Source organism: Meles meles, chromosome 19, assembly GCF_922984935.1.
Source record: "Meles meles chromosome 19, mMelMel3.1 paternal haplotype, whole genome shotgun sequence".
NCBI lineage: Eukaryota > Metazoa > Chordata > Mammalia > Carnivora > Mustelidae > Meles > Meles meles.
The window spans coordinates 42271832-42409256 of record NC_060084.1 but is presented as its reverse complement, the minus strand read 5'-3'; the positions used below and the strand labels follow the sequence as shown (position 1 = coordinate 42409256).

Sequence of the window (137425 nt, the reverse complement as noted above, 5' to 3'; positions counted from 1 at the left end):
AATGGGTTTCGCATCTCTCACCAGAAGGCAGGCTTTCTCAGCCCCTAATCACTGTACTGGACAATCTCTCAGTGATGGCTTTTAATTGTAGCACCAGAGGCCAACTCCGATAATTTAGGGATCATATGATAACATGTTGGGTAGCTCAGAGTTCTCCCAGGAAGCCTGGGGAACCAAGCTGGGAGAAGAAAGGGAGCCATGCAATCAGGACCACATTGAAAGTCATGCCACTGACCCAGTCCAGTGAGGGGAGCCCCTCCCCCCAAACCCACACACGCTCAACACCGGGCCCAAGAGCCATGTTCTTCGGTTTGCCTTGACTGCTGCCACCACCCGAAGTCATTCCCTGCTGTCCTCCTTCTCTGTACCACTTTGAAGCCCATGATTCTGAATTTGGGCAGGTGAACCTGATCAGCTAAACTTAAGAGGGATGTGGGGAAAACAAGTTCTCTGGTGGGAGCCGGTCTGTGCTTCCCACCAAGATTAAAGATTCCGACGAGGATAGTTCCCTAAGCATGGGAAGGGGTTCAGATGCTAGGAAGCGTAAGGACAGCCCATGTTCTTACACCAGGATCACTCAGTGTCAGGACAGCCCAGACCACTTCCATTTTTTGAGGTTCCCAGTATGTGAAAAAAAAAAAAAAAAGTGGATGACATGCCCAAGTGGGATTGTAATGGTAGGGGAGCTTGTTAACATGAAATATGACGTGTAGTTGTACCACTCACAAAATAGTTTCAGGAGGGGCGCCTGGGTGGCTCAGCGGGTTAAGGCCTCTGCCTTCGGCTCAGGTCATGATCCCAGGGTCCTGGGATCGAGCCCCGCGTCGGGCTCTCTGCTTGGCTGGGAGCCTGCTTCCTCCTCTCTCTCTCTCTGCCTGCCTCTCTGCCTACTTGTAATCTCTATCTGTCAAATAAATAAATCTTTAAAAAAAAAATAGTTTCAGGATGTTATTTATTTACTTTTTGGCAGAATTCACTAAAGTGTAGAACCAGAAATGAGCCATGGGTTTAAAATTTAGGTCCTGCCAGGATATCTGTGTGAGGGGTGCCTGGGTGGCTCAGCTGGTTGAGCATCTGCCTTCGGTTTATAGGTCATGATCCCAGGATTCTGCATCAGGCTCTCAGTGGAGAACCTGCTCCTCCCTTTCCCTCTGCCTGTCACTTCCCCTGCTTGTGCTCTCTCTCTGTCAAATAGATAAATACAATCTTCAAAAAAAAAAAAAAAAAAAGATACCTGTGTGACCATATGTTTAACCTTATCTGGGGATCGTGTCCTGAGAGTAACTGTGAGGCCTGGGCCAGATGCCCTGCTGGCAGGCACTGGGGTGAGCCTGGTGTGAGCAGATGGCCCAGGGCTGCCTTGATCTGAGTCAGGATCTGCCCTGGACAGCAGCCCCTGCCTGCACAGAAATAAATCTGCTTATACAAGAGCCAAGAACAGCCCTAGACCTCGTGTGGAGGCTGAATGCCAGGGAGGTAACTTACTACACTCTGAGGCTACCTAGATGGACTATAACTGCTGCAGAGTGAACTGGATTTGGCAGATACAAGTGAACCCCGTTTCTTCTTCCTATGGTGGCGCAACTCCTTGAGGGCCATGGCTTCTTTGGGTATGCTTAGATCCTAAAAGTCTGGAGGTGTCATGACCACGTAGCTCCAGCCCAGTGTAATATCAGAATTCCCAATTCTGTTCCAAGGAGGGCTTCTCCCTCCCAGCTCTGCAATGCCTCGGACTCCCAGCCTGCAGAGGGGGGCACGTGGCATGGTGCCATTTCTCTGTCTTTGTTCCACCTTATCTCCCGTGCTCTCCCACTCATTAGCCCTGGCTTTCGGCCCTGCCCTGTGGGCAGAGAGGAAGCGTGAGGGGCCAGGAATGTCTAGCTGGCCTGGTACAGTTATGACCTGGGGTTGGATGCCCTCCGGGTGGGACACATCTAGTGCTGACTCATTATCCCGAGGGGACTTCTTGCGGGTCCTTGGTCTTCCCCAACTGGAACCTTGGGATGCGGAGCGCCTCCTTGGCCTAGTCACTCAGTCCAGTCTCTTTCCGTGGTTCTCCTCTCTGTGGGATCGCACTGCTTCTCCAAGCTGACTCTTGGGTGGGGTCATTCATGAAAGGACTCTAGGCTGGCTTGTCAAGGCGGGCTTTGCTCCAAAGGGGCCATGGACTCTATTAATACCATTGTCAGTGGGATAGCAACTCACACCTGTCCTATTTTGATTTCTCCCAGCAAGCATCTGGTACCAGGCCTTTTGTCTTCTAAACTTCAGGGACATATCCAGCCTGCTGGTGGCTGTCTTCAAGTCCCTCTATTGTGCATTATTTGTGAGCAAGAAGAGCTCTCCGTTTTCGTCCCACTGAGGTCCCAGTGGTCCAGAACAGTCCTCAGTGTCTCTTCTTCCACTTCGCAGCATCCTCACATTTGGCCTAGAGGTGGGTCTGGAGCCAGTGCTTTTAAAACCAGTTTTTAGAGGGATGGCTTCACGCCTCCCATGAGGTCAGGATGTGGTGGCTACTTGGTATCTGTTGATCTTTTTTCTAAGTTACCGTTTTCATTTTTATTTTATTATTTACTTTGCTTGGATATAGCTGACACACAATGAGACGTTAGTTTCGGATATACAGCATGGTGATTCCACAGGTCTGCACATAGATGCTGTCTATCCTGTGCCAATGCGTCATACGTCGCTGTTACGATCTCATTGACTGTACATCGCTGTTATGATGTCATGTGTTCCTTTTCCTGTGCCTTTTATCCTCGTGACTTATTCATTCCCTAACTGGAAGCCTGTACTTCCTGATCCCCTTCACCCATTTCGCCCACACCCCCACCCCTAAGTTACCATTTTTAAGTTCCTCTCTCTGGCTGTTTTGGTAGGAGTCTTTTCCCAAAAGGGTGACACAGTTTGTACATCAGAGGCTGCTGCCCAATGTCCCAAGAGCTCCCAGGAGCCCTCTAATTTGAGGAAAATCCCATGCCTGCTTTTGTGGGGGTGGGGGTGCAGTGTCTGGAGACCAGTCCGGGGAGACACAGAGCAATCTGATTGCTTGTTAAAGTCACTGCTGCTGATTCTGTGTGACAGGTTCAGCGGTGATCACTCAGAGCTCTCTGTGGGAGTGATTATCCTGGTAGTCACCCTTTGGGGTCACGTTGTCTACCTCCTATCAGTGGGAGAAGTGGTAGTGTCCAAGGGCACGTGCTGGCTCCACACAGAGGGTAGGTATTGAGACTCCCGCAGGTGTCTCCTGGGTCATTTCTGAATGGCCAGTCTTGCTCACATTTCTGCATTTCTCAGGGATAACACACTCAGTTTTCTTAGAGAAAACCCTCTACCTGTTTTTAATGCCTGAGGTTTGAGAAAATTCAACCCCTCCCAGCTCCCAGGGTGGGGACAGGGAGGCCTGACTGTGTGAAATGATTTATCCCTGTTATCCCAGCTAACCTCACAATGGCCTTGTGAGTTTTCAGGCAACTGGAATTTTTGTGCCCCATTCTCTCTTCTAACTTGGTCACAAGCAAGGTAGTGAGTGTTCTTCCACTATTATTATTATTTTTTTAATTTAAAAAATGACATAATAGGAGCGCCTGGGTGGCTCAGTGGGTTAAGCCTCTGTCTTCCGCTCAGGTCACGATCGCAGGGTCCTGGGATTGACCCCCGCATCGGGCTCTCTGCTCGGCGGGGAGCCTGCTTCCCCCTCTGCCTCTCTCTGCCTGCCTCACTGCCTACTTGTGATCTCTGTCTGTCAAATAAATAAAATCTTTTTAAAAAATGGCATGATAATGTGAGAATATATCCTTACTGTAAGAGAATTCAACAATACAGAAGTGAAATGTGAAATGCTACTTCCTTTCTTCCTGACATTTCTTCCTTTCCAGAAGCAATCTCTCATTGGTTTATACCCATATATGTACATATATAAATGTGTAGTTTTAAAAAGTGCACAGATGGAGTAATACCATACACATTGCTCTGAAACTTCACTTTTTCACTGTTTACTATGCCTGGTGACCTTCCATGTCGTCATAGTTTCCAGTGCTTTTGTTATGGCAAACAGGGCTGCAGTGAATATCGGGTATGAAAGACGGTTACATCCGTCTGTCTTTTTATGTCTATCTATGTAAATATGTGTGAGAGTATTTGGGTTAGATGGATTTTTAGATATGTAATTGATATCATTACTGAGTCAAAGAGATATTCTTTAAAATTTTTGATAGAGGGGCGCCTGAGTGGTTCAGTCACTTACGCTTCTGCCTTCAGCTCAGGTCATAATCCCAGGGTCCTGGCATGGAGCCCCACGTCGGGCTCCCTGCTCAGTGGGGAGCCTGCTTCTCCCTCTCCTGCTCCCCCTGCCCGTGCTCTCTCTCTTCCTCTCTCTCTCTCAGATAAATAAATAAAATCTTTAAAAAATAATAAAAATAAAAATTTTGATTGATATTTCTGTATTACCTTCCTGAAAATGTTCAGCAATTTACATAAAATGGGTATAAAAGTGCCCATTTCTGTGTACCTTCTCCAATGTTGGGTATTTTGAATCTTTAATATTTTTTGCTAATGAGATAGGTAAAAATGATGATATCTTTCTGTTATAATGTATTACAGTTGATTACAGTGTAATGGATTGCATTGATTGTATTTTGAGGCTTCTTTCTAATTAAGTGATCAAAACCCATTTCAAATCAGTGGGAAGGGACTGGTTATTCAGTAAATTATGCTGGGATAGTTGGAAGAGTTTGGAAGAGTGGCAATTAGACAACAAAAGTAAAATCCAGGTGTATTAAAGATCAATTATGTCTTTAAAAACTGTAGAAGTTATATTAAGGTATTAATTAAGTTGTGTAGAAGGTATTATGTGAGATCATGTTTAAGCTCCATAAATGAGAAGGCTTTTTTTTCTAGCATGACATAAATGTAGAAGTCTTAGAAGAAATGATAAATTTCAGCACATAAAAATATAAAGCTCTGTGGGCACCTGGGTGGCTCAGTTGGTTAAGCAGTCAACTCTTGATTTCTGCTCAGGTCATGATCCTATGGTCCTGAAATCAAGCCCCACAACAGGCTCTGCACTCAGCAGGGAGTCTGCATCAGGATTCTCTCTCCCTCTGCCCCCTCCCTGTTTGCACCATGTGTGTATGCTCTCTCTCTCTAAAATAAATAAGTCTTTTGAAAAAAAATGTAAAGCTATGGAAAAAGTTATGAACAAAGTGAAAGACACATTTCCTACATATATAACTGATAAAGGGTTTGTATGCAGACTCAAAGATATGCAAGTATCCCACAAAGTAAATAAGAAAAAGGCAACTCTGTGAAGAAATATACATGCATGTTTTCAATATACAAATATTGGCTACCTTAATTTTTATCCAAGAAATTAAATTAGTTCTGAATGGATGTCTAATTTTATGCATCAGCTTGGCTGGGGCACAGTGGCCATATATTTGGTCAACTGTTATTCCAGATGTTTCTCTGAAGATGTTTTTGGATGAGATCTACATTTAAATTCTCAGACTTTGAGTAAAGCAGATTTCTCTCCATAATGTGGGTGGGTCTCATCCAATCAGTTGAAGACCTGAGTAGAAAGCTGACCTTCCCTGAGTCATAGGGAATTCTCCAGCAGACGGCCTTCAGATTCAGTTGCAACCTTGACTCCTGACTCCCAGCAAAGACTGCCTTGTGGGCTTGAATTGAACTACAACCCTTTGGACCTGAGCCTCCAGCCTTCCAGCCTTTTCCATCAGATTTTGGGCTCACAGATCACCATAATCACAGAAGCCAATTTCTGAAATAAATCTCTTTCTTTGTATACACACATCCTACTGGTTCTTTCTCTGGAGCACCCTAATACATTGAGTTACTACATTTTAAATGTCAACTTAAAGGGACTCCTGGGTAGCTCAGTTGGTTAACTGTATGACTCTGGATCTCAGCTCAGGTCTTGATCTTGGGGTTATGAATTTGAGCCCCTAGGTTGGTTTCCGCCCTGGGTATGGAGTCTATTTTAAAAAATTAAATGTGAACTTAAAAAAATGAAAAAATGGTATTTCCCCTTGTTGGCAAGGTTATGAAGTCTCCTACTGATGGTTAAGGAACAGAGAATTGATTCATCTGGGGAAGGTAATTTGTCAGTACTTATAAAAAAATCAAATATATATACTATATAATATTGCAATACCCCTTAGGAAATGTACAAATGCACTAGCATTTATGGAAAAGGATGTTCCTTATAGCATTATTTATAATAGTAGAAAATCAGAGATACTTGTTATTATTCATTCATTTATTTATCAAATACCAAATGCTTACTCTGTGCTACGTACTATTTGATTGAGGCCAGGCCAGCGCAGCAATGTTAGTGAAGGTGGCCCCTCAGGAGCTTAGAAACTCTGAGAGGTGGGACCAGATGGCACAGGGCCTGGGAGGGGAGAGGAATGAATGGTGGACAATGACCTGATCCAATTAGTGTTCTTCAACCGGCCCTCTGGCTGTGGTGTGGATTTAATGGGGTTAAGGGCAAGAAGAAAAACCAGGTTGGAAGCTTCTGTAGTCCAGGTGACAGATAATGGTTGCCCTGCGTTCTGCCGAGGAGCAGATTCATGCAAGACGTGCATCTGGAGATAGAAGCAGTAGGACTTGATGGTAAATTGCCTGTGGGCTGTAAAGGAGCAGGCATCAAGGATGGCTGCCTGCCCACCTGACACCTGTCTGAGTGGCCAAAATAGAAACACCACCTCACATGCGCTGCAAGGTTGTGCAGCAACCGGATCTCTCGTATTGCTGGAAGGAATGCAGAATGGCGCAGTCCCCAACACATAGGCTGAAGGTCTCTTTAAAAGTTAAACATACAATTACCAGATGACTCAGCCATCCGTCTCCTGGATATCTGACCTCGAGCAATGAAAACTTGAGTCCGCACAGACACCTGTACGTGAACGTTTCAAGCAGCTCTATCCATCACTGCCTTAAACAGCAAGCACGCCAATGTCCTTCGGCAGGTGTGTAGATGGGCACGTCATGGTAGGGCCAGATAATGGAACAAACCGTGATGCTCACAGCAACCAAGGTGAATTTCAAGGGCATTGTGCCCAGTGAGAGAAGCCAGTGCCAAAAGGTTAGCGACTGTTTGATTCCATTTAGGTGGCATTTTTGAAAAGATAAAACTACGATAGGTCTGTGGTTGTTAAGTGGTCAGGAACCAGGGGAGGATGTGACTAGAGCAGTTCTTTATCTTGCTTGCAGTGGTGGTTACAGGAATCCATGAGTGTTCAAATTCACGGAACTGCGGAGTCCTCCCTGAAAAAGTTCCTTTTATTATATGACCATTTTAAACGTAATAAAAGAAACCTTTAATAATAATTTAAAAAACCAAAGCGATTCCTGGGTTTCTGGCATGAACAGATAGGTAGATGCTGTTGCTGCTGTCTGTGTTCTTCAGAGACATCTCTCTAATGTGGGGAAGGGGGATAGGGGATGGAGGTGGGAGTGGAGAGGGGCAGGAGGCACAGCTGTCAGAGCCAGGCTGCTAGGCTGCTGGAGCAGGGGGTACTTGGAAATACTGAGAATGATTTTAGAAAGTCAGCAGATCTCTGCAACTGTTTGCCAGCTGATCTGGGCAAAGTTATCTCCCAGCTGCACTTGTGGCAAAAACGACACTTCCTCCTACTTCTTTCCCCACCCATTCCCAGTAGACCAACCCTCCTCAGCCTCCCCTGCTGCAGAGACCACAGGCTGAATCCAAGCCCAGGCGCCAGACCACAACCCTCAGGCTTGTCTCAGGTTCACCACACACAACACAAATGTTAACATTGTTATCGCCTTCAAAAAAGGTAAGATTTCAAAACCAGCAGCAGCGGCTGGGTTTTCAACTAGAAGAATGGGAAGGTATGGCAGCCCCAAACACACAACCCTTCTTGGCAACAAGACAGGAGTTGAGTTGTGACGAGTGGTGCATTCCCTTGTCAGCCTCTTCCCTGCTACACCTCGTGGGTCTCCAGCACCAAGATAAGAGCCGGTTGCCATTTTCTCACCTGTTTGTACCACAGTTTCGAGCCTTTTCCTGCAATCTGGGTCACCCTCTAGCTGTCTCTTCAGCAGAGTGGCACCACAAAGGCAGAGACCTGCGTAGCTTGTCAAAATAGGGGAGGGTGTATGGCCGACACTATGCACACACATAACATGAAGTGACCCAGAGAGGCAGGGTGATGTGACTTTTGTAACTGTTTTTAGAAAGGCTGAATTAACACACAGTAAAATGCATCCATTTTAAGCATAGAGTTTGATTCGTTTTGACAAATTTAGAAATCTGTGTCACCCCCATCCCAATCAAGTTATAGAATACTTCCATCCCTCTCAAGTGCCACTCGGGCATCTTCCCCTGCCCTCCCATCCCTGGTTCCTGGCAACCATTCATCTGCTTTCTGTCAGGGTAGGGTTCTGGTACCAATTCTAACCAGGAGTGGGACTGCCCCCCACCCCCACACCACCAAGCAATTCTCTGGACACTAGCTGGGTATCTTGTGATTCAACTTAATACTGATGCTGTCTCCCTAGAGGTAATGTCACGTTCCACAGGTTAGGGGGCTTAGTCCTAGAAGACTACCTTGCCCACTGTCCTTCCCCCGCCATCCCATCTGTCCCATGCCCCACCATCACTCAAGACACCAGTTGCTGGTCCAGCTTGTCCACTTGTGCTTCTGACCCAATGGCTGCAGATTGGAGGTTCCCATGACCCCCTTCTAGGGTCCGATTAATTTGCTAGAGTGGCTCGCAGAACTCACAGAAATATTTTACTTGCTAGATCACCCATCTATCGTAAAAGGCTATAACTCAGGAATAGCCGGATGGAAGAGACACACAGGGCAAGCGATGGGATGGGGAAGGGGTGCAGAGCTTCCATACCCTCTCCTAGCATGCTGCTCTCCCCAAATCTCAAAGTATTCACCAACTGGAAGCACCCCAGTTGCAGTTCTGCACCCCACCCTTTTGAGTTAATATGGAGGCTTCATTATCGAGGCAGGATTGATGAAATCACTAGCCACTGGGATTGATTCAGCCTCTAGCCCCTCTGTTCCTTCTCCAACCCTCTGATCCCTCAGCTGGTCCCGCTGGCAACCAGTCCCCATCCTTAAGTGGGGGTCCAAGAGTCACCTCAGTATAACAAAAGACCCCTTTGTCACTCTCATCACTTAGGAAATCCCAAGGGTTTTAGGAGCTCTATGGCAGGAATGGGCCGCGGAGCAACTAAGACCCTTGGCTGAAGACCAAATCTATTTGTTATTATAAATCACAGTATCAGAATCAGAGGCTACATATTGTTACCTAGGTCAGCAGTTCATTACTTTTATTGCCTGGAGGTATTCCGTTGCATGGCTACATCACAGTTTTTAAATTCATTCTCTCCTGATGGACACCTGCACCATTTTCCATTTGGGGCTATGGTGATTAAACCGCTATGAATATTTGCGTATGGTCTGTGTGCACAGGGTTGCTCTCATCCTCCCGAGTAACACCTGGGAGGACATTGCTGCGTTGTGAGGTCACAAGTAATGCCTCCAAAGCCTGTGTTTTTCTCTTCTCTTCTCCCAGATCCTGGCCTGATGCCTTATCAGGCTGGCTGGGGTATGGTGGGAGGGCGTGCAACAGCAGGAACACAGTCAGCACCCTCAAGCAGGCCCGAAGCTTGCTGGCCTGTATGTTCAGTCCACTCTGCAGTGAACCTTCCCGTTTATGTGTTCTCCAGCTGACCTTTTGAGTCACAGCATATAATTTGATGGTTTTCCAGAGGATGAGCAAACAAGGAGTTATTCTGAAAGAGGTTTCTAGGGTGTCAGAAAGATGAGGGTTGTGTTCTGAGCACTGAGAACCACTAAGCAACAATTATTAGAAGGGGGGCAGGGACAAGGTAAGCCACAAACTCCTAACCGTGCACTCACATTGTTAAGTGGTGAATTAAGCATCCAGGAAGACACCTTGTCATCGTCATGTAGCCATTATGTGTGTGACAGTGACTCCACAGACAGGAAGACTGCATAGCTCTCCTGTTTCTAAGAACACTGAGGATATCGTTCATGATCCCCCTACCCCATTCAACCCTCTCTTGTTTCCATGGCAATCTGTGTCTCATACCAAGCATGGGAATTTTTATCAATAAAAGGAGAAGTGCTTGCAACCCAGACTATCAGTCAGATGATATTCTGCCTCAAAAAAGGTCCCATCCAGTAGTTTTGGGTTTTTTGTCTTGTAATGCTGTGTCCTCACAGACCCAGCCAATCGGCTCCCATAAGCCTTCGAATGAGGGGAGTCCCAACATCTTGGTACTAGGGCTACTTGACGGGATCCATAAGAAATCTCCCTTGAGTCCAGCTCTGATAGGTAAGATAAACACAAGGATTTCATAGTTCCTCCAAAGTAAATAGTCAGAATTTAGAAATTCCAGGATCATTAAACAAGTTAGACGATGAGAAGATGTCACCAAGTGGATTCTAGTAGGACATAGGATGTTTGGATAGAGTCTTGTTTAGAGACAGGCTTAACTGTAACAAATGTTACAGTTAAGATGCCTTTGCTATGAGTTAGAGAGACTCTCTGGCTAATAGTGAGTCAGCTATAGGAGTGTTTATTGACAATGAGTGTGGAAGTAGGGGTCCCAGCTCAACAAGGCCTTTTTATCCTTCTCCTTTGCCACCCTTAGCTTGTTAGCTTCCTTCCTCAAGTTTGTGGCCATAAGCCCTAAGGCCCCCAAATGGCTGCCACAGCTCCAAGTATCACATCTTCATGTAAAAGTTTCCAAACCAGGAAGGGGGAGAGCAGCTCCTCACACAGCTATCTCTTTCAGTATGGAGAAAAATCTTTCCCAGACATCCTTCTCCCCCAGTAGACTTCTCACCTTTTGCTGTCTAGAATTGGGTAATTGTGTGTACATTCTGAGAGCAGTCACCAATAAAGGGAAATGATATCGTCGTGATTAGTGCCAATTACAATTTAATGCTGGAACTGGGGGTTCTGCACCAGGGTATGGTTGGTTGATTTGGTTGTCTACATTCAGTGAAACGAGTCTAAATTCAGCAAAATCACCTCCCTTCCAAAAACATTTCTGGACCCCATTTCCTCTTCTGCAACATTTTCTCTCCCCTCGCTCCATGCTTCCATGGGGAGGGGGGAGCTCTATGCACCATCCCATGCTCACCCATTTTCTCAGACTTAATTTCTTCTCTCCCATTCTTTTCTGGAATGTGATCCTAGCATCCTTTTCCCAGATTGCTGGCCAACATATTGGTGCCTTGATCTCCCTCCAGTCAAATGGTTTTTTAGAACTGGCCTTAAAGGGAAGTCAGCAGGCTTCTCATAGACTCTGCAGTTTTAAGGGCTGCAACTACCTATATTGCCTTGGGTTCTTTTTTTTTTTTTTAAACGGGAGAGGTCATGTCAGAGAGAGGAAGGTAAAAAGTTGAGCACTTTCTCACACTATTTCACTTTATTTTTTTCCTCCACAGCAGACTCTGTGTCCCACTTACAATTCTCATCTCCCAGAATCCATGGCCTGAGGTCTTCCACATTTTCTTACCTTTATTGCTGCTCTGCTTCCTGCTTCGGCATGAGTTTTGCAACCAGTTTTTCAGAGTCCCAAGTTTCTTGCTCACCCCCATCTGTCCTTCACCTCCTTTCTTGCTCCCCCGACCCTGACCAGTACCCGAGCTGAGGCAGACTGACCTCTCAGCCCTGCATCACAGCTTCCTTTTACCCGGCCAGGCACGTTCACTGGCTGAGAGGCCACTTGCTAGAACAGCAAAAGGCTCTGGTCACAGGCGGTGTCTTCAACTTCGGAAAAGACAGCGAGTCAGCCTGCCTCACCATACCATTTTCCCTCTGCTTTCCTGTCTGCCCCCTGCCCTCCTCTGATGGGCACTGGTCTACAGAGAGTTTGAACTTGTTGCACAACCCTGCAACACTCACGGCCATCAGCCAAGCTGTACTGAACTGTCTCTGCCCGTCTCTCTCTTTCTTTTTTTCTTTAAAGATTAGTTAGTTAGTTAGTTAGTTGAGAGGGAGAGAGAGAAAGCATGAGCACAGCAGGGAGAATGGCAGGCAGAAGAAGAAGCAGACTCCCCGCTGAGCAAGGAGCCTGATATGTGGCTCTATCTCAGAACCCTGAGATCATGACCCGAGTCGAAGGCAACTACTTAGCCGACTGCGCCACCCTGGCTCCCCTCTTTGCCAGTTTCTTAATGACTTTGTGAATAGCCTCCCTCGGTTTCTGGTGCACTTGGAAATTTAAAACTTCTGGCCTCCTCTCTGTTCCCTATACGCTGAGACCTGACCTATGGCCCAGGGAACCTGTGGCAGGGATGGGTCATGTCTGTCCTTCCTCCCCTCCTTCTGCAGGGGGACCCTTCCTACTAGGAAAGAAAATCTCCTCCTCCATCCTGGCCATCAATGAGTTCCTTTTGTAAACCTTGAAGAACTTGTTTTTTAATTAACAAAATTATATTGCTGAGAACCCTTGCTTCCTAAAATCCCGCTGTCAGAAAATTGGCTGTTTGAAATCCGGTCAGTGAAGAACTAAACATCCCCTTTGCTGCTCCAAGAGTCTGAGCGGGGGGGCACCTGGGTGGCTCAGTGGGTTAAGCCTCTGCCCCTGGCTCGGGTCATGATCCCAGGGTCCTGGGATCGAGCCCCATGTCGGGCTCTCTGCTCGGCGGGGAGCCTCCTTCCTTCCTCTCTCTGCCTGCCTCTCTGCCTACTTGTGATCTCTCTCTGTCAAGTAAATAAATAAAATCTTTAAAAAAAAAAAAAAAGAGTCTGAGCGGGAACGTGTGACACCGACAAGCAGCCCAGCTTTTCAACCCCCAGAGCTTCAGAACAAGGGTTTTCAGACACAGAATTCTGCCTTTGCCTTTTCTTCATATTTTCCAGAAGAACAGGACCCAGAGTCCACTTCTCAGCCCGGACCTAACATTGACCTCTTTGAATACAGGTGTCTTTGCGCTGAGCTTGTCAAGCACTGCTTCACTGAAAGTTCACCCAAATATTCCCCTCACCCCGAATCCTAAAATACCCCTGTCTCTTCTCTGGTGAGGTGCCCATGCTTCCTCTGGAATGTGGTCTCCTTTGCTCCAGCAGCCTAGTAAACATCACTTCATTGGGCTACGGTTGTGTGAGATGGTCCTTATCATTCTGTGAGGTAAAACCGCTTCTCTAGCTCATGTGTTCTCAGCAGAGCCAACACTGTCCCCCAAAGAGGGGAAAATGAGTCACAGGAGAGCAATGGTTTGTGGCCTTCCAAACGGCTGTACCCATAAACAGGTGTCTAGTGTGTGTGTTGTATTAAAATTTCACTGGCAGGGCAGAAGAAGGTGATGAATAAGAAGAAATACCCAACAAGGCTCCTTGAGGGGATGGAGATACAAAAAAGCTTGGGCAACAGTGCTTTAGCTAAATACCGAGTAGCTTTTGGTGTCCATTGTGCATTGGATGCCCACTTGCTGGCTTTCTGTTGTAGCTAGAATTGAGTTCTTCTGACCTCTGTCTTGGGAGAGCCAACCTGGTTTGACCTCTTCCAGCATCTAGAATTTCCACTTCACCCATGGGGAGCTCTCACCTGCTTGCTCGACCAGCTGGCGAGAGAGCACGGTGCTTGTCACGCACACACACTCCCACACCACGTGTCTGCTGGTCTCATTTCTCTGCCTAGACAGGCACAGGGCAACAGTCACAGAAGACACCTGCCATTCCCTGAGCACCCCTGTCCCTTGGCTTCTGCAAGATATGGGAAATGCCACCATAGTCCCCTCACTATGGCCTAGACAACCACCCAACCTCTGATGACTTTTCACTCTCTCCACCCCTAGCCTTTTGCTTAACAGACTGGGAAGGGGTTAGTGCTGGGGGATAGTTGGAAGCAGCAAAGCCCTCAAAGCTGCCTCTTCTTCCTCATTGTAAACCCTGGGAGAGGAGTCAGGTTCCTGTTCTTCGTGGCTCTCTCTAGAACATGGGATTTCCAATTCCTTTTTGTTCTGAGTTGGGTCCTTGTTACCAATTCTGGAGTCACACACAGGACTCCATGTCAACCTTTGTTCCCTATCTGAACCATGTAGACTCATGTTTTTATTAAGTTCTTAGCTGTCACCAGGGCTGAGTGCCTTGGGACAGAAGATGAGTCACAGGTCAGAGAGACAGCGCATGCCTCCATCTTGGCGCTGAGATGATGTCTCTCCCCTTCCTCTGAAACCCAGCCCTGCACCCACAGCCAGCTGTGGTTCTCCAGTGACCTTCACCCCAGGAGAAAAGCAGATGCTAAAGACATTCACACTAAAAGCCCTTGCAGGGGCACCTGGATGGCTCAGTGGGTTAAAGCCTCTGCCTCGGCTCAGGTCATGATCTCAGGGTCCTGGGATCGAGCCCCACATTAGGCTCTCTGCTCAAGCAGGGAGCCTGCTTTCCTCCTCTCTCTCTGCCTGCCTTTCTGCCTACTTGTGATCTCTGTCTGTCAAATAAATAAATAAATAAAAATCTTAAAAAATAAAAAATAAAAGCCCTTGCAGTGCTCAGCCCAGCCAGCTGCACACAGTAGGTGCACAACAACTGTTTTTGAACTAGAGCAGAGTGAGTACAAACAGGCACCCATGTTGCTCTGGTCGCCTTGCTGGTAGAGGAAGCTCTAACCCACGCTTTCTCATGCACCACCCCTCAGTAGGAAAGGAAAGCTTACTAAATGGTCCCATCTTGATAAAAATAGCTCTTAAGAACATACATCTGTCTTTGAAGTCAACTGTGCTGACTGATAAGCTTTGTTTTTTCGAGTGGGTTTCTAATAATAAGGGAAGAGGACTTAGCAACAGCTGAGCTGCTTTGCATGTCGTTCCAGTTGTCCTCATGGCCTGTTTACATCTGTCCTGGGCAGATTGTCTCGCTGGCTCTGGAAGCCAGACTCGGCCCCCTCTCTGCAGATGACACACAGCTGGAGGCAGAAGAGGAGAGTGGGTGAGGGACATGGAAGTCGGGATCAGCTAATTCTGGCCTCCAGGCCTGCTGCAATCACTTACGGACTGTAGGATCTCAGGTAGGAGACTTCAGCTTCTTGGCCCATCCCTTCACCTGCAAAGCGGGAATAATAATAGTATCTGCTGTGGTTAGTGAGGGGATAGAAGAAGCTCGTGGGTGAGGCCAAGTCCTTCCCATAGAGTAGCTGTTACTTTTATTCCTTCAACGCAGATCCTCTCCTGACATCTAGGGATTTTAGCTCTTTTCCTTCGGAGTCTAGGTGTTTTATGCTTCCATGCACCAATCCCATTTGGCCTAGATATACCATGAGAAAAAGACAGGGGCCCTTGGGTGGTGGCTGAGCATCCAGCTCCTGATTTCTTGATTTCAGCTCAGGGTTGTGAGATCAAGCCCTGTGTCAGGCTCTGCACTGGGTGTAGAGCCTGCTTGAGATTCTCTCTCTCTCTCTGCATCCCCCCCAACCCCACTTGCACGTGTATGCACTTCCTCTCTCTCTCTCAAAAAAAAAAAAAATAAATAAATAAATAAAAATAAAATAAAAGGAAAGACCATGCTCTTTTACTTGCTACCAGATTTATTTAGGTAATTTTTCTTCTATTATTTTTCATAAATGTCCCCGGAAATCTGAATTTATTGAACAATGGAAACTTTGTGGAAAAATCCGCATGAGAGCAGGATGCTTCCTCAAGCCTGGGGTTTTGTGTACCCACTCTTGACCTGAGAGTAGGAGCAGCTCTGGAGGGTGGCTTCTTCCCCCTCCTGTCCCAAGCCACCAGGCAGCTCCCTCAGTCCCTGGTCACTGCTCTCAACTCCTCCTTTACCTTCCAAAAAGCACAGGAGCCGCCCTGCTACAATGGGAGGTCATTTTTCTCCAGAGCGTGCTCTCATCCTGACTGTCTCCCAGGGCTCATCCACAGCATCAGGGGTGGGGGGCAGAGGGAGAATGGAAAAGGAGGGCAGTTGGGTAAGACCGAGAGCAAGGCTTGAGTGAGCATCCTTGGGGAGGCTGGGTGCTTGCTCCACCCCAGCTGCATCAACCCCCGGCTCCCCCACCTCACTCCCCAGTCCTGCCTGACTCCAGCTAGGAACTGCCTGGCCACTGCCAGAGTCCGCTCCCTGTTCGCTACGTTGGACAGCTCCCATGGCTGCCCCCCTCCTCATTCTTCTTGAGCTTCGCGCTGCCCTCCTGCTTCCAAGGGCCCCTGCCCCCTGTCAGCCTTCTCAGCAGCTCGTGAAAGTCAGCCTGGAATCCGGATGATGAGAAGTAGTAGACAAGGGGGTCGACACAAGAATTCAGGGTGCTCAGAAGCAGCACATAACTTCTCCACGCTGGGCTTTCACCCTTGATGTAGCCCACAACATGAGACACGTTGTAGGGCCCGAAGCAGACAAGGAAGTTGAGCAGGGTGGCTACCACAAGCCCAATCACCCGCCGCTGCCGCCGGTGGTTGGCTCCCCTGCTGAGCACCCACACCAGGCGGCCGTAGCAGTAGCTGGTGATGAGCAGCGGCACTCCAAAAAGGACCACAGCCATCTCCAGCCTGACGGGGAGGAGGACAGCCAGCTGGGCCTCCTTGAATTCCAAGTAGCAGGTGCTGTTCGTAGTCTGGCTGTAGGAGGAGTTGCCTGAGAATTCAGTGATGTAGACCACGCTGCAGTGAGCGCTGGCCAGGAGCCAGCAGACGCCGCTGACCAGGCTGGCCTGTCCAGGCCTGGGCCGGGCCTTGTACCATAGCGGGTAGGCCACGCTCAGGAAGCGCTCAATGCTTACAGCTGTCAGGAAGAGGGAGGTCAGATAGATGGTGGTGAAGAAGAGGAATCCAGAGAGGGGGCAGAAGACTAAGGGCAGGGGCCAGCGCATGGCACTAGCGGCCTCCACCATGCGGAATGGCAGGAAGAGCAGCAGGAGCAGGTCAGAGAGGGTCAGGTTGAGCAAAAGCACGTCCACGGCCACCGGGCGCCGCCGCAGCTTGCCGATGAAGATCACCAGGGCCATCACGTTGAGGGGGAGCCCCACGATGAAGGTGAAGAGGTACACGGAGAAGTAGAGCCAGTGATCGCCGGGGAAGAAGGACCATTTCGGATTTGTGCTCATGGTGATGGCCACTGGGGAAAGAGACAGCTAGATGGAGGGGACAGGCTCGGAGGTGGGAGGACTTCATGCCCTGTGCCAGCAGCATCTCAACCATTGGCAGGGAGCACTGTCCCCTGCCCCTCCCCGCAACCCCCTCATGCCCTCTGATGCTTTCTCCAACACGGTCAGCCTGCCTGTCTTCCTGGTCAAACGCTGTTCCCTGTCCCTTTCTACCAAGGGGCCCCCTCCCAAGCCCCTCAGGACCCCATGCTCACCTGCTTAATTTGAGAACTCAGCTGCTCTGCCCCCAGCTCTTTGCCAGCTCCTGGAGAACAGTGTAAGTTAGCTATTATCTAGCAGAACTGATAAAGGCCGGTGACATCATTCACCGTTGAGCAATCGCACAAAAGATGCGTTTATCTCCTTTACCAGCTCTGAGCCCGTATGCAAAACGAGGAGCAAATTCCACTACTCTGTGCCCTGCTCTTGAGCTGTCTCGGAGGGGTGGGGAGGATGCCTGAGACAACCCTGAGCCAATCTCATCTTCCTCTCTCGGATCCCCGACTTGATTCTTATCTGTTTCTCTGGAATGGCAGCCATCTAATTGCCTTATAAGGGCAGGCAGCCTAAGGCAGTGATGGAGAGCCTGGGGATCTGGAGCCCGTGGCCTGGCTCTGTTCTTGGCTCTGTCACTGACTCTGTGATTTCGGGCAAGTGACTAAACTCTGTCTCCGCTTCTCCATCTGCAAAGGAGGGACCATTCCAGTACCAATTTCATAGGGTTATCGTTAGATGAGAGCATCAATATGTCAAGGGCTGAGAAGGGAGCCTGGCATGTGGTGGTGAGTAACCTAACAGACGCTGGCTGCCATCATCCCGGTCACTGGTGTGGGCTTGTCTCCGGGGTGATGGTAATAACGAGAAGACTAATGATGGTAATGATGGTTTGGGGTCACATAATCAGTAGCAGACACTCTGCCCTTGAGGGCATCGCCGTTCTGTCCTCGGTCTCCTCGGTGGGGAAGTGACTCACTCCAGGCAACGCAGCTTGTTAAGGATCACCCCTGAGGTTCAAACTCCAGTTCTGTCCAACTTCAGAGATTATGGATTTATTCATTCAAATATTTATGGAGTACAGTGAGATAACCCTTTTATGCCCGCTGGAATGGCTATAGGCAAAAAAAATTGGACAAGGCCAGATGGTTGGCCGGAGGTAAAGGAGTGGGAATCTTCTCATTCTTTGCTGGCAAGAATATAAAATGGTAGAGTGACTTTGGAAAGCAGTTTCTTAAAACAGTTAATATCAGTTTACTGTGTGATCCAGCTCCACCATCGGTATCTGCTTCAGCAGTGTTCACAATAGCATTATTCATACTAGCCAGAAAGCAGGAAACTGCACCCCCCCCCCACACCGATGGTCCATCAGCTGCTGAAAGGATGAATCGTGGCCGGTCCCTACGATGGGATACTATTTGCCCATAAGATGGAATGAAATACCTATGAGTACTAGAACCCCAAAAACTTGCCAAGTGAAACAAGTGAGATATAAAAGGCCATTTTTTGTGGCCATTGTATGTTTCCATTTATATGAAAATTATTTATATGAAATGTCCAGAACGGGCCAATTTGTATCTATAGAAAATAGATTACTCATTGCCCCAGGGACTTAGGGGGATTAACTGTAAATGACCAGGACGGGGTCTTACTGGGCAGATGAAAATGTTCTAAACTGGATGAAAGTGAGAGTTGCCTACCTTAGTAAATTTGCTGAAAAGCATTGACTTGTACACTTAAAATGGGTGAATTTTATTAGGTATCGATTTTATCTCAAATAAGTTGTTGAAAATAGTTTTTGCTGTCGTGAGTTTCATGGGAGTGAGATCTCGGGGAATGGAGTGGTCAGAGGGTAATAAAACCTCAGTGGCACAAAGGCAGAGAGCCATGGCGGAAACACTTAAGGCAAACAGAATGACAGGTGCATGGGCTGACCTGCTGGGAGAACACATAGAAGCCTTCGGGCTTAGGGGGCGAGGGTCATGAGGGTGCTGATGGCAGATCACGTGGGGCTTCAGGGACCCTAAATTCCACCCTTAGAAGGAGCAGGTACAATTCTCCAGAAGAAGTGGTCCAGCAGCAGCAGGTGCTCCCGAGCAGTGGGAGAGAGAGCTGTCCCTGGCTTTCTGGGAGGAGGGGAGTGAGGCCACTTGGGCTAGAGGTCAGCTTACACTGAAATTCGTTGGTCTCACCACTGTGCAGGGAATAAACTTGTTTCTCACTTTTGCAGAGCCTCAGACAAGTTTCGTAACTTCTCTGGTCTGTTTTAGTTATACAACAGGAAATAACGTTTTCCTTGGAAGGCTATTGTGAACATTCATTCATGCAGTAAACATTGAATGAAAGCCCGCTATGTGCCAAGCTCCCCTCTAGGTGCTGGGAATATATCAGCAAATAAAATGCCGTGCCCTCGTGGACATTTATGCATAAAAAGAAATAGCTTATATAAACTGGTTCGTGCATGCCGGGTATGTAGCTAGCCTTCCTGTGTCTTATATGTCCGTGGCATTATCATCTTTAAAGGAACAAGTCTGTTTCCTGCACCTCGTCTCATCAGAGCAAATGCCCAGGTGTTTGTCTCCTCCATGGACACTCTCCTCTACCCACTCTCTCACGGGTTAAGGGTGCCACCATTCACCCTTGCAAAGTGGACCACAAGGATAGACGTTCACCCTGATACCCAGTTTTTCAAATGCCCCTGCCCTTTGGAGGTCCTGCCTTGAAGTATCACATCCCACATCCACCTTTCCTTGCTGTAGGGCCTTGGGAACATTTCTTTTTTTTTTTTTAATTTTTTTAATAAACATATAATGTATTATTAACCCCAGGGGTACAGGTCTGTGAATCACCAGGTTTACACACTTCATAGCACTCACCATAGCACATACCCTCCCCAATGTCCATAACCCCACCACCCTCTCCCTACCCCTCTCCCCCCGGTCACCCTCACTTTGTTTTGTGACAGTAAGAGTCTCTTATGGTTTGTCCATGGGAACATTTCTTAACCTGCAAAAGGAAGATGGTGATAATACTTGTTCCAGGTCTGTAGCTAACGTACATAGTGCCTCTGTACAAATGAGGGAAAGGCGCCCTCCACCAGGTGGCAGCACCCTCCACCAGGGTGCACTGCTTGAGGATTAAGCAGTAACTTTGTTCAGATTAGAATAACATATTCTTTCCTTCGGATGGAAACAGCCGCATGCCAGGCACATGGCTTGGTGAGCAAAGCTCAGGTTAAGTTTGATCAATGTTTGCCCCTCTGCCTGGCACACTTGTGCAGTGAACCACCTGCCCATGTGTACAGCAGCTGCATGGCCATATCAAAGGATTGTGTGAAATGGGACGCTTTTAAAGTGCTCGATGTGGTGACTGTCGTGTCTCAGAGACTCTCTGTTCATGACTATTTCTGGTGTTGCTAGTATTTTTTCTCCCTGCAGAGGCAGCTTTTCCTACCAACTTCCCATTCACAGTTCGAATGGTGCCCTCTTGTGAGTTCCGGATGGTATAACAGCATCAGTATCTTGCTCCTGCCTCTTCTCTTATTGGGAAATTAAACTGTTCTTTCCAAGGAAATATTTTGGGAGTAGCGTCTCCCAAAGTGTATCATCAGAGTGGCATTTCCTCTATATTGGAAGAAAACTTCCGTAGCACTGGCAGGTGGGGCACGAGAAGAAAAGGGACAGGCAGAGGTAGGGAGTCACGCTGATGTGTACAGAGGCAAGCTTACCTTCCTGCTGTGACCTAGCTCTCGGCCTCCCTTCTGCCCTCCAGCTGGGATGCAGTCTTCGGCCAGGCTCAGTTCTTTCCATAAGCAGGTCCAAGGATGCTCCCAGGCCAGGCTGCCCTGCAGTTTCTTTGGTTCTGGGCTCCAGGGGTCCAGACAAGCAACCAGCTCTCTTCCATGCCCCTTCTCCCCAGCAGGGGCTACTACTTCTGGGATGTCCTTCCTTTTGTTCTTGCCACACTTGTCACCCTCCCGGTAGCCCGTCCCAAGTAGCCAGTCACCAGCGGGTTGAGCACCACACTCCAAGCCCCTGTGATGAGCCCCAGTTTCCGCCAGCAGCCTCCCATGTTGGGGCGCAGGAAGCCAGCCACATTGGAGGCGTTGTAAGGTCCTAAGCAGAGCAGCAGTGTGAGCAGGGCCCCGCCGGCCACCCAGGCTGCCCTTAGCTTCCGTCTGTGGCTCAGGCCTGAGCGGACCAGCGCCCGAAGGCAACCCACGTAACAGAAGGCTGTAATGCTCAGGGGCAGGAAGAAGAGCAGGAGAGAGAGGCTGAGGCGAGCGGGCCCCGCTGAGGCTGGGTCCCAGGCCTCCAGGCAGACTGGAGAGCCATTGACTGGTGTGTTGATGCCCAGGGAGCTGGTGGTATTGTCCATCCAGCCTCCTGGAGCCTCCAACCCAAACACCAGCCCCAGGTGACAGAGCACAAGGCCCCATATGGCCGCACACACCCCCCAGGAATAGCACGGTCTCCGGGCAGCTTGGTAGCCCAGGGGGAAAGCAGCCCCTAGGTAGCGGCCGACGCTCAGGGCAGCCAGGAAGCCCCCGCCGGCATAGAGCGGAGCGAAGTGGGCAAGAGCAAAGGCAGGACAGAGTGGGGCCGGCAGAGGCCAGGCACCCAAGGCCAGGGCCTCCACCGCCTTCAGGGGCAGAGAGGCTGCCAGCAAGAGGTCAGAGCAGCCCAGATGGAGGGCATAGACAAGGCTAGGGGTGAGGCGGAGCCGGGCATGGGACACGGCACCCCCAATGGCCAGGGCGTTGAGTGGGAAGCCCAGAGCAAAGGCGGCCGCATAGAGGGCAAAGAAGAGCTGCGGGGGCAGGTCCATGGGGCTGGGGCTGGCGTCCGCGCTTCTGAGCTCTACTTCTTCCCCACCCTTGGATAGGCCTGGGGCGAGGTGAGGGGTGGTGTTCAGGGGCTCCTGGGGTCCCAGACTGCTCAGGGTGTTAGAAGTCATCTAGTGGGATGACAACTATCTCAAGCAGAGAGGCCCATGAGGGAGATGGTGCCAGTAAGCAGGTGAGTCTGAATTCGAAGTGAGGATGGCTCGCCCTCAGTCTTCTGCTTCCTTTCCACCATGTCCTCTCTTAAAACACAATGGAAAGCATGCACGTCCCATTAGAGGAAAAGCCTCCTGATTTCTGAGACTGGGGAGAGAAAAGGTAGAAAATTAGTACTTAGTTGGGCCCCATGGGGTGTGTGGTTTTCCTAGGACGGGAAGTTAGAGTCCTGTGTCCACTCCCCTCCCCCAATTCCCTGGGAAGGGAAGCAGCTGCCCCCCTCCTCCCAACAGGGACGGCTGAGAGTCTGCATAGCAGCCAGTGAGGGTTGCAGGCAATTCCTAGTTGGGGTGGGGGGGTGGAGGGAATGTCAGGGTTTGGGTAAGGTAGAGGCTGTGGCCAAGGGCAGGCACGGGGGTGTGGCAGGGCAGAGCCTGAGGGGAAGCCAGGTCCCATCAGTGCCAAAACGAATGACCTTAGCCAATTTGGGGGCACCCTAAGTGGGTAAAGGGAGGAGTCTGGGGGAATAATCGCCATGGAGAGAGGAGCCACAGAAAGAGGGACTCACCTCTTGGCATTGCCAGATGTCTCTGAGGCTCAGGAGTCCCCCTGGCCGGGCTGAGGGAGGGTGTCCAGGATGGGCAGTGAGCCGGAAGGGAGAGGAGGGCGGGGTGGCAGGCCATTAGCCCGAGGCGTCGGCAGCCTGGGTGAGCAGCTAATGGGGCATCTCGAGCAGGAGCTGAGACAAGGAGGTGAGGGTCCAAACAGATGATGCAAACACAGGAAGGGGCAGGGGGGCAACCAGGGTTTTTCCCCTAGGCAGCAGGAGTATGTAGCTAGTCCCTTAAAGGAGCAGGGTTGTTGGGGTACGACCAGAGCACGGCTCAATCCCAACGCATCCCAGCCCGTTCAGACCTGCTCTGGGCAATGTCTTCTCTCCTCCCGGATGAGCCCACGGGCAGGCCCTGGCTAGTGGGCAGCGCTCACTCATAGATAACAAGCCTGGGTGACCTGCACCATGTCCATCTGGTGACTGATGTGGGGATGATGAAGTCATCATTCCAAGGTGTTGCCTCTGCGACAGGCTGTGGGCATGTTTTGGGAGGAGAAGGTTTTCCCTCTCCTCTGCCCTCTGGCTCAATGGCAGTAGTTTCTGACCCTGCCTTCTGGTGCTGGCAGGAATGGGGAGGAGGACAGACAAAGGATGGGTCTCCTTTGGTGGCACTAAAGTGCCAGGCTTCTCTCTGGGGCACTTGGAGGGACACTGAGCGGCTCTCACTAAAGCATGGATGGTGCGAGACTCCAGCTGCCTGCTTAGATTTCTTCTCAGCCTCTCAGAATTTAGCTGTTTACCTCCCTACTGGGATCACCCTGCCTCTCTAGGAAGACCCGAGTGGGATTTAAAATGGCCACAGCCTGTTCCTATGATTCTGTCTCTCTGTCTCTGACTATGCCTGTGTGTCTCTCTCTCTCTGCCTGTCTGTCTCTCCCTCAAATGGACAACACAGCCTCTCTCTGGACTTTTTTTTGGGTGTGTGTGTCAGTCATCAGGCCGCCACGTTCTCCCAGATTCCGCGTCACCCAGAACGAGCCTCGCTAGTGGTTTCCCGAAGTGCTCCCCACCAGGCTTCTGGTGGAGGCAGCAAGGGATTCTCAGCATATCAACCACGGCCTCCAAAGACAGGATTGGATCCGCTCTTTCTACTTCATTCGCTCAACTGAGTCTTGGTTGCCTCCCTTTCCTGTCCTACATAGGTGGTCCAACACCTCCCCCTGGGCTGTAGAAGAACTTGCCATCTGTGTTTAGTGTTTTGTCTTCGGAAACCGACAGAACCCAGGAAAAGTCAAAAGAAGGGCCATTTTACCTCCTGGAACAAGCATTCGGAAGAAGAGAAAAGGAGGGTGTGAGGGGAGACCCTGGATCTTCAAGATCTCTGCCTCAGCCCCATGCCTCTGCCGGCTTAGGTCTCTGCCCAGTGTCCCCTCCGCGGAGGGCCTTCCTCAGACCCTCTCCAAATGGGCCCCTCCCCCACTCCAGTCTGTCTTCATCTTCACTGTGTTTATTCCTAGCATTCATGAGCCTGTGATATCAGATTTGCTGGCTCCTCTGCTGGGATATTGGTCAGCGAGGCCCAAGATTTCTGTCTGCTTGTTGCGTCCATAGTAGGGCTCCGTAAGTGAACGAATGGCTGGTTGTCTGGGCCCTGAGAGAACAGGGAGATCTGGGGCCGTGTGGATTGCTGCCTGGATTCTGGAGGCCCTGGCTTCGGAGCTGTCTGAATTCTGTTGGCCTGTTGACAGCCACATCTCTCTCGGTCAGTTGGTCACGAAGTAGGTTAATGTCGGCAGCTGGGCTCGGACAGGAGGGCAGGGCACCTGCTGGTTGCCAGGGAGACCGTGTCGGGCCTCACCAGGTTCAGGGCTGCCTCCAGCTCCTTAGAGGGGATCATGCCCTAAAACCTTATGGGTACCCTAGACTAGAGGTCCCCACGATGAGGATGATGTCGTTTCTTCTTTGTACCCCCAACAACTGCTCTATACCGGATGCGCTGACAGGTGTTCGGTAAATGTTTGCTGAATACACAGTTGAATGGGTGAGTGATCCCGGACCTCATTCTAGAGACAGAAAACCTAAACCCTTACCTTCTCCCTGAGACAGTTCTTGCCATCCCCCTTCCTCCAGAAATGCTAACTCACACTGGGGACAAAGTGGATTGGTGGGGAAACGAGTGCCTTGTTCTGGCATAATTCCAAGAATGACCAGAACACCGTCTTCTCAGAGAGCAGATTCCGGTCTCGAGCAGACGGGAAGGGAGCACAGGGGAGGAAGGTGGAATTTGCGCAGCGCCCACCACGGGCCAGGAACTTGCGTCCTTTTGATGATGGATTACCCACGTGTTTCTGCTTTTAAGAATAGGCGGAGAAAGGTCAAACCTGAACATGGTGGGGAAACTGGTTGGACCGAACTGGAAAGTCCGAATTCGCGAACGTGACAGGGAACGGGTAATGATGACGGTGGGTCAAGAGGAAAGCGATGAGGTTTCTCAAGGCAGCTGGCTTTCGAGAAGTTCTTGGGCAACTACGGGTTGTGACCAAACTTGGCAGCGGGACTTTTGAGAAGAGCTGCGAGTGATGAATCGGGTTCCCCTTCTTACATTCTTCAAGAGCGGCAAACAAGATGGCAATCTGGTTTTTAGGGACGCTGGGCTGTTGTGTTAGGTTTCTGATAAGTGACTCCAGTATATGCCCTCACTTCCTGTCTTGAGCCGCCTGCCCCATAGGTGGCGGCATCTCCATTTTGCAGATGAAGAAACTGAGGCTCAGATGGGCTGGTGAGCTTGCCCAAGATCACTGAGCTTGTTAGCAGAAGCGTCAGGACTCAGACTTGTGCTGGTCTGCCTGCAGGGTCAGCGTACCCTTTGCAACACGACAAAACGGACTCCCCAGGCTGCTGATTTGACCTTGAGGTTGCCTCGACCGCTTTCCCTTCTCCCCAGGTCCCACGAGGCCCTCCTGCATCTGCCCATTCTCGCTCTGACCCCACAGACGGGAATCGTTCATGGGTTCTTTGAGGCGGTATCTGAGCCATCTTTATTGTGCAGCTCTGTGTGTGTTACACGTCTGTCCACACCAGTGTGTGTCTCAGCCCACCAGACCCCCATGGGGAGGGGCTGCAGCAGCATAATGGAATGTCTCACTGACCTGTGGAGGAGAACCCAGCTCAGGACAGCGGCTCTATCCATGTGCTTTGCCCCAGAGGCAGAAATTAGGCACAGGACCAGTGAGTGGGGCTTTCAGAGCAGGGGTGAGAGGTCCAAACGGATGGAGAGGGAAAGGAAAAAATACAGTAACAAGCTGACCCCAGCAGGGATACCGGCCCACTGGGGATGGGGTTTGGGGGTGGGGGGGGTAGGCGGCAGGTGACCAGGAAGGGGCAGGGGGATGTGTGCAGTGCAGGATCGGGGTTTAGACGACTTTCCCAGTGGGAAGGAGAGCGGACAGGGAAGGTCTTTGGGAAGGTCAGGGTCACCAGTGTGGAGAAGGAGGCCCATCCCTGGGCCACATACGAAGTTCTGGGCGCTGACCGGGGCGTCAGCGATGGTGTGCGTGTGCTTGGATGTGGAAGGGAGGCTGTGTGGCTTTGCAGCTGAGCGGCAGGGGCGGGGCCAGCTCCTCGGTCCCTGGTCTCTCCCTCTGGCCTGTCCCTCGGTGCCTCTACTCCAGCGGGTGTGACTCCTCAGTGCTTGAGGGTGACGTATTCCACCGCCTCCTGGGCCAGAGGCCGCTCCCCCACCCCGAGATGAACCAGCTCCGAGTAGTGTATCCCCTCATCTTCTGGACTGTCCGGAAGCACGTTCTCATAGTCGCCCTGAGAAAGCCACGCGGTGTGAGGTGGGCCTCATGGCCGCTGGCCTCCCAGTCTGCATTCCCAGCCTCGTCCCTCCCTGGCTCCTCCTGAGGGTCCAAGAGCCCGAGCGGAAGTCCTCTTGCCCCCACGCTAGCTGCAGTCAGCATCTCGGACTGGGACGTCCGCCCTGGCTCCCACCACACCTGTGTCTGAGCAACCCCCCGCCCCCCATCAGCCCTTACCACCGCAGAGGCTGCCAAGTCCTTCCCAGCTGAGGCCAGGTCCCCCTGCACCCCCTCCTTCCACAGCCCAGTCCCCTTACCACTCGAGACTTCTTCAAGACAGAGTAAGTGACGGTGTCATCCGTGTTTGGAGAAGGTCCTTCTGTCTCCAGGGTTCTTGCATCTCTGAAGGAGGGTGGGTGGATGGCCGCGGATGAAGACTGTTGCGTGAACTCTTCCTGTTTCCAACTCCCCTAGCCCCTGAGAGCACCCCAGAGCGGAGTCTGGCTCATGGGCCTGCCGCAAAGAGGGCAGGCAGGACCCGAGCCGAGCTGTTCCTCCCACAGCCCTCCCCGGGTTCACATGTCCCCATCCCGGGACCCTCACTCGGTACCCAGTTCTTGGTGTGTCATTGTCGCCGGCAGGAAAGCGCAAGGCAGCGTAACTGATGGCATCTTCCATCACAGGATTGTAGCACCCCAGGGAGTGGGGCTCTTCGGAGAGCGGGGCCCTTCTAACCTGGGAGAGAGACAAGGCCTCAGCTTTCGCCACTCCTTTCTCCACCCGAGTCCCCCTCCCCGGGCCTCTGACCCCTGACCTTCCCCCCATGCTCTGCATCCCCCCCTTCCCTTTGTCTCCCCTTGACTTCTGAGTCTGCCCTCCTGGTCATCTTTTTCCATTTCTTACCTTTTGCTTCCTCACAAAGAAGCTCTGGCCACTGGAACTTTCCTGGAGCCCCTGCTGGCTCCGTATCCTCTTCCAACTAATAAATAAAGCCCCGCTCTGTGAGGATCGGGGAGTGGGGACAGGACCCCTTGCAGTGGGCATGCTGGGGGTGCTCCAGGATGGCCAACCAGAGTCACTCCGGGAAAGGTATCAGGGATACCACATACCTCCCAGGATGTGGGCCTTGGGAGGAGCTTACCTTCGCTGAAGCTTGACTCCCCAGAACGCCAGGAGGAGGGTGGCCAGGCAGAACCCCACTCCCACGGCCACTCGCCTGCCGATGGTCTCCGGGCTGTCTGGTGGGGGGAGGAGCGACCATGTGTTGGGGATACTGCCTCTCTTGGATCATGGCCAGCTCTGCTTTGCAGCATTTGCCCAGGAGGCATCCTCAGCTTCTCTGCGTGGCCACTGTCCTTGCCTGGGCAACTTCTCCATACGCAGGGGCCAAGATATAGAAAAAGGGAGAAGCTGGCCCCTGCCCACTGGGGCCTCGGTGGGGGAAGGGCTAACTCTCAGGAAAGCACCTGTTTTGTGACCGACACAGGCACACACAGGACACGCAGTACAAGCTACAACTTCTTTAGCGGCCGCTTGGCCATCAGAACTTCTCCTGCAACTGTCTTTCAGTGGGACCAGAGCTGGAGACAGCGCAGGGCTGTGGGGAAGGCACCGGGCGGATAGGGTTTGTCTCTTCTGTGCATGGGAAGACAACGACAATGCAGCCCTGAGGGGAAAAGGCAGGTCTCCAGGGTGTCTGCAAAGTGGAGACCCCAGACATGGGTGTTTATACAATATGTCGCATTTCCAAAGAACCCATTCAGGCATCCAGCTTTGCAGGCCACGACCCTCTAAATCTAAAGCCATAGCTCCAAGTTTAATCTGAAAAAGTCAATTAAATATCTTCCCTATTGTTTCCAGATTCTTCAGGTACCCCGTACACACATGGATATAGCACAGTCTCCGAGTGGTATTGTTACGTGGGAAAAAAAGAACGTCCGGGACGTGGGCGCGTGATGGAGGGTGTATAGACACGGACCTACTTATGGTATTGTGCGTGTACAGAATAGCTCTGTAAGGGGATGCAACCAGCCGCCAGTGCTGAAGCCCTTCGGGGAGAAAGAAAGGAGAGGTATCTTTCTATTATTTACTTTTTCATGCTATTTTATTTTACCTTATCTTAGAAAAAAAAGACTGAAATCTCAAGATAAAGATGAGCAGCCTATCAGGGGCGAGACAGAGAAAGACAGAGCCCAGGATGTCTGGCAGGTAGGGGCAGCCCTAGAGGGAACCCTCCTAGAGAGAGTCGGGAGAAGTCACAGACAGGTGAGCCTGTGTGGAGCAGGAAGTGATCTTCTGGGGAGGACGGCGGGGGAGGGGTCAGGGGAGGAGGGGTCAGGAGGAGCCTTACAGTAGACAGTGAGGGTGCTGGGGGGCGACTGGACCGTGCCCAGCTGGTTGGTGGCCTCGCACCGGTAGGCGCCTGAGTGCTGGATCTTCACAGGATCCAATCTCAGCATCTGATCATAATGGTGGAGATTTTGGTTCTTCCAGTCAAACCAGGCGTACCGGAAGACAGGAGGGTAGGCATCGCTCTCACACGTCAGAACGGCCTTCTTCCCCTCCATCACTTGGTCCTTCGGGCTGATGGCCACATGCAGCATCCTTGGTGCATCTATAAGGAGAAGCAAAATCAGGATCCAGGTAGCTGGTCACGGGCTCTTTGGCCTGTCTCCAGCCCCCGCCACGCACTCACACAGCACTTGGAGCGTCCTGGCCTCAGACGTGGTCTGACCTACGGAGTTGTTGACGAAGCAGTTGTAATTGCCAGCATCTTCTGGAGAGATGGAGTCGAAGCTCAGTTCTTTTCCTTCCTTCAGAAAGATGCCATTTTTCTTCCAGAAGAAGCGGACATCTCTGGGGCGGCTACTTGAGAAGGTACATTCAAGGCGGACTCGGTCTCCGGAGCGAATCTCAGAAGAGGGGATGATCTGCTGGACCCTGACATCCTTGGGGGCATCTGGAGAGCAAGGGCCTCAGGCTGGCCTCTTGGGTCCCTTTCCCTCTTCCTGTCCCCATGATTTCCTCTCCCCTTGGCCCTGAGGCCAGACTCTCAGCCCTTAATTCTCTGTGAAGGTTCCAGCCCAGGCCCCAGACCCCTCACCCTGAGAGCCCATATCACAGCTGGGGCTACCTCTTGGGTCCCCTTGCCCGGTCACTCACACTGAACATCCAGGTTGACAATGGGAGCCCACGAACACCACTGGTTACAGGCTGCACAGGCGACTGGCCTGGTATCCCAGGCAACTTTTTGAATTATCAGCACCTCGTGTGATTGTTTCATCTGAGAGCCTTGGAAGTCCCATATATATTGGGTAACTCCGGGATTGCTGGAACTGTAGTTACAGGACAGAGTCACAGTATCTCCTTCTTGAATCCGCGTGGGGTTTTCAATCACCGTGGTTACCTCCTTGGGAGCATCTGGGAGAAAACCAGACAGATGGGCGAGGAAGAGTCTGCTGTCCAGGCTAACTTTCCCGGTGCCTTCTCCGCCACCCCCTGCCCTAGCATATCCCCTGCATTCACACAGTTCCTAAATCAACCAAAGGAAGGCTTGTGCTTCCCTCTTGCATCTGTGCGAGGACCGGAGCCCTGGCTGTGGTCTGAGGCTGGGTGACTAGAGCAGAGCCCAAGCAGAGAATGCGTCGTGTGTGCAAGGCAGAGGCGCCCTGTCTGTGGGTCTCCGCGGGGGCCTGGAGCGCAGCGCTAGTCCGCTGTAGTGCAGGCATTCACTGGGGAGGGGGAAGGGAAAAGTACAGCCCTGGAGCCGGGTGGGCTGAGAGCTGAGTGACGGTGGGCTGTGGGACTCAGTCTGCTCTCCATCAGATGGGATCCTAAGAGCACCTGACCTGGCAGAGTCCCTGCCAGGAGGAACTGAGATGAAGCCCTCGGAGAGGAGTAAACACTCTGGAGGAACTGAGATGAAGCCCTCGGAGAGGAGTAAACACTCTGGAAATGTGGCTGCTGCTGCTGCTTCACACACCCACTGTCTAGATGTTCAGGGTTCGAGCATCCCCATCAGAGTGAGTATTTGACTCAGACTCTGACATCCCAGGGTCCAAGGCTCAACTTAGGGAATCTCTTGGTCCCAGGCTTGACTCACGGACGAGATTGACTGTGTTAAACAGGGTCCGACCTCTGATGAGAGGCAGTGAGACATTTTGCTCCAGTTCTCGAAAACTTCAGGCCCCTTTCTGGAGCTCCACCACTGTCTAAGTGACAGCAAGTTCTCCACGTCCCTCAGGGGCCCTGGCATCTTGCTGATCATTCATTCAACAAACATCTACTGAGCACCTGTCACGAGCCAGACCCTGTTCTGGCGCTGGATATACAACTCGGAACAGTAGCGAGGCACCTGCCCGAGGGGCGTACGTGTCAGGAGACCCCCTGCTTGCCAGGGGCGTCCAGGACTCTCCTGCGCCCCATCGGCCTGCCTCCTTCTCCCGCTAGAACCCAGAGACCCTGTGACTACTCACACTGGACGTCTAACTCAGTCTCCTGACCAATTTGACTAGGACCAAGTCTGTTTTCTGCCATGCACGAGTACTTCCCAGCTTGACTGAGGAGGACCGCTGGGATCTGGAAGTTCTTGCTTGTCCTTCCCGGCACTGCCACCCCGTTGTGATACCAGGTGTAATTGGTGGGAGGAGGATTGGCCAGTGACATACAAGTCATCTCTACTTTATTCCCCTCTTTAGCTGGCGAGGAGAAGATCTCAACTCTGGAAGGTTCTGGAGCATCTGCAGAGGCGGAAGAGGGAGGTGAACAGAGGCCTCTGTTGCTCACCTCTCCAGGGCCTCAGTTCCACACCCTGCTAACTCCCTGCTTGCCCCCCGCTCCCAGCTCCCAGGAGGCTCACAATACACTTGGAGGACCACTGCATCCGACTGTCCTAAGGCTACATCATTGAAGGCCTCACACTGGTACTTTCCACTCATCTTCTTGGTCACAGGGAACAGAGTTAGCGTGGATGTCTTCTGCTCCCTCAGCTGGGTGCCATCTTTGAGCCAGGCTATGTTCCGGGCCTCTGGGTTGCTGCTGATGACCTGGCACGTCATGGTCACAGACTCTCCCTCTGTTACATTGGCTCCTTCAGGACTGACCTCAATCTTCAACTTTGGGACATCTGGAGGAGCAGAGGGGCAGCGGGAGAGGGGGGCGGAGACTTCTCAGGGGGTGCCACGTAGGGGGGAAGTTGCAGGGCTTTGATTCAGATAAAGCAGCAGCCTATACACAGTGGGTGAGAGTGGGCGGAACTTGCTGTCCCCCTTGTCAAAAAGGGGGGGGGGCTGGTCCAAGCACCTGGTGACCGTCACCAGACTCCTAACCAGTCTCTGCTCTGTGCGCCACCGTATAACCCGTTGCCAGAGTTCTGGTCTCCACCAGCAGTCAGCTCTCTTCCTAATCCTGTCAATCAGACTTGGCCACTCCCCTGCTTGAAACTGCTCAGTGGATTCCCCATGCAGACTAAAATCCAAAACTGCACTGCCGCCCATGAGGTCTGGCGTTGGCCCTCTTTTCCTACCCCTAGGCCCCTCAGACACAGGGCTGAGGCTCTCCGGCCCCTCACTCTGACGGAGATGCACCGAGCTCCCCCCCCCCCCCCAGGCCTTTGTCCTTCCTCTTTTCTCTTCCTGGAATCTTCTGGCAGATGGCTGCCTGCCTCAATCTTTCTCTTCGCCCAAGTTCACTGTCCTCAGAGAGGCCTCTGTGCCTCCCTCTCTCTGTCCGAGCCCAGCTTTGCTTCCCCCCAATACACTTATCACTGCCAACCCTTAAGATCGGCATTTCTTTGTAAATCTAGTCATTGTCTGTCTTCCCCAGCTGCAGCGCTAGCTCCTCAGTGGGCAAGAAGAGGCCTGGCACCTAGGAGGCTCGTAGTGAATGAGGCACAAACAATGATGTGAAGACATTTCTTACCCTGCGCCCCCCCCCCCACCCAGGGGAAGCAAAAAACCTCCCCACGTGATCTCAAATTCACACCATAGCTCAAGGATATTATGTTATTCTCTTAGACCAAAGCAGATGCTAAGACAAAGCTGTTTCCCCAAAACACTGGGCCTAAGAACAGGGGTGATGGAGTGACGTATCCCTGGCAGGACCTTTCCCAGCCATGGATGTCCACGGACCCATTACGCGTCCTTCTGTGTCGGTACCCGTTACCCTTGGCACACTCTGAGGTGGAGGAGAAGAGACAAGACCCTCATCCTTCCCTTGGGGCCCTGGGGGGCACTCACGCTTCACATCTAGCAACACCGTTTCCTTGGAGAGCATCTGCTCTGCTTTGCCGTCCCAGAGCTGGCACGTCAGATTCTTGCCGTGGTGCATCCACTGCGGCTGGAAGGTGAGCTTGCTCTGGGTGGAGACGGTCTGGGTGGTCAGGGAGGTCGAGGTGATGGCGTGCTCCTTCAGGGACCCTCCAGGGTCCCCTTCCAGGGACCACTGCAGCTGGATATTGTACCCAGGGCAGGAAAAATTCAGCAAGCAGGTCAGAGTGACTTCGCGGAACTCCTGGATTTCTGGAGGGAGCTGAATTTGAAGTGGAAGCGGGCTCTCTGCAAGAGAGTAGGGGCCAAGCTGGAGGCCTGGGAGATCAGGTGCCTTCCTGCTGGCCTCTCACCCCTGGCTATAGATGCCCTGCCCCCAAATAAGCCCTCAGGCCCCCTTGCCAATCCCTTCCACCTCTCTCTTCAGGCCTGCCTTTCTCTGCTTTGCATCACTTTTGCTCAAGGTCCCGTGATCCCTGCTTCTCCTTAGGAATCCTGTTTTATATTTTATACTTAACCTCGTTCTCCTTCCCTGATGTTTGCTCTCTAAACATTTTCAAGATCGCTCCCCTGCCCTGGGGCAATTTTACCAGGTTTGGGCACCATGCCTTTCCTGGCTCTGATGACTGACCTGCATTTGTAATGGCCTCAGTGCTGGGAGGCATCCAGCATGGCATTCCTTTAGGGAACCCCCAGCTCAGCCACCCCTAGGACTGACGGTCTGAAGCTACATCTCTCATCGCAGTGTAGGGCTGCTTGGCCTCCAGCCCCTGCACTTGAAGAAACAGGCTGTGGGGTGGAGGTCCCAGGCCTAGGTTTTATTCGTCCCCTACCAGTGTCTTTTCTAGACATGGAGGCCTGATGAGAATGAATTGCCAATATTAAGGCACTGGGAGGATTCACTCAAACCAGATTTCCATCCTCCCTTGAAAAATCAGACAAGCAGGAGTGCCTGCGTTGCTCAGTTGGCTTAAGTATCTGTCTTTGGCTCAGGTCATGATCCCGAGGCCCTGGGATCGAACCCCGCATCAGGCTCCCTGCTCAGCGGGAAGCCTGCTTCTCCTTCTCCCTCTGCCTGCCACCCACCCCCCCCCCCGTTTGTCCTCTTGTCTCTCCCTCTAATAAATAAATAAAGTCTTAAAAAAAAAAAAAAGAAAAAGAAAAATCAGGCAACCTGGAACTCAGATTCCAGCATGGGTGGGAGCCGAGGGCCAGTTTCAATGCTTGAGGAGAGACAGGTCCTCAGGCTTCGGGCTCCATTGTCTCAGGCTGCCCGGGTCACTCACTGGCAGCTCCTGCCTGGCCTCCACAGGCAGCCTGGTTTGCATCCCCTGTCCCAGGAGCTGGGGGTTTCCCACCTCCCTCCTTGCCCAAAACCGAGGCAGAGGCCCCCGTCCCCCAGGGCCTTACTAGAGATGTTGAGGTCTATTTTCTCCATCCATTTGGAAGTCGTCCTTGTCATCCTCAGCCCCAGCCAGCCATCGTCTTCTTCCAGTACAGGGTTGATGTGTATGGTGCAGTTGGATCTTTGGTCTCCCAGAAACTGAACCCTCCCTGGGGGATCAGGAGTCTTCCAAGGCTTTGTGTTGTTATACAGAATGAGCCCCTCGAAGTTCTTGGTGGCTTCATCGTATTTATAGTTTCTGTACACAATCAGTTCTTCTAGCTCATCCTTACCCCTGAGAACTGTGTAGGTACAGGGAATCCAGACGCAGGCCCCCTTCCAGCTGTAGAGAGTGTGGGGGTGCTCAAACCTCCATTTAGATGAGTCAGAGAAGGCCAAGTATTCTGGAACCCACCACAGTGATCAAAAAGCATTATTGAGGGACATAAAGAGCTTTCAAATGAATAATGAATCTCCTCTGAAGATAGAGGGAGAGAGGAAGGTACACAAAGAGAGAAGTGTATACACACACACACACACCCCCTGCCTGTCCCCACCGTCCCCAACTCTCCTCCTCCTCCAGCTCCCACAGACATCCCAGAACCCGAGTCTAGGCCACAGTCCTTACCAAGGAGCAGGAGCGAGGGGACAAGGAGATGCATGGTGCTGTATCTAGGCACGAACCTGGGCTGGGAAGAATTTGTCTTTGAGCCATCTGGTCACTTACTTCTTTCAGATGACTTTCTTGCTCACCCACCACGCTCCAACCCCTCTTCCCTGATCCCAGGAGGACCACATTTGGTTGCATGGCAGGAACTGAATTCTGGATGTTCCTGGGGCCTTTTGTGGGCATGCCATGTCTATTGTGTTAACCTAAGATATCTGTACAGCGAGCCTGCCTTTCTACCTAGCCTTCCTTCCTTTCTTTCATCCAACCAACCAACCATCCATCCACTTATCTATCCTTCCTTCTCTCCTTCCTTCCTTCCTTCCTTCCATCCATCCATCCCATCCTTTCTTCCATTCATCCATCTGTCCATCCATTCATAATTTTACAAACTTCCTGCCCAGCTCTCAGTCTTTGAGTGGCACCAGACCACCGGTCACCTTGAATCCCAGGCCCTGGGTAACTTGAAGCTCACCTTGAGGCAAGTAGTGGAGGATTTTATGTAGGGCAGAACCATGCCCAAAACTTGATTTTAAAGACCAAGAACAAAATTACTCTAAGACTAATAATTAAGTGTGATTCCAGGAGAACATTTAGAGGGGTCTGAAAGAACTTAGGAGAATGTGGTCCAAGGGTCCCACTCAGAGAAGCCCAGTGGCTGGGAAGAAAGCATAAATCAACCAGGTGGGGACAGAGGTCATGCTTTGGGTTAAGACAATGACACGCTAGTCCCAGCCAATTGTTGCCTGTTGGGAACATGAGCTCAGCACTGCCTGACCTTCCACTGTTTTAAGAGAAGTAAGAAGCCAGATTTTCGTGTGAAATGTCCTGCTTTCAGAAGCAAACAAACAAACACGGTGCTGGCCGAACCCAACCTATCTGTAGGCCAGAGGCAGTCAAGGGACCCCAGTTTGCAGCCACGACCCGTCGGTCTCTCTTTGAGACATCAGTGAGCTTCTCCACCACCTTACGAGACTTTTACATAGAGTTACATTTACAGAGAGTTAAATTTAAGTGCCAATTTGCATGGCTGGGCCCCTCTGTGCTGGTCCCTCTGGAGTTAGCAGGATGTGAGACAGAGTGTGTCTCCGGTCTCAGCACAGACCTGCACCCGTCCCACCTGCGCAGCCAACATTTCCCACGCACCAAGGGCCCCTCACCCCCTCGGGCTGTTCATCTCCTCAGGCTGCGTGGCTCCTGCCAGCTGCTGTTGGGGGCCCAGTACCCAGCATGGGGAAAGCGAGGCCGCTCACCGAGCAGGAAGGGGGCCTGTCCCCAGGAGTAGAGGCTGTGCCAGCCTGGGCTGGGCCTAGGTTAGGAGTGAGGACTGTGAACGGGGGCGGACTCTCCAGGCAGAACAGATAGCAGCCGTGCCGGCGCTAACAGTGCTACACACAAAAACGTCTTCAAGGCCACATCCACTTAAGAAAACTTGGGGTAAAAAGGTAAATCGATTCCCAAATGTGGGTCTTTTTGGTCTCTTTCATCAGCTGGGTGCACATCATACGTCTCCCAGCATGGGGGCCAGAGTACCGTCCATTGCCCACACTTCTTTAGCCACGGGACTGATTTTGCTTTTCCTGTGAAAAACTTGGCGAGGTCACAGGGTCAGTGCTTTGAGGGATGCGCTGTAAGTGCCTTTGTGTTTCCACAAGAGCTATGGCAAGGGCTAGATTCCCTTCTCTGTGGCAAAGACTAGTCTCCAGTAGCTGGACTCTTGCGCCCCCTCCGCCACCAGCCGCCCTCATGGGGGAATGGCTTGAGAACACCAGGACAAGTGGGAGAGGACACGCCTCAGAGCAGGGCATTGTGCTCACCCACAGCAGCTCCAGGCCGTCTCTGGGCCATAGGTGGGACCACAGGCCTGGAACTGGAAGGCTGCTGAGACTAGGCAGGAGGCAGGGGGAAATCGACATTAGGCACAAAGGCTCAGGATAAGGTCATACTCCCCAGACCCCTGGTTTCTCAAAACAGGCCAGTTGAGGGCCTTGCTGGATCTCAGAGCCAGCCTCCCCGAGGCCATTCTTCCCTCCCGGGCAATCTGGTGACCCATCTTACTCTCAGAAGACCATCAAGCCCATCAGGGGCCCTGCTCAGAGACAGGGAGGAGTCTGTGTCCTGTTAGAACACAGGCAAGAGGGAGGACAACTAGCCACTGTTCTCCCAGGCCTGGCGCACAGCAGCTGCTCCACGCTGGCTTGCCGAATGCAAAAGACAGCAAAAATGGCTTTTACCTGTTTCCTCGTGTCTTCCTTCTTCGGGGACCCTGGCCGCATCTGAGAGTGAAAGGGGAAGCGCAGTGAAGGATTTTCACCCTCCTCGGCCACACCCCCTGCCCTTCTGTGACTCACTGCGGGCAAGCAAGAGGTATGGCGAAGTGGAGAGTTGGGAAGAGAGGGAATGAGGGTCATGTGGGGTCAGAGGCAGATTGGAGGGAACACTCGAGTACCCACGGTCAGTTTTTAGTTTCAGTCTATGCAGTTTCTACATCAGATAGTTCCTCCATAACCCCCACACGCCCCATCCAGCTCTCAGGAAACGCTGATGATTCAAGCCAGGCCGTCAGAACTGCCAGCCTGCTCCTAAAAGGCACAAGGCAATCTCAAAATATTTGTAGCTGAGTGCTACCATCCAGTTATTCTCATTCCCATGCTTTTCCTCCAGAAGCAAGAATGGTGGGGCGTCCGGTCACTTATCTGGGTGCTTCAGCCGCTCCCAAGGGTTGAGGGAAGAGCACACAGATATCAGGAAGAAGAAAGGTAACTTACATGAAGTGTTAGTGAACGGGCCAGTCACAAGCCTGGAACCTTACTATGTGGTCAGGCTTCTAGTCAGTGTCTTGAGACCAGAACCAGACATCAGGCAGAGCCGTCCAGATCCTACAGGGATTTGAATAGGTAAGTCTCGGAGGAATCTGCATCCTGACATCACCAAGCTCTACTGACTGCCGCCATTGAGAAGGAAAGGGAAAGGACAGCTTGTTCAAAAAACAGTAATGTTCTAGGAAGGTGTGTTCGTCCCTATTTCTTTTGCTCAGAACAACTAAAACCCTGGATTTTATAAAACAAGCATAAGAAGACATTGAAAGTTTGAGACACACTGGTTAGGAACCTTGGGACCTGGGGCGCCTGGGTGGCTCAGTGGGTTAAACCTCTGCTCAGGTCATGATCTCAGGGTCCTGGGATCGAGCCCCACATCGGGCTCTCTGCTCAGCAGGGAACCTGCTCCCCCCTCTCTCTGCCTGCCTCTCTGCCTACTTGTGATCTGTCTGTCAAATAAATAAATAAAATCTTAAAAGAAAAAAAGGAAACTTGGGACCTGAGGAATGGTAGGATGGTGAATTCCCAGGCTTTCACTCTAAAGAAGCAAGAAACTAGAAATGCCAAAGGGCACAGACAAAAAACAAAACTCTGATCTTCTAGCCAAAGAACCCAGACAGGGGAAACCCAGAAAGACAGAAGTCTTTCAGGCAGTAACTGCTCTGCCTCAGCTAAATATCACAGAAAAACCTGCTGCTTCACTCCCACCCCTGACAGCAAAGGCTGAGTGGGACCCTAGACTTCCAGCTTTGCTAGGCCGTAAGGAAGAACCCAGGCCAGTCCCCCATACCACATCTGAGTGGTGCCAGAGGAGGCTGAGTGTGGAGCTGGGCCCTCCAGCCCCACTGGATCATTCCTCCCCACAGGGTCAGTGGAGACCACCTGGGGAGCCTGAACATCAACACACATAAACCCCAGTAGTGATGAGGCACCATTTCCTTACTAGAGTGGTGTAAGAGGAGGTTTAGAGGAGGGTCAGAGCTTTCACCGTCACTCAGTGGTCATAAGCCCACCTCCTACTGTGGAATCTACATGGAAGCGATGTGGAGAACAGCAACGGATTGACCCTCCCTCTCCCAGCCAGGGTGGTATTAGTGGATGCGTAATGGGGAACCTGGTCTTCTATCCCTGCCTAGCAATGATAAGAAAGCTACACATGCACAGACACACACACACACACACACGCACGCACGCACGCACACACACACCAGATGTCAAGAGGGGCTGAGTGGTGAACCTGAACTTCTACCCCCACTTGGCAATAATGAGGCAGTGCCCCCATTCATTTCACAATGTGCCAGAGGAGGCTTGCTAAAGCATAGATTTTTTTTTGAAGGTTTTATTTTTTTATTTGACAGAGACACAGTGAGAGAGGAAACACTAGCACAGGAAGTGGGAGAGGGAGAAGCAGGCTTCCTGCCGAGCAGGGAGCCCAATGTGGGGCTCGATCCCAGGACCCTGGGATCATGACCCGAGCCAAAGGCAGACGCTTAACGATTGAGCCACCCAGGTGCCCCTAAATAGCACAAATTTAAATAAGATCCAGTCCCATAAATAATACCCCAAATGTCCAGGTTTCAATTGTCAATTACTTGACACACTAAGAACCAGGAAGTTCTCAAACCGAATGTGGGAATATAATCAACAGACACAAACACCAAGATGACACAACACAGATGTTGGAATTATCTGACAAAGATTTTAAAGCAGCCATTACAAAAATGCTTTAGTGAGCAATTACAAACATATTTGAAACAAGTGAAAAAATAGAGAATGTCAGCAAAGAAAAAAGATATAAAGAAGAATCAAAAGGAAATTTTAGATCTAAAAAAATACAAAGATTGAAATAAAAGCCTTAATGAATGGGCTCCACAGCAGAATGGGGATTATAGAAATAACATCAGTGAAATGGGACATAGAACAAAAGAATTTAACCAATTTGAACAGGAGAGAGAAAATAAACTAGAAAAAAAATAAATAAATGAACAGAGCCTCAGGGGAATGTGTGGCTAGTATGACAGAAGGGCTAACATTAAAGTCGTTGGAGTCTCAGAAGGAGAGGAGAAAGAGGGTGAGGCTGAGAAAACATTTGAAGAACTAATATCCCTCATTTGATGAAACAAACAAAACCCATGCATCAGATTCAAGAAGCTGAATGAATCTCAAACAAGATAAACCCAAAGAAATCTATGACAAGACACATAATAGTCAAACTTCTAAAAATTAAAGACAAAAATCTTGAAAGCAACCACAGAGAAATGACACGTTACCTACAGGGAGAAAACCCATTCAAATGACAGTAGATTTAATATCAAAAACCATGGAGGACTAAGGAGCTGAAACAACATTTCTCAGATACTGAAAGAAAAGAACTATCAACTTGGAAACTTATATCTAGTGAAAATATCCTTCAGGAATGAAGAGGAAATAAAGACATCCTCAGGTGTAGCCACTCTGGAAAACAGCGTGGAGGTTCCTCAAAAAGTTGAAAATAGAGCTACCCTATGACCCAGCAATTGCATTACTGGGTATTTACCCTAAAGATACAAATGGAGTGATCCGAAGGGGCATGTGCACCCAAATGTTTATAGCAGCAATGTCCACAATAGCCAAACTATGGAAAGAGCTTAGATGTCCATCAACAGATGAATGGATAAAAAAGATGTGGTATATATACAATGGAATACTATGTAGCCAACAAAAGAAATGAAATCTTGCCATTTGCCAAGACGTGGATGGAACTAGAGGGTATTATGCTGAGTGAAATAAGTCAGTCAGAGAAAGACAATTATCATATGATCTCCCTGATATGAGGAATTTGAGAGGCAGGGTGTGGGGCTTGGAGGGTAGGGAAGGAACAAATGAAACAAGATGGGATCAGGAGGGAGACAAACCATAAGAGACTCTTAATCTCACAAAACAAACAAGGTTGCTGGGGGTTGGTGGGATAGGGAGAGGGTGGCTGGTTTATGGACATTGGGAAGGGTATATGCTATGGTGAGTGCTGTGAAATGTGTAAGCCTGATGATTCACAGACCTGTGCCCCCCTGGGGTAAATAATACATTATATGTTAATAAAATTTTTTTAAAAAGGCATCCTCAGATGAAGGGAAACTAAAGGAATTTTTAACCAACAGAGACCTGAAAAGAATGGCTAAAGTGGATCCTCTAAACAGGAAGAAAATGGTTTTTTTTAATAAATCTTGGGATCTTGACAAAAGGAAGAACGAACATGGAAAGAACAAACCTATGGGTAAATACAATAGACTTTCCTTCTCTTCTTGAGTTTTCTAAATTATGTTTGGCAGTCAAAGGAAAAACTATAACACTGTGTAATGCTGTTCTTGAGAGTTATAAACAAAGACTTAAAATTTTTGAAAATTTTAAAATTTTGAAATAATTAAAATCTTGTAGAGTATTCTTTAACTGCAATGGAATCAAACTAGAAATCAATAACAGGGAAATCTCCAAAGAGTTGGAAACTAAACAGAACTATTCTAAATAATCTATGGGTCAAAGAGGAAATCTCAAGAGAAATGTAAAAAACAAAACAAAACATTGAACTGAAAGAAAATGAAAATAGAACTTACCAAATTTTGTGAGGCACAGCTAAGTTCAGGAGGGAAATTTATAGCATTGAATGCTTACATTAAAAGAAGAAAAGCTTCAGGGGCACCTGCTTAAGTAGGCTCAGTAGGTTAAGCTTCTGAATCTTGATTTCAGTTCAAGTCATGATCTCAGGGTCATGGTACCCAACCCACTTCAGGCTCCACACTCAGTGGGGAGTTTTCTTCTGATTCTCTCTCTCTATCTCTCCCTTTGCCCCTCCTCTGGCTCACAAGCTCTCTCTCTCTCAAATAAATAAATCTTTTTAAAAAAGAAGAAGAAAAGCCTCAAATGAACAATATAAGGTTCCATCTCTAGAAGCTAAGAAATAAGAGAAAAATAAACCCAAAGCAAGCATAAGGAAGGAAATTATAAATACAAAGGCAGAAATCAATGAAATTGAAAACAGAGAAATAATAGAGAAAACTTAATATCTATTTCGTGAAAGACCAATAAAACTGACAAATCTCTAGTAAGGCTGACATAAAAAAGAGAGAAGACAAATTGTTAACATCAATTTGTCATAACACGTCCTGCAGACATCAAAAAGATAATAAGGGAATACTATGCACATACATTCCAAAATAAAGATTAAATGGATCAATTCCTCAAAAGTGCAAACTACCACAACTCACCAAATGTCAATTAGGTAATTTTTGTGTTTTTTAAAGATTTTATTTATTTATTTGAGAGAGAGAAAACACAAGCAGGGCAGAGGGAGAGGAAAAAGCAGATTCCTGGCTGAACAGAAAACCTAATGAGGAGCTTGATCCCAGGACCCCGGGATCATGACCTGAGCCAAGGGCAGATGCATTACCAACAGAACCATCCAGGTGCCCCTCAGTTAGGTAATTTGAATAGCCCTATAACTACTGAGATAATTTAAAACGTGAAAAAAAAATCTCCAGGCACATATGGCTTTACTGGAGAATACAAGCTAATGTTTGAAGAAGTAACAGCAATTCAGCATAATCTCTTCCAGAAAAGAGGAGAGGGAACACTTCTCAATGCATTCTCTTAAGCCAGGATTACCCTGATACAAACAAATAAACAAATATAAAAGACAAAACAGTATAAAGGAAAACTACAGACCAATATTCCTCATGAATATGGGAGACAAAAATTTTACCAAAATATTAGCAGATAGAATTCAGCAACATATGAAAAGAATTATACACTATGACCAAGTGACTATTATTCCAGGGATGCAACTGATTCACTATTTGAAAAATCAAACAATGTAATATGTTGACAGGATAAAGAAGAAAAATCAGATGATCATATAAATTGTTGTAGGAAAAAAACACTTGACAAAATTCAACCCCCGCTTATGAAAAGAACTTTCTGGAAACCAGGAATAGAGAGGAAATTCCTCAACTTGACCATCTATAATTAACCTTAAGAAAAAAACCGAAGGTGATATGTCAACACTGAAAGACTGAATATTTTTCCCCTCAGAATGGGAGCAAGGCAAGGATGTCCACTGTCACCACTCTACTCAGTGTAGTACTAGAAGTTCAGCCAGGTTGCAGAATACACGATCAACACAAAAACTAGTCACTTTTTTAATATTGACAATGAGCACATGAAAGCGGAAATGTAAAACACAATTCCATTTATAATGGCTTTTTAAAAAGAAATAATTAGATGTAATAAATTTAACAAAACCTATATAAGACTTGTATGCTGAAAATGACAAAACAATGCAACAATAAAAGAAGAACTAAATAAATACCAGAGTCATGAACTAGAAGACTAAATACAATTTAGTTGTATCTAGTTGACAAGCCGATTTCATGCAACTACATTCAAATTCCCAGCAAATGTTTGTGTAGCTATAGACAAGATAACCCTGAAGTTTATGTAGAAAGAGAACTAGAATAGAACATTTTTAAAAAGACTTATGTATTTATTTTAGAGAAAGAACATGCGCATGAGCAGGGGGAGAGGCAGAGGGAGAATCCTCAAGAAGACTCCTTGCTGAGCATGGAGCCTGATGGGGGGGCTTGATCCCAGGACCCTGAGGTCATGACTTGAGCCGAAATCAAGAGTCAGTCACTCAACTGACTGAGCCATGGAAGCGCCCCTAGATAGAACATTCCTAAAGAAGAATAAAGGGGTGGTCACTCTACTCTGATTTCAAAGCTTATTTTAAAGTAAATCCAATAATCAAAACTGTGTGGTATTGATGGGGGAAATAAATACATAGGTCAGTTGAATGAACTAGAGAACACAAATGTGGCCAACTAATTTTTTATAAAGAAGCAAAAGGAATCCAGTGGAAGAAATGTAAGTCTTTTCCACAAATGTTGCTGGAGTGATTGGCTATATCCATAAGCAAAACATGAACCTCAACCCAAACCTCACACTTTCTACAAAAAGGAGTTCAAAGTGTGGATCACAGATTTGTGTACAAAACATCAAACTATAAAACTTTTAGAAGGTAACATGGGGGGAAATCTTTGGGAATAGGACCTGATGAAGCATTCCTAGACATGACACCAAAAGCATAACCCCTAAAAATCTATAAATTGAACTTCATCAAAATTAAAAATTTGTGGGGTTTTTGTTTTGTTTTGTTTTGTTGCATAAAAGACCTTGTTAAGACAATGAAAGACCAACTACAGACTGGAGGAAAATATGTGCATATCTAGAATGCATATATATAATGAACTCTCAAAACTCAACATTTTTTAAAAAATCAATCAAATTAGAAGATGGTGTTAATCCTAAAAATAAACCAGTAAGTTGTTTTACCAGCAAAAATTAGTTTATTCGGGAATAACAGAATTGCAGTGTACAAGCAAGCTATGGTAAAACCACAGGCAAATGCAACAAACAAAGGAGAGGAACGTTCGTTATTTTATGGACAAGGAAGAAGTTAAAAGGAGTTGTTGGGAACAAAAGCTTGTTGGAGAAAAACAGAAGTCCAGGGTGATAAGCATTTCTCATTGGCTAAGAGTTGCAGTGGTAGTTGATTTCTTGTAAGAGGTGAAATACGCATCTTTTCTTCACTTGGGACCTGTAAATTGAGGATTCTTACCTGTTGAGACTTCTTCTTTTGGGGTCTGTAGTTAACCATGCTTCATGTAATTGACATTAAGTTGTGTGGCTCCCCCTTTCAACTTCCCCTTCTAGCCTCCCTGCTCCGTTTTAGTGAGGTTTTTCTTCAATAATTTTCACAATGGGCGAAAGACATGAGGAGACCTTTCCATGAAGATGATATATATAGATGGAAAATAATCATATAAAATGAGGTTCACACTGGGTGTTGAATGCAATGATGAATCACTGAATTCTACCCCTGAAACTAATAATAAAAAATAAATAAGTAAAATAAAGAGATGTTCAACAATCACTTTGAGCCTTTAGAGAAATGCAAATTATGACCACAATGAGGTAATAGTACCACACACCTATTATTGTTAGACAGCTAAAATAAAAAACAGTGGCAATATCAAATGCTGGAAAGGATGTGCAGTAACTGAATCTTTAATATATTGCTGGTAGGAATGTAAAATTCTCCACCCACTTTGGAAAACAATCTCAAAACAGTTCCTCAGAAGGTTAAATGTAGAATTACCGTATAACTCTGCACTTCCACTCCTAGGTATATGCCCAAGAGAAAAACATAACCACCCAGAAATTTGAACACAAATGTGCATAGTGGCCTTATTCATAAAAGGCAAAAAGTAGGAACAGCCCAGGTGTCCTTCAAATGATGAATGGATAAAGGAAATGTGGTAAATCCATATAATAAAATTTTTGGCAATAAAAAGAAATAAAGTACTGATAGATACTACCACACAGCGGAACATGGAAAAATTAAGTGAAAGAAGCTGATCACAAAAGACCACATATTATGCAATTCCATTTATATGAAATGTCTAGAAAAGGAAAATCTGTAGAGATGCAAAGTAGATTTAATGATTGCCTAGAGCTGGGGTGGGAGTCCTGGGAGGAAATGGGAGGTGACTGCTAATGAGCGTGGGTTTATTTTGGGAGTGATGAAATGTTTTAAAATTAATTGTGGTTGGAGGTGCCTGACTGGCTCAGTCAGTAAAAATGAGACTCTTGCTCTCCAGCTCATGAGTTTGAGCCCCATGTGTGGGTTGGAGTTTATTTAAAATAAAACATTTTAAAATTGATTGTGTTGATGCTTGCACAACTCTGTGAATATAAACCACTGTGAACATAAAACCACTGAAGTGTACACTTTAAGTAAGTGGATTGTATGGGCTATTAGAAAACAGGCAAAAGTCTTGAAGAGACATTTCACCAAAGGGGATACACAGATGGCTAATAAATACATAAAGAGATGATCAACATCACTAGCCATCAGTGAAATGCAAATCAAGACCATGGTAAGATATCACTACATAGCTATTAGAACAGCCAAAATAAAAAACTAGCGATGATACCATGTATCAGTGACAGATACAGTGAAACTGGATCATTTATACGTTGCTGCTAAGAATATAAATGGTACAGCCACTCCAGAACATTAGGTTGTGGGTTTTTTGAAAAATGAACAAAATACATCTACCATATGACTCATCAATTGCATTCCTAGGTGTTTATCCCCCCACAACGAAACTTATGTCCACACACAAACCTTTACACAATTGTTCACAGCAGCTTTATTTGTAATAGCCAAAAACTGGCAACAACCAGCATGTCCCTTAGTAAGTGAAGAGTTAAATTGTGATCCATCCATACCATGGAATAGCAAGAGCAGGGCACAATATTGATAATGATTCTGAAGGGCATTATACTAAGAAAAAAAAAGTCAACCTCAAAAGGTCATGCACCATATGATTCCTTTTATGTAACATTCCTGAAATGACAAAATGATAGAGATGGAAAACAGATTGCTGGTTGCCAGGGGCAAAAGGAAGTAGGTTTGACTACAAGGAAAAGCCTTGTAGTAAGGGACAAATTCTGGATCTTGCTGGCAGTAATAGTCACATACATCTAGACATGTGATCAAAGGACTTGGAACTGTACCCACACTGTACTAATGCCACACTCCTGGTTTTCATACTGTACCATCATTGTGTACACCAGAACTCTATTCTATCTGTGCAACTTCCTGTGAATCTATAATTATTTCAAAATTAAAAGTACTATTTTTGCAACTTCCTGTGATTCTATAATTATTTCAAAATCAATAGTTAAAATCCCCAGCAATCCTAATGGGGACTCCAGCTGGGGAACAGGGTCCCAAAGGTCTCTGACAGGAGACGCACTTGGGACTTAAATCCCTGATCATCACCTAGAAGGAGGGCATGAGGCTGCTGGCATAACTCCAGGCATTGCTCAGTCTTCTAACAAGAGGAAACTGGGCAATAAGCTCACAGATGTGCCTTGATTTCTGGAGGCCAAGGGCTAATGGAGGAGGCCAGGGTGGAAGCAGGACTCTGTAACTTTGGTGCCTTTACTCATCCTTCCATCTTTTCCTCCAAAGAGGTAGATGGTCTCCATTTTGGGTGACCAAGCGTTCTAAAATACTTTCCGCAATCAGTGATTCCTTCCTGTTGATGATTCCTCCACTGAGGCCTGTAATTGATAATTCTTCCTGTAGTTGACATTGGGTGGTATGCCTACTCTTCTATGGTGGGTTACTACCATTTTGGGAGACATCCCCTCCCACTGGGGAAGCAGTGGAACCCGGCAACTAGGTGCCACCTGTGAGCCATGTGACCCCTCTGAGCCCCCTCCCCAGGACACAATTTGAACCCAGGAGATGGGTTCAAATCCCAGTCCTGCCAGTAACAGCCATGACATCCCTCAGTTTCCCTTCTAAGAGAGATGATGGGATTGAATATTGACCTGGTGGGTATGCCATGAGAAATCATGAGCACAGCAAGCCCTTTGCATGGTGGCTGTCATGGAATGCGTGCTCTGTCACAGTGAGCTATTAGTATTATGGACATCGTCCCTTGTTCTGTTTGACCAACATTCCATGGTGATGTTGAGTCGCACACCTCTGGCTACTCGGCCCTAGCCTGGGCTTGATGGAGAGACCCTATTTTTTCCCTCCCATTCCCCAGAGAAGATACTCTAGGCGGATCAGCCTCTGCGGTGGGATCTTCTGCTTGACTGCCACCTTGTCTGTGAGGCCCGTGAGGCTGATCTTGTCTCTGGTCCAGGGAGCAGGCCAGAGTTGGAAACCAGGAGGGTGGGGGAGAGAGAGGCCTGGCTGCTCCAGAGCAGTGCTGTGAGTCCCCCGCCCTGGCCCAGGGGAAGGCTTTGGAATAGCCCGCCCTGGCCTGGAGCCCTTTCATCATGAGGATAAGAGAGCTGCCTGTCGCAGACACTGTCCTCAGGACGGGATTGGGGGCCACCAATGGCTTGTCTCAACCAGGGGGCACCTGGGAGGTTAGTGGGAGAAGAGGGAAAGGAGATCCATGTTGTCATGACCCTGGCCTAGTGCTCGGGCATCCTCCTTCCTACACCGGGTGGCCTGTCCCTGCCAACACCTCTACTCGAGCCCAGACAGATGTCCTCTCGTACACCTGTCCCCATCTCTCTGAGGCACTGTACCCTGGATTCTGACTCTTCCTCAGTTCATCATTTCCCAAGGGAGAGGTGCCAGCAGACTTTCCCTATTGAGGGGGCTGGAGTAGAGCACACTTGTATTCTCCACGATCTTGTTCTTTCCACCATCTTTGGCAGCTGAGGAAGTGGCTATCTTGGACTCCTTCTTTCCCTCCCCTCCAGCTTTAGCAAGCTCCATCAGTTCCTCTTATGAAAGAGGTCCTGACTTGTCCCCTCTCACCATCTCCACTTCCTCTCTCTTGGCCTTCTGAGCCCTCTGCCTGCACCTGCTGAGCAGCTGTGCTCATCATCCCCACAGCTACAAGCAGGGTCCTAGAAACCTCAGCCCCTACAAAACATCCCTGCATGTATCATCCTCCATGACAGCCCAGTTCACTCTGAGTAGAAGCCTGAGTCCTAACTTACAGGGCCTTCTGTGATCAGGCACCCTTGGGCAACTGCTCTGTTTACCAGCCCCCTCCAGGCATGCTGGTTCCCTCCTTGTTCCTGAGCATATCAAGTTCCTTCCCACCATGGGCCTTTGCACCTGATCTTGGCTTTTCCCTGGATCTACTGTCCCCAGAAAAGGACAGAATTCCCTCCCTTGCTTCCTTCTGCTCTCTACTCAAACGCTCTCAACTCTTTCTAAAACAGCAGCCTTGCCCAGCGCTTTCTGTTCTCTCCTGATTAATTTCCTTTTTTTTTTTTTAATATTTTTTTATTTATTTGCCAGAGAGAAATCACAACTAGGCAGAGAAGCAGGCAGAGAGAGAGAGAGAGGGAAGCAGGCCCCCCGCCAAGCAGAGAGCCTGATGCAGGGCTCGATTCCAGGACCCTGGGATCATGACCTGAGCTGAAGGCAGAGGTTTTAACCCACTGAGCCACCCAGGCGCCCCGCTTAATTTCCTTTTTAGCACGCTCACTATCTGACCAACACTTGTTTATGTGATTGTCATCTGTCCGTTCCACTGAATGTCAGCTCCACAAGGCCAGAGAGTGTTTCTTCTTGGTCCCTGTGATAGCCCTAGAGCCCAGCATAGTCCTGGCACAGAGTAGGTGCTCAGTAAACATGTTTTGCTGGAACAGATGAATTCTGGGGGAGTCCGGGAGAGGGGTGGAATGTGATACCCCTGAATTCTGGTCCTCCTTATGTGTCATCACCAAAAGTTCGTCCCTCCTATGAGATGGTCTTTGCCTCAGATCACTTCATTTTTCCTAAACTTTAGAGGTTTGCCTATGACCTTCAGGACTTCTGTCCTGTCTGTGAAACTTTATTTCATACATCTCTTTAAATCAATCACTTGACTGATGTTTAAGCTTAGTCTCCTCCTAAGCTTTTATTTAAAAAAATAAAAAGTAAACCGTTTAGCATGCTGGTGTCCTTTTGTTCTTGTAATTGCTGAGTTGAACATACGTATTCAGGTAAAAGTTGCTCTGCCCTCCTCCTGGGATCAGTGGGCTTGTCAGCATGGTGCTCGGGTGGTGCTTTGGGCAGCACAGGGTTACCAGAGTCCCTCATTATTGACACTGCTCTGCTCCTCAGGGCGAAGTCCTTAGGAGCATTCCTCCCAGGCCAGACCTGCTGGAGCCAGGGTCTGTTGTCAGAAGACAGGTGTGTTAGGGCGGGGTCTCCATGTGTGTGCGCAGGAGATCCGGTGGGGACTGCTCCCGCAGCTGCTGGGCAGCCCCTACTAGGCTCTGCCCAATCCTGGACCACTGCTTGGCCTTATTTTCAGCGCCTGAAATTTTGCCATATATGTTCCCACTTAGAGTCTTCACACACAGTGTCCCTGTGGGATTTCCTGTTCAGTGGGACACCTCCCTGGCTCCTGAGAACCCCCAGACACACCTCCACTCTGTGCTCTGAAAGCCCCCCCTTGCCCTGGTCCCGGGAGCAGGTGTCACGGGTTGCAGTCGGGCGTTGTGCATGAAGTCCTTGATTCAATGTCTTCCTCTCTACAGGATAGAGTCCTGCCAGGAAAGAGCCCGGGCAGCCTTGGGGTCGGGCCCCTCCTGGCAGCTCCCAGCCCCGCTAGCACCCATCGCTCTTGTCCTTCAAGTCGACCTCCCACTCCAGCCGAGGTGGCCTCACCACCTTCCCTCCCCATGTGGTTTGTTGAATCCTGCCCTCAGTCTCCACTGTGGCCTCTGTGGTATCCTCTGCCCTCTTCAAAAACCAGGGGAAAACCATTGTGTTCAGGAGCCATTCCCACTCGGCAACTCTACTTTCAGGGTTCCCTCAGTGCTCTCAGGCCGGTGAGCTCAGGTGCTTCTCACCAAGACAGCGGGGCGCACGGTGGGAGAGCTCTGGGCTCTGGGCTCAAGTCGGGCTGTTCAGTTACCACCTGGGGGACCTCAGCTTCTCTAGGTTCTCAAGCATCTGTGCATCAGAATCACCTGGAGGACTTGTCAAAACGAGTTTTGGGTTCCTGCCGTCTGGCCTGGGACCTTGAGAATGCGCCTTTCTTTCTTTCCTTTTTTTTTTTTTTTAAGATTGTATTTATTTATTTGAGAGAGAGCACACATGAGCGGCGGGCGGTAGTGGGGAGAGTAAGAGGGAGAAGCAGACTCCTCACTGAGCAGGGAGCCCAACGTGGGGCTCAATTCCACGACTCTGAGATCATGACCTGAGCTGAAGGCAGACGCTTAACCGACTGAGCCACCCGGGCGCCCAAGAATGTGCCTTTCTAAGGAGTTCCCAGTTGATATGGATGCTGCTGGTGTGGGACCCCACTTTGAGAGCCACTGCCATGCTAGTTAGGGAAGGGAAGTGGAGATTAATAATGTAGATCAGGTAGAACCATGGGGCACATAACAACTCTTAGTTATTAATATCATTCATACCAGAGAGTCTGGCTCTGTTCAGATTGCCAACAGGGGTTAGGGAAAAGAGAAGAATGGAGTCCAGGGCCTGGCCACTCTGTTTCCTAGCTCTGGGACCCTAGCTTCTCTGGGCCCCAATGTCATCTTCGCAACCTTGTCCCGTTCCTTCCCCCAGATGGCCTGAGCTTCCTGAAGGGGCTCCGTACACAGCTGGTGCCTACTTAATGTTTCTTAAACCAAAAAAAGTAAAGTTGGGAAGGCTGGGCCTGTGAAAGATAGTGTGAATGTGAGGGATGGCAGTCAAATCAGCACAGGCTCATGAAACATCCCGACCGGCAGGGGACGAGAGGGGATGTGACTAAGTGAGGGGGCCAGACCCAGCCCACAGCTGGCAGCTCAGGGTGGTGGCCTTGGGCTCGGGGCTAGAATTCCTGGGCCTTTGTGCCCGCACAGGACCTCGAAGAGGGCACGGAGAGGGGTGGCAGGCTTTCCTAGGATGGATCAGGAAGCATCAGGATCCAGACAAGTGGTTGGCTTCATGGCATTTATTTCGCGTCCCTCTGTACAGGCCCTGGGGCCGGGTGTGGGGGCAGGAGACTAGGCAGGGGGTAGCAATAAATAACATGGACGGACAGACGGAGCTCCCCTCCAGACAGATGAGGTTAAAGGAGGTTAGAGAGGAGCCACAGTGTGGGGTGGGTGCTGGCAGGGCCGGGGACAGCTGGGAAGGAGGGGAGGCCAGGCCCCCAGGACCTCACTGTCACCTGCCCCCTTCCTTTACGGCCCTAGCCCCCACCACTCTGGGGAGCAAGGGAGCCCATAACCAGTAGGGGCCAGTGAGGGTCCTGAGGGAGGCGTGGCCACATAGGCGGCCCCCAGCTCCCTCACTTGACACGGATTTCAGCATACTCGGCCAGCTCCTCCGTCAGGGTGTAGCTGTCCTTGGTGGGTCGTTTGCCCAGGTCTGAGTGAGAATAGCTCAGGTCCAGCTCTGGGGGCTCCCCGCGAAGGCCCAGCAGCCTCCTCTCAGATCCCAGTCGCCTCTCACTCTGCAAACAGAAAGAGCCCAATAGAAGGGTCTTGTTCCACCTTTTCCAGGGCCAACAGCTGCAATCACATTCACCCCCGCAGCTCCAAAGTCAAGTCCCAAAGCTCCGTGTAGACCTCCTTTCTCAAGGCCCGCCGGTGCAACCTGGGGCTTTTGCCCATGCTGGTGCCCCCACACACGACAGCCTCTTCATTGCTAAGCCTGAGAGTCACCCACAAATTCAGGGTGTCCAGGAAAACCTCTTGAACATAAGGATTTGGGGAGCAGGTGATTCAACCCACAGCGTCTTGTCAGATTAAAGTCACCCGGTTGGGATCCCGCCTTTCCAAATGTGTAAGTGCCTGGTTCCATACGACCTTCCCCCATGTTTGGGTTTGGGGTGACTTCCGTCCTCAGTCTGGGAGATCCCGCAGGGGTGACTTCAGCTTCCCTGTCCTGTGCTCCACCCCGCCCCCACCCCTACATGGGGCCTTTGGACACGGACATGGGACAGTGGCCACAGACAGAAGGGAGCAGCAACAGGACAGAATACACAAGGCCAGGAGAGCTGGGCAGGGCCAGACTTAGCCAGGGAACATCCTGGACACCTGATGAGAACGCACACACATGCACGCCCACCCCGAGGCCCCACAAGGGCCCAGAGGTGGGCACACTGAGGTCCCTGGATCCTACCTCCTGGGGCGCTCATTCCAGGGTAGAGACCTCTCTGGACTATTAGAGAAGGAAATGCAGTCATAGACCCGGGTGGGGAGGAGGGGGCTGCCCTCTGCTGAGCCCCTCAGCCCCCATCCCAGCCTCAGCCTGAGCACCCCTCCCAGCCAGGGTGCAGACCGCCCTCCACGCTTCCTCCCTTTCCCTTCTGAAGGGGCCAGCCTCCCCACTGCCTCTTGGCCTCCCAGGCCCTCCCAGGCCCTCAGGGTCCCTGGCACCCAGGTTTTCCAGCTAGTCTGGAGCCACAGGGCTCCGGCTCTCACCTCATATTTCTCTGGCGCCCCAGAGATGCGGAAGTCGCTGCTGAACAGAACTGGGGGGTTGTCTCCCGCCGAGAAGCTGGGGCTCTCTGTCACGTTCTTTCTGCAGGGCAGGACACATCAGCCCCAGCAGGAGTCCCAGGCCTCCCTCTCCGCTCCCTTTCTGCACCCCATCTACCTGAGGAGTTCGGCTCAATGGACCCCAGGGCAGTTCCCACCCATCTCTCTAAGATGGCGTAGATGGCCCTTCAGAATAACCAGCCTCTTCCTGTCCCCCACTGCCCATCCCTCCATCAGGTTCCTGGTCTCTGCAACTTTTGGGGACTCCAGCCTAGTTTCTGGGGGTTCTTCTCATGTGCTCTGGCTCTGTCCTCCCCTCTTGCTGCCAGGACGTGGAGCAGAAGGATGAATTTGTTTTCAGGGAAGCTGATGTGTGTGCCACAAGGAGGGAGAATAGCAGGGTTGTTGTGGGGGGTGGTCTGGGGCTGGGAGTGTCCTTTTGCCAGAGATGATGTGTGTAATCACCCAGGCCCTGGAACCGATGGAGACCAGTCCTGTGGCTAAGAGCCAGGGGTCGCTGGCTCTCCCCCACTGCACTGGAGCGTGTGCAGGAGGGTTCCTAGAGGGCAAGGGGCTGTGGCCACAGAACATGGGGACCGGGTAACCAACAGGGGAAAGTGCCTGGCCCGGGCACTGGCCCACCCCGAAATGTTACCAAGAGCCTCTCTCCTCCATGCAGCCAAATATGTACAGAGCAGAATCACCCTCCCGCACACAGACAGGGCTGCCCTCGCTTGGCCACCTGCTACCTCTAAGTGATCTCCCCACCTCCCCAGTCCAGGGAGAGTCCCCAACCCCCCAGATGAGACCTGGCAAGCCACTCACTTTCTGCGTGTCTGGGTGATGTAGCAGACGATGGCAATTAGGATGGCAAAGGCGACCACGGCTCCCACGGGGCCAATCTTGGCCCACATCAGGCGGTCTGAGGACAGAAGACCCGGGCACCCTCAGGAATGCCGGTGGTAGTGAGGACACTCGGGGTCTTGGGAGATGGGCTGGGGCAGAGATGATGGTGAAAACATTTCCAGAGCTGGCACAGCCTTGCACTGCCTGACTGGCCTGGAGGGCTTAGTGGCCAGAGGGTCTGGGAGAGTGCCCATGAAAGCACAGGCAAACCCAGGGCAGCCTCTTCTTACCAACTGGAAAGGGCATCTTTACCACTTGATCCACCTGCGTCGCCCAACCCGCGCTGGCTGGCTGATGGTCAGCCTCGAGGAGGGAAGCCTGGATCCAAGAGAAGCCCCCTCCACCCCTGTGGCTCCCTGCCCCCCGACCACAGCACTCACGGGCTCCCTGGAAGGGCAGCTCCAGGCTCTTGGTGCCGTAGAGGTTGTGGGCCGTGCAAATGACCCGGGGCGGGGCCTGGGCCTGGCCCCGCAGCGTGAGGATGCTGGTGAGCAGGAGGCCACTGCGTTCTGAGTACACAAACTCCCGCTCGGTCTCGTTCACAGTCACGTTGCGTGACGGCAGCTCGAAGGCCACGGACGGCTCGGGGTTGGATTTCACCACGCACAGGCACTGCACCGTGTCCCGGGCTGCTGCACAGTGGGACTCCAGGAGGATCATGGGGGCAACTGCGGGAGCAAGAAGGACCAGGACTCAGGGGACTGGGGCCAACCAGAGGCTGAGCCTCAGGGGACTCCATGGCGGAGCAGGTGGTAGCTGTCTCGGAGACGAGCTGCATTTCCCCCTTCGCGCTACCTCTGGCCCCCTCTCTTTGTTCACCTTGTCAAACAAATGAAATCACGAGGCTCCCTGCTCAAAACCCTCCTTCCGCTGACCCCAGGTCACTGACAATGTTATCCAAATTCTTTCCCTGGCTTGGCAAGGCCCCGCGGGACCCAGCCGCACAGATCTCCTCTTTGCCATGGCTCCTGACCTGTCACACTGGCCTCCTCTAAAGCTCATGGAGCTTCTTCCCACCCCAGGGTCTTGGCGATTCTCCCTCACCCTGGAACACTCCCCTAACACCTGCTGAACTCAGTCCCTCCCTCTGTGCCCCGGGCTCTACTCAGATGATACCTTCTCTGACCACTCACGGAAATTGTGCCTCGCTTCACTAACACTTTGCCCCCTGTCCCGCTTGGGTTTTGCTCCCCAGCACTTATCCCTACCCATGTGAGATACACACATGGCTGGGCTCTTGCTGCCGTCAAGACCGGTTCTCGCTCTGCCTACTCTCCATCCCCACCCTTAGAACCCGCCTTTCACATAGCGGAGCTCTGCAAAGGCTGGCATGGGCTACTGAATCCTGCTGGCTCCCCTCCCTGGCCACCTGCAGATGCCCCTGCTGACTCCCTCGAGCCCCCTTGCACCCGGACTGTCCCCGTGTCCTGGGCTCTTCCGCTGTCACTGGCACAAACCCCTACCCTCCACCCAAGATCACTGTGCTGAGCTTTCCTTTGCTGCCATTTGTATTACAAAAATGGTACTGGTCTGGATTTTGTGGGTGTTTTTTTTGGGGGGGGGTTGGTTTCTTTCATGTTCTAAAATATAATATAATAGAACATCGAATGTTGTTTTCAAAACTATGTTCTCTCCCCTCCTGAAGAATCCAGCACTGGAGTCTGCTCACTCGAGACTGAGCTCTGGTTCTCAGTTCTGACCAGAAATCCCCTGCACATGGCCAAAAGACCCTCGGGCCACCTACCCCCACTTACTTCCATTTTCCGGTTAAAAAAAAGAGTATGCAAGTAACAGTGATGGGCCAGGGAGTCACGTGACCTGATTCAAGCTTGAGATGGTTCCAGTTGAAACCTCAATGTGTACTGGCATCTAAATCTAGTAATTTAAAAATATATAGCCCGAAATCTGTACAGGCAAACATGCACTATGCCTTGTTGCAGTGTTAACGAATTAACACCCCGCAGAATAATGGCAAACCCGAACCAACAGCTGTTACATTTTTTTAGAAACCCTTTCATTCAAGATCGAACCCCTCTGCTCCGGGGACAGCGTCCGCCTTCGACCCCTTGCCACCACCCTGCTTCCATGTGCTCAGTATCTCCACAGCTTTGCAGGCAGCCGGGGAGATCTGGGGAACCCTGACTGACCCTATACAAACCCCCAGTCCCACAAAGAATGGGGAGTTTGGGGTGCGGCAGCTGGGTTCTGCCATTTACTGGCTCTGATTCGGCCATTTGGCTTTTTAACATCCTTCCCAAGGATTCAGGATGCGATAAATAGAACCATTCCAGCAGGGGGAGCACGTGAGCAAAGCCTTGGCCTCAGGAACTCCGGGAGGGCCGGGAGCCTGGAGTCCAAGGGAGAGATTAGTGGGAAATGATTTACGGAGCAAAGAGGTGGTGTCAGGCACTGAGGGCATTTGGCATAACTTCCAGACTCTTCACAGCCTTCTTTGGGGTCAGCTATGGTTATCATATGCCCGTTTTTCAGTGGAGAGGCTCCGCAAAAGTGAAGTCACTTGTCTGGGATCGTGCCACTCCACGATGGAGACAGAGCAGGGATTCTGACCCAGGTCGGCTCAGCTCTGTCTGGTCCTGGACACCAGCTCACACTTCGGTTTCCTTCTTAAACTGGGATGAAGAACAGTCCCTCACAATCATGTTGTGATGAGACCAAAATAGATCAGCGTGCGCCGAGGGCTCAGACTAGTCTCTGTGTGCAAGCCCTCAGTAGAGGCGAGAACCTTGCCGCATGTCCCTCACCATGCTGGGCCCTGGCTCAATGGGTCAGAAGGATGCCCCGCTCTAGGAGCACCTGCCATTGTCAGTGGGCACCAAATCCCTGGTGTGAGGGGACATGGATTTCAGGGACAGAGAAGAGCCTGAGGGATGCTGTGGCCAGAAGCCTGAGGCCGCCCTGCCACAGGGCACGCCTGTGACCCAGGCCTGGGTGAAGCTGGCAGGGCTCAGTAGATGGGGTGAGGGCCTGTGGTGGGGCACAGCTGCTCCTCGGCTCCAGCAGGCTGAAGGCCTTCCACTCCAAATCCATTGGTTTGTTTCCAAAAAGAAGCCTGATGAAGTAAGTCCTTGGGCGCTGCAGGCTGCAGAGCGGCAAAGCAGCCAGGGGTTTAAGAGCTGGGCCAGAGAAACGTCCAGAAGACTCCTGGCTCTGGACTGACCCTCCGAGCTGCATGGTCTTGGGGATTCTGACCTTTGTCTTCTGCTCTGTCAAAGAGGGGATGATGATAACATGTACCTGCCTCACAGGGTGACCACACGGGCTCAGGAGAAGAACACGGCAGGGCTTGGGGTCCTGCCCAGAGGAGACCATGAATGACCATTTGCTGCCGCCCCTCTCACTGTCCAGGAGAGCCTGTGACTCCAATGTACATGAGACCCTATGATGTGCGGGCTCAGGGGTTTCCACCCGATTCTCAGGGGGCTCTCTGACCCTCCGACTTATGAGGCCACTGGCTTGGGGTGTGACAGGGAAAAGGGGTGTAGCAGAAGGAGGAAGCTAGCCCAGGAGGGCGAGGATGGAGAAAGCAGAGCACCCCACGACGCATGATCGCCTTGGGTACTGCGAGCGAGCAGGGGCTGGGAGGGAGCGTGCCCCGGAGTGAAAGGTTAGCCCAGCAGTGCATGGCCATCCCTTTGCCTTGGAAGGTGGCACTCCCGAAATAGCCTGTCTCTACCACCTGCTGGTTATCGCCACATTCAGAGCACTGAGTCCAGGTGGTGCTCACTACCTTCTGGCAAACCTGGGGGGTGGGGACCACCGCAGGTGGAATAACGGAGGCAGGGACTGGTCAGTTCTGGAAACTAGTGCCAGAAACCAGGCAGGAGCTGAAGAGGAAGCAGAGGAGATGGCCAGTCTCCCTCTGGGTGACAGTCCAGAGGGAGCTGCAGGAGAGGGAGTGGAAACCTCTCGCTGGGGGCTATAGCCCTGCACGCCGGCGGGGGGTGGGGTGGGGGTGTTGGCGGTGTCATGGGTCAGAGGTTGGGACAGCTGCTGGTTGCCAGTGGAATGATAAGCTTCATTTCCAAGACTTCCAAGCTTTCTACGTACATCCCTCCCATCCCATTTCTCTGGCTAAACTCCACCTGTTCATCAGCTTGGTGTCCTCTTGGTCCTCTCCCCTATGTTCCCCACAGTCACGCTGCCCGTGGCACATAGCAACAGCTCGATCAGTGTATTCCGATGTAATAACAGGATGAGGTCAACTACGGCAGAACAGTAGAGCCAGACTGTCTGGATTTGAACCGTTCTCTGGCTGTGTGACCTTGGGTAATGGCATAACCTCTCTGGGCCTCCGTTTGCTTCTCTGGAAACTGGAGACAGTAATAGAACCTCCCTCCTGGGAATGTCATGTGGTTGAAATGAATGGGTCCCCGTACAAAGCTTCCAGCAATGCCTGGTACGTAGCAATGCAACACAAGGGTTAGATGTCCTGGTTATTGGTGATTGCAAAGGGGGCAGAGGCCACAGGATCTAGAAATCTTCTTGGTCAAAAGCGCACCCCGGGATGTGGAAACACGGTACTCTCAGGTGGGACTTTCAGTTTCTTGCTGTGGATTCAGCTTCCCGACCTTGCCCATTCTCATCTGCTGGGCCAAAGCTGACCCTTGGCTGGAATGCGTGGATGCTTCCCAGCAACCCAGGCGCCCCCACTGAACCACCCACCGAGGCGGGGAATGAGGAAGGACACGAAGTCCAGCCGGCTCCCAGCAGGACAAGGGGAGAGGAGTGGGGGGTACTCACACTCCACGGACAGGTTGAAGGTGGTGGCCCTCTGGCCATACTGGTTCTCAGCCACACACCAGTACTCTCCGTCATCCTCGGGAGTGACGGCAGGCAGCTCAAGCTGCAGCTCGCTCTCGTAGATGACTGTGGCCAGAATCTGCTTCTCCTTGAAGATGGTGAGAATAGGATCCGGGTTGCTCTGTGTGGAGCACAAGATGGAGACCGTCTCCCCCTCCACAGCCACCATCGTCCCGTTCACCATCGGCTTCCGGGGTGCATCTGGGAGGGGCAGGACGGCGGGGGGAGCGATGGTCAGAAGCCAAGGGTGCCTCTTCTGCCAGCCAACTCCCATCCCCGATGTCACCCCATATACCCCAATCTGAGCACACCGGCTCCGATGGTTCAGATAATCCCTGTCTGGCTATCCTGTTTATAAGAACAAAGGCTCTGCGGCCAGCCCGCTGTGCTCGAATCCCAGCTCCACCCCTTCCCAGCTATGTGTGGACCCACGTCCTAACCTCTCGGGACCTCATTTCTCTTATCTGCAAAATGAGCTTAATAATAGTCCCAACCTCACAGGAAGTCACGGAGAACCTAAATGACAGGAGCCGTGTTAGCCTGAGCAAGGTGAGATGAAGATTCCCAGTGGACACTGTGTTAGTAAATAAATGTGGTTGGCAAAACGGGGATATGGGCTTTGGAGAAAAACAAAATTGGTGATGGGAAATCAGGGTAGTTGGAGTTTTAACTAGGACGGTGAGGGAAGGCTTCTGGGAGAAGAGAAGAGGAGGGTCGGGGCTAGCCGTGGGGATGTCCGGGGGAAGAGTATTTGTGGAAGGCACTCAGAAACTGCTGAGTGGATGCTGGCGGCAGCTCTCATTATTATTATCCACAGGCCTGGGCATTTTGCCTCAATAAATATTTGTGAATGAGTGAATGAATGAATGACCCCTCCTTGGTTCCTAACAAAGAACCCTATCTGACCAGCCGGTCCCGCGGGGGACTCCAGAACATAACACAGTGCCAGCGAGGGGCTGGGTAAGGTCTGGGGTCCCTTGTCCCTTTGCCTGCAACTGCAACGGGGTTCCTTGGGAAATGCGGATTTCCAGGGCCCAGATCCACTCCCGACCAGGCAAGGCTGGTCGGAGTTTCACCAGCATTCCTGCGGGGCAGGGACCCATCTGTCTTCCCCCCTCGCCCTGGGGAGAAGAGTGGTGCACAGTAGGCGTTCGTCAGATACTTGTGGGACGCAGGAGGGAACGCCCGGACCTGCAGCCCTCCACTCCTTCCACCTTGGCTTCCACCTTGGCTGTAGTCGGGCAAGCCCGCGGGTGGGCCCGCCCCCGCCCCCGCCCCCGCCCAGCTCTGCCCCCGCTGCGCGGGTTTCCCCTCCTCTGTCCTTCCCCTCCTCTGTCCAGCCAGTGCTGGACGCGGGGGCCACTCACACATGACGCTGAGCCCCACGGTGCCGTTGTCCTGGCCGTAGGCGTTCTCTGCCAGGCAGGCGTAGACGCCGTCCTCCGCGGCCGTCACCTCTTCCAGATCCAGGAACAGGCTTTCGGCCACGGCCTCCCGGAGCACCGTTCCGTCCCTCATCCAGGTCAGCAGCGGCAGCGGGTTGCTGTCCGCCCCGCAGAGCAGGCTGACGTGCGAGCCCTCGATGGCCTCCACCGAGGCGTTCATTTCCACGATCACCGGGGGGTCTAAGGCCCGCGACAAGAGGAGGGGGCGGGGGTCAGCGGGCTCGCGCCGCAGACCGCGCCCCCGGCCCTACCCCCCGCCCCGCCCCCCGCCCGGTCCCCAGGCTCACACTTGATGTCCAGGCTGGCGTAGCCCTCGAACTGCAGAGTGGTGTTGGGGAAGGAAGCCTGGCAGCCCAGCCGGTGGCCGTTGGCCTCCCTAGTGGGCACGAAGTGTAGCAGCGACACCTGCACCCAGGTGCCCTCGTCCTCGCGCAGCCGACCCAGCACGGTGGGCTCCCCCAGGCCTTCGTGGCCCAGCCAGCTCAGCTCCGGACGCAGCTCCGGGCAGTTGTCCGGCACCATGCAGCTCACCTCCACTTCGGAGCCTGCCACCACCTCCGGGGGAACCACGATGTTGGGGGTGTCTAGATGAGAGTGGAGGGGGACGGAAGGGTCGAGGAAGCGTTCTTGGTTCGCGGTCTCCTCCCCAGCAGAATTCCCTACAACCTTCTCTCTTCCTGGTTACCCTTCACCCGGAGGCCCTCCTCATCTGACCACAGACGTGTAATAATGAAAATCACAGTATAATGGGCTGAATACTGGACAGTGGTTCCCTTGCCAGTCCTTCCAGCCAAGCTAGAAGGTGGGTAACGTTCTTTTGCTCAGTTATTAGATGATGAAACTGCGGCCACAGCTCGTGTGGAGTAGAACTGAGCTTCAAACTCACTCTGGCTTCATCCTCAAGAAATTTCTCTCTCCTTTCCCATGTCTGCTTTGGTTTATTTTCCTGTCACATATGTGAGAGAGAGAGAGAGAGAGAGAGAGAGAGTGTGTGTGTGTGTGTGTGATGTCTTGGAGATCTATGTCTGGCTGTGCCAGTGGGTCTCTTTCTGCACTGGGGCTGTGATCTGGCTCACGAGGACTCCATGCAGATGGGGAACCCGAATCTAGGGGCTCCATGCTATAGGGCCTCTTGGAAATTGGGCGGCGTGCCCTGCTCTGATTGCCAAACCTGGCCCAGAACTTCATACTCTTTGGCCTAAATCTGGGATTTGTTTTTAAAAATCAGAATCAGCAGCCAAAGTTTAAGAATTAGGAGATTGCACAGAAAAACATGAAGTTCTCGTTTCTCTTAAATATTCAGACTGTCTGAGAGCAGCATGTCCATGCTGTCCCCCAGCACTGGTCACCCAGAGCCAGGCACAGCTCGGAACACCCCGCAAGGATTCATTCATTGAGCTGTAAGTGCTAGTCTTATCCCCATCTTACAGAGGAGGAAAACAAGGTCCAGAGACATTAACTAAAATGCCTATAGTCACCCAGATAACCCAGGGATCCAGAGGCCTTACCTCTAACCCCTGGTCCCCACTGCTTTTCTTCCAGTTGTTTTTAGAAGAAGAGGAAGAACCCTCGTTTTTTTCCTCTGAGGGCAGCAAGACTGTTTGGGGGCCCTGCTTTGTCTGTTTCTCTCATCTTCCTCCTCTGTGTGGGTGTTGGGGGTGTGCACCCCCAGCCAGACTGAGAAACTCCGGGCCTGGCCATCCCCAACCTCCCTGGAAAGGCGGCAAAGACTTGGTGCAACCCCCACTTCCATGCGCACGCGCTTTGGGGACTCACTGATGATATCCAGAACACTGTGCTCCGAGAAGGTGTATTGGTTGTAGCCCCCTAGGTCCCCGCGGAAGTAGTACTTGCCGCCCAGCTCCGGGCTGAGGCTGCTGAGCAGAAGGGTGCAGTTACGCAGTCCAAGGTCCCCCAGGAGGCGGCTGCGGCCTTGAAAACTCTCGTGCACGACTTGGGTTCGAGACTTGAAGACCACTGGGGGGTAGTTTTTTGGGTAGGGGCTGTTGAAGTACCAGACGCCATGCACCACGGCTGGCCGCAGCTCGTCGGGGAAGTCGAAGCGGCAGGGGATGGAGACACACGTGCCCTCGAAGGCAGAGATGGATGAGGGCATCCAGGCACCCCAGTGACCACCGCGAGAGGCTGTGGGCAAGCAGGACCACTGAGGTGGAGCGACATGTCCTTCCCGGGTCATCATGCCCCACCCCTCAATGCACACAACTCCTATCACTTTCCACCACCCCCCTGGAGGCTGCAGGGACCTACAGAAACAGCCCCTGCCCGCTCAGAGCCCAAGGCCCCAGGATCCCCTGCACCCCTAGTCCTTACCTGAAATCATAATCCAAAACAGAGGCAGTGTCGTGAGGAAAATCATTTTGTACAGCAAGTGAGCGACAGCTGGAGAGGAGAGAGGAGAGCACTAAAGGCACGGGGAAGAAGTGAAGGATGCCCCTGGTAAGGCTTCAGGGGGGGCCTGTTCAGAAGTTGGCTATTGCTAGTATCATTGTTTGGAATTACAAACATTTCTAATGTATTGACCATGCACCAGCCCATAATGCTTGACTCCCGCTGTATTAATTCATTCGGTCTCTTTGAGATAGTGGCAGTTAGAACCCGCATTTTATAGCTGCGGTTCAGAGAGGTTAAGGAATTTGCCCAAGGCCACACAGCTGGTAAGTGGCCGAGTTGGGATTCAAACCCCATCTGCCTAGCTCCAGGTCTGCACAATTATCCACTACTTTATAATGACATGCGGATAATTATCTTCATCGCCATCGTGCCCCCCGGGGCAGCTCCAGAAAGTAAGGACAGAGCCAGGGCTGGACTGGCTGCAGGAAGCAGGGGAAACCAGGGGGAAAGAGAGGTTGGAACCCTGCCCCTCACCTCAGTCTCCCTGAGTTGGGAACGCCTTCGGGTCTCACTTGAAGGTGTCAGCCAGCCAACCTGGAACGAGAGCCAGACAGGTGTAGCCCCGGCCAGCCGCCCTCTCTCTCTGCGTCCGCTCTGAGTGGTGGCCGGCTGTGAGGCTGCCCACGTGGTCTCCGCTGCCTGGGGATGCTGGGGATGCTCCCACACAGCCTGGAAGCTACTCTGTAGTCATGGCCCGCCCGCCCCGAGTTGTGATGGCGAAGAACTTTGGGGAGGAAGGAGGAGCAGCAGCGCGTTGGGGTGGGGGGTGAAGCAGGCCGTGTGGTGAGTGGGGTGAGGGAGCAGATGTCCCACGGCTGAGGGCTGGGGGTGGCGGGCAGGGACCCAGCCCATCAATGACTGGGTTTCACAGCATCAGCATTCCCAACATGCCGCGGGAATTCCTGCCGCCCTCTCCCACCCCACAGATGGCCCCTGCTGTCCCCACCCTCAACAGAGGCCAGGACCCGGTACAAAAGAGCCCTGTTCCTTCAGGGTCAGGGTGCCTCATCCTGGGGGGCTTCTAGAGGTAGGTGGGATGAAAGAAGAGTCGGGTGGTCCTGGCTGGGCTCGGAGCAGGGCCAGGAAGGACCCTGGGGTTGGGAGTTTGTGAGTCACTGGCACCCGGCTGCTCTGTGGGTCGCCCCAGGGTCAAAGCCATGGTTTCAAGTGGCTGCCTTGCCCGGCCTTCATCGCCCTCTTCCCACGGACACGGACGCATGCACAGCCAGACACATGCAAATGCTAGTCTGAAATGTGACAGACCCAACCAGAAGGAACAGGCTCACACAATACCGACGCAGGCACACACCCGGGCAGGGCAGCCAGCCCCCTGCACCCACAGACTGCCCCCCACACACAGTCCGGAGGCACCCCTTCACTGTCCTGCCTCCTGCCCCCCACACCGTGGGGCTGACATGGGCACACAGGCACACATGTGCTCACAAAGATGCACAGACCCACACACACACACACACACACCAGGGGGTGGCGGAGGACAGACCCACCGGGACACAGGCTGATGGACACACTGTGACAGGAAGGGACGGGGCCCCCACGAGGGCCGGTTACAGGGCCTGGGCACACCTGGGACGCAAGCAGGCAAACTACCTGTTTGTAATGGGGGCAAAGACTGGTTCTTGTCTCAGCTATTAGGGTGAGCTGTGACTCTCTGAAGGGCCACAGTTCATAAACACATACACTGTACATCTGTGGTCGTAAAGTTTCACGGTGGGAATGGGATTAGGAAAAAGAGCTCTAAAATTGTGCCCTAGTGGAATATAATGAAAACAAGGCTGAGGAACGCTGATGTAGATGGAGGCTCAGCCAGGGGAGGTGCATGTGTGCACACGTGTGCGTGCACACACACATACACACACACACACACCTGTCATGCGCCCCGGTGCTAACACTGCCTCACTCGCAGCTCTCTGCCCCCACAGCTCTCTGTCCCTGCCCCCTCACAGATGGCAGGATCCCTACCCATCCCTCTGCTCCTCTTCCAGCCCTAGACCACCGTCCCCCACCCCAGTCTGCCCCAAATTCAGAAGCCCCAGGGCAGCTGTTCCTGCAGACCCCAGGGATGCTGAGAAGACCCCTGCATTCTTCCTCTCTATGGTTCCTTCCCTAAGCCCGGTCACTGTCCCTGCCACGGTCCCAGCCCATTCTTTGAGCTGTCCTGAGCAGCACCCTGCCCCATCCCAAACAAGTGGTAGCTCCCGGTGACCATCCATGGCCCAGAGCACCTTGCCTCCTCGCACGTGCTTCTGGGCCCCTTTGCTCCACCCTCTCCGCTCCGGTCCTCCGCTCTCCACCCCGTCGCGGGCCCCTCTCGGCTGAGTACTCACTTGGATGTTCCTGCTTCTGCCCCTCTGCTCCACCAGCCCCGCTCACAGTCCCCTGGCCTCCCAGGGTCCAGGCCCCCACTTGCAAGCCCGTCCCCTCCCCCCGGGTGCCAGGGGCCGCCTGCCTCCAGGGCCCAGCTCCTCCCTGCCCCCGAGGGAGGGGGGCACAAAGGGGCCCTTGTCACCACTGCTGGAACTGGGCAGCCTGACGCCTGGGTTCTACTAGCTCCTTCCTGGAGGGGATGGGGGGAGGCAGCCTCACTTGCTCTCCCTCCTCCATCACTGTGCACCCTGGTCCTGGGTCCCTGGGAGGGTCTTCTAGTATCTCTGGAAGTCTCAGGCTAAGAAACAAAAGCATGGTTCTCAGTGTCTAGAGAATCTTGGTGGCCGGGACAGAGATGACCTCAGTCCAAAGAGGCCACCGAGGGGCTGAGCAGGAGAGAGGACCTGCCCACTCTTGGCTTCAGCGTCTCCTCCATCCTCTCTTGAATCACGTCCCTGGACCACGTTTGGTGCCCACATCCTGGTCTCTTTTCCAGACTCTTCTTGCCATCAGAAATGGCCTTATTTATGCATTGATTGTCTCCTCTCATGAGAACATGATCTCCGAGAGGACAAGGGCTTCGCCGGCTGATTTCTAACCTGTTTGTAGAATGGCTCCTGGCAGCAGGCTAAGCCTCAGAGCCACAGGGTTGGAGCACACATTGTTCCTCAAATAGCCAGCGGCACCTTCTGCCTGGCGACGTGTGCGCTTGCTCATTCCTCCTGGACGGCCTCCCCGCCCCATCCCGCACCCCACTCTGCCACGGGCCACAGCCCTGCCCATCGATTAGGCTCTCAGCCCAGATGCCACTTCCTCTGGAGCCTGCCCTGCCCCTCTCACCACGCCAAGCCCCTCTGTTCAAATGCTGCCCTCTCCTTCCACAGCCCTCTGTGCGTTTGCCCACCGCACTCCGGGGGCCCTCCTTCCCCACTAGTATGGGAGCTCCCAGAGGGCTGTGTTTCTGCCTGTCTGTCCGCTTCACCCTCTGTCCCCTAGAACAGTGCCTGGTTCCTTGGGGGGCTTATGGAGCACGATGCTTGACAGATTCCTGACTCTACGGTGATCCTCCCTCCCCCCCCAGCCCAACTCTTCCCCTTGGTCTTGACCTTTGCAAGGTGCTCGAGTGTGGGGGCGGTAGAGGGAGCCATGGTACTGTGACTAAGTGCAGTAATGGTTTGACCATGAGCTGCTCAGTCACATTGGGGTATCTTCTGTCCTTTAGGCCAGAGTGGTTTTCGGGGAGTTGGGGGGGTCCTTTCTCCCAGGGGAGAACCCGGCCGGGGTGGGGAGGGTGAGGGGCAGGGAAATCCCTCAGACCCAGGCGTGTGGAGTCAGAGAAGGCTGGATGGAGGGGGAGGGGGAGTGCCGCCCCCACCTCAGGCTTCATGATGTCAGACTCTGCCCGTGCCTTTCCCAGGCAAGGACAAAAGCCCATTGAGAGCGGGGTGGGGCTTGAACGCCTGGGTCCTAGAGAAGAGAGGGCCCTGGTGCCTGGGCTGTGGAGGAGGCCACTGAGATCCTGGGGTACTCCTATGTCACAGGCTTCAACCTCAGCGCCAATCCCCTTGGAGTCCTGGGCCTCACAGTTTGGGGGTCCATCCCCTCTCCAGGTGTGAACCGTAGGCTGTCCCTGGGGGCAGGACACACAGGCCAGTGTGGGGCAACTGTCACTGAAATCTGCGATCCCGGGACCCCGGGCCCCAGGAGGATGGAGCACTGGAGGCCGCGTGCCCGGCCAAAGGGGGAGCCACTGCTCCCATCCAGCCGAGCCTTCGAAACCGGGCAGGTGTGACAGGACACCACAGACTGGGTGGCTTATGGAACAGAATTTATGGTCTCACGGTGCTGGAGGCCACTGTCTGACATCGAGGTTGGCAGGGTTGGTCCTTCTGAGTGCTGGGGGCGGGGGAAGGATCTGTTCTAGGCCCCTCAGCTCAGCTTCTAGATGACGGTCTTCATGTTCACATGGTCTTCTCCCTGCAGATGGGCCTCTGAGTCCAAATCCCTGCTTTTTACAAGGACAAGCAGTCCTCTTGGATCAGGGCCCAACCTACTGACCTCATTGTAACTTGACTATCAGGTCAGAATTTGGGAGGGTGGGGGACACACAGCTCAACTCGTAACTCATGAGCAGCGACACGGCCCGATGAGCTGAACGCTGAAGACTCTTCTAGTTCTTGGGGTGTGGCAAGCCCATCTCCCGGTCCCTCTCATGGTCTAACCCAGGCCTCCCCATCGATATTCCACACCAGGGCCAAGTAGCCAAGGCCGTTTATTGCCATGCTAGTGCTGACGTTTTCTTAGGCACTAAGAAGACAGTGAAATGCATTGTCTCTGTTTCTGTCAAAAGTGGGGAAATGGGATACATTGAGAGGGACATGGTTTCAAGAACGGGAGGGAACTTAACCGCTTGTGTAGGTGAGCAGTCTTCTCCTGTGTGTCTTGCAGGGCAGTATGTCTTTACTGAGCGGATGCCCCTTACCGTGGTCCTCTGAAACCCAGCCAGTACCCTTCACTCGGTCACTATGCCTGCCCGGAAAGCCAGTGGTTCTCAGACTTTCTGGTGTCAGGACCCCTTTCTACTCTGCAAAATTATCAAGGACTCCCCTGAGAAATTTTGTTTACGTGGGTTCTATCTCTAGCTGCTCCATGGCTTAGAAACTCTTAGAAACGGAGACCAGGATATTGGGAAAGCACAAGACACACAGGCACACAGCCTGTTCCTGTCAGAGTGATGAGGTGGATCCCACGTCACAGAGCCTATCGACCTGCGACAGGAGTGAGAAAGTCACATGACATTCCAGTGGTTTCCACCTGGTGGAGCCCTGCTGGGGGTTCCCTGGACCTTACTTTGAGAACCCTTGTGAGGACGCTGAATTTGCTACCCTTGTTTCAAGAAGGCTTTAGGGAGAGGACACCTGGTTTAACTTCCAGCCCCTGCTGTTGCGACATAGGTTTTAGGTCTTCTGAAGAGGGGAAGGAAGGGAAGCGCAGGAAACAGATCTCCTTCGCCAAACCTCAGTGCCGACCCCGGTACCCACCAACCCCGCACACCTGGACCAGACAGGGGCCAGAAGAAGCCTCTGACATAGGCCTCAGGCAGGAAGAAAAGACAACAGACACTCTAGTGTGGAAAACAACAGACAGAACCATTTTATTCCAAGTCGGTCACAGAGGGTTGGACGGCAAGGCAGATAAATATGAGGGGCGGGGAGGATAGGGGGGCAGGCCAGGGAGGCTCTATGTCTTGCAGCAAAACCCACACTTCGATCGCTTACAGCAGTTGCAGCAGAACAGACAGATGGGGAAGTGGGTGTCTCGTCTCAGCCTCAGGAGCGTGGGCTGTGGGGAAGAAGGGAGAGTGAGCGGACCCTGGGCTCAGGCAAGGGCTGGGGAGGCCCGGAAGGGGGTTGCAGGTGCTCTTACCGTCAAGCCAGCCTCGGCTCTGGCTGTGTCCTGGGCTTGCAGGGCTGTAAGTTGTCTTGTCTGCGGGAGCAGAAGGGGTGGTGAGGATGGCCAGGGCCCAGCGGAGCTCTCAGACTTGCCCCTACACACCAGCTCCTCCCCAAGGGTCAGTGTCCTGGGGCTCTGTGGGTATCCTAGGAGCTGCCCCGCGGTCCGGCCTTTTCTCCCCCGTGCTCACACGGCTCTTCCCACAGATGCCCCAGATCTGTCTCCTCTCTCCACGGCTACTCTCCTTGGGAACGTCGCCCTCCCTGGCTTGCTGCCACCCTCACCTGGAATAAGTCTTCCTGGGTCTTGCCCCCATACATTGTTCCCCGTGCCTTATCAGTCGGCTTAAAAGCCTGGGGGGCTCCCCTTGCACGTGGAGCAAAGTCGGTATTTCCACAGTTGTCCACAAGACTCGGCACGTCCGCTCCTCTATCTCCTCTCCAAGTACCGTCCCCTTCACTCATGACACCTTCTGATCCTTGGCTGGGGACGTTCGCCACACTTGCCCTCTCCCAGGCCTTTGCTTGCTGTCCCTTTCTCTTATCCTCCCAGTCCTAGGTCAGATTTCTTTTTCTCACCAAATACCCCTGCTTCGCTGCCAGCCCTTCATCCCATCTGAAGTCCTCCCCCGACCCCTCCTGGTCCCTCTAGTATCATCATCATTTTCCATTATCCATGAAGAGCATTTACCAAGACACAATGATCTCATTTATGTTCCGATGGTTCAGGGACTAATTCCCTCACTGGATGTAAGCTCCACAAGAGGAAAACTCTACCTTGTTCGTGGTGCGCTCCCCACTGTCCAGAATCGGGCTTAGCACGGAGCAGGCATGTTGCTCGCTGTGGAATTCATCTGGGGCCTCCAGTCCCTGATACTCAGGCCCCCCGCTCTGTACTTTGGGCAGCTCCCCGTGGCCCCTTGCCCTGCCGTGAGCTCTGCCCCATGCTGAGGGGTCTCCAGCTGCCCTCAGCACTGCCCCCCCAAGGGCCTGGCTCTCCAGTGGTCTCGGTCGCTGAGCTGGACCCAGGCCCTGCGGACTCACCTGGTGCGGAAGAACCGAGCCACTGGCCAGACTGGCCAGGAGGAGGAACAGGAGGCAGGCAGCCTGGATCCGCGTGCTCAGTACCATCGTGCTGTCTGTCTGGCTGTTCTGTTGTCCTACTGTTAGGTTCAGGACCGGCTGTGGTGTCTGGTCCCCCGTTTCAGTGGCTTTTATGGGTGCTTCTGGAGGAGGCGGGGGGGGGGGGGGTGCTAAGCCCCCCCGCCCCCTTTGTCCTAACTCATTTCCAAGAAGGTGGTGGCGCCGACAAGACGGGAGATAAGCGGGAACAGAGTGACAGGGAACAGTGTTATGTCACCCTTAGCAGAGGTGTGTCTGGGGGTGGGGCAGACGGGCCACCTGGGAAACACTTTCCCTGACAAGGGCATCACCCGGTTGACCTCAGAAAAAGAATTTCCCCCTTTGACCCAGAAGTTGAACGGGTCGATGAGCAGGAGTGAAGTGACCTCCTATTCCCCACCCTTTCTCGATGTCCTCATCCCGTGGGAGGCTGGCCGTCACTTACAGGCCACCCCGGGGGTGCCCAGTGTAATTCCTACTGCTTCAGGCTCCCCTCTCACAGGGTACAGATCCCAACAGAAAACACTGGGCAGCCAGACGCATGAGTTTGTGTCGGCACAAGCCCCCAGCATGCGGGTGATTTTCTGAGTATCAGAATTTCTTTGGAACTTCTGCCGATAGGAGCCGGCAGTATTCATTAGTTGCTAACACTGGACGCCGCCTCTTCTATGCCAGATGTACTGACCCACGTCCGAGCCACCTGTCCTCCGAGCAGCTCCTGCCGGCCCTGTGCTGGGCTCTGCTCTGCATTCAGCGACCCCGGCTGCCTCCTTTGCCACCAATCCCCCAACACCTGGCTGCCCAGAGCCTGCTCCCTCTTAGCACAGCACCCACCATCATCTTCACTTTCTAGGAGGTGGAGGAAGAGATCCGGGCACTGCTCAAGCTCCCCCGGTCGGAGGCCAGGGCTAGGGTTAGAGCTAGGCTAGAGCTAGGGTTCCAGCCTGAGCTGCCTGACTTGGGGGGTCTGTGTTCTCACATTTGGCTCTCCTGTCTCCCCTCAAGCACAGGAGGGCACAGGGGAGCGTGCTAGACTGGGCTCGCCCTGGCCCTGGGAATCCATCAGTAGTGGAAGTATTTCAACCCCAGACATCGGCTGACCCGGGCCTTTTTTCTTGGGAGCCGGTTCTCCAGCGCAGGTCACTGATGGAGAGACGAGGCAGGTGGCCTGACCTGGCAACCTCACTCCCACCCAGTCTGTCTCTGGGTACATGTAGTCCAGGGAACCACAGACCCTGATTCCAAAGACAGGCCTCTGGCCCACTACCTCCCTGACTCACTTGGGGACCACCCAGGCAGGGTCAGCTCCAGCCTAAGGGCCTGTGGGCGATGCTGCCAAGGAACGAACACTCCTCCCAGCCCTGACCTGCTTGCCAAGGCCCACTCGAAACCACAGAAGTCGGGGGAGTGGGGTCTGGGAAGTGCAGGTCGCCCCCTGCGCCAAACATCTTCGCTCTAACAGCCTCAGTCAGAGGGGTAAAGGGAGACAGGGCCCGTCAGGGGGCAGACCAGTTGGGAGCATCTGGGATGGGGAGCAGGTGGAGAGCTGGCCCAGGTAAGCAGGACTGGCCTCCATCCTGGGGGTTGCGCGGGGCCGCGCTGCACACTCAGCCCGGGGGAGATGCAGCGGCGTCCCCCAGCAGCCCCAGGCAGCACAGCATCGCAGCCGAGGCCAGGTTTCATCACTAGCCGGGGCAGGGGTCACAGTGCAGGCGCCAGAGCCACGGGGTGAGGCGACAGGCTGCCGGGCCAAGCCCGGCTTCCTGGCCATCTGCCCTTCCTGGGGGTGGGGGGCTCAAGGCCAGGCTCCACCATTGGCTGGTGTAGAGGGGAGGGCTTCAACCCTTAAGGGCAGGGTCAGAAGCCAGTGCTGTTTTTAGTAACAGATGACAGGAGAGACCCCAGCCTCTCCTCCGAAAACATGAGACACGTCCTTGACCCTAGTGCCCCACGCCCCCACACCACATATGCGCACCTGGAGCCTCAAAGGGGATAGTCCTTAATCTCTCCACCCATCTGACCCACCGACACACCGGGGTCCACAGCCACACACACCAAGGCCTTGCTCCCAGGGTTGCCCTCGCAGAGCTCTGCATGGACTGTGGGCTCTCACCCCACACCCAAGATGGACAGAGACACAGACAGACAAGGCGGGGCCACATGGGGCCAGTTTATTGCAGTTAAATACCTCTCTCTCTCTCTATTTTTTTTCGTCCACTTTTCCATAAAGAAAATTAAAACACACACACACACTCAAAGGGGAGCAGGGATCCAGAAACAAGAGGTGGGGTGGGACATGGCCTCCCTGCGTAGGTCCAGGCCCCCGGGATGGCCCCCTAAAGGCTCCCCTCCTTCCCTAAAGCACCCTGTCTCAGTACCTCTAGAGACCAAGGAGGCAGTGGGATATGGCAGGGTCTCTGTCCTCCTCCCTCCTGCCTCCAGGCGAGACCACTAGAAGTGCTGGGGCTTCGTGGGGGCCGGAGAAGGGAGACAGACAGAAGGGGGAGGGAGGATATCGTTTCCCAAGTTGAGGAGAGCAGTGGGTGCTTATCCACAGAAATGCATTATTTCTCCCCGTTTTGTTAAAAATCTACTATAAAAAAACGCAGCTGGGGGAGGGGCGTCTGTCCCTCTCTGTGCTAAGGGCTGGGGAAGGGGCAGCAGCGGCCGGAGGGGCCCCCGCCGCGCAGTGGGGTGGGCGTCACTGCCGCGCACTCTCGCCCACCATCTCCAGGTTGTGCTGCTGCAGCTGGGCACGGAGCACGGCATTCTCGTTCTTCAGCTCCTCGATCTGGCACACATGACACGACAGGGGGACCCGCCAGGGGACAAGGAGCCAGGGGCTGGCTCCCCGCACCGGGGCTGGCCCTGCCCCAGCCCCACCCATCGCGCCCCTCACCTGCTGCCTCAGGAGCTCATTGTCCATCTGCAGCCGCTCAGCCTCCTTGAAGGTCTCCTGCATGCGCTGGTTGGTCTGGCGCAGTTCCCGGATGTAGTCGCAGGCCTTTGACAGGATCCCTCCTTTACTCTGGGGGGTGGGCAAGGGCGCCAGTGAGCGCCGCCCGCCATCAGGCCCCGGATGGTGCCTGGCCTGGCCCCTGGGCTTCTCGAAGGGGCAGGGCCCTGTCCCGGGCGTTATGGGGGTCTGGAGGGCTGGGGGAGAGCTGGGGGGACACCTACCGCTCCCGTCTTGCTGTTGTCTGCGTTACAGTCTGGAATGATTTTGGAAAGTTGGACGATCCAGTTGTTGATCTTGTCCCTCCGCCTCCGCTCCACTGCAAAAGGTAAGAGGAACGTCGGCGGCCGTGCTCCCGGAACCTTCCTGCGTGCCAGGCGCTCTCCCACCAGCGCGGACCGGGACAGCCCAGCAGCGCCCAGACGCAGGCACCTGCACTCCACGTCCCACTGCTTCTCGAGAGGAACAAGGTCTCAGCCTCAAGGGCAGTGCACACACCTTTAGGGCAGAATCAACAGCTGGGGACGGCGGGTTCATTTTGTTGACCAGCCTGGCATATTTTAAAAATCAGAGCCAACATTTAAATTAATGTTATGTGAAATTAAATTTCACGTAGTAATTGGCATCATCTGAAAAATGGGAGCTGTGGCTTGTGTTCTTGGGAGGTGGGAACGAGCCAGGGACCCTTTCCACAGGACCCCAGCACCCCCACCTGCTCCCCCCATGGCCGCTGCCTTCCATTTTTCAGTCCTCAGGCCTTCCTCGAGCTTTGGGCTCCCCAAATTTGTTTTTTCTTTATCTTTAAAATCACAGTCTGACCACGTCTCGCCCCTAGCTAAAATCCCTCTCCAGCGCCCGGGCAGTGAGTCCCAGGCTGCCCAGGCTGGCACTTGTGGCCCTCGGGGGCCTGGCCCCACCAGGCACTGGGTCCCCCAAGAGCAATGTAAACTCTACCTTGAAGGCCAGGGTTGACAGGCTAATGGAAGACGGCTTCTGAAAAATCCAGACTTGTGATTTTTTAATTCTCTAACACTCGGCAATCTCACCCAAACTCTTGTCAGCTGACCTGAGTGGCGGGTACCCCATCCAGATGGGGCACGTGCCTTCCCTCCGGCTTCTCATCAGGCTCACGTCACAGTCTTACAAGACAACTGCTCAGGGTCAGCCCTCACTGGCGCCTCACACCAGGGTTCAGGGCCCACAGAAGCAAAGTTGGGGTAGATTCTTCCTCACCTTCCAGGCGCAGTCCTAGGCGCTGGTGTGGACACACCCAAGAAGGCCCAGACACCTTCCCCAACCATCACACGCCCTCCTCCTACCTCCTGCCAGGACAGCTCAGGGACAGACGCCGCCTATAGGTGGGATGTGCAAAGCGGGGCAAAGGAGTATTTTCTCGGGGCTGGGCAGTGCTGGTGGGGGTTGCCAGAAGGGGTCTGGGAGAGAGTGAAAAGGCAGGGTGGGCCAGAATCACAGCCCTCACTCCTCACGGGCGCTGAGGCTGGTCCCTGCTGTTGACCCCGCTGTTCTCACAACAAACATGCCTGGCTGCTCATCGGCTAATCCCATGCTGGCTGCTGGCACTTGGCTCTGCCTGCCCATCACAAGTCCCCTCCCACGTCCAGGTCCCCCCTGCTCCAGCCTGGATTGTGACACCCTCCTTCAGGGACTCTTTTCCTCCCTTGCTCTCTTGCCCTCCACTTCAGCCACCGGTCACCCTGGGGTGAGTGTGCAATGCCCGGGTCCCATCACCACTGGGGAGAGTTCAGCTCCCCACGGAGGATGGCCACGTCCTACAGCCTGGGAACTCTGGCTAAATACCTCAGTGGAACCGAGAGTCTGCCCGGGCCTGGCGGCGCTGGCCACCCCATCCCCGAATAGAGCAGTGCACTCTATGTCCAGGGTTCAGCAGAGGAACGCAACAGTGGATGGCCTCTCGGCTTCCTGCTCTCCCCTCATGCAGTCTGGCATTCTCAAGCCCGGGCACCAGGCTTCCTACCTTGGATTCCTCCCTTCCAGCCAGCAGAGGGCAGGGGTGTGGGGGTGGGGGGCAGGCACATCTTCTCCAGTTTGCATTCACTTTAAACTTACTGCCTGCCCGGGGCGCCTGGGAGGCTCAGTGTCTGACTCATGGTTTCGGCTCAGGTCACAATATCAAAGGGTTGTGGGACTGAGCCCCAGGTCACACTTGTACTCAGCAGGGAGTCTGCTTGAGATTCTCTGTCTGCCCCCACAAATAAGTAAAATTTAAAAAAAGAAAAAAAACCCAAAACCAAAAAACCTTTCTGCCTGCCTGTGTGCCTCCCTGCAAGCCCGGAGTCTGCAGCGGACTCTGGCTCCGCCCCGCTGGTGCTCGCAGCACCCCATGCAATGCGTGTGAACGGGGGACACGGATACCGCTGGCGTGTTAAGACTGAAGGCTGTACCACGTGCCTGGGGGCATGCCAGGGTGAGGCAACGCTTTCTGCATGGCGCTGGGGCGTGGTGGGCCTTCAGAGAAAGACTTGGAGAGGGCACATTTGGGCTGGTTCTGAAGGGAGGGGCATCGGGCAGACAGGCGAGGAACATGCAGAAATGTCTGGATATATTCTGGGGGGGCAGCTGGGGTTGGGAAAGGCCAGGCCGTGAAGGCCTCGAATGCCCTGCTGATGGGTCCAGGCCCTTTCAACGAGCAGGTAGTTCAGTGGGCAGGCCTGTGGCTGGGGAAGACCATCCTGGCACATTTGAAACAAGATGACCCATCAAGACCAAGGCCACGTCTATTCCAGAGACAAGCTTCAGTTACATCCGTAGGATACTGAAAACTAGCCAGAAGTGAAATCTTCCAGGAGAAGGGAGAAACGGACAAACTCACAGACATGCTTAGAGACGTTAATGTTCCTCTCTCAGTAACAGAGAGAACAAGCAGACAAAAAAAGTCAGGATAGAAAACCTGACAAATGGGGCACCTGGGTGGCTCAGTGGGTTAAAGCCTCTGCCTTCGGCTCAAGTCATGATCCCGGGGTCCTGGGATCGAGCCCTGCATTGGGCTCTCTGCTCAGCAGGGAGCCTGCTTCTCTTCTCTCTGCCTCTCTCTGCCTGCCTCTCTCTCTCTCTCTCTCTGCCTGCCTCTCTGCCTACTTGTCATCTCTCTCCCTCCGTCAAGTAAATAAATAAAATCTTAAGAAAAAAAAAAGCAAGCAAGCAAGCAAGCCTGACGAGTGTCAACCAACTTGAGCTGGCTGACCCCGAGGGAACACTCCACACTGTGGTAGAGACACACGTTCTCTCCAAGCACACGTGGAAACTTTCACAACACAGACCATATTCACGGCCATAAAATGAGTCTCAACAAATCTCAAAGGACTGACATTATATACTAGGAGTGTGTTTCTGATCAGAACAGAATCAAATTAAAAATCAGTGACGAGAAAATATCCCGAAAAGCCACAAACGTTTCGAAATTAAGCAATGTACTTCTAAATAACCCAGGGGTCAAAGAAGAAATCATTAGGAAAATTGGAAAGTATTTTAAACTGAATGAAAATGAAAACCAATACATCCAAAGGGATTCGGCTGAAGCAGCACTGGAGTGAAATTTGCAACTAGAAAGGCTTGTGTTGGGAAAAAAGAAAGGTTTAAATCATCTTGAAAGGCTAGGGAAAAAACTCCAAGCTAATTAAGCCCAAAGTAAGTAGATGGAACGAATTAGCAACATTGAGAGGAGAAATTAATGAAATAGAAAAAGCAATCCCACCCGGCATTTGAAAATCAGATTTCACATAAAGATCTGGACTTCTGGCTCTTCAGAGGTCCCCGGTGACAGTGGGCCCAGATTCTGACCCGGCTGCAATGGGCTGGCCCCACAGGCTCCAGTTCCCCACAGGACTTGGGAGATGGGCTCCGACGGTCCCAAAAAACAGTGGCAAAGAGGGGGAAAAAGAGAAAGAGAAGCCGATTTGAGGTCTACTTCAGCACAGAATCTTGGGATTTGTAGATGTGAGGGAAGGAGCCTAGGCAGAGTGGAGGGTGGCCCCGACTTTCGGTACTGGCTTGGGTAATTCTAACAGGAGTGCCTATTCCCTCTGGGAAAGGAAATGTTGCATGGGAGCCTTTGGGGGTAGGGTGGTGGGACGGACTTTGTTTTGGACAAGCTGAGTTATGAGGTGTCTCAAGGACACCCAGATATGAAGATTTTGAAGGGGTGGTTCAAATTATGGCTCTGGAGTTCAGGAGAGAAGAATGGAATAGAAACAGCTTTGCACACAGCCAGGGGCCAGGGCGATGGGGAGCCCTGGGAGGACTCCCCTTGTCAGAATCACTCTTTTCTGGAGCAATGATGAATGCCTACAACTGGGGACAGGTTTGGGGGATGCTGACCATCCCGAAGTACTTCAACTCTCCTGAGGCCAACAGAAGATAGGCCAGACCTTGAGGGGCACCAACTGTTAAAGCAGTTTCCAGCCTTGCCCAATGGGAAGAATCACATGGATAACTTGTTCAAATCCAAGCTCCTGGGCCTTCCTGTGACTTACTCGTTCTGAACCTTGAGAGGACAGCCCTGGAGATCGTGACTGTTAATAAGCTTCCTGGAGCTACTGGGAAGCTCTGCTCTAAGCAGACCGGGAGGGAAAAGCAGAGTGCAGGAAAATCAGAGTGCACAAAGCGGCGAGGAACATTCCCGAAAGGGGAACAGGCAGGGTCAGAGGCTTGGAGCACAGACAGGAAAGGAAGCCAGTGGATTTGGCAATGAGGTCGTCATGGGTGACCTCAGACAGACCTCTTTTGGTAGAGGAATGAGCCAGACGGCCGAGGGTCCAGGGAGGATGGGCAGAGGATGGGTCAAAGACGTGTGCAGGTTGGGAGACAAGAGAATGGGATGCAGCAGGAGTGGAAGGACAAGGTTATGAGAAAGACTGCTGACTGCTTTTTGCAGGATGAGAAAGACTCAAGGCTTTGCAGGCGAGAGGCAGAGCGTGCAGAGCAGGGTGGAGAGGGGCCCCGAGTCACAGGCTGCAGCCTTACCAGGTGGTGCACTGCGCAGCCACAACTGGCCATGAGTGTCGGGGGAAGTCGAGCCAAGGCCATTTCACACACAACTCAACAGGTGCAGGCACTGAGAAGCAGCCCGACGTCACAGAGCCAGTAAGTAGCCGGGCCGGGACTGCGTGGGTAGCCTACTGGAGGCCCCTCAAACACACCGCACCTCAAAACCAAACTCGGAGCCTCCCCCCCTTCCCTTCCAACCAACCTGACACCACCGCGAAACCTTGTTCTCCAGCCTTGGAATCTTCTGCCCCACGCACTCCCCTACTTCATGCCCTGTCCTGTCTCAGGCTGACAGCTGCAGTCACCTCCTCTGATGTCCCAGCCTCTGGTGTCCTGTCACCCCCGTACACAGACCCCTCTGCTGACGTCCCCTCTGACTAGAATAAAAACCCCGGAGTAGGGATGCTGTTCTTACAAGGCACCGCGTGACGTGGCCAGCCCTCCCATATCGCCACCAACTTCCTCATTCCTTCTCTGAATTCCACTCTTCTTCAAACACACCCAGTCTGCTCTGGCTCGGGCCTGGGGGTCTGCACTTGCTCATCCCTCTGCCTGGGACTCTTCCTCAGGGACCTGGCTGGCCCGTTCAGGCCTCTGCTCCAACGTCAGGTCTCAAAGAGGCCCACGGAGCGCCCTGCCCTATCACTCCCCAGCTTCTCGTGGGGCCTTATCTCCTCCTCGGGACCTACGTGACCTCACATCACACCGCAGCCTTGTGTAATCTGTCTCTCTCACCAGGAGGAACACTGTGAGACCCAAGACCTCGTTTGTTCTATCACCCCCGGCACCCGAGGGCCTAAAAGCCAGGCAGATATAGGGTACAGATGTATTAGAGGCTGAGCCCAGCAAGCTGCTCGGGTCATAGCTGGAAAGGCCCAAACCCGGCTGGACACCTTCAGGACTCTCAAGGCCACACCCTGACATTTAACGCTTGGCTTGGTCCTCCTCAGTCCCCCACCCCAAGCACTTCACAACCTCTGTCTCGACCAAATCAGCACTCCCCGAAGCAGCCTCATCCCATTCTGCCTTCCCTCCAGCCGGTGCTCTCCTCTGCCTGACAGGTTCCCCCAAAGGCCAGCTCTCTGTGAAAGCCACCAGCCTCCTTGATACCGCAGACCAGGCTCCGAACCCGCCCAGGGTGCACGCCGCCCAGCCTAGATTGCGACTTCAGGGAACACTCGCGGAGGGATGACTGTCTAGGTGTAGTGCGCCCCTGGACATGCATGCTACCATGACGGGGAGGAGGGAACACGGCAGGGGACTAAGGGACAGTATTAAGAACCAAAATGACCTCAAGGTGGGATCCGGTGTTTAACGGAAGGACTTGATGTGCCAGCCTTGGCCAGCCGAGGCACAGCTTCTGGGAGCTGCAATCTCTGACGTGCTCCCCAACAGACCAGAGCTGCTTCTAGAAGTTAGGTGGGCAAGGGAACAGAGGAAACTGACAGACAAGAGCACGACAGCTGCCACATGGGAAGGCAGTCCTAGGGAAACCAAAGCAAACCGACTTTTCAAAAGAGGCAGGAAATCCACAGGTAAACATGCAATCTGCCACTTAAGACGCTGACCGTGAGTTCAAGGTCACTAGCCAGCACGAAAAAACAACCTCCAGTTCACACCTCCTGCCTATCTGTTCCTGACAACAAACTTCTACCTGTTTCTACATTTCCAGCATTCACCAAACATGTCTTAAGCACTCATGGCGTGCTGGCGATCTATGACACAAAGGACCAGGCCTGGTGGTGCCTGTGGAGCCCAGAAACTCCACCCGGACTGTACCTTCGTTGTGCTGGGCCCTCCTCCTTTCATCCCGTGGTGTTCTGGTTCCGTCAATTTTCCTAGAAGAGGAAAAAGATGGGCACAGGTTCTTTCAGGTCCCATTTATCAACACATCTATTAAGAAGTCAGACTTAAAATTATCCCTGCAAAGTAAACTCCACTGCAAAAAGAGGAAAAATGCCAATTCCCTTGCTTACACTCAAGAAGCTAAAACAGACTAGAAAATATACTGACTGCTTGTTGTGTGTGCAACTGTCTGGCTCCCATTCCAGAAAACCTTCCCTTCCTTTGGCCCCCTCACACCAGCCGCTCCCTGCACGTACGGGGAGTAGGGGTGTGTCCGGGGTGCAATCGTCCTCTGCGTTCCTGTCTGAAGCACGTCTTGTGGCGTCATCATGACATAGAACTGGCCTGCAGGGAAAGTGGGGGTTAGTGCGAAAACTAGAGAGGAGGGGCAGTTAGAAACAGCTGGGGGGGGGGGGCTTCCCTCCCTGCTAGCCTGCTGCCTCCCCTACCTTCCGCCCTGGCCCTTCCTTTACCTCCGGCCTGCAAGCTCTGGTCTGTGGTCTGTACGGACACAGCTGTGGTATCTCCCACACTGGATGCTGGGAAATAGGCAAACCGGGCCTCCCCACTGACAGCCTCAGCTGCCGGGCTGCCGCCATTGCTGAAGGGATTTTGGATTACGGCCTGGGGAGTAGGAGGACACAGAGGCCACCCTTAGCCATCTTTGTTCACCAACCCATCCCCTTCTTGCTATGTTGGATGTTCCCCACGCCCTCAGGACCATGGGAAACCCCTCTGTGTGTGCCACTCTGCCTTGTCTCCTAGCCCGGGGACTGAGCACAGGCCCAGCAATCATCTGACAGCGTGATCCACTCTCACATCTAGACCTTCCTGTTACCATCATCCCCATTTTAAGGAAAGAAATAATGGTATTTCAAAGCTCTTGACCCATGTTTCACCTCGAAGAACTGGGATCTGACCCACCCCGCTTGATGGTCTAAAGGCAGCATCAGTGTGCCACCCGCCCCACCCTCTGGGGATTCCCAAGAACAGCGTCAGTGTCCCCTATCCATCCCCCCAGGGCTTGTGGGCACCTACCAGTGGGAAGGGCGCTGCGGGACCTGGGGGCACAGAGGCAGCAGTGGGGCCAGGACGCTGGGTTGCCCCATCCACACCCACCTGGGTCACAGCCTGCTGCCCCCCCGCAAAGGCAGCCGTAGACACGACGCTGACGGCGCCAGCCGTGTCTCCCTGGCCATCCAGCTGACCATCAGTCACCTGGACTACGCGGTACGTCACCTGCAGGGGGCGGCAGAGCAGCGAGATCGGCTCTGGGGTCCCGGCCAGGGCCAGGTCTGAGCCCCTCCCAGCTCGCCGGTCGGACCCTCGGCTCAACCCTCCACTTGCCCGCGGGCTCCCGGCCCGCAGCTTCACCTGTCCACCATTATTCTCTGTGCGGAACTGGTACTGGATGTTGTGGTCGCCAAACGCCGCCTGCTGGACGCTGGCGATGGCCACCGCCGTCTGCTCCTCCGCCCCAGGGCCGTCCCCGCCTGCGGCCGAAGGAGGGGGGGGGCATGGTCAGTGGTCACGCGGCCAAAGCGCCCCCAGTCCCCTCTCCGGGCGCAGGCCGCGGCCCCGGTGAGACCCGCGAGCACTCACCTTCCTGCAACTCGACGCCCTCCTCTGCCTCGGGTCCCTTGTCGTGACTGAGGGGAGCACGGGAAGAAGAGGTGGTCAGGGCCGCCCGCGCCCCCGCCCCTTTGCCCAGGTGCACGGCCCCCGTCCCGCCCGGCCCAGTCTGGAGCTAGGGCACCGCTAGGACCCGGGGCCGAGGGTATTAGCGCGGGTCCCCCTCCCTCGCAGCCTCCATTTTGAGCTGGGCCCAGCGGCCGCTCGGGATCATGGCGGCCCCGGCGCCAGGCCGAAGGGCCGGGGCCAGGGCGCGCAGGGGCATGGACCGGTCGGGCACTCTTACCTGGCGGCGGCAGCAGCGGTGGCCGAGGCAGCGGGATCCAGACCCGGGTCCAGCATGTCCATGGGGGGGGTGGGGGCGGGGGGGGCGCGGGGCCCGGGGGGGGAGGGGAGGGGAGGGGAGGGAGGGGAGGGGGCGGGCGGCCGGGGGGGGCCCCGAGCCCGGCGCTCACGCCGCGCGGCAGGAGGGGACGGAGGAGACACGGGAGCCGCTCGCGCTGATCACGGGGACAAACAGTGGGGTCATGTGAGGAGGAGATGCCGCCGCCGCCGCCGCCGCCGCTGCTGCTCCTGCAGCCGCCGCCGCCGCCTCCGCCTGCCCGTCCGCCGGCTCCCGGCGGCTCTCGGCTCCGGGACGCGGCGCAGCCGCCCCCCGCCCGCTGCACGCGGCCCTCGGGCCTCCTTCCCTGAGCAGCGGCCGCCGCCGCCGCGACTTTTTTTTTAACCCGGCCCGCTCTGGATGGCTGCCGCCTCTCCCCCGGATCGCCGGCTCGCGCGTCCGCCGCCCGGCCTGGCCCAGTCCGGCGGCGGATCGCTGCTGCAGCCGCCGCCGCTTTCTATTTTTTCCCCCTTTTTTTTCCTCCTTTACTTGAGCTGCGCGCGCGCGGCGGCGGCGGCGGCGGCGCGAGCCCGGGGCCGACGCGCGCGGGGGGAGGGCAGCCCCCGGGGAGCGCGCGCGCTGTGTGTCTCCGATGGCGGGCGGGCGCGCGCGGGCCCGGGTCTCGGCGGGGCGCGAGGTCGCCGGCGCCGCCTCCGCGGCCGCCCGGCACCCGCCGGCGGGCCGCCCGAGTGGAACGCGGGCCCGGATAGAACGCCGGGGGACCCGGAGGAGGGGCTCTGGTCGCCGGGGACGAGGCAGGCTGCGGGGTTTGGAAACAGTAAAGTAGGTCGGAGTTGGGGGGAGGTGAACCGGGTTGAAGGGGAGAGGAGCGCGCACGCGCGCTCCCGGCGGCTGGTCGGGGGTGCGCGAAGGCGGAGGTCCGGGGCGCATGCGCACGTCCGGGCGGGGCCGGGGCGCGCACGCAGGGCCGGGCGGAGTCAGCGTGGTGCACGTACTCCTGGCCTGGGGAGGAAGGCAAAGCCGGTGCTTTCCTCCTGGCCCAGGATGCAAGTCCTGGGAGAAAGCTGGACGCAGCCTTTTGCAGACTCGCAGGCATGCAAGCGCACACACAGACACAGCAGCTGCCGGGCTACCCACCTCGCGCAGCAAAAGAAACACCTCCCTCTAGACACAGGCGTTGTGATCCAAAGTTTTATTAGTCTTAAGAGAACAGATAATCAATAAGTCCCTCAAATTTAAAAAAAAAGTACAAAAGGTACATACAAAACATGAGATCAGACGATTAAGCTTTCCCGACTCAGGGCCAAGTTCTGCAAGGGAGAAAGAAAATGGCTGTGAGTAGGAGAGGACTGGAGGAGAGGATCCAGGAAGGGTCTTAAAGCAGGCAGGGTTGTTCACTCACCTTTTTAAGCCTCCGTTCCCGTGATGCCTGGGAGTCTGTCTCAGAGTAAGGCGGAGGTGCTGGAGGGTAGTAGGGCTCCTCCTCATTTTCCTCCCTGTAAGGTCTCCTCCTCTCAGCTGGCCCCTTTTTCCTCAAGGCCTCTTCCAGTAGCCGCCCATCATACTGGGGGTCCCCAGACCTGGGGCGATCCTCCCGAGGGTCCCGGGACCGGTGGTGGCGGGACCTAGGGTCAGCATGAGGGCGGTCTCTAGATCTGAAGTCATCATAGTGGGGATCCCGGGAGTGTGGAAATTCTCTTGGCTCATCTTGATCATAGAGGTCATCTCGGCTTCGGCTTCTGGGTGGTCCATAGGCTTGACCTCTCCTCCCCCTACTTGGGGGAGACCTCCTCCCAGATTCAGCAGAGCCCGGCCGGGTGAGGTCATCCAGAGCATCCACAGATCGGGCACGGGGCCGCCCAGCTCCCCAACCACTCCCTGGCCGTTCTGTAGGGGGCTCTTGCTCCCACCGTCTGGGACTCCTAGGGGAGTGACGACCCCATTCCTCATCCCGGATTGGGGTAAGGGCAGGGCCTCGGGAAGGCCGGGATCTCCAGTCGTCCTCGTGGAGGGAGGTGACTTCACTCATGGCTGTAGAGAAGGGGGGATATCACTGACTGCTGGGAGGTCCGGAACTCCAAGGCCCAGGAGAGTCACCCACTTGGCTCATATACTTTCTAGGGGGGCCCTGGACTTCTCATCTTTTAAGTGTTGACATGCAGGGTGTTGTACACTTCTCACTGTGGCCACCGCAGGAAAGGAAATACTATGTCCAGGATTTGCAGCAAGCATACCTGGGGCTGCTCCCTCCTTACCCAGAAACCCCTCAAACCACAAGGCTCCCACTCACCCCGCTCTACACGGCCATTGGCGGCACCAGGTCGAGACGGGTCAAAGTTGGCCAGCTCTTTCTCCATGTAGTACAGGACCCGCATGGAGTCGTCCTGCTGGCTGGCCTGAATTCTGTAGCCACTGCGGACTTCTAAGGACACGAGATGGAGGGGATCAGTTTAGGAGGAGAGATGCTGACCCAGCCCCCTCCCATAAAGACACATCCAACCTTGTAACAATTGGTTCTCACCAGAGGTCACACTGCTGTCTGTGTCACGAAGCAGGGGTACCTGGGAGCTGTGGCCACCAACTGGGGAAATTTGACTGTTAGTGGCTGCCTGCATGGAGCAAAGCCCTTCAGACCCAGCCTCCAATCCCCTTTCTTCTGGCTCCAGGCCCCTTAGTGCCCAAATGCCCAGCCTACCCCTGCCCCAGCCCCTTCCCGGCTCCCCGAGGCCTCACCTGAGCTATTCCTGTCGAAGTCGCCAGGGTACCCATTGTAGACCGGGCCCATGGGAATCATGGCTGGTGGGGGCGGGGTCTTGGCAGGGGAGAGGTGAGCATAGGTGCTGGGGGCGTAGATGCTTGGGACGCCTGAGGTGGCTGCTTTGCCTGCAGCATACACTGGGGAGGACGCACAGTATGAGAAGGCAGCTGGGAGCCAGGCCGCCCTTTGCTCTGTTGGAGTGTCAGGAGGGCCATGTGCCTGCACCTTCCTCCCAACCCCTGAGCCATGGGGCTTCCCTAGGCACTTGGATCGGTTTCTGGAGGGTTCCTGAGACTCGGGCCATTGGCTTCATTGAACCCACACCTTGTTTGTGTTTCTTCACACAGGTTTTGGGGCAGAGGGGGTTGCACACCAGCAGCCCATGGCCCCATTGAAAATCCCAGCTCTCTAGCTACCCCATCAGGAGAGGTGGCCACCCTGGGCCTGAGTTCTTAAAGAGCAATAGGGAGCAAAGACGTCCCTTTAGAGAAAGCCCACGTGCTAGACCCTCTAACCAGATTCCAGTATTCCCCTTTGGCAGCTGGGCCACCATTCCAGAAAATGCGTCATCTGGGCAGGGGGAATCCCATGCCCACTCCCCTCTCATGGCAGCTGGGTTCTCCAGGCCCAGATGCAGTGGGAATCATTCTGAGGCTCGGTGTTCACTTCCTACAGGCCAAGCAGCCCAGAAACTCCTCAAAGTACCTCTAGTGTTTCCAACCCCGGGCCACACCCACTCCCAGCCCGCCCCCGCCTGCTAGGCTTGACAGCTCAAGGGCAAATCCTCCTTTTCGTCTTCCTCCCCACAAGAGGCAGGGTTCAGGTGGCTGCTCTCCGGTCAAAGTCACTGGGCCTGACGGAGCAAGTCACTTCCTCCCTGGGATCGTGACAGGGAGATGGGAGTCCGGGGAAGCTACTTCCTCTGATTCAATTTGGAAGCAGGAGGCTCAGGGCTCAGCAGCCCCAGGAGGGGCCCCTCAGGAGCTTGGGGCAGCTGGCATTTTATAAGCGGTGGGAGTTGCTGTTCCCAACGGCCTCTGCAGGGCTGTGGCCCTGGCAAAAGTAACAGGGCCTCTGGCAGGGAGTTAATGGGTCCTCTGTTTGAGGTATCAGGGTCTCTGGATGGAAGGAGCATGGCCTCGGGACAGACACTGGACATCCCGGGCCCAGCCTTAATCAGTGAGGTAACTGCAAACTTGGTTGCAGATCCCCCTCTGGGGTGAGGGTGGGGGTCCCTCCACACCTGTGATTGAGACCAGCACCCACCGCCTGAGGCCGAAGCCCTCAACTAGAAAGGACAAGAGACACGGGAGGGCCAGCATCCGCCTCCAGAGGGCAGTGGATTTTTCCCAGAGCAGCAACACTTGGTGGGACGGGGCTGTCCACTGGGGTGTTCAATGCTCAGGAAATTAGCCAGTATGGATCGAGCGGTGGCCCTGCGCTGGGTGCTCGCACACCGTCCTCCTTTAATGCTCACACCGCCACGTGGGAACCCTATAAAGAAGGAAACCATCTCGGAGAGGGAGCTCTGCTTGTCTGAGGTCACGCGGTAGCTGAGGCATGACTCTGATGTGCTTCCTGGCCCTTGGTCACGACCAGTGCTGACAGCAACGTGGCCAACAGCTCGCGGGTGCGGAGCACTTATGCAGGCCGGTCCCCGCACTGAGTGCCGGACACACGAGGAGAAGTCACTGCCGAGGCTTCCCAGTGGGGAACACACCCAGCCAGGCCTCCAGCCTCCACCTGCCCAAGCCAACGATGGCTGCCTGGGATTTCACCCTGAAAGCCTCTTGGACTGAGCAGAGTTGTGGCCCTGCCCAGGCACTCCCGGAGGAAGTGGCAACAAAGCCATCCCTGAGGAGGGGAAGTGGGGGCAGTGGCAAGAGGGAGACCCCGCCTTCTCCTTTGCTTCCCCCTTCCCTGTTTTGTTTGTTCTTTCCCCTTCATCTCCATCCCACTTCCACCCCCAGCCCCCAGGGACCTACTCTGATATGCTAGAGATGTCCTCAGACCAGGGTGCTTGTGTGGATGTGGGATTTTAAAATTGTATAAATTATATTAGTGCTGTAAACCTTGTTTTCTTACCTTTTCCATTTAAGAGTTTATTTTTAAAGGGAGCTTTACTGGGGCACCTGGGTGGCTCAGTCAGTTAAGCACCTGCCTTCTCAGATCATGATCCCGGGGTCCCGGGTTGGAGTTCCCCTGGCCTCAGGTTTCGGGCTCAGCAGGGAGTCTGCTTCTCCCTCTCCTTTGGCCCATCCCGCCCCCACTCCTTTCTCTCAAATCAATAAGAAAAAGAAAAAAAAAAAAAAAAAAGGAGCTGTACTTCCCAGTGAATGATGTTGTATACTATTTGATAATTTCTCATCATGTGCATAGATGATGCTTTCAAAACACCTCAAAATAAGTGAAAGTTTAAAATGAATGCTAAGTTGGAAGCATATGTAAATGATCACCTAAGACAGCAGATCCTCCTTGGTCCGCTTTCTCCCAGGCTGCTCACCCCATACCCTCCAGACTGATGGCACCACCCCGGGAAGCTGGTGCACGGCCGCTTCCTGCCCCGGAACCCAAGTGGGAGGCGGGCAGGGCTGGGTACGTGAGGGGCACTTACGGGCTTCTGGGCAGCAGCACTTGTCTGGGCAGCAAGGGCACCTGACGTAGCAGCAGCAGGTGTGGGGGCAGCACTGACACCAGCAGATGCCCAGGAGGAGGAAGACGAGGAACACAGCCAAGCAGACCACGACCACGAACAGCCAGTCTGCAGAGAGAGGGGAGAACGGGCCCTGAGCAGGAGGCCTGGGAGGGAACAGGGACATGGGGGATGCAGAGTCCGGGGGGGGGGGGGGGGGGGGGAGGAGGGGACGGGGACGGACACAAGGTGATTCTTGAAGCTTCCTGGGAAAGCTGCGACCCCTGCTGGATTCTCCGGCCAAGTGCAGGGGCCACAGCAGTAGAGAGGCACCCCCCTACACCCAGGCTAGCCCTGGATTCAGGGAACCTGCAAGCACGGGGCTACTCTGGCCAGGCAGAAAACCAGAGGTGACCTGGCCGGAGGAAGAATAGGACATAGCTGACAAGAGGGACAGAGACCCAGCTGCCCGGATCCCACCCTCTAGAAAAGCACCACAGGCACCAGTCAACAGGAGCCACCTGTCTACACCCCAGGCCCCTCTGTAGCCAGCCCAGCCCAACCCAAACCCCAGAGCCAGGTCACTAGAGGCCACAGAGTTGGAGTCAGGTGGGGTTAGTGGGGGTCCACAGCGAGCGGGGTTTAGGATGGGGGGGACTCCACCCCGTACCTTCCATAGGCCCCGCCTGAAAATCAGGTAAGAGCTCTGCCACCCCCGAGGTCCTGCCTGGAGGGACAAAAGAGAGACAGATTATGCTGGCAAGGGCCAGCCCAGCCCACCCCTACCCTGAAGCCACGTTCCAGGCTCTTCAGGGTGAAGGTCTGTTCTGAAGCGGGGGTGGGGGGGGGGATGGGTGAGTGGGGGGTGGCCTAGGAGGGTCCTAGCATATGGTTCCTTCCCCTCCCTGCCCTCAACCATGTAGGTACTGTTTTCAGAAGGCTTCCAGCCCATAATTCACCCACTCTCTCATGCCATGGGGAATTCTGTCACCCCAAAGTGTTCCAGAACACATCCCGCGGGTCCTGAAGTTTCAACCTCAAGTGTGGGCACCCCATCTTCTCCACATACACGGGTCCTATCACCCCCAAGGGCTCCATCTCCTGCGAGAGGGCCAGTCCTGTTCCATCAGGCAGGGTAGCACAGTGCCCTAGGACCCATGAAAATGTTTTCATTTTATTTCAAATCTGAAGGAGAAAAATAGCAATATTGAACCTATAATAACGAGTGGTCTTGGCAGCAATGCAATCACAAAACATCTGATTTTTTAACATGAGGGAAAAGGCCCATGAAGGCAGAAGTGCTGACAGCCCATACAAGTCACAGTGTGGCCCTGAGTTCCAGCTCATTTCACGCATTCTGTCCCCCGCACAAATTCCGTGGCCCAGCTAGGGCCTTCCCTTAAGTGCCCCCCAGTTCTCTGCATCCCATGAGCGTTGTATCGCGGGGACACCCAGCTCTATGCCCGCAAAGCTCTCGCCAGCAGGGCTCACCTCTCTGCGCCACCTGGCCCTGGTTCTAGCATGCAAAGCAGGGGCTCCCAAAGCGCCTTCCTGCCCGGGAGGACAAGACCACTTTCAGAGGAACACCAGGTCCCATTTGCCTTTTTCGCGCTGCTTCTCCCATGGGTGTTCCAGAGGCTCCGTGAGGAGGGGTGACCTCATTGCTCTGATGAGAGTGGATGGTGTGCTCGAGTGCCTTGCGCTTTAGAAAGCGCCTGCTCAGGATGCCTGGGTAGCTCAGTTGGTTAAGCAACTGCCTTTGGCTCAGGTCATGGTCCTGGAGTGCTAGGATCGAGTCCCGCATCGGGCTCCCGGCTCCACGGGGAGTCTGCTTCTCCCTCTGACCTTCTCCTCTCTCAAGCTCTCTCCGTCTCTCTCTCAAATAAATAAATAAAATCTTAAAAAATTGCCTGCTCTCCCTTGGTAACGTTATGCAACTATCAACATCCACAAAAATGTATACACAAACTCTCTGAGATCCTCAAGAATTTTTTATGGTGTTAAGCAGATCCTGACACTGCGTTTTGGGAACTGCTGATGTAGGCTGTGCGTGTGGCCACAGAGAGTCCTCCAGGGCCCTGCTGCGTGCGTTCTGTCACCCACCCACAAGCTCTGTTGTGATCAGAACACCCTGGTGCATGCCCCCCACTGTCATGTGTGCTCATTCACACATGCGTTTCCTTGCATCATGCGTGTGATGATGGCAACGTACAGCCCAGCAGCGCCCATACAGCACGCGTTGCCCAAGACCAGGTGTGCTGGCTAAGAACAGAGCATCTGGCTAATAGCAGCATCCCCGCCACACTGGGCAGCGGGGCTCAAGGCCAGACGGGGCAGGGCTGCTGGTGGGTATCCCACCCTGCCCTTGAGCACGTGGCAGTGGCCTCACCGTAATGCCAGTCCTGCGGGGCAGAGGGTGAGGTTCCTGAGTTTGGCCAGGGACGCGGGTGAGCTGCGGCCCCCAGGACGGGGCAGGGAGCGGGTCCAGCCTCCCCTCAGTGAGACCCACCATCTTCCCTCCCCACTCACTGCCAATTACCTCTGAAAATTTGGGGATTTTTATTAAAAAAGGAGTCTGGGCAGAGGGAGAGTCTCCCAATTCTCTCCACTCTCCGCTTGACTCTGGCTTATCTGACATGGTGGAGGGAAGGCTCCCTGCCTGGGGTGCAGGGCAGAGAAGCCCCAGTGACTGGCGGTGCTGTGAGAGGAGAGCGAAGCAGGCGACAGAGTGCCGCGAGTGAGCGGAAGGGCAGAGGGCAGACGTACAGAGGTGCCTGAAGAAGGGGCCCTGATCCCGTTCCCTACCTCTTCCCGGGCCCTTGCGGCCCAACCCACTCACCCAAGACGATGAGCTCTGCATAGGCCTCATTGTTCCCCTGGAGGTCCTGGGCCGAGACCACGGAGCAGTAATACACACCACTGTCCCCCCAACCTGTCTGGTCAAAGGTCAGGTCAGCATCTGAAACAGGAGAGGGGTGAGGACACCTCGGGGGAGAGGACTGGGGCCTCCCCACGAGCACATCAGGAAGGAACAGGGCAGGAGAGTGGGGCTGCAGAGGGAGGGAGCATTCGATGATTTGCACCAAAGGCGGGCTACTTTTTAGGCTCGGTTGTAAACACTTACTTAACACAGGGTGTTTCAGCAAGTCTGTGAGGTGAGTCCTGTTACCTTTCCTGTCTTGTAGATGAGAAAAGAGGTCTGGCAAGATGACCTAATCCGCCCCAGCAGAGAATCCTACATGGGGCTGATCTAGAGCCTGGGCGGCAGACCTGGAGCCATTGCCGTACACTTCTCACAGCAAAGCTAACTCCCCCAACACGAACCACCCCAGAGATCGGTGTAGCCCCCGGGGCAAGGGGCCTGGGTGGTGAGGCAGACATAAACAGGCCAGAATCTGGAACCAGGTGCTGCCCAGGCACCTGGGCAGAGGTGGCTGTGAGAGGGAGCCAAGGGCCGCCCCAGTTCCCGAGTCGTCAGCCCCACATTCCAGGTCAGGAGCAGGGCTTGGGACGCCAGGCGGGTGAGGAGCCTATCAATTAGGGCAGTAATGAAAGTCAGCACATCCGGTTTCCTCTCTGCTCCTCAGGCCCTAATTAGTTAAATCCCTCTGGCCATCCACTATGTGGGAGCGGGCGGGACCACGGGCAACTGCAGACGGGAACAGGCCCAGGTGAGCACCCCCCGAGCTCCCCAGCTGCTCTTGCTTCCCAGCTCCGGCTGCCCTGCCTCCCTCCCAGCCCCTCGCCCCCACCGCCCTTCCCCACGGGGCTTGGAGACCTGGAACCGGTTGTGCCTCTATCTGCACCTCGCCGCACCCACCAGGGCACCAGTCCGTTGCTGAGGGAATGAAAGAATGGGGAGCCTTCTTCCTTCTTCGAAAGACCTCAGGTCTATAGAAAAAAACCTCTTGGGGCGCCTGGGTGAGTCAGTCAGTTAAACATCGGACTCTTGATTTCAATTCAGGTTGTGATCTCAGGGTCCGGAGATCAAGACCCAGTCAGTCTGCACGCTCAGCAGGGAGTCTGCTTGAGCTGCACACGTGCGCAGGCGCGCGCTCGCGCGCGCTCTCTCTCTCTCTCTCTCTCTCTCTCACTATGCCCCTCCCCCACACTCACACACTTTTTCTAAAAGAAAAAAAAAGAAAGGAAAAAGAAAAACCCTCTGCCAATGTCTTCCTCCACCATTCCAAGCATCTAACCCCAGCTGGCAAGGACCCTGGCAAGATCTGGCTACGGGTTACCAACCGGCCTCGACCCTGTTCTCCTTTGCTCACCAGACTCCAGACACACTGGCCTCCTCACTGTCCCCCAAGATGCTGGGCCCACACCTGCCAGGGATCATGCTACTCCCTCTGGCCGGCACTGGTTCTCAGGTGCTCACAGGCCTGGTTTCATCCTACAAGCATAACCCCCACCCGACTGAACTATGTCCACCGGCAGAGGGGCTGACCTCCCGCCTGGGAGAATGCGGGCCCCACGCAAGCAGAAACTGGTCTCTCTTGGCCAGTGCCGAGTTCCCCGTGCTTGACACGGAGACCTTGGCCAGGACCTGGAAGTAGACCCCTTCCCTCTTCATGCTCCCCTTCCCTCGCTCTTGCCGCCTGTCCCAGCATGCTGGACACATACGTGGCTATATTCAAACAGGCACCTGACACACTCATTCAATATTCAATGTGTAATTCCCGAATGCAGCCTATGTTCCCAGCAGTATCTGAGGCACCTGGTGGTGTACTAGAGAACAACGGTTCTCGAAGTCTGATCTAAGGCCCCCAGGGTCCCCCCAGATCTTTTCGGAGCATCCTTGAGGTCAAAGTTACTATCATAATAATACTAAGATGTCATCTGCCTTTTTCACAGAGGCTCTCATGAGTGGGCCCTGAAGTCTTCCAGAACCCAGTGTGTGCTGTCACCACGAGCTGAATGCAGGAGCAGCTTCGAGAATCCACCTTTTTCTATTCAGGCAGACTTGAAGGAGACGTGCAAAAACATAAAGCTGAGGCAATGCCATACTTTTCATTGAGGTCTTTTGCTGTGTTCTGGAAAGTAGGGTTATCTTTTTCATAAAAAGCATGTAATTTATGTCAACCCAAAATGAGTTTGTTATTGTCATGCTGAATATTTTTCAAACTTCTCTCAGTTCGCTAGTTATAAAAACAAGGTTCTTGGAAGAATTTAAGAGAGAGAGAGAGAGAGAGAAAAAAAAAAAGGGTAGAGATCCCCCTCCCCCCACCCCCGACACATTTGAGAGGCTGACATAAATCCCTGTTCTTACGGAGCTCAGATCCTAACTGGGAGAGAAAGACAAATAAAAAATGTCAACAGATCACATACCACATGGTGATAAGCTGTATGGAGAAAACCCATCAGGGAAGGCAGACAGAAAGTCCCAGAGTGGAGCGGGGAGTTGTACAAATTTCAGGGGGCACGGAGAGAAACCTTCGTGCTAAGGTGACCTTCCGAAGAGCCGTGAAGGGGTGGAGGATATGACTCCCCTCTGCGTCACACATCCAGCCACTGAGTACTGAGCTGTCCCTGCGCTGGGTCCCCAACCCATGCACTCCTTCATCAAACCCTCATACAACATAGAACCACATGCTCCCTAATCTTTCTGCTACTCCGTAACACCCCGCTGGCCCATCGATTTTCCACCTATATCCTTAAGTCAGACTCCAACCACATCTCTCCCCAGAGCTCAGGGGCAGGTCCCTGCGCAGTGCTGAGGACTTTGATGGGAACCCCCTGCTCCTGCAGAAGTTCAGAGGCCGGGAGTTGAAATCTGGGCTCCAGGCCTCTGTGTGTTTTGTTTGGCCTGCATAGTGTTTGCGAAACCCACACAAAATATGGCCTTCCAGCTTCTTTTGATCAATTCTAAGGCCTGGGCCCACCTCCTTCCTGCAAGGCACACCCTGTTCCTGGCCTATGTCTGGTCCTGACATCACTTGGGCTGGGCATTGCCCTCATTGTTTCAGGTGCCAGGAGAAGATGTCGGGTCTTCCGCAGAGAATAGGAGCCAGGCCTTCTTCACAGCCCTGGGTCTCTGCTTCCTTATCTGCATAGAGCAGAGGCAGCCCTCATCTCAGGGGTCCCAGGAGCCCCCAGCAGCCTGGTGAGGCAGAAGCATCCCGGTACTCCGCATCACCCAGAGCAAGGACAAATGGAGGGGTAGCAGGAGCCACCCTGGGCCAATGGACACTGAGCGTGTATTGTTTGCCTACCACAGCTTTCAGTTAAAACCTGGACACATGGTGACCCAGGAATACTAGAAGGAGGTCCACTTTTCTCCATCCTCAAAGCTGAAATGCAGGAAGCTCTCGCGGCTCCCAGGCTTCCTGACAGGACGTACACACAATGGATATTTACAAATTATGGCCCGTATCAAACACAAGAGCACTTCAAGGCAGCTTAATCACCCAAAGCTGGGGCCTCTGGAACACGGAGAATCTACTGCCAGGAGAGCCTGAGGGTCACTCTGGAATTTTAGACTCAGCAGAGGAGGCACGATTTCAGCCAGCTTTCAAGGGCACTCTCGGTTTTTCAGGTTGTCCTGACCAGGCTGCTGGGCCATGATGCCTGTCCAGGCCCGAGAGGGCACAGGGCTCTAGGAGAGGGGCCTGTACAGGTTGAATCCCCAAGAAGCTCTCTGACCACCGAACAGCAGGATGCTTGGGGCTGAGCTGCTCAGGAAAATTCAGGGCAAGCAGGTCCAGTCCCTCCCCCAAACACGACTAAAAGGCTGGGTTCCTGGAAGCCTGCCTTTTGTCCACGGAGTGAGGGAGTGTGCTCCATGGCCTGCCTGGTCCCTTGGGGTCTGCAATGGGCAGCTCCCTTCCCTGCTCTGTCCCCATCCCCAAGATTAATACTCTAATCCCAGTGAAAAGCTAAATCCATTAAGTGGGTTGAGGGTTCACCACTCACCCACTGCAGCCCGTCACCTTCCTCAAGACTCTTTAGGGTCTGGTCCTTCTAAAATCACATTCGCGAAAGATCTGGAAGTGTGCACCTTGGAGTCATCATTCCACATAGCACCTGGTCCTAACTGGCTTCCCTGGTAGCACTCAGTCCTCCCTGAAACTCTCTCTTTATCTGCCTGTTTACAGCCTGCCTCACTAGAATGTCACCTTCTTGGGGGCAGGGACCTTGGCTGTCTTGATCACCACGTACATCCCCAGCACCAAAGCTCCTGACACTTAGGAGATGCTGGATAAATACCAGAAGAATGAATGAATGACTCCCCACCTCCCCCTTCGTCCCAATAGGCACTTATTAACTCTCAGCGTTACAGCTAAGTACGTGGCTGCTGAGGTCCGCCTGGGTTCAAATCCCAGCTCCAGCCCCTTCCTACCTGTGTGCCTAGACAGCCACTTAACTTAGAATCCTAGCTCTGTTCCTAGCTTTGCGACCCAGCAAAAGTCGCTTTACCTCTCTGGACCTCTATAAAATGACAATAGAATCTACTCACACAATTACTGTGTGGCCTAACCTGGATGAGAGCCTGACCCATAGGAGGCCCTTTTTAAGTTGTTCCTTACATAAATTTTACTTCTTGGTGCTGGTATTCCTATTATTAGAGAACCCCTCCGTCTCTTCATTACCCAATTTTATGTTCGAAGCACTTGACAGCGTGTGTTATCTTGTTCGCCTCCCTGCCTGGAATGCAAGCTCCAGGAGAGAGGGGATTTGATGAATGTGTCTACTGCTCTATTTCCAGCTTCAAAGAGCGCCTGCCTATCTTAGGTTCTCAATAAATCTTTGCTGTTCAATAAAGCATAGATGCATGAATGAATGGATGGAAGGAAGGATCCCTCCCTTCATCAATCCTTTCAGGCACTGGTGCTCAAGAGCTGCCCGGTGGGGACACCAGGCAAGGGCACAAGGGAGCCAGCACCACTACCCCAGCAAGCCCCGCCCCTCCCGCCCCCCTGCCCCGCCCCCCTGCCCCGCCCAACATACTTCCAGTGATGGTGATCCTCCGGCCCTGGTAGTAGTCTCCCAGGGTCACGGCATTGCCCTGCTTGGTGGCCACGACCCTGACAGTGCGCACGCTGTCCTGGCACTCCACATAGGGGTTGTAGCCTGGGTTACCGGCTGCCAGCTGGGCACTGAGCTGGTTGTCAGCACTGGCCGGGGAGAAGGCATCGGCGATGCGGTCCCGGCAGAAAGACTTGTACTTCCAGATGACGATGGGCGCCGTAGGGGTCGTGGTCATTTGGTAGGTGCAGGGCAGGGTCACGGGCTGGAATAGGATCACCACGTGGTAGGGATCTGACACCGTCACCTGGATGGCGCTGGCAGGGGCTGAGGGCGAGAAGAGAGTTACCGGGGCCTCTGCAAGCGGCAGCAAGAATGAGTGTCATCCGCTTGACATTTACGAGTGTAATGGCTTTACAGAGTGCCTAGCACACATTGTTTCTTAATCCCTGGAACCGGAGACGTAAGCTCCAATAATCGTGCCCATTTTCTAGACCCATGGGGCTAAAGTGGCAAGTACAAGGTCACACAGCCAGATTTCTTGGAACATCCCGTCCATCCTTCTTCCCAGAGTGTGGCCTCTGAACCCAGCTCCCTCTTTCCTTAGCCATTCTTTCATGGAAAGGACCTCCCTCCGTGGCCCCTACAGGAAGGCACAAATGACCGCCACAAAACCGCCCACACTCAAGGCCCAATCGCAAAAAACAACCAGTACAGGACCCAAGTTATGCGGGGCTTTGCGGATGGGGTGCGGTGGTGGGTGCGGAAATGTGGAGTTGTTTCACTGAACTGTTTTGCCATAGAGTAGATAAAGCTCCCATAATGCTCCAGCAGCGTCTCCCCTCATCCTCCCCAAAGCCATCTCAAAGGAACACAACAAAAGTGCTTGGGGTGAGATAAAGTCCCCTCCACACCCCCATCCAAACAAACAAACACCCGGGCCGGGTGAAAGCTTGCCAACAAGATGGTTTCACACCAAGTCCATACGTCCATCCCACCAGACCCTTAGGCAGATACTTCGGGACATGGGTGGGGCTGGGGTCTCCCCAGTTCTACACCCACCTGAGGCCTGGGCATGGTTTCTTGAACTCTCTCTCCAGGAAACGTCTGATCCAGCCCTCGAGTACCCGCTCCCCGTTACCCCAAGACTTAGAGATCTTGGGGTGCGCCCAAGTCCCCATCCCGGCCTTGCCCAGTGATCGGGTGTTCCTTTACCCCTATACCACAAAGGGTCCTATTCTCCTTGCCGCTCCAGGGTTCGCGGTCCAGGGAGTTTCACTTCCTGCTATCTCTGAACAAGGGCGGGGGAGCGCTCCCTGACTCCAATGGGGACTTTCCCTCCCTCTGGCACCCAAGGGATTTCCCGAGACCCTGGGGATCAGGAAATCCTAATCTCGGCTCTCCCCCTGCCCCAGCTCTTCAGCCAGCTCGGCGGTGTAGAACTTCATCCATCCCCCTTCTATAGTGCCCTCCCGCCGTTCCGCCGCCCCAGAGGCCCCGCTCTCCGTACCTGTGCACAAGGTGGTGAGAAAGAGCCACACGAAAAAGGCCGCGCCCCAGCCCTGAAAGGCCGGGTTAGGGCCCATCCACCTAGAAAGCCCGCGGGCCACCGGCGCCATCGCCGCCGTCTGGGCGCGTCCGGCCCGCGCGTCCCCTACTTGGTACCGAGAGGGTAGGGGGCGCGGCGCGCACCAAGGCTGGGAGGGGTGCGTACTCCTCCCCTTCCCGCTTCCCTTCCTTGTCCCTGTTCCAAGACCACTCTGCCCTGTTCCAGAACTTTAATAAGATGAAATAACGTGGATGAGGAGCACGCTTCCAGATTTCGGGGAGAAACTTGCCTGACCCACTGTGGCTCTCCGAGCCATTCCACCCCCTGCGCACTCTTGGGAATGGATCGACCCAGGTACACTGGTGAGAGCAGAGGGCTGGGCCAGGGGGTGGGCGGGGGGAGGGGCTCCTCCACCTCCCTCCCCGGAAGTGGGCTGACCCAGGTGCGCTTCGGCCCCAAGGGTCGGAACCAAGTGACCAGTCGGCCGGGAGGGCGCGTGCAGACTGGTATCCTGTCCCGCCCTCTCCTTCCCCGGGTGAGCCAAGCAGAGTGTAACTCACGGGAACCGAGGCCCAGCTGGGGTGATTCACCTGTTGAGGGGGGCGGGTCCCTCCTTGCACCTGTCTGTGCTCTGCCCACACCCCTCTTCCCGCCTGGCGATGGACCCGCCTAGGTACACCCTGCGGGGAGGGGCGAGCCTAAGCGAGCTTTGGGCTGGGGGAGGCTCCCGTCTGGGGGGCACGGAGTTGCAAGGTCCTCTGGTGCCTTCCACTTAGATGACTTGCAAGAACCGACTGAAGTTTCCGGAAAGGAAGCTCTGCCCTCTTAGGGACGCCGGAGGGGAATCAGGCCCAGGAAAAGTTGAAATTCTCTTTCGGAAGTTTTCCCCGCCTTCCCCCGCCTCTTCTCTAGTCGCGGTTCAGCCCCCGGGCATCCCTCGCTTTGGGCGCTTTGGTTCTTAAAGGGGACGAATGGAGGCGCGTAAGTAAGGATAGGTTTCCGCTTAAGGATTGCCGGGGTCTGGGCCACCTGCACCCTAGGGCGGGGCATGTCGAGGCGCCAGAACTCGGGGCGTTCAGCGGGGTTCTTCTGCCCCCCCCCCCGAAGGCGGCGAGGGGAAGCGCCTCCTGGGAAGCCTTAGGCGCCTTTTCTGAGAGACTCCCTGGGGGTCGCGAACTGGCCACTGGTGGCCGGTGCAGTGCCCAGGGATGCTTTGTTCGGCTGTCCTGTTAGATTTCAGGTCAGATCACTTACATCTGCTCCAAACCTTCCTGCGGCTGCTCCCTTTCCCAGAAGAAGCCGAACTACGGTGGCCTGAGCCCTCTCTCACCGCCCCTCCTTTCCCTCTCCCCTGGCTCACGCAACTTCAGCCAAGCTGGTGCCCCCCCCAACCCCCGCCCGGTTCTAGAATGTCTGTTCCCCTTACTACTCCCTCTGCCCGCACACCCTTCCTGCAAGTGACTTTCCATCTCCTTTAGGGATTTACCTAAAGGTCATTTCTTCTAAAATGTCAACTCTTTTACGTCCCTCCTTCACCGTGTGTGTGTGTGTGTGTGTGTGTGTGTGTGTGTGTGTGTGTGTGTGTGTTAAATACACATACCATCATACTCGCCATTTAGCCACTTGTAAGTGCACAATTCAGTGGCATTTTTAATTACATTCGCAGCCTTACCTAATCCTCCCCTATATGAATTCTATCAATTTAACAATAACTCCCCATTTCTACCTGCACCGGTCCTTGATAACCTCTTTTCTACTTTCTTTACCAAGTTGCCTAATCTGAGTACCCCATATAAGTGGAAAGATGTAACATTTGTTATGTCTGGCTGTAGAGAGCAAAATGGAGAATGTCAAGCAGAAACCTGTGTCAAGTGATGACTCAAACAGGGAAGGTACCACAGCTAGGGGATACTCCTGGAACCAATGTCACCTGACACCCCAGAACTGACAAGGAACAGAACCAGAGAAGGTCTGCAAAGACCCAAAACTGATTCAATCCCTTTGAAAAGGGAAGGATTTTGGCCAGTAAACTCTGACTCTTCAGACCTGACCCCTTTATGTCTGACCACTTAAAAAAGGCAGCTCCCCCACCCCCCGAAGGCTCTGCCCGATTGATCTCTGAACAAAACCGAGATCCTTCCCCGCGTGACGATCAGAAGCTGTGAGTGCAGAGAGCTGACCCCGACCAGAATGGGACCGTAGCTCCACCATTTGTTGTGTGGCTTGTCTTCGGTCCTGCTCTGTGCGCTGTGTAAGAAGCCAAGTTCAATCACATGGTGAGTTGTCATTGGGTTTGGAATCCTGAACCTGCTTTAGAGTTGTGGTTTAACTTTGCTTTATGATTGAACAGAGCTGACCTTGTGGAAAGACACAACTCGCGTGTACGCCTTCATAGTGTGCTCATGACGCTGGCTCGTTCGTGTGATGTTTTCAAGGTTCGTGCATGTTTTAGGATATATCACAATGGAAGTTTCCTCCCGTTTTACGGCTGAATAGTATTTCATTGTACGTATATGCCACATTTTGTGTATCTGTTTATCTATTGTTAGACACTTGTGTTGTTTCCACCTTTTGGTTGTGGTTGTTGTTGTGTTAAAGCTTGTATTTATTTGAGAAAGTGTGCAAGAAAGTGCGTGCACGTGAGAGAGAGCACAAGCCCAGGAGAGGGGCAGAGGGAGAGGGAGAAGTAGGCTCCCTGCTGAGCAGGAAGCCCTACATGGGACTCAAGTTTATTAACTTTACCTATCTCCAGTTTGGATGAATGGATCCTCTTCTTTCTCTTGTCTGATTGCTGTGCTAGGATTTCTAATACAGTGTTGAAAAGCAACAGTGAAAGTAGGCATCCTCCTGACCTTAGATGGAAAGTATTCAATCTTTCCCCACTGAGTGTGACATTAGCTGTGGATTTTCCATAATACCCTTTATCAGGTTGAGAATTTTCCCTCTATTCCTGGTTTTCAGAGTTTTTGTTATTAAGGATGTTGGATTTTGTCAAATGCCTTTTCTCCATCAATTGGGATAATTGTGTTTCTTTTCCTTACATTCTTTTAAAATTTTTTTTAAAAAATTTTTAAAAAGATTTTATTTGTTTATTTAAGAGAAAGAGAGAACATGAGTGTGGGGTGGGGGGAGTTAGAAGTACAGAAGCAGGCTCCCCTCCAAGCAGGGAGCCAGACATGGGGCTCTATCCCAGGCGCTGAGATTATGACCTGAACCGAAGGCAGATGCTTAACCGACTGAGCCACCCAGACGCCCCTCTTTTCCCTATTCTATTAATGTGATGTATTACGTTGATTAGTTTTCTTATGTTGAACCACCCTAATATTCTTGGATAAATTCCACTTGGTCATGGTGAGTAGTCTTTTAATATGCTGTTGAATTTGCATTGCTAATATTTTGTTGTGATTTTTGCATCTATATTCATGAGGGACTTCGGTCTGTAATTTTCTTTTCTTCTGATGTCTTTATCTGGCTTTGGTATCAGGATAGTGCAGGCTACATAGAATGAGTTTTGGAAGTGTTTCCCCCCTCTTCAGTTTTTTGGAAGAATTTGAGAAGGATTGATATTAATTCTTCTTTAAATATTTGGTTAATTTGTGAAGTCATCTGTTCCTGGGCTTTTCTTTGCTGGGAGGATTTTGATTACTGCTTCAATCTCTTTCTTGTTATAGGTCTGTTGAGATTTTCTATTTCTTTTTGAGTTGGCTTAGGTAAATGTTTGTTTCAAGGAATATGCCCATTTCTTCTAGGTTATCTAATTTCTTGACATCTAGTTGTTCTTAGTATTCTCTTGTAATCCTTTTTATTCTCTAGGGTCAATAGAAATGTCCCCACTTTCATTTCTGATTTTAGTTATTTGTGTCTTCTATCTTTTGTTCTTTGTCAGTCTAGCCAAAGGTTTGTCAATTTGGTTGATATTAAAAAAAAAAAGAACTTAGGATATCATTATTTTTCTTTTTTTCCCTATTCTCTATTTTATTTGTCTCTGGTCTACTCTTCATTATTTTCTTCCTTCTGCTAGTTGTGAGTTCAGTTTGGTCTTCTTTTTCTAGTTCCTTGAGATATAATGTCAGGTAACTAATTTTAAGATTTTTTTAAATATAGGCATTAAAAGCTATAAACTTCTCTCTGAGCAATGCTTTTGCCGCATCCCACGAGTTTTGGTATATTGCATTTTTATTTATCTCTAAGTATTTTCTAATTCTCCTTGTGATTTTTTGACTCATTGTTTAAGAGTGTTTAATTTCCACAGTTGTAAATTTTCTGTTTCTTCTGTTATTGATTTCTTACGTAATCCCACTGTGATCAGAGAAGATAGTTTGTATGATATCTATTTTCTTAAATCTACTGAGACTTAGTTGATGACCTAACACATGGTATATTTGGAAAATGTCTCATGTGCACTTGTTGGGTAGAGTGTTTTGTATATGTCTGTCAGGGTTGGTTGATTTATTGTGGTGTTCAAGTCTTTCATTTCCTTACTTATTATGTGTTTGTTCTATCCACTTTTTTAAAAAGAATTTATTTATTTATTTGACAGAGAGAGAGAGAGAGAGAGACCACAAGTAGGCAGAGAGGCAGGCAGAGAGGCAGGCAGATAGAGGGGGAAGCAGGCTCCCCGCTGAGCAGAGAGCCTAATGCGGGGCTTGATCCAGGACCCTGAGATCATGACCTGAGCTGGAGGCAGAGGCTTAAACCACTGAGCCACCCAGGTGCCCCTGTTCTATCCATTTTTGAAAGTGGAATATTGAAGTCTCCAACTGTTATTGTTGAGCTACCTATTTCTCTGTGCAATTCTATCCACATTTCAAGGGTCTTTTTTTAGGTGTATAAATATATTGGTTATAGTTTCTTGCTCTGTTGAAAATTTATTAATAAATACTGTCCTTCATAAGCAGACATTTCTGCAAAGAAGACATCCAGATGGCCAACAGACACATGAAAAAGTGCTCCACATCACTCGGCATCAGGGAAATACAAATCAAAACCACAATGAGATACCACCTCACATCAGTCAGAATGGCTAAAATTAACGTCAGGAAACGACAGATGCTGGCAAGGATTCGGAGAAAGGGGAACCCTCCTACACTGTTGGTGGGAATGCAAGCTGGTGCAACTACTCTGGAAAACAGCATGAAGTTTCCTCAAAAAGGTGAAAATGGAACTACCCTATGACCCAGCAATCGCACTACTGGGTATTTACCCTAAAGATACAAACGTAGTGATTTGAAGGGGCATGTGCACCCAAATGTTTATAGCAACAATGTCCACAATAGCCAGACTATGGAAAGAACATAGATGTCCATCAACAGATGAATGGTTAGAGAAGATGTGGTATATACCTCCCCAGTCCTAGAGACACAATCTGATTGGTAAGCAAATCATGGAAATTCTATTTTCTCTTGGAGATTAGTGTGGGTCTGTACACGGGACCTAATCCTGGCCAATGAGACTTTAGGAGATCTGATGGGATAATTTTGGAAATGATCTCAACTTCATGATATAAAAGAACACTCCTCGTAGTAAACATCAACTGCGGTAATCATTACCGATTTCCTTTTGCCAAAGGTTTCCTGGGCGTGTAGAATTCTGTTTCCTTTGTTGGGTTGGTAGATTGGTGGTGGTGCCCTGTAACTATTTCTGGCCAGTGGTTTGTGAGCAAGTGACAACTGTCATTTAAGGCCAGAGCATTTAAATCCTACAGATCTCTCTTTCTTCCTCCTCTGGCATGAAACTAGAAATGTTTGAGATGGCTTTGCTCAATTATCCTGGGTCCCTGAGTGATTATAATGCCAACCCACCATGGACAAGGAGCTTGAGTGAGAAATAAACATTTGTTTTTGCAAGTCATTGAGATTTGGGGTAAGTTTGCTGTAGAAGCAAATAGACTATCTTGAGTGATACAGAAATCAGTGTCAGGAGTGACATGCTGCTGTAACCAAAAATAAAAATGCATGGCATTGGCTTTGACACAGAGCAAAGGGAACAAGAAAATATCTTTGAAAGCAGCAGGATGGAGACTATTGCCTGAGATACTTTTAAAGGCAAAATAATATACTTCATGAACTTGCAGCTTTGAGGGAAGCAGTTGGAATACAGAATAGGAGTGAAAATTCACTAAAATTGGCCAAAAATTGGGCCAATTTTTGCTTGGCCAAACAAAAGATGCTGCCCTGTGTGTCCTAATTGATGAAATGAATGAAAGACCATGAAGGATATTTCTTTTTCTTTTTGCTTTTCTCCTTTTCTTTTTAGTAAATGTCCTATATTCGTTATTTTGCTTTTGGAGAGTCTTAAAAGAGATATAACTAGAAGTCATGTGAATGGCTTGACTCCTGCTTCATCATTTAGGAGGTGTTACCAGCTGTAAGTGGCAAGCATAGGCAAATGATTATATATGTATACATTAAGATTAATTAACTTAAAAAGGAAAGTTCTGCAATTGTGTGAAACATTCCTAGAGTTAGAGTTGCAGAAAACATTGAAGTTCTCAGTAATAGCAAGCTTTCATCTTTGAAAACTAGATTTGTCATTTGCTTTAAGAATGATAGATAAATAAAGGATATCAAGCTGTAAAAAAAAAAAAAAAAAAAAAGACTCAAAGGTCTAATTTGAGAGACAAAATCCAATGAGCACTCAGATTCTGCCAAGGATAAAATCAAGGGTACAGCCCGAATTAAATCATTCTGTTAATTGTTAACAATTTAACAATTGTTAAATTTAACAATTAACCATTGTTAAAATCTCTGAATGAATTAAGATACTCCTGGAAAATCCTTAAGATACTCCGAGGTAGGCAAAAGGGCTCAGTGAGAGAGATGGAGAATATGACTCTCCACAGATGCCTGTTACAGTGTTTCTGCAATGACAGAGAAAGAGAAACTGCAGATGTGGGTTTTTGCAGTGGAGTTGGCTGGAGGCTTTTAAGAATCCTTAGATCCCAAGTTTTGGAAGGCAGGGAGAAGGCCAAAAACACTGCTCATGAGGGAAGGAAGACACCTCTCTTAATGCCGCCACAGATGCACCCAAGGTCAGTAATGGAAAAAGAGATACCTCTCTGGAGACAGGAGACATGAGCACAGGGACCAAAGACTTAGAAAACACCTCCATCCCACCTCCATGAGCTGATCTGGTGCTATGCTAATGAAGCAGTCCTCCCCAGTTACGAGACAGGAGGACCTTGCTGTATTTCCTCAGTGGATTTTAGAAATGGTACAGACCAGTGATTTCTGTGTCTCCAGAAAGTGCTGCAGGACCAGGTTTCATTCCACTCAGGGCTGAAGCCTGAGTTCTGTGGGTGACTTCATAATGCCCAGGGTGGTTCCCAGCATCCTTTTGTAGCAGGCTACCATGTTGGCCCCCCTGTGGCTGCTTAGCCTTTCTCTCCCCACTCTGTGGGCAGAGATATTAATCAGATGTTCCTATAAGAGTCTCTGCCAACAGGCCCTAGTCTCGGGCAATGATGTTGTCCTGCAGTGTGACTACCCCAAGGCACTCTGGTACTTCTCTTCCATTCTGGGGGAAGATCCCTTCCTGCTCTCCTCTGCGCCGAACATAAAGAAACTTCCTGGGGGCAGCCTTCAACTGACCGATCCTCAGCCCTCCCAGACGGGCCTCTATCACTGCCAGGACAGTGACAATGCCCTTGTGGTGCAGTACGAGATTGACTTCCAAGATGTCAGCACCCTGCACATCACCCACAGAGGCCTGGGCCAGAAGCCCCTGCAGAATGAGACCCTGAGTCTGGGTGGTCATGTGCTGGTCTTCACCCACTGGGAGCCCTGGCAGGACTGTAACCGCTGCGGGGAGCCTGGGGAGCGGAAGCGGCTGGGCTATTGCTACATCGAGGAGCCCCAGGAAAAAGCCATGCCATGCTGGCTCTACCTGAGAGGGGAGAAGACCCACTCCAGCCGTCTGCGGACCGAACTGCAGGTGGAAGCCTGTCTTGCACCCTGCGACCATGTCAAGGAAACCAACCAGCCATACTTCATCTTTGACATTTACCCGTTGGGCAAGTTGACCAACAACATGTGGCTTACCTGCCCCTTGGCCTCCATCTACAGGTGATCGGACCAGGGCATCAGCCCTGCCTTTGACCCTCGCCTAGGCTCTGTCTCCTGTGCCCCCCGGGGCAGGGGCAGGGGTTCGCCTTCCAAAGGAAACGCAGGCTCTGTCTCCCAGCCCATAAGCGTTCATGGTCAGTCTCTCCAGGAAGGGGTCTCTCACTGGCTTGTCCAGAGGTTCATTCAGTAGGAACTGCTTGTGTCCATTCTGAGCCGGACCATGGGCAGGTGGTGCTGGGGACACAGCGGGGACCGGAAAGGTTGAGCCTCTGCCCTCCTAGGTGCCTGATACTCAGAAGTGACCAAATGTAAAACCTTGGCTTTGGTCATTCATGCCAACCTCATCACTAGTGTTGTTTCTGTGTCCTCGCTGGACTCTGACAGATACAATTTGTCTGTCTGTCCTTGCACTGATGTCACAGCATTTTTATTACTATACCTTTATAAAAAGTCATATCTGGTAGTATAGATTTTCCAGCTTTGTTCTTCAGGACTGTCTTGATTATTCTTGGCCTTTTGTATAAATATTCTGGAATCAGCTTGTAGTTTCCATCCCCCCAAAATCCTATTTTTTAATAAATTGGAACTTCGTTGAATCTAAAGATAAATTTGGGTAGAATCAATATATTACAATATGCAGATTTCTAATCCACGAGCATCATAAATATTCCCATTATGTAAGCTTTGTTTAATTTCTCCCAGTAATATTAACAGTTGTTAATATAGAGATCTTACGTATATTTTATTATATTTATTCCTGAGTAATTGATTTTTCATGTTATCACAAATTGTGTCTTCTTTTATGGTTATTTTGCATGGTTTAATAAGTTGGTACATGAAATAAAATAATCCAAGGTTATAAACAGTGTTTTGACTATTGACAAAATTTTAATATACCTGATACTAAAATCCGATTCAAGTCATAGACATATATTATAAATACCACACACATAATATATATTATACATAGTATTATAATATATGTTATTATATTATATGTTATATATTATATTATGTTGTACACCTGAAACTAATATAATGTTACATTATATTAGTAATTTGACATTTTGACTTTAACACTAAACATAATTTGACAAAATGACTTTAACATTTCAACTAATTGAAATATGGCATTATATACGTTTCAGGTGTACAATGTAATGATTCAAGATTTCTATACACTGTGAAATAATCACCACAATAAGTCTAATTACCATCCATCACTGTACAAAATTACAAAAAATTTTTTCTTGTCGTAAGAACTTTTAAGATTTACTCTTTTAAAAGCTTTCAAATATGCAACAAAATATTATTGACCTTTGTCCGCATATTGTGCATTACATCTCCATTTATTTATTTTATAACTGGAAGTTTGTACCCCTTGACTCCCTTCACCCACTCCACCCACCCCTCAACCTTCCTCCCCTCCACCAACCAACCATTTGTTCTTCATATCTATTTTGTTTGTTCATTTGCTTAGGTTTTTATCTTATTTTTATATTATTTTTTTAAAGATTTTATTCATTTATTTGACAGAGAGAGAGACCACAAGTAGGCAGAGAGACAGGCAGAGGAAGTGTGGGGAAGCAGACTCCCTGCTGAGCAGAAAGCCGGATGCGGGGCTCGATCCCAGGACCCTGAGATCATGACCTGAACCCTGAGATCGTGACCTGAACCGAAGGCAGAGGCTTAACCCACTGAGCCACTCAGGCGCCCGTTGCTTCGTTTTTTAAATTCCATGTATAAGTGGAATCATATGGTATTGGTCTTTTTGTCTGATTTATTTCACCTGGCATAATTCCCTTGAGATCCACCCATATGTCGCAAATGGCAAGATTTCATTCTTTTTTAATGGCTGATAGTAGTCTGCTGTGCATATACACTATGTCTTCTTTATCCATTCATCCACTAATGGGCCTTTAGGTTGTTTCTGTATCTTGGCCATTGTAAATAAAGCTGCAGTGAACATAAGGCTACCTATATCTCTTCAAATTACTGTTTTCATTCCCTTCAGTTCCCGGGGTGGAACTGCTGGTTCATACGGTAGCTCTATTTTTCATTTTTTTGATGAACCTTCATAATGTTTTCCATTGTGGCTGCACCAGTTTGCATTCCTACCAACAGTGCACAAGGGTTGCTTTCTCTGTACATTCTCACCACCGCGTACCACTTCTTATCTTTTTTTTTTTTTAATATTTTATTTATTTGACAGAGAGAAATCACAGCTAGGCAGAGAGAGAGGAGGAAGCAGGCTCCCTGCGGAGCAGAGAGCTCGATGCGGGTCTCGATCCCAGGACCCTGGGATCATGACCTGAGCCGAAGGCAGAGGCTTTAACCCACTGAGCCACCCAGCGCCCCAGCTTCTTATCTTTTAAATAATAACCATTCTAACAGGTGTAATGTGATATCTCATTGTGGGTTGGATTTTAATTTCCCTGATGATGAGTGATGTTGAGGCTCTGCCTGTTCATGTGCCTGTTGGCCATATGTATGTCTTCTTTGGAAAACGGTCTATTCAGATGCTCTGTCCAGTTTTAAATTGGGTTATTTGGGGGTTTTTTGTTTGGGTTTTTGTTTTTTTGTTGTTTTATTGTTGTTTTTGTTTGTTTTTGCTATTGTTATGGAGTTGCATAAGTTCTTTATATATTTTGGATATTAACCCCTTATTGGAAAAATATTTTTCAAATATTTTCTCCTATTCCGTAGGTTGCCTTTTCATCTTGTTGATGGTTTTCTTTAATGTATAGAGCATTTTAGCTTAACGTAGTCCCACTTGTTTATTTTTACTTTTGTTGCCTTTTGCTTTTGGAGTCAAATCCAAAGATTTATTGCCAAGACCAATGTCAAAGAGCTAAATGCCTATATTTTCTTCTAGGAGTTTTATGGTTTCAGGTCCTATACTTGGGTCTTTAATCCATTTGAGTTAATTTTTGTGTATCATGTAACATAGGGGTCTAGCTTCATTCTTTTTCATGTAGCTGTCCAGTTTTTTCCAACAATATTAGAGAGACTGTCCTTTCCTCATTTTCTATTCCTTTTTTAAGTTTTTTTTTTGATGAAGTCCAATTTATCTGCTTTTCCCTTTTTTTAAAAAAAAAAAGATTTCATTTATTTATTTGACAGGAAGAGAGAGCACAGGCAGGGGGAGCTGCAGGCAGAGGGAGAGGGAGAGGGAGAAGCAGACTCCCCATCGAACAAGAAGCCCAATGCAGGGCTGGATCTCAGGACCCTGGGACCATGACCCGAACCGAAAGCAAATGTCTAACTGACTAAAACACCCAGGCACCCCTCCTTATTATATAGTCTTGATCCTTTGTCATAAATTGATTAACCATATACATGTGAGTTTATTTCTGGGCTCTCTATTCGATTCTAGTGATCTACGTGTCTATTTTTGCCAATACCACACTATTTTGATTACAATAGCAGTATAGTTTGAAATCAGGGAGTGTGATGACTCCAGCTTTGTTCCTTCTCAAGATTGTTTTGGTTATTTGGGGCCTTAGGGGTTCCACACAAATTTTAGAATTATTTGTTCTATTTCTGTAAAAATGCCATTGGAATTTTGATAGGGATTGCCTTGAATCTATAGATTGCTTTGGGTAATATGGACATTTTAATAATGTTAATTCTTCTAATCTATGAGCACAGAATATCTTTCTATTTTTTAGTGTCTCCTTCAATTTCTTTCATTGGTGACTTCTAGTTTTCAGTGTACAAGTTTTTCACCTCCTAGGTTAAATTTATTCCTAGATATTTTCTTTTTGATGCAAATGTAAATGGGGTCATCTTCTTAATTTCTCCAATAATAGTTAATGTATAGAAAGGCAACTGATTCTTGTACATTGATTTCGTACCTGACAACTTTACTGGATTTGTTTATTTTAACAGTTTTTTGGTGTGGAGTACTTAGGGTTTTGTATATATAAAACCATATTATCCACAGACCGTGATAGTTTTATTTCTTCCTTTCCAAGTTGGATGTCTTCTTTCTTTCTTTTTTTTTTTTTTTTTTTTTTTTTTTTTGTCTAATTGCTTTGTCTAGGATTTCCAGTACTATGTTGAATAAAAGTGTGGAGAGTGGACATCTTTGTCTTTTTCCTGATCTCAGAAGAAAAGCTTTCAGCTTTTCACCATTAAGTATATATGTTAACTGTAGGTGTGTCATATATGGCCTTTGTTATGTTGAGGTAAATTCCCTCTATTCACATTTTGAGAATTTTTATCACAAATGGATGTTGAATTTTGTCAAATGCTTTTTCTGTATCTACTGAGATAATCATATGACTTTTAGCCTTCATTTTGTTAATGTGGTGTATTGCATTGGTTGATTTGTGGATGTTGAATCATCTTTGCATCCCTGGAATAGATCTCACTCTATTATGGTTTATGATCCTTTTAATGTATTGTTGAATTTCTTGAGGATTTTTGCATCTGTGTTCATCAGATAAGCCTGTAATTAATTTTTCCCTTTCTTCCTTTCCTTTCTCCTTTCCTTTTCTTTCCTTTCTCCTTTCCTTTCCTTCCTTCTTCCCTTCCCTCTCTCCTCCTCCTTCCTCCTCCTCTTCCTCCCCCTTCCCCTCCCTCCCCTCATTCTTCTTCTAAAAATAAGTTTGGAAGCATTGCTTCCTCTTGAAATGTTTGTGAGAGTTTGAGAAAGATAAGTATTAAATCTTCTTTGAATATTTGATGGAATTCACCAGCAAAACTGTCTGGTCCTGGACTTTTGTTTTTTTGGAGGTTTTAGGTTACTGATTCAATCTCCATACTAGTAACCAGTCTTTTGGGATTTTCTGTTTCTTTATGATCCAGTCTTGGGAGATTTTATATTTCTAGAAATTTATCTGCTTCCTTTTGGTTTTCCAATTTGTTGGCATATAATTGTACACAGTAGTCTCTCATGATCCTTTATATATAAACTTTAAAGATTTATTCATTTATTTTAAAGAGAGAGAATGTGTACAAGTGGGACAGGGAGAGGGAAAGGGGCAGAGAATCTCCAGCAGACTCCACACTGGATGTGGAGCCCCATGTGGGGCTCATTCTCACAACCCTGAGATGATTACCTGAGCCAAAACCAAAAGTCAGATGCTTAACTGACTATACCACCCAGGCGTCCCATGATCCTTTATATTTTTGTGGTATCAGTTGTAACTTCTCCTTTTACATTTCTGGTTTATTTATTTGAGCCCTTTCACTTTTTTTAGTGAGTCTAGCTTAAAGTTTGTCAATTTTGGTTTATCTTTTCAAAGTATCAGCTCTTATGTTGTCCTTTCCACTGTCTTTTTAGTTTCCATTTTATTTCTTTGCTGCCCTGAACCTGAACTTTATTATTTACTTCCTTCTACTAACTTTGGGTTTCATTTGGTCTTTTTCAGTAAAGTAACATTGCTTATTTGAGAGTTTTCTTTTTTTCTTGAGGTAGACTTGTATCACTATGCACTTTTGTCTTAGAACTTCTTTTTCTATATCCCATAGATTTTGGTATGTTGTAGCCCCATTTTCTTTTGTCCTAAGGTGTTTTTGATTTCTCCTTTCATTTCTTCATTGATGCACTAATTCTTCAGTACCATGTTGTTTAATCTCTACATATTTGTGATTTTTTTCCAGTTCTCTTCTTATAATTGATCTCTAGCTTCCTACTATCGTAGTTGGAAAAGGTGCCTGATATGATTACAGTCCTCTAATTTATTGAGATTTGCTTTGTGGCCTAACGTTTAATCTATCCTAGAGAATGTTCCATGTGCACTTAAGAAGAATGTGTACTCTACTGCTTTGGATGGAATGTTCTGTTATATATCTATCAAGTCCATCTTGTCAATGTGTCATTTAATGTTGATGTTTCTTTATTGATTTTCTGTCTGGATCATCAGTCCATTGATGTAAGTAGCATATTAAAGTCCCTTACTATTGTTTTGCTGTCAGTTTCTCCCTGTTAATATTTGCTTTATATATTTAGGTGCTCCTGTATTGAGTGCATTAATATTTACAGATGTTATATCTTGTTGTATTGAACTCTTTATCATTATGTAATGTCCATCTTTCTCTTTTATTGCAGTCTTTTTTAAAAAAATACTTTATTTATTTATTTGAGAGAGAACACAAACATGGAGGGGATGGCAGAGGGAGAGGGAGAAGCAGACTCCCTGCTGAGCAGGGAGCCCAACACAGGGCTTGATCCCAGGACCTTTGGATCATGACCTGAGCTGAAGGCAGGTGCTTATCCAGCTGAGACACCCAGGTGTCATAGTCTTTATTTTAAAATCTATTTTGTCTGATATAAGTATAGCTACCAGCCTTTTGTTTGTTTGCTTTCATTTGCATGAAACATCTTTTTTATCCCCTCACTTTTAGTTTGTGTGTAACTTTACATCTGAAGTGAGTCTCTTGTAAGTAGCATATAAATGGGTCTGGATTTTCTTCTTTTTTTTAAATCCATGAAGCCACTCTATTTCTTTTTTCTTTTTTTTTTTTTTTTTTAAGCGAGAGAGAGAGCCGGGAGGGGCAGAAGGAGAGGGAGAGAGAATCTTAAGCAGGCTCCACACCCAGTGCAGAACCCAGCACAGGGTTTGATCTCACAACCCTGAATCATGACTTGAGCTGAAATCAAGACTCAGATGCTTAACCGACTGAGCCACTCAGGTACTCCCTACAACTTTGAACTGGAGAATTTAGTCCATTTAATGATTTAAAGTTATTATTGATAGATATATACTTATTCTCATTTTGTTCATTATTTTCTGGCTGTTTTGTAGTTCCTCTCTGTTCCTTGCTCTCTTCCTGTGTTGTTTGACAACTTTCTTTAGTGTTATGATTAGAATCCTTTCTCATCTTTTGTGTTTTGGCTTTGTGATTACCATGAGCTTCATATATAATGGTCTATATATATAATAGTCTATTTTAAGGTGATAGCAAGCTAAGTTGAACACATTTTTTTAAAATTTTTTAAGATTTATTTATTTGAGAAAGAGAAAACACATACAGGGAGAGAGAGAGGCAGACTCCCCACTGAGCAGGGAGCCTGATGCGGGACTTGATCCCAGGACACTGGGGTCATGACCTGAGCCAAAAGCAGATGCTTAACCTACGGAGCCACCCAGGTGCCCCAGTTGAACACATTCTAGAATTCTGCATTTTTACTTCCATTTTATGTTTTTGATATCACATTCTACATCTTTTTATTTTTGTGTGTCCCTTAACTAATTATTATGAGTATAGTTATTTTTGCTAATTTTGTCTTTTAACCTTCATACTAACTTTGTGATTAATCCACTGTTATATATATTTAGATAGATAGATAGATAGATAGATAGATGATATATATCTTTACCAGTGAGATTTTTACTTTCATTTGTTTCATGTTACTAATTAGTGCCCTTTCTTTCCAGCATAAGGACTTTTTTTAAAACATTTCTCATAAGGCTGGTTTAGTGGTAATGAACTTCTTTAACTTCTGCTTGTCTGGAAAACTCTTTATTTCTCTCCTTCAATTCTAAATGATAACATTCCCAGGTAGAGTATTCTTGGTTGGAAGTTTTTTCATTTCAGCATTTTGAATATATTACACCACTCTCTTCTGTCCTGCAATATTTCTGCTGAAAAATCTGCTGATGGTCTTATGGGGGGGGAGGTCCCCTTGTATGTAACATGTTGGGGTTTTTTTTTTTTCTCACTGCTTTTATGATTCTTTATCTTTAACTTTTGAAATTTTAGTTATAAATCTGTCTTTGTGTGGATCTCTTTGAGGACATCTTTTTTTGGAACTTTCTGGGATTCAGCCATTATTTTCTTCAAATAAACTTTCTTCTCCCTTCTCTCTCTCTTCTCCTTCTGAGACTCCTATAATGTGAATGTTATTCTGTTTGATATTGTCTTATAGGTCCCTTGGATTATTTTTACTTTTCAAAATTCTTTTTGTCTTTTTGCTGCTCTGTCTGTATGAGTTCCACTGCCCTGTCTTCCAGATCACTGATCCTTTCTTCTGTTTTATCTAATCTGCTGTTGAATCTTTCTAACCCAATAGTATATTTTCAGCTCAGTTATTGTTTACAGTTCTGTGGCTTCTGTTTGGTACTTTCTTAGATTTTATTTATTATTAATTTTTGGTTGAAGTTCTCACTGTGTTCACCCATTCTCCTGAGTATTTTTATGACCATTACTCTGAACACTTAATCTATCGGGTATATTAATTATCTCCATTTTCTTTTTTTTTCTGAAGTTCTATCTTGTTCCTTCATTTGGAAGAAACTCTTCTGTTTCCTCATCTTGCTCAACTATTTGTGTTTGTATCTAAGTATTAGGTGAAACAGCTATGTCTCCCAGTCTTGAAAAAATGACCTTGTGTAGGAGATGAACTTTCACATTCAACCTTGTCATAGTTCTTGGTTTTCTCTCATACCTTTGTGATTGTCCAAGCAATCTGCCTTATTCTCAGTAGGTCCCAGTTGTTGAGAGTGTGCCAAGACCTGTCAGAGTGTCAAAGGCAGGAATCTTTGTCAGCACCTAGTTTCTGGCTGATTGGAAGATGGACCCTCTGACAATAGCTTTTAAATTAGGCAAATTTATATAGTCCTATGGGACTGCAATTGTAAACCCTGCTGGCCTCTAGACTAGGTGATCTACAGGTGTCTCTTGTGTTAGAGTAGTGAAAATCGGGGCTCCAGGTGAGTATATAAGCTCCTTTCCTGGAGGGAACAGTGACCTGTAGTGAGACCAAGGGAGAGCACATAGTTGATGTCCCCTGGCCTACATTCCCTGAAAACCCCTTCATAGCTTCTAGATGTGTGGGAAACTAGAAGCCTGGCCTTCAGGCTAAAACTCTAGGATGAATAAATAGGTCTTTTTCACAGGAAGACTACATTGTGCTTCAGTCTGCTGTCTGTGGAGTGCCCTGGGGATAGTAGCCTGCCAAGAACCGTCTCTCCAATTGTTTCAGTCCCCTGGGACCCAGAAACACAAACACACACACACACATACACACACACACACACACACACACACACACACACACCCTAACCAGCCACCAGGACTAGGCAATCAAGGGAATCCCCTGTGTCAACTGTGTGTAGCTGCTAGCTTTCATGAGGCAGGTAGAGTGCACAGTACTGGGGGCACCCATCAGCTTGGGCAGGGTTGCAGGTGAGTGCCTGTTACCTTTGGAGGGGCAGCTAGAGAGAAAAATTGTATCTTTTAAATTTCATCTTCTAATTGTTTGTCATTGGTCTATAAAAATATATTTGGCGTTTTTTAAAAGATTTCATTTATTTATTTGTCAGAGAAAGAGTGCACAAGCAGGGGAAGCAGCAGGCAGATGAAGAAGCGGGCTCCCTGCTGAGCAAGGAGCCCAATGCAGGACTCGATCCCAGGACCCTGGGATCATGACCTGAGCCGAAGGCAGACGCTTAACCGACTGAGCCACCCAGCCGTCCCTATATTCAGTATTTGTATATGACTTTGTATCAAATTGTTTTGCTAAATTCACTTACATCCAGTAAAATGCTGAGTGGAGACATGGCATTTATGTCATGGCAGTCATGCTATGTTGTTCTTAATATTTTACTAGTAAATATAATACTGCTTTAGGTTTTTGGTAGAAAAACTATCAGATTAATAAAATTCCCTTTTATTCCTAGTTTTCTGAAAGTTTTGATCCATGAATGAGTGTTGAATTTTATCAAATGCATTTTCTGCATCTACTGAGACAATAATATGGGTTTTCTCCTTTATTATGTTAATATGGTGAATCACATTTGTTGTATTCATATGTAAACCCAATCCTGCCTTTGTGGGATAAACCCAATGTGATCATGATATTTATTCTTTTTGTTTATCATTGGAGGAAGTTTGCTAATATTTTGTTGAGGATATTGTGCCCTTGTTCATGAAAGATATTGGCCTGATATTTTCCTTAGTTGTAATAACCTTATACGGTTTTGGTATTAAGATGATGCAGGCCTCATAGAAGTTTGGAAGTGTTTCATCTTTTTATATTTCTGGAAAGATTTTGAAATATTGATGCCATTTCTTAATTGTTAAGAAATTTTTGGAAGAATTCAGTGGTAAAGTTTTTTGGCATTAGACAGTTTTTTTGTGCATAGCTTTTAAATTACAGATTCAATTTCTTTCATTGTAAATATGGAACAGTTCATATTTTTTACTTGTGCCAGTGCTATTAAGCTTTTCAATTAATGCATCCATTTTTTAAAAAGATTTTATTTACCTGTTCAAGACAGAGAGAAAGAGAGAGCAAGAATGAGCACAAGCCGGGTGAAGGGCAGAGGGAGAAGCAGACTCCCCACTGAGCAGGGAGCCCAATGTAGGACTCAATCCCTGGACATGGGATCATGACCCAAGACGAAGGTAGATGCTTAACAAACTGAGCCACGCAGGCACCCTTGAATTTTTATAAGTTTTGGTCAAAAGTTGTTTTCAATATCATCTGGTTATCTTTTTATGCCTGTAAGATATATAGTAATATCTCTTTTTTCATTACTAGTATTCGTTGTTTAGGCCTTCTTCCTGCTTTTTTCCTTGATTCATCTTACTAGGGCTTTATCAGTCTCATTCATCTTTTAAAGAACCAGCTTTTCATTTATTGGTTTTGTTTATTATAGTTTTGTTTTCTCTCTAATTGATTACTGATATTTGAGATACTTGCTTAGATCTCTAGTTTTTATCCTTTCTCTCCCCACTCAAAATATGTATTTAGGCTAGAAATTTCCCCTCTAAGTAAAACTTACTTACATCCTAGATGTTAAATATCTTCTGTCAGTTAAAAATACTGTATATTTTCAATTGTGATTTCTCTTTTGATCCATTAGTTATTTGAACATTTCACTGTATAAGTATCACATATCTAGTGATGTTCTTGTTATCTTATTGTCATTTGTGTCTAACTTAATTCTGCTGACGTAGAATGTGATTCTCTTCCTTTAACATTATTGAGATTTGTTTTATGACCTAGAACCTGGTTACTTTTGGCAACTATTTCATATGAATATGAAAAGAAAGTATTCTCTGAAGTTAAGCACAGTGTTCTATATATATAAGGTCAAATTTATATCATATAGCTCAAATCTTCTATATCTTTACTAAATTTTTTTGATTGTTACATTGTGGATTTCTTTATTTTAAAATTAATTACTATAAGGTTTTGCTTTATATATTTTTAGGTTCACACAAACTTAAGATCATTATAACTTCCTTTTGGAGTAAACCATCTTATAAAATGTTTCCTGTAATCTCTATTAATACTTTCAGCCTTTGTATCTACTTTTTGTTATCAGTATAGCTACTACACCAGTTTTCTTTTATTTAGTGTTTGAATGCTATTTTCCCATGTCTTTACTTTCAACTTTTATCTTTTACTTAAGACGAATATCTTAAAAAGTATGTATTTAGATTTTTGTTTTGGTATTCAGTCTAAAAATCTTTGCCTTTTATTTTTTTAAGGATTTTATTTATATATTTGATAGAGACATAGTGAGAAAGGGAATACAAGCAGAGGGAGTGGGAGAGGGAGAAGCAGGGTCCTCAGTGAGCTGAGAGCCTGATGTGGGGCTCGATCCCAGGACCCTGGGATCATGACCTGAGCTGAAGGCAGATGCTTAACAACTGAGCCACCCAGGCGCCCCTAAAATCTTTGCCTTTTAATTAGAGTATTTAGTTCATTTACATTTAATGTAATGACTGATACAGTTGGGTTTAAGCTTACCACTGTCCTCTTTTGAGGACCCATTTTGAGTTTATTTTGGGGGTGGTGTAAGAAAGTTGTCCAGTTTCATTATTTTTTAAAGTTTTTTTTATTTATTTGACACAGAGAGAGAGAGAGTGCATAAGCAGGGTGCAGTGGCAGGCAGAAGAAGAATCAGACGCCCTGCATGTCCAGTTTCATTCTTTTGCATGTAACTGACTAGTTTTCCCAATACCATTTTTGAAGAATCTGTCTTTTCCCTATTGGATATTTTCCCCTGCTTTGTTGAAGATTAACTGATCATATAATTGTGGGTTTATTTTGGGGTTTTCTTTTCTGTTCACCATGATAAATGGGATTTGTTCCTCAGATGAAAGAGTGGTCCAATATCTGCAAATCGATCAACATGATATATCGCATTAGTTAGAGAAAGGATAAAAACCATATGATCATTTCAGTAGATGCAGAAAAAAGCGTTTGACAACACCCAACATCCATTCATGATAAAAGCCCTCAACAAAGGCCATATATGAAAAACCCATGGTGAACATCATATTCTGTGGGGGAAAATTGAGAGCTTTCCCCTAAAGTCAGCAACAAGACAAGGATGTCCACTCTCACTATTTTTATTCAGCATAGTACTGGATTCACCAAGTATATTTTTTCACCAGATATTTTTTAATTATCCCATCTCCCCCTCTATTAGCTTATTAGATATGCATTCTTCTTATTGTCTCTAGAGATTACAAAATCAATTCTCACTCATTGGAATATAATATGAATTTGTACTTGCACCATTTCCTAGACAATGTAGTAGACCTTATAACTCTTTAGCTCCCTTTGTTCCCCTACCGTCTGTTGTGCTCTTGATCAAGTATTTTTATTTTAAATATATTTTAAACCCCACAAGACATTATTTTTAAACACTCTAGATATTCATTTAATTTTACCCACATATTTACTTTTTGGTAGTTTTCATTCCTGCATCACCTTGCTTCCATTTTCCTGCTGCCTTGAGAATTCTCTTTAGTACTACTTTTAGTGTACTCTGCTGTGGTAAATCCTCTCAGTTTTTATCTGAAAATACCTTTATTTTTTGCCTCTGTCTTTAAAGGATATTTTCACTGTGGCATATAGAAGTCTACATATAGAATTCTAACTTGGCAATCATTTCCTTTTAGTGCTTTGAGAATGTCATTCCATTGTCTTCTAGCTTCCATGACTTATTTGAATATTGCTTTATTTATTTTTTTAAGATTTACTTTTTTGAGAGAGAGAGAAAGAGAGAGCACTCGAGGGGAGGGGCAGAAGGAGAAGGAGAGAAGCAGACTCTCTGCAGTGTGCAGAGTCTGGTGTGGGGCTCATTCCTATGACCCTGAGATCATGACCTGAGATGAAACCAAGAGCTAGATACCTAACCGACTGAGCCACCCAGGCACCCCCATCATTTCTTTTTAAATTTTGTTTTTTTTTCAAATATTTTATTTATTTGACAGAGAGAAATCACAACTAGGCAGAGAGGCAGGCAGAGAGAGAGGAGGAAGCAGGCTCCCTGCGGAGCAGAGAGCCCGATTTGGGGCTCGATCCCAGGACCCTGGGATCATGACCTGAGCCGAAGGCAGAGGCTTTAACCCACTGAGCCACCCAGGCGCCCCCCATCATTTCTTTTTAAAAGTCAATGTAGGATCATGACCTCAGGTCTTGATCGCAGGGTGATAAGTTCAAGCTCTGCATTGGGCTCCATGCTGGGTGTGAAGCCTACTTAATAATCATAATGATGATGATAATAATAATAATTTTTAAAAGTCAGTGTAGGGTCTAATGATTGTTACTTTGAAAACATATATCTTTTTCCTCACTGGCCATTTTCATTATTTCCTCTTTGGTTTGTAGCAGCATTTTCCTATAAAATGCCTAGGTATGGCTTCATTTATATTTATACTGCACAGGTTTTGAAGGCCATCTTGAATTTGTTGCTTGATGTCTTTCATCAGTTTTGGAAAGTTTTCATTCAGTGTCTTAAACTATTACTGATGTTCCTGTCTCTCCTTTGCTTCTAAGTCTCCATTTACATGGATGGTAGAACTTTTCACCATGTCTTATATGTCTCTTAAACTCTTTTCTATATTTTCTTATCTTTTCTTTTTTTGCATGCTTCAGTATAGATATTTTTCTGTGGGCCCATCTTTCTTTTCCTTGATCCTCTTTTCTGTTGTGTCTAATAGCTTGCTCCCCTTTCTAGTGAATTCTCAATTTCAGAAATTTTATTTTTTAGTTCTAGTATTTCCATTTGATTCTTCTATATAGGTTCAAAATTCTCATCTTGTCATCTCTGGGACATATTAATCACAGTTACCTTAGAGTCTGTAGTTGTTGTTAGCAAGAGTATTAGTATGATATTAGCTTCTCAATTGTAGCAGTAAGCAGAAACCTCACCCACGGTATTTAAAGAATAGCAGGGAATGTGGAAATCTCTTGGATTTTACATGTTGGTCACTGATTTAAATATTCTAAAAACATCCTAGAGAGACCAATGAAAACATTTATCCAGGCTGGATCCAGCCAATTTGTTGCTTCTCACCTAGAAGATATGAAAATTGGAAGTGGGGTATTGCACAGGGTCCCTATCGCCCTGTTTACCTGTTTAGAAAAGAGTCCTGGATGGAGGGGAGAGAGGAAGGAGAGGGAGGGAAGCAGATGGAGGGTAGGCATCAGAAGTATAGATGTTAATATATTTCAGGTAGAGGGACTTTATAAGGTCCTGGGAAGCAGACAAACACTCCAGATGGTTTTAATTGGTGTGAGGACAGAGGGGATGTGTGGCCCACTCCTGGGGTGAAGGTGGCAGCAAAAGGCCATAGAAGAAGTTCCAGAGCCTAAGCATAGAGCTTATCCCAAACACAGCCTATAGAGGTCCCCACACGGGACAGGGACGCGACTAAGAGAACCCCCTGGCACAGGAGCCAGGGAGAGAGGGAGGCAGGATGTCTTAGCAAAGACCTAAGTGAACCTCTGGCCTTGCCCCTTGTCCACTACCCCTTAGTCACTCTGATTCTATGCCCTTGAAATATGGCAGCCGTATCAGGGGTTTGGGAATCTTCTTCTTGGGATTATTCTTCCTTCAAATATCCACATGGCCCTTTATCTCACTTTATTCAAGTGCTTGTGAAACTTCACCCCTTCCACAGTGCTCAGACAGGCCTGTTCCTTCCTACTCCCTAAAATAGCTCACACCCACACACCAACCCTTCACTCCCCACCCCCATTTCCTTGCTCTCTTGTTATCTTTAGCAATTAGCGGGCAATCCTTATTATTCAAGGACCCATACCTGTGAATTCACTCGTTCGCTAAAATTCACTGGTAGCCCCCAGATCAACACCCACCGTGGTTTTGTAGTCATGCGCAGACATGCACAGGGTTCTGAAAACATTGAGCCCCCTACCGGTGCACACTCCCAGCGGAGATCCAACACCATGACTCGGCCTTCTGGTTCCAGCTCTCCTACCATTAAAAGTATCCTTTTCATGGCCTCTTTAGCGCCACTTTTTGTTGTTGTTGCATTTTTGTACTTTTTGTTGATTCTGCTATTTAAAATGGCTTCCAGGCAGAACTGAAGACTGGCCAGTATCCCTAAGCACAAGACGGCTGCGACGTGTCTTATGAAGAAAACAGGTGTCTCAGATAAGCTTTATTCAGCCATGAGTTAATAGCGCTGTGGGTTACAAGTTCAATGTTAATGAATTAACAAGATATATTAAATGAGAGGTCTTTAAAGAAAATGCGCATAAAGTAAGGCTATGTATTGAGCGGTTGACAAAAATGTAATGACCAAAGGCTGGTAGGACCTTAAGCCTGCATTTCTCCTGGGAACAATGTTTCAGTATTTGCTAATTCAGCAACTTTGTAGAACAGTTAAAACTGCCACGAATAAGGAGAATCTACTGTATCTGATCTTATGTATTATATATTTGCTTATCTATTTCTAGAGGGTAAGTCTGAAGGAGGAAGAGGCTTTGTCCAACCAGCTCAGAGCTGCGATTAGAATAAGGGCCAGCGACAGGCCTTCAGTAAACATTTGTGAAATGAGTCAGTGATGGCGGGACAAGCCCACACAATCATTATTTTTAATTTCAGGGGAGAAGGAGTTTAGGAAAGGATTTGGGAAGGAGACACCTGAGAAAAATATTTGTTTGTTTAAAATGAATTGAATCAGACAGCTATCTGTGGAAAGAGTCTGGGACCAGTGTGTGCCAAGGTCCTGAGGCAGGTGGAGCCTTTTGCTTGGTAATCAGAGAGGAATTATTCACCTCTCCACGCCCACCACTCAGAATTGGGCCCAGAACATAGTCGGTGTTTGGGGGAAATGCGTCCAATGCTCACATATGATATTTGAATGCCAAACCAGGGGATGGTAGAGAAAACCCTGAAGAGACAAATTAAGTTTCTTCGTATCCCAGCAGAGTAGAGGACTTAGAATAGAGATGAAAAAGCATTGCAGGGGCGCCTGGGTGGCTCAGTGGGTTAAGCCGCTGCCTTCGGCTCAGGTCATGATCTCAGGGTCCTGGGATCGAGTCCCGCATCGGGCTCTCTGCTCAGCAGCGAGCCTGCTTCCCTCTCTCTCTCTCTGCCTGCCTCTCTGTCTACTTGTGATCTCTCTCTGTCAAATAAATAAATAAAATCTTAAAAAAAAAAAGAAAAAGCATTGTCACACTGTCACCAATCAAATGGGGATTGTGACCTCACACACCCATGCAGTGGACCCCAGAACACCTCCCCCTGCTGAGGCCTGGGTTTCAGGAGTGACTTAACAGTGCCCGGGGAGTGCCCTGCCCACTGGCCCCCATCCCAGTCCGTCATGCTCGCCACCCCATGGCTGCTTCTCAGCCTCACCATCCCTGCGCTGGGCTTCCACACGACCTTCAGCTGTCCCGAGAAGCAATGCCAGAAAGCCCTCCTCTCCAACAATGACATCTTTCTGCCCTGCAACTCTTCTGGGGCACAGTGGTACTTCTTCTTCCTGCAAGACAAGGCCAGCTGGTCCAACAAAGTCTCTAGCGTTTCCAACATAGAAATCATACCCGGGACCGGCATTCTCATCCGAGACCCGGCGCCCTCCCAGACGGGCTTCTACCACTGCCAGGACAGGAACGGCATCCAAGTGGTGCAGTACGAGATTGACTTCCAAGATGTCAGCACCTTACACATCACCCACAGAGGCCTGGGCCAGAAGCCCCTGCAGAATGAGACCCTGAGTCTGGGTGGCACGGAACTCATCTTCACCCGCTGGGAGCCCTGGCAGGACTGTAACCGCTGCGGGGAGCCCGGGGAGCGGAAGCGGCTGGGCTATTGCTACATCAAGGAGCCGCTACAGGAGCCCATGCCGTGCTGGCTCTATCTGGGGGATCTGAAGCTGTGGTCCAGCCGCATGCGGCCAGAGATGCAGGTGGAGGCCTGCCAGGTCCCATGCAAAATATCCACGGTGGATTTCATCACCTTCGACAACTTCGAGATCAGGGAGGAATTGGGGTCTGTGTGGCTCACCTGCCCCCTGGGATCTATCTACAGGTGACTCCGAGGGGGGCCATTTAAGAGAGGGGAGCAACTACAGCCCAGAGAGGCACAGTCCTTGCCCAAGGGGAGCCGTGGTGACCCTAAATCCTACACACTTGACCATGGGGATCCCCCTCTCTGTCCCCACAGGCCTGTGACAGCCCCTCCCTTGGGGGGAGCCCGAGCAAACTCTTGGGACCTCTGCAGCCACCTGCTCTTTCAAATACGGTCCCACCCCCTCCCTCTGGTGTTCTTTTCCTTATTCCCACTGTGACTGCCCTTCTTCTCTTTCCCACACTCTCTTGTCTCCCTTCCTCCTCTTTTTCTCCTCCTTTAAGTATAAAAGTAGCACGTAGTCTCTGCAAAGACCCCACAGTTCAGGAAAGGGCACACACCCCTGCTTTCTAGCCTGGGACACCTGCTCCATGTCATTTGCCAGACAAGCAGTGGTTGGGGACCCAAGTGCCAGTGGTTGGGGACCCCAGAGAAGAACCGAGAGGTGGGGTGCCTGGGCAGCTCGTTCGGTCAAGCATCCAACTCTTCATCTCAGCCCAGGTCTTGATCTCAGGGTCATGAGTTCAAGCCCCACATTGGGCTCCATGCTGGATGTGGAGCCCACTTTATATTTTTTTAAAGATCTTTTTATTTATTCATTTGGGAGAGAGAGACACAGAGAGAGCACAAGCAGGGGGAGCAGCAGAGGAAGAGGGAGAAGCAGACTGCCTGCTGAACAAGGAGCCTGATGTGGGACTCGATCCCAGGACCTGGAGATTGTGACCGAGCCAAAATCAGATGTCTAACCCTCTGAGCCACCCAGGCACCCCAAGTGGAGTCTACTTTAAAAAAAGAAAAAAGAAAAGAAAAGAATCAAGAGAGGTCACTGAGATTTCAAGGGCTGCCACATCTCTAGGGAGCTGGGTAGAGTGGCATTCCGTGGTCGGTTTATATCTTGGACTCTGGATTCAGCCAGGCCTGGTCTCCGTACTTCCCGACTGTGTGCTTTTGGGCCTGTGGCTTCTCTCTGGGCCTCAGGCTCCCCATCTGTTGAATGGGGGTTGGGTGAGTTTCCTCGGGCTTTCCACTGGGTGGCTTAAAACACCTGAAATGTATTCTCTCACAGTTTTGGAGGCCAGAAGTCCAAAGTCGAAGCATCCCCAGGGCCCCATGCCCTCTGAGATGCTGGGTGAAACCCGTCCTTGCTTCCTCCTCGCTTCTGAGAGTGGTGGGCAATCCTGGGCCTTCCTTAGCTTGTAACCAGGTCCCTGAACTGCCCATCACCACTTGGCCTTTTCCCTGTGTGTCTGTGTGTCCTCCTTTTCTTTAAAGGACGCAGGTCCTATTGGATTTAGAGCCTGGGGACACTTCCGTCAGACCCCATCTTAACTGATCACATCTGCAACAACCCGATTTCCAAATAAGGTCACATTCTGAGGTTTAGAACACACACTTGGTGAGGACACTCCCCAGATCAATCCGGAGGTCTTGTGGGACCCTGGCCTCATGGGGTCATTGTGATGTCTATAAGGGTACTTACAATAGTGTCTGAGGAAAGTTCCACAAACTCAGAGGTGTTATCTTTTCCTGTTGGATTACTGGCCTCGTCAATATTGTCGATTGAGTGCTCCTTCTGTTCCCCAGCCACGATGGCTGTGATACGGACCTGATCTGTGTGTTCACTTACATGGTTCCACCAAGGGCTTATAAGCCAAACACTGTTCTTGGTACCGGGGATCAGGGGAGACCAAAACTGGGAAAGATTCCTGCCCTCATGGAGCCACGAACAATCGCATGAATAAAACATACAGTATTCTAGGTGGCAGTGGTTAAGGGCCGGGAGGGGAGATGAGAGTGGAGGAGAGGATCAGTTTAAACACAGAGCGCAGGGAAGTCATCTGAGAAGTTGCCAAGACTGAAAGCAGGTGAGGGAGCCCTGGGTGCTGAGGGAGATCACTCCTGGTGGAGGGAGGGGCAAAGACCCTGAGACAGGATGGGACCCAGCCTGCTGGAGGTCCACCTGGGAGGCCAGTGCAGCTGGGGCAGAGTGAGAGAGAGAGGGAGAGCAGGGAAAATGAGACCAGGCAGGGAGAGCAGGTGTGGGGCGTGGGGGGCAATCATGTAGGCAAGTGTTCTGGCTCATTCCTCCAAACAGCCCTGTGAAAAAGGTAAAATCTTTACATCTCCAGTTTTCAGATGACAACGTGGAGGCTCAAAAAGCTAGAGATCTATGTCCCTGGCCCATTTAGGGCGGGGGGGGGTGCGGGTAGGGCTCTGAGCTCCCTGCCAGCCCGGCCCTGCTTTCCCCCAGCACTCCCGGAGGGGGTGCCCTGTTGGCTGTTCCCGTCTCCACATCCTTTCCCAACCTCTGTCCCCCATGCAGCCCCAGGCTGCTGCAGCTCACCTTGTCCTCCTTTGCAGGCCCATCCTCTGGGAAGTCAATGACATCCCCCTGACCTGGCAGGGCCAGCTCTCCAACCGGGTCTTGAGCAGCATTCTGGAACCCACCAACGGTGGCAGGCAGCTTCAGGTCTTCGAGCCAGCCATTTACAAGTGCTTCGTGAAGCAGGAGCTCATGGCTCGCTTCAACCCCAGGCCCTTTCCGGATGTGCCGGAGACCCTCCAGCAAGAGGAAGCCAGACCACAGCTGGAGTCCAGGGAGGCCCGGAAGGGGAAGGCCAGGTCCGTCCTCAAGGGGCTCAAGCTAATGCTGCTGGCAGGCATCGTTCTGGGCCTGCTGAGCCTGCTGCTCAAGCTCTGCCACCCTTCCCAGCACAAAAGAAGCGACCAGGTGCTGCTGGTGAAATAAAGCGAGCCCCTGGGGCCCAGGACGGCTGGTCTCCCTCATCCTCATCCCCGGAACGGTCCTTCCCACGGCAGCCAGGTCATGGACCTGGGCTGGGTCTTCCCTGTTCCGGGTCCTGCTCCGCTAACTCATTAGCGATCTCCGTCCCACAGATGGGGAAGCCGAGGCAAAACTACTGTCTAGAGACTGGCGGGGGCTGGGGGCTATGGTCTCCAGTGTGAACTCAGGTTGCCTGGCTCACGTCTGGTGTTCCTCCCGCGGGGAGGGAGGGATGGAATGAGACCATGTGCAGGGTGAGTCTCTGGGAGTTGGTAAATCGTCGCCACCTTCCTGACTGCATCCCACAAGGACAGGGGCTGAGATGGAGTGGGGGTGGGGAGCCCCGAGACTCTGCAGATCTGCTCTGGGCTGCTTGCTGCCTTTCCGTGCTCGTCACCTGCCCCCACTCTGCCCCCATGGTTCCTAGGGCCTTCGGGCTTAGCCATCTCTCTCCAAGGCAGAGGGTGATGCCAGGGGAGTGGCCCAGAGCCGCTGGACACGTGTCACTCTTTCTGACTCTTGCAGGACAGAAAGCCCCCTCAGGCCCCTGAGAAGGAGAGACAGACCCCTCTACCAGGACAAGGCGCCGGGCCTGGCCCAGCTGGCCCACGGGAATCATCAAGCCTGGCTGTTCCCAGAAATTATACAGCAGAGTACAAGAGTGAGAAATCAAATATTAATGCCTTGTAAAATTCATTGCCCTGAGAGTCCATTGTGAAGCCACGACAGGACCAATCTGAAACTTCCAGAACAGAAGTTCTGCCCCTGAGTGGAGGGCAGAGTTCACTCCTCATTTACCAGCCACTGTTGCCAAAACACTTAAGGCTTCACGCAGTGCCCAGAGACACAAAGATTCCTGCAGAATGGGGGGACATTTGTGGAGAACTAAACGGGGTCCATTGGGAAGCAGAGGCAGAGAATCACAAAGACGGGAATGGGAAATATTTGTGAACTTTCTGGCAGGATCGGAACTCATACCCTTCATGAACATTATGTCCTCACGGCCTCCCAGGAGGCTGGGGTTCCTATGAACCTCATCTCCTAGTTGAGAACATCAGTGCACAGGGGGTTCAAGCAACCAGCCTGAGGTCACACGGTGAACTTGGGAGGAGACCTCTGGGCCCCTCCCAACCAGCTCCCCAGAAACCCCCAGTGTCCTGCACCCACAGGGCCACATTGTGTGGTAGCTGAGGGCAGAGGAACGGGAGCCGAACACAGGCCTGTCCACACAGCCTAGAAGTTCACAACCCACAGCCCAGGCAGTCGGTGTCCCGCCATGACAGGCAGACCCTCAGGTGATCCCAGTGACTGTCGCCTCCCGGCCCCTGTGACTTGTTTCCAACCATATCCCTCTTCCTGTTGTGAAGGTGTCAGAACGTCAGGCCTGGATTAGATTACGTCACGTAAGACTGTGTCTTCACCTGTGGGAGCGAGGGAGGCCTGCTGGCCTGACGAGGTCCGCGGTCATGTTGAGCACGTCTGCTTGGTGGGGACCGTGAGCTGCCTCTGGGAGTGGCAAGTGGTTTTTTGGACCTGGGGCCGCAAGGCAATGAACTCTGCCAATGATCTGAAGGAGGTTGGAAGCAGGTTCTTCAGTCAAGCATCCAGATGAGAACACAGCCCGACCAGCACTTCCATTGCAGCCTTGGGAGGCCCTGAGCAGAGGACCCAGTCCAGCCACTCTGCACTCCTGACCCACAGACACCGGAGTGTCACGCATGCACATTGTCTTAAGCCACTGAATGTCTGGTAATTTGTTATGCCATGGTAGGCAACCAAGACACCCCCCACCCATTGCCCCGAGCCCACCCTGAGGTCCCCTGTAGCATTAGCAGTTATGCAGATGGTCCCTTGCGCCAGGCATGGGACTGACAGCAGAGCACTTGGTGCCCCTGGGAGCCACCCCTACCCAAAAGGTATGGGAGGGGGAGCTCCAAGTCCGGGCCACATTCTACACATTCCCTCCGAGGGTCCTCAGTGACACTGAGCTTCCGGCAGGTGCAGCAGTGAGTGCCTCCATAAGGCACTGTGGATTGGGTTAGCCCCTTCCCAGCCTTGCTCTCCCCCCCTCCTGCTCCCTGAGATTAGATTCTTCCGAATATTTTCTCCCCCTAGCATTCCCTCTCCTCCCCCAGGACTCCAAAGATATGAACGTCAGAGCTGTTGTTGTCCCCCAGGTCCCTGAGACTGTTGATTTTCCTCCTATCTTATCTGCCTTGTGGGTCAGAGAACGTCTATTCTCTGTCAGCTTTGCTGACCCCTTCCCGTGTCATCTCCCTTCTGCCCCTCAGTCTGTCCGGTGAGCCTTTTACTTGGGTTAATGTATTTTGCAGTTCTTGAATTTCCATCTGCTGGTTCATACCTACCTCCTGCCTCCTCGTTGATATTTTCTATTTTCATATTTGCTTTTGGGGGACTCCTAGCTGAGATGCCAGGGTTGTTAAAGCTGAGATGCCAGGGTTGCTAAAGCAGTGGCCTGCCTGAGCCGAGCAGAAGCCATACACGAGGGGCAAGGCCTGGAAGAGGCTGTGGCAGTCGGTGTAGGAGTTTTTATACTGGGTGGGGGGGACCCTGGGGCCATGCCAGAAAATTCTAGCTGATTTCCACCAGGCACAAATGCAGGCCCCTCATTCCTCCGAGAGCTTCACGTGTTCTTGAAACTGAGATATCTGAGCGAAGCTGTTTCAACTCATAAAAACTGGCTCAAAAATGTTTTCAAACACAGCCCCAGCCAAATAAAACACATCAGCCCACAGGTGATAGTCTGTGGGCTCTTGCTTCAACATTTATCGGGGTCAACTGGACGTTTCTGTTTTCAATTATTCATTCAATAAATATTTATGAGCCGGAGTCGCCAGGGACAGCTTCTCTCAAGAGGTGACATTCCAGATGAACTCAGACGAGCCTTGAACAATGAGAAAGAGCCAGACAAGTAGGGGTCTTGAGGCGGTGGGTATTGGGTTCCTACAGCTACTATAACAAATGACCACCAACGGAATGGCTTGAAACAACACGGATGTACAGTTGTACACTTCGGGAGGTCTGAAGACCAAAATGGGTCTGATATGGGTCTTGACTGAGTCTGAAATCAAGGTATCAGCAGGGCTGGATTCCTCTGGAGGCTCAAGGCAGGGAAACCTATGCTCGCCCCTCCAGCTCCTTCACAAGTCCTCCATCCTCAAAGCCAAGAGCGGGACCTTTTCAGATCTCTGTGCCCCACTCTCTGACCAATGATCCCAGGGTCACATCTCCTTCTTCGACTCTGACTCTCCTGCTTCCCTCTTACAAGTCTTACAAGGACTTTCAGGATTACATCGGGCCCAACCGATAATCCAAAATAATGTCCCCATCCCAAGATCCTGACCTTGATCATACCTGCAAAGCCCCCTCCACCATGTAAGGTAACATTTGGAGCAGAACCCTTTGGGGAGCTGTCACTCAGCCGGTCCCAAGTGGTTCTGGGCAGAGGCAGTGTGTATGAAGGCTCCAGAGTGGGTGTCTACTTGGTGGATGGGGCTGACTGGGGCAGGGAAGACCAGAGGCAGGGAGCACAGCCAGATCCTATAGGGCCCGGTAGGCCAAGGTGAGGGCTTTGGATTCTGTCTGAAGTGAGATGGGAGCCACGGGAGGCTTTTGAGCAGTGGAGACCTTTGATCTGACGTTCAATTAAAAAGGTGATTCTGGGGGGTGCCCGGGTGGCTCAGTGGGTTAAGGCCTCTGCTTTCGGCCCAGGTCATGATCTCAGGGTCCTGGGATCGAGCCCTACATCAGGCTTTCTGCTCTGCAGGGAGCCTGCTTCCCCTTCTCTCTCTCTCTCTCTGCCTGCCTCTCTGCTTGCTTGTGACCTCTGTCTGTCAAATAAATAAAATAAGAAAAAAAAAGTGATTCTGGGGCTCCTGAGTGGCTCAGTCATTAAGTATCTGCCTTGGGCTCAGATCATGATCCCAGGGTCCTGGGATTGAGCCCCACATTGGGCTCCCTGCTTGGCGGGAAGCCTGCTTCTCCTTCTCCCACCCCCCCTCCGCTTGTGTTCCCTCTCTGACTGTCTCTCTCTGTCAAATAAATAAAATCCTTAAAAAATAAAAAAATAAAAAGGTGATTCTGGCAACATAGAGATCCTGACGGGTAAGGATGGGGAGTGGCAGCCACTCTCCATTCAGTCAACTGGACAATGAGAAGCTTCCATCACCCAGTGGGAGAAATAGTGAGGCCAGCCCTCGCCACCTCTTCCCCCCACCTCTGAGTGCCGTGGAAGGCACCACATGCCCCATATTCCATTTTTAACCATTCTGTTTTGCCCCATCCTTGTTATGTTGTTTTTTTTTAACTTGCTGATTTAAAAAAAAAAAAGATTTTATTTATTTACTTGTCAGAGAGTGAGAGAGTGTGTGCACAAGCAGGGGGAACAGCAGAGGGAGAGGGAGAAGCAGATTCCCCACTGAGCAGAGAGCCTGATGTGGGACTTGATTCCAGGACCCTGGGATCATGACCTGAGCCAAAGGCAGACGCTTAACCAGCTGAGCCACCCAGGCGCCCCTCCTTGTCCTATTGTAATTTTAAGACTTTGCCTTTTTTTTTTTTTTGAGCAGTTTGAGGTTCACAGCAAAATCGAAAGGAAGGGACAGAGATGGCCTCTACTTCCCTTCCCCACTCATTATCAACATCTGGTGAAGGCCCAGCCTCGCCATCATGCACACCTGCCACCTGAGGGGTGCATCTCTCACAATCCATGAGTCTGCATGGGCACAGCAGTATCACCCAAAATCCATGGTTCACACTAGTGTTCATTCTTGATGTGTACATTCTATGGATTTGGGTAAATGTATGCATCATGGTAGTATTAAATAGAGTCATTTTGCCACCCTAAAGGCCCTCTGTGCTCTACCATTCATCCCCGTCTCCCAGCTAACTCTTGGCAACCACTCATTTTAATCCCCTCTCCAGACTTTCCCTTCTCTGGAATGTCATACAGGTGGAATCGTAGAGTGTGGCACATTTTCCGACTGACTTCTTTCACTTCGACCTATGCATGTAAATTTCCTCCATGTCTTCTCATGGCTTTTGCTGGCTTCTTTCCTTTTAGCCCTGAATCATCTTCCATTGTCTGAATCTACCGCTGTTCATCCATTCTCCGATGGAAGGACATCTCGGTTGCTTCCAAGTGTTGGCACTTACAAAGAGAGCTGCTGTGAACATCCGTGTGCAGGTTTTTGTATGAACCTAAGTTTTCAACTCCTTTGCAGAGTTTGTGGAGTGCATTTGCTGGGCTGTATGGTGAGAGTTTGTTTAGTTTTGTAAGAAATTTGTAAGAAATTGACAAACCATATTCCAAGACAACTGTGCAGTTCTCCATTCCCACCAGCAATAAATAGGAGATCCTGGTGTTCCACATCCTCGCCAACATATTTTGGTGTCTGTGTCCCAGATTTTCACCATTCTGATAGGCGTGACGTGGTATCTCATTGTTTTAATTTGCATTTCCCTAATGCAATGACCTCTGACCCTCTTTTCATCTGCATATTTGCCATCTATGTATCCTCTTTGGTGAGGTGTTTTCCATCATAATTTTTAAATTCTGAGGCTTACTTAAAAAAAAGTACAATTACTAATAAATGCAATTCCAGTGTTCGGCCTCACTATAGCCCCTCCCATCTGCTAGAGAAAGAAAAGAGAATGGAGAAAGTATTCCCCTTTCTTTTTTTCTGAACAGATAAAGCTGCCCTTAGCTTACGTGTCCCCTTACTGTACGATTTTGAATGTGCTTCCTTCACATGGACACAGCCTCCTAGGAGGGTACTAGGTTGGTGAGTCAGGCACAGAGTGGATCCCAACCTGCCCCCTGGGCTGGCCACACTGCCCAGTGCTGACCTACACAACTCCACAGGGTAACTCTGAATACAGACACCTTCTGCATTGTGAAATTGCCTTTGCAAATATTACTTCTATTAGAGAAGTCCTGTAAGTCATTATGTAAGTCAGGATAGGCTAGGCTTTGCTACAGTAACAAAGAAACCCCAGAATAAGTATAAAGTGTTATTTCTGGCTCACATTATGATCAGATGCAGCTCAGGGCTTCCTTAAAGCAGTGACTTAGAGCGTACAGGCTGCCCTCTGGAGCATGGTTTCCACGGTCACCACAGAAGGGGCAGAAAGAACTGGAATCAGGTATGGAGGTTCAGGCCAGGCTTACAAGTGTCATTCATTGTGTCCACATTTCACTGGCCAGAACCAATTCACACAGCCCCTACTTAACTTCAAAGGAAGCTTGGAAACCTGGCCTTCTGTGTCCCCAGAAAGAGGAGGTAAACTGGTTTGCATCTGGCCCATTATTGCCACAATCCAGGCTTTAGAGATTGTGGCCGTGGCTTCTGAAGCAATTTTAACCCCTAAAAAAATCTGTAATTCTGATTCCTTGTACTAATTGGTTGACCTGAGGGGAATATTTAAGTTGACATTTCTGAATTCCTAAAACTTATATATACTGCTCATTTTTTTGTTGTTGTTCAGACAAAAAGATCATCTCTTCTTATCTTTAGATAAAAATAAAGCATTTAGCCTGCAACAATCTTGGGAGACACAGAGTTTCAGGGGGCCCACATCCTTCCGCAGCAGCTCAGGGCACCCCTCATTAGCCTTCACGAGAGTCCCTGGCCATGCTCTCCCTGAATGCTCCAGCAAATCCAGGACACCCTACATCTGCCTAAAGTCCCAGCAATGGCCATTCCTTGGTCCTAGACTGACTACCTTCACGGCCTACCATGCCCACACCAATGGGCCACACTTCTCATCTTTCCTTACGCTGTATATCACCCCATCTTTGGCTCCAGCCAAACTGGCTGCCTTTTACCCTCCTCCCCAGGCTGTGGGCACCTTCTAGAAAGCCCTTTCTTTCCCCCTCCTCTTCATTAGCCCCTCATATTGTTCAGGCCTCAGGTCAAGCATCCTTGCCCTCCTGGAAGCCTCCCTACCATATTTACATGTTCAGAATGGTCCCTAGTGCTGTTCACCAAATCTCCCTGGCTGTCCACCTTCCAACAGGGTAGGATGGTGCCCTTGGCCTCCTTGGGGTCAGATGGGGCCATGCAACCATCTCTGGCCAATGAGATGCAGGCAGAAGTAATCCAAGTCACTTCCAAGCTAGAGCACGTAATTCCAGAGTGAGATGCTCTCGAGTCCTCTTTCCTCTGTGCAGAGCCCACGGTACTTGAGATGGAGGCTGTTTTGCCAGCCCTGGGTTGTGATGTGAGCAGAGTTCCAGCTAACCCACAACACATTAGTAAGAAATAAACATTTGGGGGCGTCTGTGTGGCTCAGTTGGCTAAGCACCTGCCTTCAACTCAGGTCATGATCCCAGGGTCCTGGGATCGAGCCCCTCATCGGGTTCCCCGCTCAGCAGGAAGTCTGCTTCTCCCTTTCCCACTCCCCCGGCTTGTGTTTCTTCTCTGGCTGTCCCTCCCTGTCAAATAAATAAATAAAATCTTCAAAAAAGGAAAAAAAGAGAAATAAACTTTTGTTGTCCCAAGCCATAAGACACAGGATGTTTGTTCCCACAGCGTAACCCAGCCTCTCCTGACTGATACACTCTCCTTCCAAAACCCTTGTCACTTTCGCAGTTTTTCACTTCTTTTGTCCCTGGTGGGTTAATTGTTTTCTTTAACTACTGAACTGAGAGCTCCAAGAAGACAGGGATATTTCTGGTATGGTTTCCTCACTGTACCTCCCGCTCGTGAAACAGCTGGAACACAGTTAAGAGTTCAATAAATGTATGTCTGCTGATCGCGGGAAGAAATGAATGAGCAATCAGCCTGAGAGGTAAGTACAACTATCTCTATTTTACAGGGAGGCGATGGAAGCTCAGAAGGGCTGCCTTGGTTGCCCAGGGTCACATGGCAGTAAATGGCAGAGATTGGTCAGAACCAGTGTCTGAGTCTAGAACCCATAACTGTTATGTAGCTACTTTTTCTGCGATGGCCTCGGGGGCCAAGGACACCTATACTCAAGGGTTTCAGCCTTACCTCCGAGAAATGTCTCTGTGTTGGTGACACTAAAGGATAAAGGCATGGGTGTCTATGGGCCATGGGTCCTCTCTGGGATGATCCACAGCTGGCCAGACAAGTCAGGGAGATTCAAAGGTTGGGAGGCGGTCAGCTGTCTCTCTACCCTTCAGTTTCCCTCCCAACTTCCATTAACTGAGTGCTCACTCTCCGCCAGGACCTGCGCCAAAAGCTTTAGGATCGTGAGCTCCTGGCCTTCTCATGACACATCCCAAGTGATTTTTATTTTTCATAGCAGGACACTGAGGGTCAGAATGACAAATCTACTCACCTATTGATACAAACAGTCTATCAATGATGGCGGCTAAACAAAGCACCCTCCCAAATCAGGAATTTCGAATAGAAAGAATTTATGCTTACAAATCTGGAGAGGATTCATGGTTCTCTGCTCAGCAGTGGGCTGGGCTGGCTCTCCAGTGTTGGCTGAGGTGCCTTCCGTGGGCAGGAGTCGGCTGGCCAGGCTGGAGTAGATGCCATCAGCTGGGGCACCTGGGCTCTCCCCGTGGTCTCTCATCCTCCAGGAGTGCGAGCCAGGCTTGTCCACGAGATGGTGGCGGGGCTCCAAGAAACTGCAAGCCCTCTTGAGGCCCAGGCTGAGGCCGCCCTAGACCCAGGACTGGGCAGTGTGGCTTGCCGTGCACCTTAAAGGCGAGGTTTGGGGAGCATTTGTTGTCCCAAGCCATAAGCCCCAGGGCAAGGTGTATCTGTTATCTCCTGCTGCATAAGAAACCACCCGAAGTGCAGTGGTTTGACACAACAGTCATTTATTTCTCTTTTCTGTAGGGTGGGGACACAGGCTGGGCTCAGCTGGGTAGTTCTCCAGATCTTGGCTGGCCTCGTTCATGCCTCTGCGGTCAGCTCTGAGCAGCTGGATGGCTCTGCTTCCGAGGGTTGGGTAGCAGTTGCCTGGGAAGCCTTCAGTCTCCTACCCTCCAGCAGTCTAGCCTGGACGTGTCCACAAGGTTACAGCAAGGGTCCAAGAGAGCCAGCGGAAGCTGCATAGGCTTCCTGAAGCCTAAGCTTAGAACCAGCACAGTATCACTTTGTCCATGGCCAAAGGAAGTGACAAGGTCAGCTCAGATTCAAAGTTTGGGGAAATAGACTCATCTCGTGGTGGCAAGAGTAGCAAAGTCACACTGTAAGGAGGGACATAGGCAGTGAAGAACTGCATCCCCTCTGTACTCACTTTATCAGAGGCAGTAAGGAACACGGCTGGGATTCTAACCCAGGAGGAGGATGCTGACTCTTCTGTATCACTTCTGTTCCTTTCCTTAGCTTCCCTTCTTCTCGTATGTCTTCCCTATCTGTAATTTGAGCCCTTAGTAGTCTTCTATATTAGTCAGAACCCATGGGGCTGCAAGTAACAGACATCCAGGCAAAGGTGCTTAAGCTAATTAGGAGTGTACTGGCTCTTGGAATGGAAAAGTCCAAGAGTAGGTCTGGCTTCAGGCACAGTTAGATCCAAGTGCTCATGAGTGGTGAGGCTGGGAGTTGAACCCAACCAGGCTGCTCCAGAGTCCTTGCTCTTAACCACTTCACAAAAAATAGCAAGCCCTAGTCTGAGCAGGTACTCTGTGCCTGACACTGTTTGGAGCATCAGGAGATAACAATAATAGTAATAGTAATAATAATACCCATTTAATAATTTAAACCTTCCAGCCACCCTATGGGGTAGGCATTGCTAATATGTTCATTTTGCAGGTGGGGAAACTGAGGCACTGATGGGGTAAATATGCCTAAGGTCACACGTGGGGCAGCTAGGAACTGAACCCAGATGGTAGAGTCCAGAATTTGTATCTTCTGCCCCCAAGTTCCCCCTCCTGAGCCAGGAATGAGGTCAGCCTCTGAGAAGTTCATGAAGAAAGATGGAGGGAGGCCCCAGGACAGCCCAGTCTTTCCCCTCGCTGTGTCTGCCTCTCCCTGCTCTCCCCTCCACCCGCCGCCTGGCACAGCCTTCCCAGAACCCACTTGTGAACAGACTGACCTAATGCAGGCTGGGCCAGAAGGCTGAGTCCAGGCACACAGGCAGGGGCCGGGCCTGAGTCACCCGGCGGGGCTTGCCAGGGCCCAGAGTGGCAGCGTGAGCCTGTGCCAAGGAGGGCGTGGGCTCGTCGAGACGACACCTGGTGCCACTGGGCAGCTGGAGCGCCTTCTGAGCCCACGACCTTGACACCCCTTAGATCTCTGCAAAACAATCCTTGCCCACCACCCTGACGGGAAACCTGGGCAAGATGCCAAGTCATTTTTAATGCATTTATGAGAAACCAAACATGCCTATTTATAGTCTTTTGATTTGTCAGCCAAGTGAGAACTGGGTAAGTGTAATGACATCCCGTGAGCGGAATCCAGGCGTGGCTGCCCGCCCCTCAGCAAAGAGAGCGAGCTCGCTTCATGAGCTCATCGGCCTCTCATGCAACCTGTGGGCAACGGGAGACTGAGGCTCGGAGGGGGAAGGTCAGGTGCTCATTGCCTCAGCTGGGACACAGCAGGGCTGGAAAGAGATCCAGGATCCAACTCGGCAGACCTCCTCAGCTGCGTGGTCAGGACCCTGCCATCCACCCCGTGAAGGACAAAGCTCTTTGTCCAGTTGTTCGTGGGAATCTTTGGGAACACTTCACCTGCTTCTCGTTTCCTCTTCTGCACCCCACTTCCCACCTCACTTCCTTCCTCTTGAATGTGAACATGTTTTCCTCTTTCTTGTTTCTCTTTCCTGCATTCTTGCCCCCTTCCTCCTCCCTCCCTCCCTTCCTTCCTTCTCCCTCCCTCCCTTCCTTCCTTCTCCCTCCCTCCCTCCCTCTCCTTCTATCAAGGCAATAATCACAGCGCTCACAACATCTGGCATTAGAGAGGCTCTGTTGTGCCCCGACTTCTCCCCACATGGAAGCTCCCTGGCCTCAGTGGATTCTCTAGCAAATGCCCAAATTATCGCCACTTTCCAGGTGGAGGCCAGGGCCCGGTGGCTCCCCCATGCTGTGTCCCCCCCGGCCACCGACGCTCTCGGCACTTGTGCACAGACCTTGTGGTTCCCACCGCTGAGACTGAAGCGAGGCCACCGGAAATGAGTCAGGCAGCTGTCCACCCGTGGGGAGCTGCTGTTTGCCTTGGCATTTGTCTCCAGGGGTCCTTTGGGGCTGCCACGTCACGTGGGAGTCTCCTGGACAATGGCCTTTCCTGGGATCTCCGGGCCCTGTGCCTCCGTGTCCCCTCCTCGTCCTTGTTGTTGGGAGGATCGAGTCAGCTGAGGCCACGACGTGCTTCACTGGCCCTGAGGCGTGAAAGACCAAACTTTCCCCGGAGATAAGGCCTGACTGCCTTCAAAACAGCTGCCACCGGTGCCAGCACGTCTGTGCAGGGTCGCTGGGACCTACGGCTAACCGCTGGGCACCCGCCTCTCCTGCACGCCCCTCCCTGTCCCTGTTCCCATAGCCTCCCCGTGAAAACCCTCTGGCTCCCCCCGGACGGGAGAACATGGTCTTGAGACTGCCATCCACCGTCTTCCCAGGTTGCCGGCTCCCTGCATAAAGCAACCTTTCTTTTCCCGCCATTGCTTGTCTTTCAAGTATTGGTTTCCCGGGGCAAACAGCCGCAGAACCCGAGTTTGGAAACAGTTCTCAGTCCTGTAACACCCACAACAGCACCTGGCCTGGAGCACAGGCTTCGGTGCTATTGTCTTCAAAGGCGGCTTTGGAGAACTGGCCTATCATCAGGACAGGTCCCCCGTGGGTGTGCCTGCGTGGACCAACCCGGCCTCCGGCCTCTGGCCTCATGCTCCGCCCGCAGCCGGAAACCTCCATCGTGGGCTCGGATCATGCTGACTTGCATTCCACATACCCTCACTGGGCGGGCCCTCTCATGTCCGTGGGCCATGCAGATGCTTGGGACCCCGGGAGCGCAGCCTGCCAGACTCCCAGATTCGTGGCTTTGGCCCTCCTTTCCTGCTGCGACCACAGCACCGGCCACCCCGGGATCGCCCCCCACCACTTCCTCCAGAGGCAGGCAGCTGTCACGGCTGCTCCACACCCTTCCGCCACAGTCTCCCCATCTCTTTACAAGATGTTGATGCCTCTGGGTTTTGATTCATCAGTGTTACCCACAAAGCCCTTCCCCATTAACTTCCTACCCCCGCTCCCCGGGGGGTGGGGGGTGAGGATTTGATTGACACCAGCCCCGCCCCCAGCATCAAGCTAATGTCACCCCTGCCTGGGCCTTAGCTTCCACATCCATAAATGAGAACAACCAAGAACAGGTGGATGAATTCCTCTAAAGCCCTTGGAGCAGAGCCTGGACAGAGCTAAGGGCAGGTGTTGGCTCTTGTTCTGACAATTACCACTATGGTCACTTTTGGTTTCTCTGTTAGTTTCTCTGTAACTCTCCATCTCAGGCAGATCTCCATGTCTCCTTCTGGCCTTTCCCCTCCCTTGGCCTAGACCTAGATGGTGGGACTGTGGGCAAGGACCACACCCGCAGGGGTGCCCCCCGCAGGAGAGAAGGGCCCGCTGGGCTGTGGTCAAGAAAGATCCATAGGCTTCTCCTCCTCCCCCCCAACCACCAACATTGAAGTAAAAGAACTTTCTTTTTAAAAAAAAAAAAAAAAAAGATTTTATTTAATTATTTATTTATTTATTTGAGAGACAGAGAGAGACTGTGCAGGGGGAGGGGTATGGGGGGAGGGAGAGGGATAAGCAGACTCCTCGCTGAGTGTGGAGCCCCAACCAGGAACCCCTAAGCCCAAATCAAGAGTACATGGTTTAATGACTGAGCCATCCGGGGGCCCCTGTGTTAGAACTGTCCAACCTACAAAGAAAGTGAATGAATTTTACCATAACCCCCAGATACCCATCATCTAGATTCCACGATCGTTAATGTTTTCCCCCATTTGCTTTATCACATTCCCATCAGCCCGCTTCTGTTCATTCATCAACCATATGATTTCTTCGTTGGATTTTTAAATGAGTTCAAGTGAAGGATTTTAAAGCCGACATCAGCACTTTAAACTCCTAAACATTTCAGCATGCACACACCACTAAATGGGATTTGAGGTCTACAGTTCTTTTTTGAGGTAAAATTTGGATACGATGAAATGTACGTATCTTAAATGGATGTTGCTGAGTTTCCACTGGTGCACACACACATCACGATTCAGGGAAAGAACAGTTCCATCACCCCACAAAGTTACCCTGCCCAGGTAATCCCTGCCCCACTCCCCCAGGCAATCATGGTTCTGATATTTTTCTACTGTCCCTGTTGAATTATCAGGGTTGATGACATGCGTGCTCTGGGAGTGACCTTAGCTAAATGTTACGAATTGGTGGCT

General features: G+C 50.9%; 9 protein-coding genes across 13 annotated transcripts; 2 read left to right on the top strand and 7 right to left on the bottom strand.

Moving 5' to 3' along the window:
• Positions 1–15976: 15976 nt before the first annotated feature.
• LOC123931546 (free fatty acid receptor 3-like) lies at positions 15977–17469 on the bottom strand. The gene is made up of 2 exons (XM_045988831.1): positions 17347–17469; positions 15977–17103 (listed from the first exon to the last, which is right to left on the bottom strand). The coding sequence occupies exon 2, from the start codon at positions 17090–17092 to the stop codon at positions 16121–16123; it is 972 nt and encodes a 323-aa protein (XP_045844787.1). The 5' UTR covers positions 17093–17103; positions 17347–17469; the 3' UTR covers positions 15977–16120.
• FFAR1 (free fatty acid receptor 1) lies at positions 17366–22106 on the bottom strand. The gene is made up of 2 exons (XM_045988822.1): positions 20853–22106; positions 17366–17396 (listed from the first exon to the last, which is right to left on the bottom strand). The coding sequence occupies exon 1, from the start codon at positions 22079–22081 to the stop codon at positions 21053–21055; it is 1029 nt and encodes a 342-aa protein (XP_045844778.1). The 5' UTR covers positions 22082–22106; the 3' UTR covers positions 17366–17396; positions 20853–21052.
• Positions 22107–25688: 3582 nt separating this feature from the next.
• Positions 25689–34816, bottom strand: CD22 (CD22 molecule). 3 transcript variants are annotated; one of them, XM_045988669.1, is made up of 13 exons: positions 34756–34816; positions 34154–34531; positions 32714–33031; positions 31336–31602; positions 30953–31216; positions 29640–29897; positions 29173–29436; positions 28828–29091; positions 27619–27715; positions 27381–27456; positions 27088–27212; positions 26795–26879; positions 25689–26493 (listed from the first exon to the last, which is right to left on the bottom strand). In XM_045988669.1, exons 1-13 carry the CDS (start codon positions 34787–34789, stop codon positions 26362–26364), a joined length of 2562 nt encoding a protein of 853 aa, XP_045844625.1. In that variant the 5' UTR covers positions 34790–34816; the 3' UTR covers positions 25689–26361. The 3 variants fall into 3 exon arrangements, with proteins under 3 accessions (XP_045844625.1, XP_045844627.1, XP_045844626.1); XM_045988670.1 differs by lacking the exons at positions 25689–26493; positions 26795–26879 and adding an exon at positions 26910–26954; XM_045988671.1 differs by lacking the exons at positions 30953–31216; positions 31336–31602.
• Positions 34817–51109: 16293 nt separating this feature from the next.
• On the bottom strand, positions 51110–64661 carry MAG (myelin associated glycoprotein). Of its 2 annotated transcripts, none has more exons than XM_045988724.1 (11): positions 64591–64661; positions 62720–62779; positions 62165–62233; positions 61610–61978; positions 60121–60417; positions 59756–60013; positions 58329–58589; positions 53948–54235; positions 53487–53583; positions 52605–52704; positions 51110–51631 (listed from the first exon to the last, which is right to left on the bottom strand). In XM_045988724.1, the coding sequence occupies exons 3-11, from the start codon at positions 62208–62210 to the stop codon at positions 51467–51469; spliced, it is 1881 nt and encodes a 626-aa protein (XP_045844680.1). In that variant the 5' UTR covers positions 62211–62233; positions 62720–62779; positions 64591–64661; the 3' UTR covers positions 51110–51466. The 2 variants fall into 2 exon arrangements, with proteins under 2 accessions (XP_045844680.1, XP_045844681.1); XM_045988725.1 differs by lacking the exon at positions 64591–64661 and adding an exon at positions 64489–64556.
• A 3097-nt stretch (positions 64662–67758) lies between these two features.
• On the bottom strand, positions 67759–69297 carry LOC123931571 (hepcidin antimicrobial peptide). The gene is made up of 3 exons (XM_045988910.1): positions 69127–69297; positions 68057–68116; positions 67759–67972 (listed from the first exon to the last, which is right to left on the bottom strand). The coding sequence occupies exons 1-3, from the start codon at positions 69211–69213 to the stop codon at positions 67871–67873; spliced, it is 249 nt and encodes an 82-aa protein (XP_045844866.1). The 5' UTR covers positions 69214–69297; the 3' UTR covers positions 67759–67870.
• Positions 69298–71348: 2051 nt separating this feature from the next.
• Positions 71349–81091, bottom strand: USF2 (upstream transcription factor 2, c-fos interacting). The gene is made up of 10 exons (XM_045988821.1): positions 80949–81091; positions 80633–80679; positions 80405–80523; positions 80069–80269; positions 79504–79654; positions 79288–79375; positions 78965–79023; positions 72385–72479; positions 72104–72232; positions 71349–71995 (listed from the first exon to the last, which is right to left on the bottom strand). The coding sequence occupies exons 1-10, from the start codon at positions 81008–81010 to the stop codon at positions 71906–71908; spliced, it is 1041 nt and encodes a 346-aa protein (XP_045844777.1). The 5' UTR covers positions 81011–81091; the 3' UTR covers positions 71349–71905.
• Positions 81092–82182: 1091 nt separating this feature from the next.
• Positions 82183–96234, bottom strand: LSR (lipolysis stimulated lipoprotein receptor). Of its 2 annotated transcripts, XM_045988734.1 has the most exons (10): positions 95874–96234; positions 94346–94690; positions 89235–89354; positions 87066–87122; positions 86378–86524; positions 83739–83900; positions 83527–83586; positions 83296–83427; positions 82408–83036; positions 82183–82315 (listed from the first exon to the last, which is right to left on the bottom strand). In XM_045988734.1, the coding sequence occupies exons 1-10, from the start codon at positions 95980–95982 to the stop codon at positions 82280–82282; spliced, it is 1797 nt and encodes a 598-aa protein (XP_045844690.1). In that variant the 5' UTR covers positions 95983–96234; the 3' UTR covers positions 82183–82279. The 2 variants fall into 2 exon arrangements, with proteins under 2 accessions (XP_045844690.1, XP_045844691.1); XM_045988735.1 differs by lacking the exon at positions 87066–87122 and having other exon boundaries at positions 95874–96231.
• Positions 96235–102528: 6294 nt separating this feature from the next.
• On the top strand, positions 102529–104508 carry LOC123931555 (protein FAM187B-like). Its single transcript, XM_045988878.1, has one exon. The coding sequence runs from the start codon at positions 103263–103265 to the stop codon at positions 103977–103979; it is 717 nt and encodes a 238-aa protein (XP_045844834.1). The 5' UTR covers positions 102529–103262; the 3' UTR covers positions 103980–104508.
• Positions 104509–120523: 16015 nt separating this feature from the next.
• On the top strand, positions 120524–124054 carry LOC123931541 (protein FAM187B-like). Its single transcript, XM_045988820.1, has 2 exons — positions 120524–121233; positions 123634–124054. The coding sequence occupies exons 1-2, from the start codon at positions 120524–120526 to the stop codon at positions 124019–124021; spliced, it is 1098 nt and encodes a 365-aa protein (XP_045844776.1). The 3' UTR covers positions 124022–124054.
• The last annotated feature ends 13371 nt before the right edge of the window (positions 124055–137425 follow it).

What these genes read in the sequence shown, in the direction of transcription:
- USF2 (XM_045988821.1), bottom strand. Translation starts at nt 81,010, where the DNA reads ATGGACATGCTGGACCCGGGTCTGGATCCCGCTGCCTCGGCCACCGCT. An exon ending in ACCGCTGCTGCCGCCGCCAG is followed by an intron (nt 80,680 to 80,948) that starts GTAAGAGTGCCC and finishes TGCTCCCCTCAG; the next exon opens with TCACGACAAGGGACCCGAGG. An exon ending in CCGCAGCGCCCTTCCCACTG is followed by an intron (nt 79,655 to 80,068) that starts GTAGGTGCCCAC and finishes CCTACTCCCCAG; the next exon opens with GCCGTAATCCAAAATCCCTT.
- MAG (XM_045988724.1), bottom strand. Translation starts at nt 62,210, where the DNA reads ATGATTTTCCTCACGACACTGCCTCTGTTTTGGATTATGATTTCAG. An exon ending in CTTCAACCTGTCCGTGGAGT is followed by an intron (nt 54,236 to 58,328) that starts GTGAGTACCCCC and finishes TTGCTCCCGCAG; the next exon opens with TTGCCCCCATGATCCTCCTG. An exon ending in GCTGCCCTTCCAGGGAGCCC is followed by an intron (nt 53,584 to 53,947) that starts GTGAGTGCTGTG and finishes TTCTGTCCTCAG; the next exon opens with ACCGCCTGATGTGGGCCAAG.
- LOC123931571 (XM_045988910.1), bottom strand. Translation starts at nt 69,213, where the DNA reads ATGGTACTGAGCACGCGGATCCAGGCTGCCTGCCTCCTGTTCCTCCTC. An exon ending in GCTCGGTTCTTCCGCACCAG is followed by an intron (nt 68,117 to 69,126) that starts GTGAGTCCGCAG and finishes CTGCTCCCGCAG; the next exon opens with ACAAGACAACTTACAGCCCT. An exon ending in GAGCCGAGGCTGGCTTGACG is followed by an intron (nt 67,973 to 68,056) that starts GTAAGAGCACCT and finishes TCTTCCCCACAG; the next exon opens with CCCACGCTCCTGAGGCTGAG.
- LOC123931541 (XM_045988820.1), top strand. Translation starts at nt 120,524, where the DNA reads ATGCTCGCCACCCCATGGCTGCTTCTCAGCCTCACCATCCCTGCGCTG. An exon ending in CCCCTGGGATCTATCTACAG is followed by an intron (nt 121,234 to 123,633) that starts GTGACTCCGAGG and finishes CCTCCTTTGCAG; the next exon opens with GCCCATCCTCTGGGAAGTCA.
- LSR (XM_045988734.1), bottom strand. Translation starts at nt 95,982, where the DNA reads ATGGCGCCGGTGGCCCGCGGGCTTTCTAGGTGGATGGGCCCTAACCCG. An exon ending in TCAGGCGGGGCCTATGGAAG is followed by an intron (nt 86,525 to 87,065) that starts GTACGGGGTGGA and finishes CTCTCTCTGCAG; the next exon opens with ACTGGCTGTTCGTGGTCGTG. An exon ending in GTGCTGCTGCCCAGAAGCCC is followed by an intron (nt 83,901 to 86,377) that starts GTAAGTGCCCCT and finishes CGTCCTCCCCAG; the next exon opens with TGTATGCTGCAGGCAAAGCA.
- FFAR1 (XM_045988822.1), bottom strand. Translation starts at nt 22,081, where the DNA reads ATGACTTCTAACACCCTGAGCAGTCTGGGACCCCAGGAGCCCCTGAAC.
- LOC123931546 (XM_045988831.1), bottom strand. Translation starts at nt 17,092, where the DNA reads ATGAGCACAAATCCGAAATGGTCCTTCTTCCCCGGCGATCACTGGCTC.
- CD22 (XM_045988669.1), bottom strand. Translation starts at nt 34,789, where the DNA reads ATGCATCTCCTTGTCCCCTCGCTCCTGCTCCTTG. An exon ending in AATAGACCTCAACATCTCTA is followed by an intron (nt 33,032 to 34,153) that starts GTAAGGCCCTGG and finishes ACTCTCTTGCAG; the next exon opens with AGAGCCCGCTTCCACTTCAA. An exon ending in TCTTGAAGAAGTCTCGAGTG is followed by an intron (nt 26,494 to 26,794) that starts GTAAGGGGACTG and finishes TGGCTTTCTCAG; the next exon opens with GGCGACTATGAGAACGTGCT.
- LOC123931555 (XM_045988878.1), top strand. Translation starts at nt 103,263, where the DNA reads ATGTTGGCCCCCCTGTGGCTGCTTAGCCTTTCTCTCCCCACTCTGTGG.